The following is a 144,179-nucleotide window of genomic DNA, read 5'->3' on the forward strand; positions in this document are numbered from 1 at the left end:
TACACGTGCCGACTGTAATTACAGAGTTGTTGAGCTTATTACCTACAGCAATGGGTGGCTTTCCCCTTATATTCCTTGCAGAAATGATATAGCAACTTGTCGCCAGTCTTCTGTCGACATTTTTGAAAGACGTTCTGTACGTTTTGCACAAAAAAGGAAAGCCAAATGGACCGATCCAGTAAGCACCGCCCCATGGTATTCTGACCAATCACAGTCGTGATTTATGTCCGACATGTGCGCACAAAAGTCCGACATGCGTGCACGCGCGTATGATGCGCGCAGCAGGAAAATGCAGTGTGGCATTGGAGAGGAGCACGTGTTAATTTGCCCACGTGCACAGTGGGAGGGGCTTACTGGATCGGTCCATTAGCAGATGTTCGATATAGCAAAATGTTCGGTATAGTGGTGTTCGGTATAGCAAAATGGTCGGTAAAGCGACGTTCCACTGTGATTCCAGCAATAGTTGGGGCGATGCATGCTACGCGGTTGGATCGATACATTTGAATTTGACGGCAAACCAAAGTATACATTCGATTTCACCCAAGCACCTTGCACATGGGCAAGTAAAAAAAAAACCTTTCTTTTTGGTAAAGATACAGGACAAAAATGCTGCCAATGATTGAGTCGAGTCTGGTTTTAATTCAATTATTTAATGCACTTTTCGGTGTCCGGTTATTTTATTCTTCATACACAGTACAAGCTCAGCCACTACCAAATAATCATCAATGATTGCTATACATGTATATATCAGATTTATAGCTACCCCATCACCAAATACTCAATGATATCCAAAATAACATCCATATGGATATATAATATGTACAGCTACATACAAAGTTGAGAAAGATATATACATACCAATGTAATACTTGACAAAATATCACAAGCTATAGTTATTCTTGTATTTGCTAATTGTATAATGTTACTTTGCGTTATGAACAATATTTCCAATTCCATACTTTTTTTTTTGCTTTTTTTTGGATAGAAAAATATCTTAAATATTATGTCAAAGTTATAAACAGTGCTCATTTTTTTAATTTAAAAATCTTCGCTTGCACCTGAATTCTGCGCAAATGATGAAGTTATAAACTTTGCAGGTTTAGCCTATTTTTAAATTATTCTATTTTTTTTTGCAACAAATGCTTTTGTAAAAAAAGCCTATTTATATTTAGGCCATTAATTTGTTTTGCCTTGGATTAAAGGAGCACTCACGTGACAATTCACATACTAAAATCTTGATGAAAATTACCAAAAAAATGCAACATGCGTAAGCGAATCAAAACGTGCCACATTTAGTCACTACCAAGATCTTCCACACCATAACTGCAACGGTCAAAATTTGCTTTATAGGCCAATGTGAATAAAGATTTGCTAAATTTGAGTAATTCATTGGTTGAAAGCACATGTAACATTTACTCAAAAATGGTGGAGCCCCTAAAAAAGTCCCTTGAGTTTAATGATTTAAACTAACTTCGCTTTCCAGAATAAACCTTCTATGCAATGGCTTCATGAATTTAAGTTTGCAAGAACTAACATTTCGATTTTCATCTTTGTTTCTTCTTCAAATTTGCTTCGAGACCAATCTTCCTCCATTTAGATGCAAACTGTTTTTGTTCAACAACATTGCGATACAGCATTTGATATAGATGCATGTAGATCAGATTTTTCAATCAGTCATAACGTACACACATAGGATGAGTAAAGAAAACGAAACCCAACTGTCGGGAAAGTTCTAGCACTATCAAAATCTAGGATATGAAAGGCCAATTTATAGCTTTCTTTTAATATGTGAATTGTTTTCGTTTTGCTGAAAGAACACTTACCTTTTTTGTGATAAGTGGACAGAAGATTAAAACGGTGTTTATGTTTAAAATTCCTTAGCTTGAAAAGTACATGAATGATTTGAAAGATTCTTGTACAAAAAGAAAGTTTATGAATTGGGCTTTCATATCCTAGATTTTGAAAGTGCTACTTGCAGAACTTCACTAAAAAAATATGGTCCCAATATTTGGGTTTCGGTTTTTTTTTACTCACCCTGTATATATAAAAAAGAAGCATTTATCTAGCAATCACTTGTCCACCTCTTAACCAAACTTGTATAACATTAATGTGGCCTTGTTCTCCAAAACAATAACGCAAACTTCAGTTTACCTCCATTGACAATGTTAACAAAATATAATTTAAAAATCCAGTTTACATAATGTACAACACAAATAAATGAATACAGAATAAATGCAATCTGCTCAGATAAATTCCTTTTCAATGGCATTCAGAGAAATGGTTAACAAATACACAGCAATTTTAAACAGTTTTGCAGAGGGCCCAACATACTCAAGCATTTTTTTTCCAACAATTTTGCTTGGCCTCAAACGTATCCACTAAATTAAGGCCGAATAAAAAAAATACATGTTTCTCATCCGGGTTTTTGAACAAAAGGAGGAAGAGGGGCTTTTTATTTATTTATTTTTTTTCAAGATGGCCGCCATTTTAAAATTTCCTGCAACCGTTGGTGTTTCTACTGTTCAAAGACACTTTTAAAATGATAGACAATTAAGTTGGACAAGAGAACTGAACATATTTACAGTGTAATTTAGAGTTGTATTGGTCTATACTGAAAACTTCGACTCACATAGTTCGAAAGTATTTGTGGACTTTTTCGATGTTTTTTTTTACTGCATTTTTCTAAAATAAAAAATAATACAAAAAATCCAGGCGGCCTCCAAAATGGAAGCCGGCGGGGACGAGAAACGTGTTTTTTTTTTACTTTGCCTCACACATTTTCCTTACAAAATCTACTGCACTTTGTAAAAAAATAAAGTGACATTATCTTAAGACATGTAAGTAGGAACAGCATTCGAGAAAGTTAAACTTTAACTGGCTTAAAAATATAAATGGGTGCAGCTTAATGTTACCGGCAAGAGACAATGTAAAATTATGTACACATAATACAAAGGAAGGTCGTTACCAAAAAACTTCACAGGACAAGTTTCTTTACCAAAAAAAAAAATATGTACAAGCAAACATAATTACATACTCATGTACATGCAGGCAATGTTAAGGATGCAAACATTTCTTGATAAATTCAAATTTGTTAAATTTATACTGTGGATATACAGCATCAATTCATTTGTACAAATTGCAAAAAAAAAAAGAGTTTGTAAAAATTACCCCCCAAAATCAGGTACATGCATTGGCAAAAATGGTTAATGTGTAATTTTTTCCCCTTAATTTTCAAAAGTGTACTACGTGATCCTGCTTGCAAAATCGCGCTGTAATTTCCTTATTGTTCGAACTGAACGACTATGAAATATATGCAAAGGGACAGGATATGTCAATTTTCATTAGCGTGAACATATCAAACGTGTAAACATACACGTACATGTATACATGTATAATTGCACTTACATACATTGAAGCAATTTCATCAAGGTAAGTGTTCATGTAAACATGAAAAAGAAAGATTGCAGAGCTGATGAAGAGCGACATTTATTTTGATAAGCAACCTGATAACAAAGTGGTTTATTTTTGGTTTCAACCGTCATTGGGTTCATACATGTACAGAAGCACCAATGAAAGGGCAATGAAAGGGCCTTAGGCAAGGTAAAAAAGTAACCAGCTTCTCATCCCCGCCCACTCCCTTTTTCCTGCCTGCCATCTTGGAAAATCCGCCATCTTGAAAAAAAACAACAACAAGGAGGCGACTCGAAGGAGAAGTTATTATTTTTGTTTTACTTGGCCTCAGGTAGACACAGAAGCACCATTGAAAAGGGCAGGCCTTATTGTATTTTTTCTCAGTAGCAGAATGAAAAGAAAAACCGTATTAGAATGTCGCTTCATCTGCTGTGTGAATGCCAAAAGAAAAAATTATGTTTAATGACCCGGTTTATTTGTAATTACCTAGAAAAGTATCGCACAAAACATGGAGGACTTCCAGACTCATCATTTTTATATTGTTAGATTGTGAAGTCTCTTTCAAACCAAATTTATTTAAAGAGACAGTGGCCATTCAAAAAGTATTTTCAACCTTGTTTTTAGTATTTCCACATTTTCTTTGCAATTGATTACACACCTGTGAAGGGGTACAAGCCTGCCAGACTGATTCTCTGACCTTACAATGCCCCAACGTTGACAAACTTCTGCGTTTCATCTTAAGTGGGGTCAGGAACCAGACTACAAGAACATGATGTTTTTCATGTTTTTTTTCCAGCATCTTCAAGCTCAAAACGTGAAACAAGTCAGTTTAACAAAATTTGCTATAACATTGTAATCCCCCAAATCCAAATTGCAGCAAGAGCAAATGTTGTACATTTCCTTTAAATGAAGGCATTTCGTTCATGCCCTGAAATGAACATTGTGAACACCATTATCATCATCATAGGAATGTTGAATGCTCGTCAATCTATTTATAACATGCACATCCTGTTTTCGCATTTCCTAAAGGAAATTTACATCGTTCACTGGGGAAAAAGTTTTTTTTTATCCATTTCACTGTGGAGGCACTCCAGTTTCCATATATAATTCTCACCTAAAAGATTCAGCAATTGCATTTCTGTGTATCAATTTATTCACACTTTTCATTGTACACAGTGATTCATAGATTTTTTTTCAATTTTCACAAAAAGTGGGGCACACTTCCTTGTTATTTTTCAGGTTGCACATACAATTTTGCATGGTTGCAATAACCACTGCTGTACTTCAGCCACAAAAGGAAAGAAGAATATTGTACTGATTTCAGATACTATACAGGGTGAGTAAAAAAGAACGAAACCCAAGTGTCGGGACCATTGTTTTAATGAAGTTCTGCATGCAGCACTTTCAAAATCTAGGATATGAATGCCCAATTCATAAGCTTTCTTTTAGTACAAGAATCATTCAGATCACTCATGTACTTTTCAAGTTACGGAGTTTTAAACACAACCACCATTTTAAAGTTCTGTCCACGGATCACAAAAAAAAGGTGTGCGTTCTTTCAGCAAAACAAAAACAATTCACACACATCCTTATGTGATTTGTTTTCAGTTGTTTTGCTGAAAGAACACTAAATTTTTGTGATCCGTGGACAGAAACTTAAAACGGCGGTTGTGTTTAAAACTCCGTAACTTGAAAAGTACATGAGTGATTTGAATGATTCTTGTACTAAAAGAAAGCTTACGAATTGAGCTTTCATATCCTAGATTTTGACAGTGCTACATGCAGAACTTCACTAAAACAATGGTCCCGACCTTTGGGTTTTATTTTTTTTTTGACTCACCCTGTTGTTAGGGTAGACCACAGCAATTTCCAAATTGCGCTTACTGCAAATACTGAACAAAATCACACCATTTCTGGTTCGCTTCATAATTTACAAACGTATACATGTAGCAAAGTACAATGTACTTGAACCATTGTACATATCATGTAACAAAAAGTTGAGGAAATAAAAAAAAGTTAAATGCTATTTGGCAAGTACAAACACTCACTAGTTCAACATTAAGTATTTTCAATACATATGTTCTCAGACCAATTAAGGGATGTGCTGTACTTGAACAAATAATGGCAATGTTGCACATCGTTTGCAACCCCGAGCACTGTGCAACATTTGTAATGGTTGTGTGAGCAGACGTCAGGCCTGGTGCATTTTGCTCTGAAGGATTTTTGCACACTATCCAAAATATGTGTGTTGAACCCGGAGCCCAAGACAGAGATTTTGGGAACCTCTGGGCTTCTGCATGAGGCCAGTGCTCTACACGGGTAGAACTCATACCCTGCTTGGAACCAGGGCTGATAGGCTCTACCCCGGGTAGAAAACCTAAAATCTACCACTGACCCCGTGTGCAACATGGTGTAAGTGTGAACGGTACGCCCTGCCTACCAGTGTTAAATGGAACCAAGTTACACATGCAGTGGGCCCCTGTTGACTTTAAAGCCTGGTTTCTATATCGACGTTAAGCTTATGCAGACAGTACGCGCGCGGAACAGTCAGCAAAATTGAACCGGGTTCAACTTTGCCGATCGTCTGCAAGGTAGTTCGCGACTGTCTGAGTTGTCGGCGACGCTTCAGGATGAAATGTTTCCTTATGTCTGCGTTGCAGTTTGGGTCCTGTTTGCGCTTTGAGGTTTCTTACGTCGATATGGAAAGTAGGCTTTACACTGGCAGAAGATCATGGTGTGAACAATTCCTCAGTTTAGTCTGTCACAGGTGGCTATACTGACTATATTAAGTCAGGAAAATGAACCATAATAATCCATGACTAAATATTTTGCGATCAAAATCTGAACAATACCATGGGACAGGAAATGAAGCTGTGAATCTATAAGGAAATAAAACTGTGTAATGTCTTAATACTGTTTATCCAAGCCACATGGTTTTTTTTTAAACTAAACATTTCCCCAAACCATTAAAGGTACGTGTACATTGGATCATTTCCTTTTTGTGCATTTTTATCCTCATTTGAACAACAAAGTTGCTCAAAAATAAGGGTGCATAGCAACTAACCTGTTGAACTTTCAGCTCAACTATAAATCTTGAGAAAACAGAGAAAAACGTATGCAAAACTTTTTCTACATGTACTCGCAACTGCATTCTGTTGCAAATGCACATTGAAAAAATAAGTAATATTCTGAAACCACCTTCAACGTTTCAGAATAACACCATTTCAGGCAAAGTAATTTCACTGGGTATTTGATACCAGTCCTGCCATCACATTTAGCAAGGTTTTTGTGGGCAATTCCACGGTTACTCACGTTACATTTTTGATGTACTTTTGAGTTTCCTTGGGCTGTAATTACCTTACTGAAAAGGTTTAATAACTGTTATCCCCATGGTAGATAGAGTAGACCTAGACCTACCTAAGCACCAAAGATGACATCCAGAAAAATGTGTCATAAACAAGACGCACAAAATCGTTTACTCACGTTACAAAAATGTAACGTGAGTAACCGTGGAATTGCCCTTGTCAATAAATCAGCAGGTACTGTTACTGCTAACTGCAAATGATCCGAAGTCCTTATCTGAACAATAGCTATCACAATGCTTTCATGCACCATTGAGAGGGGCCTTCGTAATATCATTGCCTACAAATGAACAGGGAAAAAGTGCAACAAGGTTATTCAGGATTGACAGACTAGTCATGAGGAAGTCATGTCACTTTGTGAAGAGAAGACAATTAAAGAGAGTTATTTGCTTCCAAAGCTGTGAGTACACGAGAAATAACTTTGACACTTTTCAAGAAATGTAGATAACCTGTATGTCTGACTCGATGGAATTCACGTGTCTTGCTTTTTAGAAACAAACTATTGTGTTACAAAAGCTATTCTGGTAAGTAGCGCATGAGCAGATGTTAAACTACACAAGCAGCAGGCACTGACAACACGTGTATGTGGTCACCAATGCATGGAACGGTGCAATGTACGGGCAACTCATATTGGCTTCAATCTTGACCTCGACACTTTCGACATTATTCCTAACACCAGTCCTGCCATGTAGGATATCATTACAGAGTTGCGGTCAAGTGCTCGTAGGTTTTCACAAGTTTATCACAAGTCATTCTCAAGATGCTCAGTCTCAAGTCATATGGTGTGACTATGCTACAATAGGGATGTAGTCCAGTCAAATTTAGTCCAATCACAAGTCCAGTCACAAGTTAATCACAAGTCCATCCAGAGTGGATGAACAATAACAAAAGGAATGCTTTGCCAAAACTCATGTGAGTAGCTTATGAGTTGAATTGGGACTGGAGGACTTGTGATGGACTTGCAGGGACTTGTGATGCACATCCCTGTGCTCTTAAGACACTGTAATGGTTCATCCTCAGTTACTTGCAACCTTTCTTTTGACTTGAGCTGTGATTTCACTTGAGATGACTTCTGATGGATTTTGAAGTCCGACTCAGTTTTTGCTTTGGTCAAGGTCAATCAGGCCAATCAGGCAAAGTTTCTAAGTAATCAATCCATGTGCTAAATATCAAACGAATGAATACTGGTTTTTGACGGCCCGGGTTGACGAGCCCCTTCCCTGGCCGTCGAGAGGGGAGGGCGACTGACCGCCCGAATTCATGGACAGGGAAAACTGGCTGCCGGAGCCGAGGAACTCGTTGGATGAGACCATGAGGGAATTGGAGTTGCCCAGCCCCCGGCCGTTGCCGCCCGCCTCGGGGGTCTGGGGCGTGAGAGGGGTGCTAGGGGTGCTGACCGACTGGGCGTTGGGCACGTACTCGGTCAGAGTCACGTCCGGCTGGCTGGCCCCGTCCCGGCTGTCCAAGGGGATGGGGTTGGAGCGGAAGTAGTCCAGCATGTCGATGATGCTCTCGAACCACATGTGGGTGACCTGGCACCGGCCGCTGCCGTCAAGAGTCAGTCGAAGATGCTGTGGAAGGAGAAAAAAAGGAATAAGGAGAGAAATGGATGAGTAAGACTTTCAAGAAAGAAAAAGCAACAGGAGTGAATTATAACAGTTTTTTTAACTCAGTACTGGGTGATGAAGTAAGTTCCATTGCAAATTTGTACACATAAACTATCATGACAGTATTTCTTGATCAAACTTGCTAAATGATTAAATGATATTGGATGTTACTTTGAATTCCTGTATAATGATGAACCCTATTTTAAATTTGAAATGCTTATATAGCGCTTTCCATTATTTCCCCATTCATCAACCCACGATAACGGTTAATTCTCAAATAGGGTTTACTGGAACGTGTTTGTTTACCGAAAATGTTCAAGATTCTAAGATTTGTGCAATGCATGATTGGTTTCAGTAAACTACTGTAAGTTTTCCTAGTACTTCATAGAAGCAACTGCACTGATCTGCAAGCCAGCTGCCACTTTCGCGTAATTAAACGATTCTTTCCAACGTGCCGCTTTCACTGCCACGCATTATTAAATGCATTTTTTTCCCCTAATTAAGTCAACCACGAACTGTGAAAGACCGTGTGTCTATGCCATATGTGGCAGCCGATGCATGGAAGCGCACACATTCAGTTGCTGTTTTTCTCAGAAGACAGAGAATTAAAGTTGGGGAAAACGTACATGACATTAACCCTCTGGTGACCAGATTTTTTCTCAGTACAGGATACAGGAATTCCCAGGAATTCTGTGGATTTTTTTGTACCTGGAAAATGTTTCTAGAACACAGATAAAACTTAGTATCTTTTGGTTTTTTTTTGTTTTTTTTAATTCTCTACACGTAAACTATCGGTATTAAAACTGTTCTCTTGATGTGTTGTTTGAATAAAAAGAAAGTTAAAAATCGCCTGCCATTCTCTGATGTATTGGTAGTTTTTTTTTACTTTTATTATCCGAGATTGCTACGGACAAAGTTCAAATTAGTATGGGGGTCAGCGAAGTTATGCAGTCGATTCCATCACAAGTTCAGCAAAAGTCTAGCCTGCATGAACAAAGGAATGCCTAGGTCACAATTCATGTGAACAGCTCGTGACTTAACTTGAGACTGATGTACACTGCAGTACACTGCAGCCTTAAGGTGCCCTCAGGTAGATTCACGATTTGCTTACGCCGCGACGGAACCGTCAGCATCAAGCAGAAAATATATGCTCAGGTCAGAAACCTGAGCGAAATTGTGTGATTCTCGTGGAACAAGTGGCATCTCGGCGCAAAATAATCGCAAAACACACATGTCACCCACAACACGATGACGATTCTACGGTATAGACAGTCATGTGAAAGCTTATTGATTACAATCAAATGACATTCCACGGCCACGCCAGCAGTTCAGTCAGCCGTTTTTGCCACACGCTGATTGGCTACATGACTGCGATTGACTTCCGCCTGTTGGGAACACGTCGCAGAAATGTTTCTAGTTTTGCGACTGTTGATTTTATCGAGTGCAAACTGTTGCCAATCGTCTTAATATCGTCGCAGTTACACTCAGGTTACACTCAGGTTCTCGACGATCATAGCTCAGGCAAAGCTAGATCCTGAAAAGTCAGTCGCAGCCTGATCTGTCTCATCACAAGGTCTACCTGAGGGCACCTTTATGAACCCCACGGCCCGAAGAAGGAAGATGAAGGCGAAGGTGTAAAAAAAAAAGCTCGCTTTCAGCCTCAGCTTCAATTCTAATTTGAAATTCATCTATTGGAGCAGCGTTCAGTCCACATAATGCTCAAGCTGTTCAAGATCTCTGTATGTGATATCTCACCTTTGGCCTGCCGTGGAAGTTGAACGTCAGCACGCACTCCCCACGCCGTGTCTCACTCTGTCTGACCAGGAACATGCCGTGGCTTGCGTTACCCCCCTGCAGGACCAGCTTGGCCGCATCCACCCTGGACAGGGTACCGTGGAACCATAGATGCTCATTGAGAGGGTGGTCGGTTACCGGGGCCGGCTCTTCTGAGTCAAGGTTGATGTTTTGATTTGATCCATCTAGATTAAAAGAAAATTTGAGAAAAAAATGCATTTACTCTTTTTAAAATTATTATTTGGCCATTCAGTTTACTTTTCATGATTGGATGGTTTGATGCAGTTGACATACTCCAGGCAACACTGGTTTGAACCGGTTAAAACCACTTCCTTCTGAATAATATCTCACTGTGCATGTACATACTGTATATATAGGGTCTTTCCGTATTTAATGGAGTACAATTGACAGCAAATTTGAGGTTTGAGAGTGGGACATGGAAGGTAAAACAAAGCGAGATATTTTGTTCAGTTTTTCCCTGTTCATTCGTGAGGCCTTACTGATCATACCCACAAAAAAGAAAAAAGGACTGTCTGTGTTCTTCAGAAATTACAGGGCTCATTGTAAATAACGACATAACATGGACCAAATTTTCACTATTAATTGAGAGGACATTAATTATCATGTGCATGAATTTACCCAAATTTCATCTCATTTATATTCATAATCCCATTTTGGATTGTTAACAGCCAAAATAAACACAATTTTCTTGGTCTTTAAGACGTTTATATGTAACGGACGTAACTTTGACAGAAATAGTGTGACAAAGTTATGGTATGTCCATGTTACGTACGTAATATTCTTCACACAATACCCTGTGACATCTTAAATATGCATTGGGTTTTTACAGGTAACAATGCTGTATGTAGGGATAAGAATGAAAAGGCACAATGTTTGGGTAAACATATTTATTGTAATTATAACGTTCTATCAATATTAACAAACTTTCCGTCCATGTTACTACATGTATGTAACATTCCGAGCATGTGTAAAATCTAACTGTAAAGTTTTAAATTCTTGGTGAGCACAATCCTCAACAATGGGGTGAAAATGTATAATACAAGGAAAAAAGAGGACAAACAACTTGATATTATTATCCTGCTTCATTTCCCAATTCCATGTCACACTTCTGTACCCCTTTAGTGTGGAAAATGAACCACGTTCAGCAGTCACTTCTGAATGGTACGCGGTCACAGTGAGGTGCCTCCCTTTTATGCCTTTCAGCTACACGTAAAAAAAACACAGGAGGGTGTCATGGGTTGGTCTTACATGATCCAATTTTCTCACAAATATAGTGTACATGTACATTGTGGACTAGAGTTATATGAACAAATTTGCGTGACTGTTCGGTATAGGCTCTGTATAATTTACAAGTACTGCTGCGTAACTGGAAGGGCTTGTGAACTAGAAACAATACAATCTTGACTTAAGTTCTAAGGATGCATGGTTATGATCGAGACTTTTTGGAAAATGCTAAAAAAAAAAATTTTAGAAACTGTTTTTCAGAGAAAAAAAAGAGAGTCATTATTTTAAACATCCTTGACGAAATACTATTTTTCCCAACAATTTCAGGAAATACAGGAAAGTTTTGAAATTTTCAGGAAAACTTTCAATTAAGTTGGGAAAACAGGGAACTCTAAACGTTCTTCTTTATAGCAGAATCGCACTAGAGCTCAAAAATATGCATTATTTCAATGTCATTTTTATTTACTCTTTAGGAGGGTCGGGGCCGGAGGTGGGTTGGGGAATGAGGGGGTGGGTCACTGTGGGTGGGTTAGACAGAGAATTGGGGAGCCTGAAAATGCCCATTACGGACTTGCGATTCAGAAAAACAAAACGATTATCCCCACCAAAGGCCCTGTTACTAGCAAAGCACCTGTGATTCCTGCATAAAAACCTCACACATCTGTCACCTCAACTTTGACACCCTAAACCCCGAGATCATGAACACGACAGTCCTGTCTGGTTGACTTTGACTCTGTATACAGCTGACAAAAACAGCAGTGCGAGTACTGCACCAGGCAGGATGTGAATAATACATGGTATGAATGACCCAGCAGTCTCTCTAGAAAACTGAATCTGCAAACTTTTCTTTTGTACTTGTTTGCACAGGGACTACCCCCAAAATGCAGCCATGCACATCAAACTGAGGCAACAACACCTTTAATGAGCGAGGGTGGAATCAGAAATGAAGGGGAATGAAAGGAAAGGGCTTAAGGGCACATGTGATGAATGTATGAAAACCTTGTGTTATGACTAAGCTTGTACATGTACATTTTGTACAGTACTGTGAAGTTCGTACACATGTACACGCAATGTAACACATTGTATATACAATTTACAAAGTGTAATATACAATGTATAAAAATATTTCATTTTCTTGTTACATGTATGTCTCATACATACATGTACTTTTAACAAGTTATTTCTGTTCAGTTAGATTCCTCCTAATCAGTGGTGGATCTAGCACTTACGGAAGGGGGGGGGGTGCCTAAAATGGAGGCGAAACCCGAACATCCAACCAGGCATTTTCTCATGTGGGTGAACATTTCTGTGTTTGAAACGATTAAATAACCAGTTGATAGCAGAAGCAACAGGGAAAAAGGACAAGACATACATGTATACCTCCTAAAAAAAAACACTGTGAAATATGGATCCGCTGCTAATTGATATGTACCCTTATTGAAGTGTATGCAAGATACTTTCAATTTGATTCCCAACTGAAGTGTATTTCCACTTTCATTTTTCCCCAAAACAAAATTTCAAAGATAATTTCAAATACATTTGTACTTTTAAACTTCGATATTATTGTATAAAACATGCTGCTGTTCATAAAAATGCATATTTATGACGCCAAAGGAATATTGACTTTGAAACTGCATGCGCATCAAACATGGGCAGCGGCAAGTATACCAGCCAAATTTCACAACAGCTACAAGGACTGTGTGGACTCAGACATGGACTGTCCAGAGTCCCCTCGACTTTTCTTCCAAAATGGAAGAACACTTTTATGGTTGCCACAACCCAATTGAAAAACAAGACCATGTGCTCCTGTACATGTGTGGCACTACTCAAGTTCCAGACAAGTAGCAACTCCATGACAATATTTTTTTTTTTTTCTCCACAGAACACTTGTGGGATTTCTTGCCTTGACCTTCTAATCCCTGCACCACAGTCTTTTATGTGTCCAGCAGAGTTTGTCATTCACAAACTTGGCAACCTTGAACAGCAGTGCGCCTACAAGTCCAAGGTCGTCTGACTTTCTGGGTTACCACATGTGTGCATGCAGCCGGTGAACATTGGGCATATGTGTGTATACTGAGTAGACATGTTTTTCCTGCGTCTTTCTGTAGTGCTTGTATATTCACATGATTTTTTGTTTGATTGCCATACATGTACACAATGTACATGAGAAATTTGCACTGGTGTTTGCTTTCAAGTACGAACCGGCATATAGACCGTGTTACATTTTTATTTACAATTTGAAAATTGTGGTTACGTGTTGCCAATTTTTAGCTAACTGTTCTCCTCTTGTTTTATTAATTATTTTATTTCTGGTACTGAAACCAAGCATTCCTCAAAAGCACTCTAGGCACTGTAGCTTGCAAGCCTGAAGAAAAAAAACATGCAGAGAGAAGACAATGAGACATCACAGTTTTAGAGGTGGGAGGAAAACCTCAGAAGAATATTCTGGGGGAAACACCCACGGAATCAGGAAGGGACTGAAAACTCAATCCACATGTGAACCGGGGGCAGGCATCAAACCCGGGCCATGAAGGTGGAAGGCGAGGAAAGAAGCCATTGTGCCAACTTAACTACCTTCCTCCTCTGCACTGCCTGTGTATCTCTTAAAATGTGATGGATTAATAGTGATGACATAAACCGTTTAGTGGGCAAAACAACATGCCTGTCAGTTGCCGGTTGCCGGTTGCCAGTTGGTATAGAAGTCATGGGGCACATGGTATTTACATGTAGGACTATTACTTTTCCTTGCAAAATTCTTCCCTGCATGGTCTCTTTTGGATACATTTTGTTTAGCCATTGACACAGGGTTGGCACTTTCATACATGCGCATGACCCCTGTGCGCAAAATGTGCAAGTGACTGAAATACCCACAATCCTTTGTGACATTTTTATTTCCTTCACAACTTGTGGTGACGGGAGTCATTGCCTTGGGTAGCGTGGGGGTAACGAGACAAGCAAAGTTTGCATCACTTCTTTGAGTCCAAAAATACTCACCCAGGATTCTGGACTGAGCATCATGCAGCGGGGGCAAGTCGGGGCTCAGGGGTGTGTCGGAGCCGCCGCTGGGCAACCGATCCGGACTGTTAGTGTTGCCATGGCGGCGACGTGGCGGGATCCGGGGCGGTGGGGATGCAGGTGGGCTTGGATCCCGACTGGAGAAGCCCTCCCCAGAGTTCTCGGGTGTAAGTGGGCTGCGGGAGTTGCTGGGGCTGTTGGCTGTCCAATCTGTTGGGAAGAAAATTTCATACAGTGCAAAAATATTGGCTTTTTTATTAGGTACATGTACGCAGAAAAAGTGGTCTGTCATGAGCCAATATGGCCCATCAGGCCGGGATTTACCGGTATCTCCGGCTTCAGTGGCATGAAACGACTGAGAAGATTTCTACTCCTCCTGGATGGGATGCCAGTCCATCGCAGGTTACTCCCCACCTAATGCCGGTACCCATTTATACTCTTGGTTGGAGAGAGGCAAGTGGCTTGCCCAATATACCGGCACGGCCAGCAGCTTCTGAACCTTTGACCCTCTGATCGTGAGTCAGGAATCCTATAACACTAGGCTACACTTCCCCACATTATAAACATGTACCAGTACATGTAGTTCCCGTATCTTCACAGGCCAGGGAATACGGAAGTATTAATGTGGCCCTGCAGTCACTGTGTGGACCTGTGAACAATAAACGATGTCCACACAATGCAGGAGTTTAGACCTTACATGTATGTGGACTTGCAGTTAGCCACATAATGTTTTACAATTCCTGAAAAACAATTTTGGGAATTATTTTGGGGTAAGTGTCAACGTCAAAAAAAAATAAAGTAGAACATTCACGGAAATATCGGTTTCAAGGAAAACCAGTATGGGTGATCTGATACACCGTACCCTCTGGAGACGTATGTACAATAGGGAACAAAAGATTGTATACGTCTCCACAGGGCAATTTCTATGGATGAATACATGTATGTCTCCACAAGGTTTTCACGAAATAGATATACGGATTTTATGCAAAAACTAGGAATTTCCAAGCTATGTTGATCTGTCGCAAATGGAAGTTTTAGAAAAGGGATATTAAGTTCAAATTTCAGCCAAGGAAATTAATTCTGGTTAAAATAAGAGCATTTTTAAACTACACTTTCAAACTCGAAAACTATACAACACGAGAACAAAAGAATGTCTCAACAAGGATACAAATTCCAGTAAGGAAGTTCACATGTGTTTAGGTATAGGCCATACATGTACCGGTATTTATACTTGTTTAAATGTATCAATGCAAACACTTGGAATTGTGGTCATACTTGCATTTTCTGTCCACCGAAGTATTAAATGTAAATTATTTACTGTAAATTTCCTGGATTTTTGTTCCAGTTACACTCCCAACTCTCATACAATGCAATAACACACTGAGAGAAAAGTAATAAGCAAAACAAAACACTGTACCAGTTGGATATCATCAGCATTGCTTTTTTATACCACCGGCCTCCATGTACTGACAGTGAATGTTGGAGGATTTTGAGGGATTGAGGCAGTGGTCACCTATCTAATGAAAATAAGAGAAATAGGAGGATTCTGGAAGATTGAGGCACACTTCCAAATAAAAATGGTGCCGGTCGATGGCGACATGTTGGCTTGCACTCTGATATTTTTCCTTCTTTGTATTGTTGTTCTTAACAGTAACGTGTTGGCAATGTTTCAGTATAATAGGGAAGAACTCCTAAATACATGTATGTTATTATTACAAGTACTAATTTTTGTGGCCATTGTTTTCATTGTATGGTACTTTAATTGAGTCGTTTCTATGCGAGTCCAACATAACAAATTTCTGTGATTTTTTTAAAGCCAGAGTCCATCATTTGCAGCTATCCAAAAAGTAACTGGCGCAACTATTGTTAAAAAAACATACTTGGCTGAAAGATAGTAACCTGGGGACTAAACTCCCTAAGAAATTATTCTTTCTGGCAAGCTGTCGTTTTGAAGAAATCAACAAAAGAAGGCCTTTCCAACGGTGCTTCTTAAGAAGAAATTCAAATTAGTAGTTCGTTTTGTTATTCGGCAAAGTGCGCGTAAGCATTGGCACAACGCACACACGCGATTAAAGCTGAGCTGAAACTTCACCAGCTTAGTTGTTCAGCAACATTCTTTAGATCTTGAGCACTTTATGCTTGATATTATCAGCACTGCTATAATTAGTCGGATCAGTGCACGACATCGCGTAGCTGCAATCGGCTCAGTGAGAAAGTGTCTCTGACGCTAAATTCAGGCCAAATTCAAAACATGATTCAGCAACTATTGATTTGAAATCGAGATCCTAGAATGTTTTTTTTTTTTTTTAAATATACAGCTAAAGCTGAGCTGAAACTTCACCAGCTTAGTTGTTCAGCACCCTTCTTTAGATCTTGAGCACTTTAATTGCTTCAAACGAACAAAATGCACAAATTACAAATGATGGACTATACCTTTAATCATTGGCTGAAGAAGTCAATCTTAATCTTCACCTTAATCTTCAATTTTTATGGGGAGGTACATGTAGCTTGTGGAAGGATTAAGGATCTACTAAAAAAGGGCAGGTTATTAAAAAATAACCCTCCTCAATCCTATAAAATCCTTCTGGTGGTTTTCAAGGATTTGGGAGGATTGAGGCTGAATGCATGGCAAAAGAAGGGTCGGTTGATTTTGGCGGATGCACTGTGTCGAGTTTGTAGGCAGCTGTACCCTGCATTGTTTATGTTCAGCCATGCATAAAAAGAGCTAGCCCTGGCATTATGCTCGATATTATCCGCACTACTTCTGAATGTCATCGGCACTGCCTCAACCCATTATACAGTGATTGTTGGAGGATTGTGAAGGATTGAGGCAATGGTCACCCCTCCGCTGAACAAATTCAAGAAATAACGGATGATTTTGGAGGATTGAGGCTGAATCCAATTTTTACACGGTGGCAACAGGAGGATTTTGCAGGATTGAGGATGGTCCCTGGCCAAAGGGGCGGGGGGGGGGGGGGGGGGGGGGATTAATGAACTAAGCAAAATAAGGCCTTGACATACAGTTACATGTATGTAAGATGCATGCCCCATGCTAACCATGAGATTTATGTGCATTGCTTTTTCTCATGCAGCAAAAATATTGAGATAACTTTGAAAAATAGAAGTCCCTGGAGAGGTTGTTTAGTTGACTTACCAGGGATTTGAACGGTGAGGTTCGGTCTCGCCCTCAAGAAACTGAAGGAGGACGAGGAGTTGTCGGGCTCTGGGGAATGATCAGGCACGCTGGGTAATGGTCTCCTGTCATAAAAGAAATAATGTACACAAAAACAGAAAAAGAAAAACGCATTAGGTCAATTTACATTCACTGACAATAGAACTTTGCGTGAAGAGGGATATTGTCAACATGAACAAGTGCAAGTTAAAGGGGCAATGCTGCCTGGCTGAAAGGAAATTAACATAATGTCTTAACGTTCCCGAGAAAAAAACCCTGTTTTTTATGGACACAGCGGAGTGATTCCCTGTGTGCAGGGGACGTATTAGTGAACCCTAAATCCTAAATTGCTACTCGTGAGTTCCTGCTCCTACTCACGCCAGGACGAGTACTCCAGTAGATGAAAAACTATGAGTATAACGAGTAGCATAAACTACGTGCAAGTAATCGAGTTACTCGCCCAGTGGTAATATAGTTTAGTCACAAAAGTAATTCTGAAGTAGGAACAAAGAAAATTACAGGTTCCAACCCCGATCCAGTTAATTTTGTTTCCACCTTTAAAATTATTATTTAAAATGCACCCAGTGCAGTTTCCCTTTATGGTTTGTTTGAAAAGTAATCACAAACAGTTTTGTGGGTTAACAGTTTTGCCTACGGTACTTGTACGCAAGTCATAATCTGTAGTCTCTCCTTGATGTTGGAAGTTGATATTATAGACTTGATATTATCAATGCCTGGAAACTAATTCTAGAAAAAATATTGTGTTGGGACAGTTACGGTACTTGCACATGTACACGTGGCATAATCTGCCTTTCAGAAGAGGTTTAAAACAATACCCTACTGACCCCAATGGGTCCTGGAACATAGGATACAATGAGGAAGTAAAAAAATGCAAAATGTTATACACACATTTGCAGCACAGATAAATATCGTTGTTGAATTTAAGCTGTTTCACTACCTGAGTGTAAAAACGAAACCATGTATGTATGTGCTTGGAGCAGGAAAGCTGCCCTACCAATTGCTGGAGCTTAACCCTCCTACTGTTTGAACAGTCACAGACAATCAAAAATTCCATCCACTTCCCCTGCTATGCCTTTTACACAGGCTAGTCACCAACAGTCAAATCACATTTAGAATTAGAGCAAGCACTGTGACTAGTCAAATTCAGTCAACGGACAATAGCAGGCAACTGGTAGATACAATCAAAGCATAGCTGTATCAAGTTACATAAACTGTCACAGACAGTCAAAAATTCCATCCACTTCCCCTGCTATGCCTTTTACACATGCTAGTCACCAACAGTCAGATCATATGTCAAGCAAGCACTCTGACTAGTCAAATTCAGAGCCAACAGACAAAGGCAGGCAAGTGGTAGACACAACTGGCTTATCAATCACCTACAGTCACCGTGAGCATAGCTGTATCAAGTTACTTAAACAGTCATAGCCAGTCAATCATACTATGGATGTAGGTCTCCCACTTGACTGATTATGACTGAAAAGACAACTTTGCACAGAGTGTAAGTTTGCATAGGAGGGTTAATCTGTGCCCAATATACTGATATTTGATTAGTATTCATATCAGACGTCCAAGTAGTAAAAAATAAATCAGTGTATTGCATGCATTGTACTTTCGAAAAAGTACATGTACCTGGATGACTATCCAATTAGCAAGAATAACCAACTACTAAATCATATGAAAAATGCACAGCACTAACAACTGCATGTATGTATGTATACATGTATAGCCTGAAGGCACTGGAGTCTGCATCATATGTCTTTGGGTCTCAGTCCAAATCTTACCTCTGCCACGGAGGTTATGTTTTCATTGGATTTGATTAGTTTGTTGGCTGGATACTTTGTCTGTTAACAAGATAACCTACCGGTAAAAAGACGGATTTGCATGAAAACAATTTTAGGGGTGGTCCTTGGTACAAGTACATATCACTTAGATTTTGGAAGTGATCCGGATCTGGGTCTGGATCCAGGATTTTTTGAGATGATTCTTCACCATTTATGCGAGTATTTCTTTTGGGTGTACTGACAGTATGGCGGGAAATTGTTTAGCCTTGGCAGAGGTTTGCGCTCTCTGAGTGCTTTCTAGCTTCTTCCATTTTTCACCAGTAGGCCAGCAAGTCTAGCATGTTTGGGGAAAAGATTTGGAGGGACTCAAGCCCTTGACGGACCAACCTCTTCCCCAGAGTTTCAAGCAGTACGCGCCCACCACTACCTGCTCTCTCACCCTGGTATTGGATCATTTGCATGTGCAAGATTTTTGAACACGTATGCAAATGAGGAATAGTCTGGTGCCTGCCTATGCGTTACATTAGCGTTTGTTTTTGTATGCGGTGTCTGGGGTAAAAACAGAACCAATTCGCGCAGTGAGTTACGAAAACACGATTGTTTTCAAAGTTAAAATGTTACAATCTTATCCCGCCAATTATGCAGTATCACATTTCATATTAATATGAGCAAATTGCAAAGGAAAGGAGTATTTTGAGAAGGCGTGGACGTTTTTAATTACAATGATTGCGAAAACACGTGCTGCACGTTGAAAATAACAAAACCAAGTACACGGTATAAATCCATTACTAGCCGATTGCAGCATCAAATCAGGATACAGGAAGAAAGTTTGCTATCCAGGGCTTACTATTGGAAACGTGGTTGGAAATGAAGTAAGCACTGGAGACGAGGTTGTTGACGGACCAGTTCTTAAAGTACACGCCACTGAAAACAAGAGGCAAAAGAACTCTTCAGTGCCACCAGTTGCTTGAAAAAGGAGAGTTTCAAGCCAAAGCCTCCCCCTTCCAAATATCTTTTAGTTTGCTGAATTTGAAAGGGGAAATGTTTGGAGACGAGGCTGATTTTTGGAAAGGAAAAATCCAACAATTTTCAACAAGCCAAGCAGCATACATGTACATGTATGTATACGTGGCATCATTCAATTACATTGCCATGAACTTTTTGACTCACTATTTAATAATATTCAAGTTTGAGTCACTAGACGGCTATAAAATTGGTGGGGCTTACTTTGCGCTTGAAGTGCGCGAACCAGTACACACTGTTGTGTCCCGTCCACACGGTTCTCACAAGTTAAGAAACGGAAATATTTACGTACACTTTTATTGTAAGTCCTAGTGAAATTCTTTGAAAGGAACTTCATGTACCGTACATGTACATGTACATGTACATCAAAAGTCTTGCCCACCCGGGGTTCTTGGCAAGCATTCAGACTGAGTTAAGCCATTTCCGCTTCTTGAAGTACATGTACGTTACTAGAATACATGTGCAATGTGCATGCATGGAATGATGGGAGGTATTCGCCGTCATGGCCGTGATGTCACGGAGAGGTCACAAGCTTGTTAAAGTAGCAATTCGTTGGCACTTTTTTGGTTACATAGTGTGCCGGCTGCCACATAAGTGGCATGGTACTGGTTTGCACGCGAAGTACGCATGACTTACATGTACTGAATGTGCCAAAGCTTACCGGTATTAGCCATGCAGCGTCTTCGTGTAAGCATCAGGCGCCGTTGGCGCCCGCATATATTTTCAAATTCAACTTGCCATGGTCTCCCAGACTAATCCCTGTCCCAATAAGTTTGGATCATTTGAAATGCATACTGTACGTAGTAGATGGACATAGAACCAGTCTATGTCTCCCCCAACTCTCCTTTTCTAGCCGTTGAAAGAGTACATGTACATGAACTTGTGCACGGAGCCCATAGTGCCAAACAGTACCCCCTAATGAGCTGCACTTTCTAACCCTGGCAAAACATCGCCAGGCACAACATGACGATGCTTTTCCTTCATGGCGAAAAATACTAAAGTGTAAGACCTATGATTTACATATTAATGTATGGAACATACGTGCATGTACGGTACATGTACAGGTATAGCCTATTCTTCAGAATTCATTGTCCATATAGTGCACACACCTCATTGAATTCAAAGCCCTGGGACTAAAGCGGGAAAGTCTCGATTCGGCGACCTGTTTTTCAGAAGCAAGAACTCCCCTGGAAATTTGACTGTGTGCTTTCTACAGACACGGTAGTGACTCATGATACACACGCATACATGCGTTGTCTCTACGAATAAACGAAGGCTGCAACTGCACAACAGGCCTTTTGGCAATTCAATGAATTCTTTTTGACAACCGTGATCCCAACTCTCTCCCTGGACTTTTTTGTTTTTTAGAGTGATGTTAATTTTAGAATGATGTGAATTTGTACAGGCATGCACTGCGTGTTTTGCGACAGATGACTCTAACCTCAAAATGCCTCTAAATCTATTTTCCAGAGAGGGCGAAACCTTATGTGGACCTGGCTTAGTCCACATAACACTCACACAACCTGCGTTATGTGGACCTGTTATGTTGTCAGGTCCACATAAAGATGGTAAGGTCGGTACACATGTCATCAGCTGTACATTTTGGATTCTTTTGCCCAGGTAGAGCCTCTCAACCCTGTCCTGACCTGGGCCCAATTTCACGGCGCTGCTTAACAGTTAGCAGAAAAGGTGTGTTTAACATAGCAGAAAAATGTGCTAAAAGCACTATTTCACGGCGTGGACGTGCTAACGGTCGCGCGTGCATGGAGATTTCTATTGTTACGTCACTAAGTTAAGCAAATTTTTCCTCGGAAGTAAGCGTGCCTTTTGCTGTGCTTATGCTTACAGTCTCCATGAAATAGACGGAGGCTCTGTTAGCATAAAATCGTGTGATTAGCAGCGCCGTGAAATTGGGCCCTGGGTTGGATTTTGAGTGCTGAACCCATAAAGAAGCCTTGATGATTCCCTGCTTCATTCAATTTAATAGGGATTCCCAAAATCTCCATGTTGGGCAGGGATCCAACATGGAGAATTTGGATAGCCTTTAGATGAGCGTACAGGCTCATCTCCACAAGGTCAAGTCTATAATTTACATTTAGAGTGTCTTCTTTCTCTCTACACATATCCCCATGGAGGTACCCTATAACCACAATGTTTTTACCCTGACACATGTACACTACAAGTGTGTATACAGCCTGTCTAAAAAAAAATGGTACAATCAAAAACGATTTTTTTTTTTTCAATATTAAATCTCAACATAAGTAAGTCGTTATGAGCATCACATTAAAGAAAAAAGACCAGGCTTTCCAATACTTTTCGTTTCATCTCATTTGTTTTTGTCAATCCAGAGATAACTCCAGTTTACTGCGGAACACAAAAATCGAGTTTGTTTCTTTTGCCAAGTTGCAATCTTTTGTGAGCTTCAAGACAGCATGGCGCAGTACTCGAAACAACTCTGCCCACGCATAAAAGTGGCACAAAATCGATTTTGCGCGATCTGACAAACTTTCGAATAGCTACAAACAATTCGCTGGTAACCAGCTAATGTAAGGTGTGCATTCAAAGTACCAACAAAGGTTATTCGTCAGTTGTCGGATTGCGCGCGCATGCACGCGCGATCCGACAAACTGATGAATAGCTTACAAACAGTGTGAAGAACAACCGGCTATTGAAGATTAATGTAATTTGACAAACTGACGAATACGTTTACGATCGAATAAAATCATATCGCACAACTTCTCTGATTAAATAAGTGACCTGATGGATACTTAGGTTCCTATTTTATTCCGAATATATACTAAAAGGGTTTTTATCGAAATATTAAGGGTAAAATACGGCGCCCAGAAAAAACGCGAATTACTTGAAATCGGCATGTCAGCTCTGCGACGATATTTATACATGTAGCAAAAATGCATGTACATGTATGTACGACCAAGATTTGTTGGCATTTCACAATACTACAGGGAAAACCTGCAGTGTAAAGTTACCTGCATGCAGTTTGATGGACGGGAGCGTCTGGTTATTTGTTGGAATAACTAAGCGCTATCATTTTTTTCATGGATCAAGTGACCTCTCCCTCCCCCTCACCCTCATTCTACCCCGCCCCCTTCCCCTTCCTGTCCACTACCATCTCCCAGGGGTGTCGATTTACAAAACAGCTGAATTGATTTTGCAAGTGCAAATTGGAACTGCACTTCAGAGCACTCCAATGGTGAAGGGGGGAGGGAAGGGGAACGCAGGGCAGGAATTGTCATGAATATTCTCTGAGATGGGTCAATAACTTTGCTGGGCACTGCATGGCCGCCCAACGCTGCCTGTAAGTGGGGGCCAAGGGACTTGTGTGGCACTCGGCCGCTTTTGAAAAGCGAAGGTGAGGGAGGCGGGCTGGTGATTTGGCGCACCACTGTCGGAGATTCTTCAGCCCCAGTTATATTCGGAGTGCTGTTCATGTTTATTCTATTACTGTACAGTTTGACAAGTGGACGGAGAACTGAAGGATATTATCATTTACATGTACAGTTAGAATCCAGATTGAACACAAATTATTGACAAACATCTGTACTCTGAGTCAAGATACATATTGTACTAAAGTTTTCTATGTGACATACTGGTACATGTATGTTATTGTTATGAAGGTACATGTAAATCTAATTAGCACTGCATCACAATAAAAAAAGCCAATCTCCAATTAAAGAAACAAACATCGATTGTACCAACAAGAAAATTTGTTAAAGCTATAATCCATCATTTGCAACTATCCAAAAAGTAACTGACGTAATTATTGTTGACAAACATACTTGGTTGAAAGATAGTAAGGGGACTAAACTCCCTGTGAAATTATTCTCTCTGGCAAGCTGTCATTTTGAAGAAATCAATGAAAGAAGGCCTTTCCAATGGTGCGTCTTAAGATGCACCGTTGGAACTTTCCGTTAGTAGTTCGTTTTATTTTGGGCTAAATTGTCCTTCCCTTAAAGGTCATCATGTTTCATGATACTACAATTGTTTGCAGCTACCCAAAAAGTAACTGACGAAAGGATTGTTGAAAAGCTTACTTGGTTAACAGTAATGGCAAAAATATCCCCGTGAAATTAGTCCTTCTGCCATGCTGTCATTTTGAATAAACACTAAAAGAGGGCCTTTACCAAAAGATGTGTTAAGTGACGCATTTTTGGAAATTTCCACAAGTGTAGTTTGTTTGTAATTCAGCAAACGGTGAATGGGTGTGTGCAAGCATTAACACGACGCACACAAGCATGCGGTTGAAATGATTTCTCAGTTCAGTGTGTGACATCGCATAGCTACAATCGGCTGAATGAGAATGTGTCCTGAACGCTGATTTCGGGCGCAATTCAAAATATGACTCGGGAACTTTTGAATTGAAACCGAGATCCTAGAATATTGTTTTCTCGGAATGTACAGCATTCACAGAGCCAAAACTTCACATCAGGTACCGGTAAGTTGTTAAGCACCTGTCTTTAGCTTTTGAGCACTTTTGTTACTTCAAACAAACAAAAATTCACAAATGTCAAATAATCTACCCTATCTTTCATGTCTTTAGGCATCTCCTGAATTGAAATTGTGTCAAGTATGTTTGAGTAGAACTATTATTGGAATCAAACAAACAATATTAAATTTAAAATAGCTCCACCTCCTTTGCATATAAACATTATGGGAAGGGATCAATGACCTCCCACTTCTTCTTCACCTGACCCCACCCCCATAAAGAGACTGTAGCCAGGGCCCAACTTCACGGCGCTGCTAAGCACAAAAATTGCTTAGCACAAAAAAGTCTGGTTTATAAAAGCAGGCTACCAGCCAAAACTCCATGTGATTTTCATGCTAAGCAAACAACAGCTGAATACTGATCACGAGCAATATACATTACGTAGAGTTTTGGCTGGTAACCTGCTTTTATAAGCCAGACTATTTTTGCGCTAAGCAAATTTTTGTGCTAAGCAGCGCCGTGAAATTGGGCCCAGATCTGTTGTTCTTCAAGCTATGCAGACGACTCACCTTGGCAAATTAGGCATATTCATACAGGCCGTGATGTTAGTCAGCCAGGAGCGCATATCCTGCATACTCTGCGCTTCTAAGACATACTCAAGGTTGTTCTCTGCCTGAAAAAAAATTCAACGAAAAATTTAAAACAAACCCATCAATAATTAATGCCCACTTAGCAACACAAACACTACTGAGCACAGCTGCTCTTTTTACATTTTGTATAAACTGCATCTCGTTGCAACACATTTGCAGACAGGCCTAAATTTGGCGGTGTACTTGTACGTGTACATGTACATACATGTACATGTACATACCAAGTTTCGAGTGCAAACTGTTTTAGGGTTTGATTTGGTTGAATTGTTTTTTGTTCAGAGGTATCAAGAGTTTTCATTAGTTTTAACCCTCCGTGTGTTTGATCAGTCACAGACAGTCAAAATGTCAATCCTGTTCCCCTTCCATGCCGTTTACACAGGCTAGTCACCAACAGTCAGATCATATTTCTTGATAGGCACTGTGACAGTCAAATTCCATCAACAGACAAAAGCAGGCAACAGCTGCTTATCAATCTCCTACAGTCAAAGCATAGCTATAATTATCAGGTTTCAAACTATCACAGCCAGTCAATCCTGCTTTACGAAGGCAGGGACTTTCATAAAATTAAAAAAACCAGTCACTTGATTTATTTTGACTGCTGGGCTGGCCTTGTTGAAATTGCCAGCCAGAGAGGGAGGGTTTTAAAATGATAAAATATTAATGCATTTGAACTCTGTTGTTGGTACACATACACTTAGCATATGGGGTTTATGGGGAACCACTATTGTTCGACCCTTGTTCCTATCTTTTGTTCTCCTTTGTCTCCTTAGAAATCTCAAAACCCATAGCATTACGGTTATGGGGTACTTCAATTTCTACAGATAGACTTGCGGGGTACCATTGTCCCTATTGTTGCCCTTTGTTCCCGGTACCCCATAAGTGCCAATATGTAAGCGCACACACGTACATGTACAGTATGTCTGCCAGCTATCACTTGAGGACCTTCAAAGACAGAGCTGACAAACCGTCCCCCTCCCCCTCTCCTCCCAAGATGACCCCATATTTGACCTGGGAGATCTCCTTCAGAAAGTCCCCATCAGGAATTTCCCAGGCCAAACACCCTGAGAAAGTCTCCACTCCCTAGGAATTAATCAAATTACTTGACAAACAATCCAGACCACTCATGTACTTGCACTATCTGTTTAATATTAATCCAAGATCACTTTGTTTAAAGATGCATGCCCCGTGCTACTTCGAGTTTGACCCCGAAAATTAGACTTGTTTTTCAAATGCTCTTTTCCTTATAATATAAAAGTGATTCACTTTTGAATGAGACACTGAACGAAAAGCCACTTATGTTTATTAACTGAATTATTGCTTTACAATCTTCGAACTATTTGTGGCGCGACAAAAATTCAGCACTCGCAGGGCGGGTTCCTTTGTGCGCAAAATGAAAGCCCTTTTTCAGAGGGTTGCAGATGTCCAAAAGAAGGGGAAAAAAGTAGGGTTTTTTGTTAAAACAAACCATGCAAATTTGTTTGCCTCTCCTAAATTTCTGCGGAGAAAAACATTTTTCTGAAGAGCACGGAGCAGCACATCTTTAAGACATGTTCTCCATACCTTCATTTTGAGGTAGCCAAATCCATAGTGATTTTTCCAAGTGGAAACAAATAATGACAAGATGATAAAACCAATATCCCTTTAACAAAAATGGAGGTTTTGACAGGCCCACAGACACATGCACTGTGTTTACCCTCGATCGTGGACATCCTATTGTCCCTCTTTTGTTTGTACTCTTAACTTTTTAGGAAGACTCCCATAGGTTTTGTACACGACCCCAATCGCGAACGTATGCTGGGAATCGTGGATGATATTGTTCTTTTTTGTTCTCTGGTATTTTTCATCTACGGTTTGAAAAGATGAGCACGTACAAGTGAACACAGCTTGAGGAGACAGCGCTTACATTACTGGCAAATGCATCCCTCATCTAAGTAAACTGCTTTCCAGAGATGTACAGTATGATACAACGAAAATGGTGTACACTTGTACACCAAGACCAATGTACACGTGTCCCATACTGTGTTTATTCAAGTAATTCTCACCTTCAGCACAAAAGTGTTTTCTTTTTCAGGGAGTTCCAGTGCAGTCGTCTCTCTGGCCTCTTCTATTAGGAAGCAGAAGATGCCGTTCCTTGGTTTGTTGGACTGCAGATGAGATAAAATAAGAAATGTACAAAATCAGTTCAAAATGCTGGCATATATCATCAAGTTTTGGCACATTCAAAATCCATAAAATTACTGGTAGTTTGATCAGTCAAAACTTTCTTCCACTTCCACTGCCATGCATTTGCATCAGACCAGTACAAAAAAACAGTCAGATCACATTCGTGTAAACACTATGACTAGTCAAATTCCATCAACAGACAAAAGTTGTAGGTAAAGCTGACGCATATGTACAGGTACAAAATATCAATCACCTCCAGTCAAAGCATGGCTATATCATATCAACAAGGGAATTCTTAACTGTTCAAAACAGTCACTTGGTTGATTTTGACTGATGTGATAGCGTACATAATTATGCACATGTAGCTGAATTTGCCAGCCAGAGAGGGAGAATTAATTACAAATGTAAACAATTTTTTTAAAAATCATGTTCACTCATTCAGAAAATGCAGTTTACAGCGTTCATGGATATAGAAGCTAACAAAGGCACAGCTACAGACACACAAAGTCAATGATGGGGACACAGACGACAAGAAATGAGAATCATCCAGAAATTGGTAAAATATCAACTATTATGGGATCTAGAGGGTTCTGCCTCCTGACGGAAGATTATTCAGCAGTACACGTACCAATCTCTTATCTCATCAAGTTCAGAACGATGTTCCCTTCGAATTCCCCTGCCTTCCCTCAGGCACGTTACAAGATACGGGCACTTTTGGACAAACAAGTTGTTATTGCATGGGGAGATCTAAAAGTGGCGAGCAGACAGCGTGCTTGTACCCTAGCGACCATCTGAACTAGTCAGTGCCTCTTCGCTCCCCCGCCCCCTCCCCCCCCCCCCCCAATCCCCAAAATGCTTTCTCACAGGAGCTGTTCATCAGTCTGCGGGGAAGGGGAAATCAGGTGAATGTACTGGACATGACGATGTAATCATCCAGTGAACGGGGAACAAGGAGAATAAAACCCCTCAAATCTTCGCTGTAATCAACGTCTGAGTGACAAACATGGAAAACGAAATCCCCCAATTTCAACCAGCAGATGTGAACTGCACATGCCAGCATACGGTACATTTCTGCATCTTAAATGAGTGCATAAACATTCCTAGGATTGCCACTTGAAATCGTTGAAGGGCAAATAAATCTCATGAATGGTTTTCTTCTGTGAAAACCCAACCATGAAATAAGAAAGTCCCTTTTTTTTTAAGACTTGGATTTAAAGAAAAAAAAATGACTACATGTATGTTATTTGTAATTTAGTCATTCTATAAATTTGGGGTCCACTTTTTTCTGTCCCTGTTACATCTGATATACAGTATATGATTTTATAATTCAGGATGCACTCCATGTATTCTTCCTCCAAGAGTGACTACAAGTGAAGAAGTGACCTACATGTACATGTACCAAACAAATAAAAATTAGTCATTTTAAGTGTCGTTTTTTTAATGATACTCCTTTACTTGCGTGGTAAATTACAAAGAACCACGGTAACAGGGACAGGAAAAAGTCACCCTTTGGACCCTAAATTTATAAATAATAATAATAATTGACAGCACTGAGTTATAAGGCACACTTTATCTTCAAGACATTCAAAGGCACCAGTCTAGATGGAGAAGAGAAAAGTCAATTTTGTGTTTGGGTTGGAAAGGTCAGTAAGAAATGGTACGTGTAAGCCGTGCGTATAATTCTGTTTCCGATATTTACATGTACTGGTATATCAGTCAGTTTAATTTCATGTATTAATGTTTCGAGTTTCAGGCAACCTTTCAATTTTCTTATCACGATACATATTCACATTCAGTATTGAAAACTCCTCTAAAAAAAATAAGTCATTGTTTATATCTTTACGGGTACTTCCCTGTAGATGTTTTCAAATATTGGAACAAAATTATACTTCCCTGTAGATGTTTTCAAATATTGGAACAAAATTATACACACATCAGCGAGATCACGAACCTCTTACGAAAATATCTTTTTCTTAAATTTCACACTGACACACGTTTAAATTTAGCCATTTGATTTGTCTTGCAAAGTTCACTGAAATGCCACCGCATCTCCCACAAGTACAACACACAGAGGTGCCGCCTCTCAAGTGGGGTACATTTTCAGACACTCAATTGTATAGACTCCTCTGAACTTAAATTGAATGCACCTGTGCTCTTCAGCACGTCCAATGTTGTTGCCTGAAGAATTTTCGATTGGTACGTTTTATATGAACAGAAAGATTCCCCTTCCCCCCCCCCCTTTTTTTGGACATTTTCAACCCTCTGAAAATGGTTCTATTTTTGGTAGTATTTGCACCAACACCGGTAATTAGTCACCGAAAATAGGTGTGAATTATTGTCAGGTTGCAATTAATCCGAATATAACATAACCTTGTTTTGCTAGAAAAAAAAAATTAAAAGCAAAACATATTTTTCGATTGAAAGTCACAAAAAGCACAGGGAAGAACAACTTTAATGATGAGATCTATTAAAAACTGAACAGCATAGCGAGGATTTTGATGCAAAGAGCATGTAATGTGTACCGGTACATCTCCATAACCTGAAGAAAGTTTGGCAGAAAAAAACAAGTCACAATCATGAGCCGATTTTTATTTCAACGACCACAAAAATAATAATAAAACAACTTGCCCTGAAAATTTTATGAAATTTTCTCAAAGTGAGCTTTAAAATTGCCCTGAGCAACATCCCCTATTAAAACGCAATTTCTGAAAAAAAACCTACACACTGACCGCTGGGAATATCACAGACCGGAAGACGAACCAGTGTAAGTTACAACGGGGCCCGGGGAAATCATAAAATAATTCCAGCAGCTCTCACGTCATTGTCGGCGGCAGCGCACTCTTCACAGCAATGTATTGAATGTGATTCCGAGAAAGCTAGCAGGATGATTTGTGAATACTTAGTCCAGATTTCGTTTAGTGCGTGACACAAAGACACCATCGGTGCAATGATGAGATCTTGACGCGGGGATGAAAACAGATGACACCGCACTGATAAGCGTGAAATGGAGTGTCCGCTTTACAGTGTTTTATCTCTGAGGCTATTTGCGGATTCGAGTTTTTTATTCTGCACTTTTCAGAGGTCTTGGCCATTCCCAGAAATCACTGTGTTACGTGTAAAATGTTATTAATTAAATCCAAGTAGATGCATGTACAGTTGTACACACGTATACTGTGCGTACATGTACAATGTATACAAGTACATGTACATAATAGATAGCAAACCTGCATTTAAATTGTAATGCAGGGATAGTATTCATGTCTTGTATAAAAAAAGGTTTTTTGCTTGTCTGTACCGTACCGTAGATAGCAAACCTGCAAGGGTTTTTGCTTGAAATTTTAGGAAGACTAGTTTTTTTTTAAGGGGAATTTGACTAAGATGAGTTGTACTGATCTTCTTATCACCATGTTAGGCTATCAGCTTCGGTCCAAAAATTGGGCCACCGGTATCACATGATCGAAAGGAACAATGCTCATAGCGATTTTTGGCAAGGTATGCACATCTAGAGTTAGAAAATGTGAGATAGCTTTGCAGTGTGAGCGGTGGCAGTTTTTTTTTGGTGTTATAGAGGGGGAGGGGGGTTGATAATGGACATAATTCAAAGCTGGCAGGTAATTTTATATACATTTACATGGGCTAATATGCAGGCCTCAACTTAGCACTGGCCCGGCATGCAATGTCTAGTAAAAACTGCTGCATGTTGCAAAACGCACTCTTTAACTTGTATTGCCTGATGAGCTACATGTAGTAAAGAGGCATGCAACTTTTCCTCGAATCCACAGATTTCCATGTTTGTAAAAATATATTTGCATACATGTACGTTCACACGTGATTGGCTGTACATGTATAGATGCTGAGGCCGTGAGTACTTGTACATGATATGACTGCCCTGGTCACATCGTGTCATCATGGTTCGTCACGAACACACGCTAGCTGCCCTGGTGAGGTCAAGCCTTTTTATAGAAAATAATTACTTGTAACTACATGTACAATGCCATTAAAACACTAGAGGTGTATAACCTGTAGCAAAGCATAGACTTTTCCAATTTTTCTCTTTTTTGACTTCGACAAAATAACCACATACATGTAAAGTTGTACATGTAAGAATTTTCAACACAGCATGTATTGTTTTCTTAATATCTTGCCAAGAATTTTGGAAATTATGTAAGTAAACAACTACAAATTGATCCAAATGCATACTAACATGTAAACGCCCTCATATTGCAAAACAGGATAAAAAAAACCAAAATCATCTTTTAAGATTGAGAGCATTGTTAAGTCTAGATGCAGAACTAAACAATAAGAAGACCTTGCCGAATTGTTTGACCTCAAAATTCCCAGCAGATACATGGACATGAACGTTTTATTTAGTCTAAGATAATCTCCAAATATTTAGACTTTGGCACAAACAGTTGGCAATCTGTCAGTGAAGTTGAGTGAACGCTTGGCCCACATAACAGTCTTACTACTACATGGATGTGGATGAGTGTGCCATGAATTTCTGCACGTACATGTTGTACCACAACAAATTCTGACCTAAATACGGGATATTTGACTGTGAATCTTCATTAAATTAATGCACAGACACATTTAAATCATAAATAATATACACATCTCATTATGTCATAGTTTTCAAAAAGTATGATAGACTACCTTGCAGCTGTAAAAAACATCCCTGCTGTTGTTTTTAGGACCAAAAAATGAAGAAAATAATCTTACGAAATCTTGAAACGGTACACAAGCGGCGACTGAGCAATTTAATTCTGTAATTCTCGTTAAATTGATTGAGTTTTAAAGGGAATACCGATATGAACTCTTGCAAACATAGAACAACAAAACAAGCCAGCTATACTGGTTCCCTGACCTTACAATTCCCCGACGTCTATAAATTGCTCTGTTTCATCTTATAATTCCCTGACGTCTATAAATTGCTCTGTTTCATCTTAAGTGGGGTCAGGGAACCAGACTACAAGAACATGATTGCTTTTCTTGGTTTTTCCAACATCTACAAACACAAAACTTCAAAAAAGTCAGTGTAACGATATTTGCTATAAAAATTCCCTTTAACACTAAAAGGGCCGGGTTATTTTGACCATCTCTCAGCCTGGGGAGGGGGGGGATTCCGCCCCCCCCCCCCTAAGATCTCGGCCATCGAGTGACGAAAAATGTTGAAACTCGGTTCATGCATAGAGCAACTCATCATAAACATACCCAAGAAATTTCATGACTATAGGTCAAAGGGTTTTGGAATTATGGCTAATTAGTTATTCATATGTACATGTACATGTACGAATGGTATTGTGCTCTGTGTACACGACATACATGTATATATGGGAAAGTTCAGTTTTCATGGCGCATAGCGCCAGAAAGTTTTTCGCTGCGCGGCAACAGGCCTGTGGTCTGATTTTTATGTTTTTGTATCAAAAGATGCGCAAGGCTCGAGGCTAAAAAGTCATAACAGCTCGGGCCGCGGAAAAAAAAAATCAAGGCTATCGTGGAAAAAGTTGAAGGGGGGGGGGGCAGATTCCGTCCCCCAATTCTGGTTTGGGTGCACAAAAACTAAAGAGAAACATGCAAGGTAAGTTTTTGTTTCTGTGAAGATCTGGAAGGGTTCAACCCCCGGGCTAGATCCTGCGTCCTGCACTGGACGGGTGTGGTATAGTGACCCGAGAAGAAGAAGTTTTTTGTTGTTTTCCATTGCTCAACTTCAGTTCAACAGCAAGCACAATGACATGAACGAGAACAAAAAAACAATTTTGGTCTTGAGACTATGTTGCTCTGTATACTGGAATATTGTTGCATTTTCTGACAGATTTTGGCAGAGGGTAGCACACATATTGTGCAGGTAAAAATCTTTCAAATAATCTGTTGTCTCAAAAGCAATGAAATGGGCAAACTTTTTAAAAAGTGTAAACAAAGCTGAGTGTTGGTGTACACTACATATGTACATGTACCGGTATACATGTCACAATTCTGCATGAACGATGCGCCGACATTTGTGTACATGTACGGCAAGAAAAGGAAAAGTGTCAGGCTTCATTTCCTGACAAGCATCACTCTTTCATATGAAAAACCACCGGTTTACGTCATGTATGTATGTCACTCCTATGCCGACTGTCGCAATGAGTCAATGCGCCACATTCATTGTGTACTTTATTTTTCTTACTTCCTCAAACTGTTACAACAAATATAAATTGATAAAAATCCATGTTAAATCGTTGTGCACTGTATTGAAAATGTAATGAATATTATTTTCTATGCTTGGACTATATTTCTACCATGTACAATGTAGTGACAATAATTTTTTTGATACCGCACAATATCGAATGATCTCATAATACGGAAACACTGAAAATTAACCTCGGCGTGGAATTACAGTTCAGTGATTTTTCCCTCTTGAGTGGACAGTTGTGTGGAAAAGCCCTTTTAAAAAAGGTGACAGAAACTTGGTCAGATCTGTACAATCACACTATATGGTCATGTGGTCATGGTATCCAGATATGGTCCTTGTGGTCATGGTATCCAGATAAGATGAAAATTGTGCTTACTACCGTAGTCATCCAGTATGGCCTTTAGTTCTGGGGTGCGTTTTGGCGGTCATAACCAAGAATTGGTTCGGTGGTTTCTTGTCGGTGAATTTCTTCAGCAATTGTAATTGGGTTAGATTTACACGTGATCATGTAGTACTCAAATCCCCAACACAATTAACCAAAGAGAAACCACCGAACCAATTCTTGGTTATGACCGCCAAAACGCAGCCCTGCCCATCCTGCCTGTTTGCAGTTTCCCTAGAAAAATATGTGATGGCATGTACCAAAATATATGTTTGTGACGGCCTGGTACATACACTGTACATGTACATCATAGATACCGGTACATGGACTCTCATAATCCATTACCGCACAAGCCTATTCTATGTTCTATTCTATTCTATTCCTATTGTATAGTTTCTGTACAAGTAATAGGGTTCAGAAATTAACAGTTGAAATTAATATTTTTAGCCATGTACATGTATTTGAAAAACAAAATACAAATTAAGGTAGTTTAACACACTTGTGTGTTTGATATTTAAATTCTAAAAAGAAAGCTAAGAGGAAAGGAAAGGGTTTACATCTTAGAATGAAATGTAAAATTAGAGTCAATAATAAACTGTTATTTGTACAAAATATAGACAGGAGTTTAATTTTAGGACTATTTCAAAGAGGAGACTTTGTCAAATCTAATTTAGCATAAACCTCATTAACCAACTGTGCCTTGGGGGAAAAATATTGACACAGTAATCTATGTCATTAGAAAGAACTGTTACGCTGATGTAATATTTTTTAGGTAAAATTGACAGGGCACTCCACGGTCCGTCTACCAGTTCTCCAATCACGGCTATACAGTCTGTCAACAGACGTATCCAGGCTTGATGTACAGTCTAATTGGCAGCGACATGTTCAATTAGAATAACCAGATACAAATCTAATAAAGGGAGATGTTGTGGGGCAGACAGCACCTTAATTTATGCACACGTACATTTGTACTGTATGTACCCAGGTTTTTAGTTTACTATTTTTGTCCAAGCAGCCCAAACTGAATTAACAGATAATTAAACATGGCCTTGACGAAAATTTAATTTTGGTATATAAATTAAAGGGAATATACATCATTTGCTTTTGCTGTAATTTTCAGAAATGGATGGAATTGGGGGGTTGGAAATATATAGCAAATATAGTTACACTGACTTTTTTGAGGTTTTGGGTTCGAAAATGCTATAAAAACCAAGAAAAACAATCATTTTCCTGTAGTCTGGTTCCCTGACTCCATATAAGAAGAAACAGAGCAGTTTACATACAATGCGGAATTGTAAGGTCAGGGAACCAGTCTAGCTGGCTTGTACCCGTTCATAGGTGTGTTAAATCTATTGCAAACAAGTGCGATGGTCAATTAGGGCCAGTATTTGAAAAAAAGCCAGTGTTTTCCAACGCTGGTCGGCCGACCAGCGTTGGAAATTGATACAAAAATACCATTTTTCTTGAAAATGACAGTATACCAGGTGCCATGATTTTACAGGATGCTTTACACTATCATTCACTAACTGTCCAGCAAGGTATTTCAAAATGTTTTGGTAGTTTTATTTTTTGATGTTTGCAAATGTTGTATTTTCCCTTTAAATCCTTTGCAAAAATAGACTTAAGTTTGGCCCCCCAAAAAACAGAATTTTTTCCCAATACGAACAGCAAGTGCTTAAATACATATTTAGAATAAGCAAGTTTAATCTGGGTAAACTATGCATACAATACAAATGTATCGTGTTAGTAAAATTCACTAGTCGGTTAGTCGTGTGATCAATACAAGTTTGCAATGTTTAGATTTTGTTAAATTATTCTGATTAAGGGAGCACTACATTTTGCTCTATACATCTACAAATGGATTACCGAGCACTTTTGTTTGCTGAAACGTCCATTCAAATGAACATTATGGAAATTCCAAAATGTATGAATAGATACATGTACATGAATGCATGGAGATGTACCGGTACATGTGTACATCACTCTTCCATGAATGTCCCAAAGAGCTAGTCCCAGTAGCTACTAGCTACATGTACATGTACATGTAGTCACAGCACCTCGACCAGCCAACTACGGTATTAAAAAAATGGAGGTACAACTACAAATAGTAGTCGCCAAAGACGAGTGGCGACTAGTCCTAAACAAGTACAGCCTACATATTGTACTTTGTATACATTCATGTAGTGATCAGGCACTGATGTATTCATGTCTCATTCAAGGCTCAGGCCCTTTATACGTATACATGTACGTGTAGTACAAATACATGTGACTAAGGCCAAAAAAAATAATAGTTCTGCTTCCGGTTTCCCTACCTACCCTATTCTGACAGCACCTACCCTAATTTTTTTATTGCAAAAATGAGAATAACACACCCAAAACCATCAATTTCTACCTTTTAACCTTGACTACACGCAGACGCCTCCATATGATCGTACACAAAAAAAAATTGGCAAAAAAAAATTATTTCCCTACCTACCTACCCTATTTTCAAATGCCATGTAATCGGAAGCAGAACTATTTTTTGGGGGGGCCTAATGTGACCTGGTTCAAATTTCACTGCACTTCCTGAAGATTACGCCACGTTAATGAAACTGAACATGCAATCATATCTAATGGGGAACATTTTGTTTGCTTTTGTGCAATGCCAAAAAGTATTCCCCTTTTCCAACTAAATCAATACAGCACATTGTGAACATGGTTCCATTTTCAGATAACACATCCTTTCAAGGAAGTACCCCATTTGTGGTGGCGGCTTTTTCAAGCAGACATTTTTGGAACTTTACACTGTATTTGGTCAATTGTGTTTGAGCGCATTGAATCATCACCTAAATTAACAAGATATATTCTGCTTTTTCTCTCCTTTTTTTAAATACAAAATTAGCCAGAAGGTGTGTCAGCAAGCAGGACATTTTCGAAAAGATTATCTGGCCTTCATGTTTCCATACAGCTACGGTACAGTGTACTGCCCAACCCCCTTCAGAATGTAAAGTAAAAACAAAAATTGCTGTAATCCACCAAGATTTTATTGATGAAGAGCAATGTGACAAGTTTCTACGAAAAAAATGGAAAAAAACCTGAAACCCATCAATTACTACCTTTTACCCTTTACTACACGCAGTGAAATTTGAACCTTAGGTGTGTAGTAAACCTATACCTTAGGCCAAAAAATATATATTTCTGCTTCCGATTACATGGCATTTGAAAATCTATAGGGTACAACATGTATGTAGACCACATGTAGGTAGGGAATTTTTTTGGCAATTTTGTTGTGTACAATCATATGGAGGTGTCTGCGTGTAGTAAAGGGTGAAAGGTAGTAATTGATGGGTTTCAGGTTTTGTCCCTGATATTTCCCCCCAAAATTAGGGTAGGGGCTGTCAAAATAGGGTAGGTACATTGTAGGGTGACTGGAAGCAGAACTATTAATTTTTTTTGGCCTTACATGTAAATTTATGTGCACACAGGGGAATGTTACTTTTTATGTGGGCCTACACAGATGTCTTGCAGGACATTGTGGGATCATTGTACATGTAGCATCTACTGTACTGTATGTGAAGCTATAGCGTTCTGTACACGGTGTCAATGTTTTAATACATTTTTGCTCATATTTTTTTCAAAGTACTTTCAAATGATTTCAAACTTTCTCAAGTATTGAAACACCCTAAGACACATACATGTATTACGTTGAGCAATTGTTCAGAGTGCATTGATACTTTTAATAATATAACCAAATATATGGATGTAACATGCACTGCTTCCCAACCCGGTGGAATGACCCATAGCGTTCTGTAAGTAGAGCTACCGTACGGTACCGGTGTACTTTCCCCAAGAATTTGATGCAACCCTGTCAGTGAGTACTTGGATCGCATTATCAGAGTTTTTCACAGGCAGAGTGTGAAAATCATTATGCATACAAACTGGACACTCTTGGGATGCGTTCAATTAGGTGAAATCCTGGGTCAACCCAGGTTAGCCCTGTGACAATTTGATTAGGTCTTATGGCATGACCTGGGCAGCCACAACAGACCCAACCCAGGGAGCGGGACAGAAGAGGAATTACAGTACATCACACACATACAAGTAACACACAGGTTTGTTTATGGTGTAAATTGAGGAAATAATGTCAGTCAGACAGAGGGAAAGATCCAGAAATTTACATGCCAAATTATGTTTAAAGTACTGTCCATTAAGTGGCCAAAAAAATATGAAACTTTAGACCTATTTGAGGTCTTAACAGAATTATTCATTTATCTTATTCAAACTCCAGTCCAACATCGTTAATTTCGGCGAATGATGGAAAAGCAGACAATCTCAAAGTAGATTCTGTCCAAAATGGGCATTTGTCGATGGCTAGATAAGCTTTTCATCACCCTGTCAAATGTTTAAAAACCCAAGCTGTAAATCCACGATTGGTTGACATTTGACATTTACTCTTTGTAGACCTTGAGGATGTAAAGTAACTTGTGGTTTTAAACCTTTCCCTTTTAATGCCTGAGTTAACTTGGGGAAGCTACTGGAACACATCTGTCACTTGTTTCCACACTTGCAAGTTCGACTCCAAGCATGCATTACCTCTGTTTAATAACACGTGGTAGTCTTGTGAAGTCCCAACAAGACCATGGTCCGAACTTAGGTTCGGACCATCCCAACTTAAGTGTTGGAGACGTAACACTTAAGTTGAAATAATCCGTACAAACGTTGGGACCGCCTCAACTGCAGATGGGACTGATAATCTAGTTGGGGAGTAACAGTCTTAGGGTAATGTGCATTGATTTGATTTTTTGATTGTCTTCGTTTGTATCACTTTCAACTGCAATTCACATCTCAATGGCACATCTAAATCATAACCAATTTTGCAGTTAAACTTGGCATGTCACCAAGTCTTAGAACGACCACAGAACACATTAGTTTCATTGGGCAATAAATGCTGAAGAGGATGGAAGGGGTTGACGAAACAAGAGGACACAAGCCACATCCACAGAGTGTGGATTCAAACAGAGGATGTAGGCAAGGTCACTAGAAAATCAAACTTTCATCAAACTTTCAAACAAACTGCAGCTAAAAAACAAAAACAAAGAAGGAACCTCAGTAACACGATACAACAGGGGCATGCAGAATCCCGGCAAGGAATTCTAAAGTGAGGCAGTAAGCGGGAAGAAACTTGAGGAATTTCTTCACCACTGCACCAATATTCCAATAACATTCCACAATTCAATGTTCCATATTTCATCAAACTTTCAGCAAAAAATACAGTTAAAAAAGAAAGACGGAGGAATGAAGCATTACATGCACGTGGGTGGCGGGAAAATACAAAATGGGGAAATGAAGAATTGTGGAAAATTCTAGAGTGAGGCAGTACGACGAAAGAAACTTCTTCACGCTGTACCAATCGTACTAATTCAATCTTACAATCTTGATAAAGTTGTGGCATAGTAAATCACAAGTTTGCATTATTTACAAAGGAACCACAATTCTGTCCTTTTGGTTCTGAAGTGGGCATTTATTGACAGCCATCATAATAAAGATTTAGCATGTCTAGACTGACCCAGTGTTCCTCAGCATTGTACTCATCCAGGGGCCTCTAAAAAGTGTCTTGTTATCTTTTCTCCAGCCTGGTTATGTCATGATAACAGGCCTTGAGAACAGTCAAAATATGAAGCTTTCAACTTTTAATCACTGTCTGGGCCCAGCCTTGCCTAGTGGACCATAAAAAGGACACAAGCAGAGGCATCTCATACCTGGATATGGGTAAGGTATGTCACATTGCAATCAATGTAGGCCTACTGTTAGGTGGAAGTATTTCACCAATGTCATTACACTAAAGAAGAGAAAACCCTGATAAATTTATTCATTTGAAAATATTTTCCTGAAAAAAATGTCCTTCTCAATGCTTAACTGCTAATGATTTGATTTTAGCTCTAAATCTCTGGTCAACTCTGCCACAAACCCGACTCTGAAATCCACTGTCACATGAAAATCCGACTCCTATGAAAATCGGGCCCCTTTTTCCCTTTTATTGGTTCATCCCTCGCACGTGACAGGTCACTCTTCCCAAACGATCCTAAAAATAGCGTAGTATCGTACTCACGCGTGCGCACTACTACCAATGAGTCCACATTTCATGGAGTCGGATATTCACGCTACACCACCTCTGAACAGAAACTCAGTGGTGCTGTACACTGGCAAAGCGAGACATTTTTCATGGGGGAGGGGGCTACTGTACAATGTACAATGAGATTGAGATAGTGCTGGATCCGGCAGAATCTTCAACAAGGTTTGTAGCCTGCTGGAGCCAACAGCAAAGTGTGAAGCCTGCTGAATCCAAAAGAACTCGACAACAGCAAAGTTTGATGCTGGCTGATTCCAACATATCCTAACAACAGCTACCGGTACGATGAAATCTATAAGGCACGCTGAATCCAACATAATCTAATGGTAGCATCACTTCATGCACTTGATGCCTGCTGAATCTGACAGAATTGAAAAGTGCTGTAAGATGGTGCTGTCACAATGTTTTGTCAAAAATCACTCCAATAAAATGGGTTATGATCAATTGGGAAAGGTCAAGTCATTACCAGAGTGCGCGCTGCCCTCTTTAGGGCCTTCACACTGTCTGGCCCCGGGTCCAACATGAAGATTTCAGGAACCCCTTTCTCTCTATCAAGAATCTTAACACAGTTTCTACCTGGGTCCAGCACTCTACACGGGTAGCCTCCAACCCTGCTCCTGACCTGGGTTGAGAGGCTCCACCTGGGTAGAAAATCTAAAACCTACAGCTGACCCATGAACGCATGCTGTCATGGTTGAAAGTGTGAACACGACTCCTTGCCTACCAGTTTTCGATGGACCTGTGCTTTTTTTTCAACACAGGTAGGGGACAGTGTGAAAAGACCTTAAGTTTCTTAGGTGGGTTCAACGTACTTATGAAATGATGAAAACCTTTAACGCTATCTTGTTTTGAAAACAGAATGTCTTTTGTTTGAGAGACTTATGGAGATAGGTACGGTATGAGGGATTCATTAATGCATGACAAAGTTTTTGGTAAAGAGAGTAATACAACGAATGCCAAGATAGTGAAATATAATTTGTGAATAATACCAGCTTGAGGATCACAAAGTTATTACAGGAAGTGCGAGTCACGCAACCAGATTAGTTTTTGGTCATAAATCTCTTTTCTGAATCCGATCAAGTGTGCGTACAAGTAACGCAGGATTAATGCAAATATGATATGACATGATGTCTTATCACTGAGTAAATACAGAACTATCTGGAGCTGGACTGTACATAAAGGATGTTGGTGGATTTTGTAACCCAAGGTCAAGGTTGAATCCAAGTCCCACAGGTCACAGAACTGTCACTTACACCTGCCGGAATTTATCTTGCGATTAAAAGCTTGCACATAAACAGATATGTTTACTTGGGGTTTACTCAATTCAATACATGAACTTGTCACATGAAGCAACACCACAAACGAAGGACATTTAAAAAAAAAAAAGTAAATTATGGTCAGTCATCACAAATATATGTTCAAAACAACTTGGATCTGAGAATGTTCAGTACTTGGTCCCCACCACATAGTTGTATAGTCCGAGTATAAACTTGGACCCTACAAATCGCTTTCTTAAACATTGGGACATGCGCCAGACCCGATTTGTAGGGTCCAAGTTACTCGGACAGTGAGAGTGAGACTGAACAGTTGTACACATATCCAACTAATGCGGTGTCTTATTATTTACATGTTTCAGCAATGACAGAATTAAAATGTTCAAATTTCATTGAAAACCAGATGAACATGACAAATGAAGTTGCTCAATATTTGGACAGTACATGTACCTACCTTGGGCGGCGCATAAAAATCCAGCATGTGGCCCTCAAGTCGTTTGACCAGAACCAGTCGACTTCGCTCCCACTTTTGTTTACATTGATGATCTTCCCCCGTTAGCAAATTCACAATTCCCTCTCTGACAATGTCTTCTGGGGCATACCGGATCCCGCGTTCCCGGTGGTGCTGACCGGTGGTTTGGTGAGCTTTTCGGAAACGATTGATAACATGGGTAACATTCTCCGTCATGTTCCTGAAGGAAAATTTCCTGGGGAGTTTGACTTCGCTTCTCGGAGGAGGAGTCTGATTGACAGAGTTGATGTGGTTGCCGTCAAGGCTGGAGTTGCTGGAATAGCGACCGTTTGGGTCGCCGTTGAACATGGCTGTGGTCCCATTTCTGTTCCCAGGCCGCGGCCCGGAGTCGGACGATAAGAGCCTGGTGTTGACGTTCGCGTTGTTCTCGGACTCAGTGGGGCTGGCCGCCGGGCTACCGGCCGGGTCGTCGTGAGTGTTGGCGTTCTGTTGGTCTTCCCTCAGATCGGAGGGACTGACGGTGTTGTAGGCCCGTCGGACCTCGGTCTCGAAGTGGTCCATGAAGTGATCGGCAAATCGCCGTGCGAATCTGTTCTCGTCCACGGGTATGTCATCCGCGGGTGGGTTCTCCGTGATGAACTGGTGGTAGGCCAGGGCGAAAGTCGCCGCGGCTTTCTGCGCCTCCACTTCGCAGAACTCGTTGATGTCGGTGACTCGGTCGTTGTCGTGTGATTCCATCCCGTTCATTCCTATCCTGCCGTATTTTGACACACTTATCTGCCAATCGAAGCGTATAACATAATTCCTCAAACAACCACTATTCACATTATGTTGTTAAACTGAAAATCTTTCGAAAGGAAAAGGACTTTAAGAGACGTCTCTTCCGTTTCCTCGTGTTGAATTCCCCGTAGTACTGTACACACACTACGCGATTCGCCAATTTCCTGGTAATGGCAGTAGGGCATCTATATCTCTGCATGCTGCACTCAGTGCACTGACAACATGCACTACTGATAATCAACGTGAAAATAAAATGCGCAGTAGCAACTCGTGAGTCATTGCGCAAATAGCGCGGTTTAAAGGTCACATGAGTTCAATTAACAGGTGAATGACTGATTGATTGATCGCAATCAGTGAACTTGTGCACCTGCAAAATAGTCGCTAGTAATAGCTCGGATACTTACTAATTGACATTGTTTTCTTTTCTATTCTTTTTCAAACTAAATTACACAAGTATGTCGATTTCTTTTTTTATTGACAAGATTTTCTGTGCAACAGTGCAAGTTAGTTTACACATAGAGAAAGGACACACATGAACCATGAAGTTACTTCTGTCAAGTATGAACAGCGAACAGCGCCCTCTACAAAGTCTTGAAGGGTTTCCAAACCTCGACTGCGTTTAAGATTCGGCATCACCTGTGTCATCAGGCGCCGGAACCAATCATTCCTAGTCCTTTGTTGTCTAAACATATGTAGTAATGTTCCAAAAGTTTAGCCTGTCGAATAAGCCTTGCACTTATGCTGTCACACTATGTTTACGCGTGTGCTTCCCTATGGTGGTGCTCAGTGGGCCGTGGACCCCAACTGGCTAACTAGGATAGTGTGACGTCATTAGTACAGAGGCTTAAAGAGTTCATTGTTTCCGAAGAGATCATGAGCTGTCAAGTTCCCAGAACAGTCACCCAAAAAGTTAATCTCCAAAGGCGCAGCCGGAAAGAATTCAAGGTTTTAAGCGATCCCGTGGGGGAGGGGGGGGGGGGGGGCATGAACAGGTGACGCCGAAGTACATCCAGTAACTTTTTGAAAATACAAATCCAGTGCCGGGGAATCTGAACAGACCAGCTATGAAATCAGAAGATTGAATATGCAATCCGACAAATAAAGAAAGGGAATGAATCAGGACTGGATGTCAAGAAGCGAGATGATAGATATGGAAGAGTTCATCAAAATCAATTTCCCTGCCACTAAATGGTCGGTTTTCTGCAGTATGCCCTTTACGATTACTTGTGATACAAAATTACGATGGTTTCAATACAGATTGGTCCATAGAATCCTGGGCGTCAATTCTTATTTGGTAAAGATTGGTAAAGGGGAGAACGACTTGTGTTCCTTCTGTCATGTAGAATAGGAAACTCTGATTCACTTATTTTGCACTTGTGAGATTTCTTTATCGTTCTGGACTCAAATTAGTGATTGGATTAAGGAGACTTTGAATATTAACGTGTTTGTAGATTACGAGATGATTTTATTTGGCATACTTAACAAAAACTGGGGGGCCCTTAATTTAAGTCTTCTCCTATGCCGTTACCACATTTACAAAATGAAGATGAATGGTAGTAAACCGTCTCTTTTAGTATTTAAGAATGAGCTAAAACGATACTTGGAAAAATTTATATTTACTACAAATGGTGATCTTGCTATATTTAATGCGAAATGGGATCCATTCTCTCTTTTATGTAATGATTAATGTATTATTTGTTTATACTTATTGTAAAACGCAAGAGAAATGTTTCTTCTGAATAAATAAGTTTCCCCTGAGGGAAAAAAAGGAAAGAAAAAAAAAAAGATATGGAAGAGTTCATTGTAGAGAAACTGACTGACAGCTAGTGAAATATGAAACAGGTCATTTAACAGAAGACCCCATATTATCATTAGTATTCCTCTATGCTTTACCAAGGGAAACAAGAGCATATGAATGTTCAGATTTCAAAACAATCAGTCTGATTTCTCACAAGGGCGGATCCAGAACTATTTTGGGGGGGGGGGGGGGTGCTGACACCGGCAAAAGCGAGTCAAGTCGAGTCGAGTAAAATATGCATGTCATGAATATTTGAACACTTTACATTTTAAATGGAGGGCATAAATTTAGTCCGCGTTCAATAAGAATCGCCCAAAGCCAATGATTGATGAAACCGAGAATTGGAAAAATGTGTTTAAATTTAAATTCCGTTTTCAGAATACTTTGTGCATTTCAGAACCACAAGATTGGAGTCTGTGACATGTACCATGCAGTACCGTACTGTACTCACAGAGTGGCATGAACATAAATTTTGCACCACGTCATAGATATTTTTCTCAAAGTTTTGCTTTTTAAGAGGGGGACACACTCAGTCTTATTAGCCTTCGGTCGAGACAAGTCGAGTCTTCTGATGAGGGACTCGAGCCGAGTCACCCAAAATTGTGCCTCAAGTTGGACTCGAGTTATCACAACTCTGGCGACATTTTTGGGGCAGTAAAATTATTAAACAGATATTACTATGTTGAAAGGGGACATTTAGAGAAGAAATTCAGGCTATATTAAATAAAGATTATTTCTTGTGTCAAAATACTGACAGGCAAAAGATGCAAGATAAGAACAATGACACGAAACACATCTTACTTTTGCTATTAAAGCGACTTTGCATTTATTGAGATTTACACAGAGAATAAATCTGGCTTGACCTTTTACACATTGAAACACTTATCTTTATCTACTATCATTATAGATTCTGCGTCCTTGCTTGTGCATGAATTTGAAATTCAATATCAAGAAATTTGTGTTATTTTTAACTCCATTTTTTTTTGTCATTCCGTGTGAACATTGAATATTTTGCTACAAAACTTTAATCCTTGCCAAAAAGTTGTTTTTTTTAATCTTTTACAAACATGATCACTCCGTGGAAACTAAGACAGTGATCCTTTCCTTTGAACAAAAAATAAAAATACGATGTACTCAAACATATATGGTAATCAATTCCCGTTTGATTCCATTTCAAATTGTCTTGAATATTGCAATTATCGGTATTATATGCATTACTTTTTGTCAATGACATCATATTCTTTAAATCAAAAACACTTTTTGAAAATGCTTTTACGGGTACAGCATGCAGTTGAAGCTGGCATGTGTAAACTCGACCGCCGAGTTTCAAATATTCGGTCAAACGTAGTTTTGAATAATCAAATACTGATTTACTCGAAGATCGACAACCCCATTTGAAAGCAGAAATTAAACAGACATCTAGTAAATTTAACAACTTCGGTTACAATATACCTTTCTATATGCATTTTACCATTTCGAAATTTACCATTCCAAGATGTTTTCTAACAAAGTTATTTTAATCAAACTTAGTTTGGTGTTTTATATTTATTTTGGAGATTGTTCGAGTTTAGTAACCAACAAAATGGAAAGTGATTAATTAATGGGTAAAACTTAAAGCAGCATTTAGTTTGGCAGAATCCCAGATGGGTTTTTTTTCCCCCAAGGAGCCTTTTCATCATTTCTTACAATGAATACTTAGTTTAAACTTGAAACAAAAACTTTGGTACAAATAAGGTTCTTCTAGTTCTTAACTACGTGGAATGAAAAGAAAAAAAGGTGATAGGTCAAAAGCAAGGATACAATTTTTTATTCTTTCTAACAAATTCGCAATTCTTGCAAAGCAGTGAAAAAGAATTTCATAACTGAATAAAGGGCTTCACGATTAAGTATTCGTGACCGGACATTTACCAGTTTGAGTAATCACAATGGAATAAAAAAAAAATCTGAAGTTTATAACTTCTCAAATTGCATGATTTTCTGTGAAATTAGTTTTTACCATGTGGCACATGATAAGACTTTTAAGGAATAAATATGTGCTTGGCCTGTTTAAACAAAGGCGAGGGCCATAATCCGCAACCAGGCCCCTAGCTGGACTTGTTTAAAACCAGTTGGTGTTTTATCAACCATTTAAAACCACCCATGTGATGGGCTCTCGACCAATAGAAAGGGGTATACACTATCTTAGGTATTTTCGAATTTCATTTAATTATTGCATCTCTGAGGTAAATCTTTATCACACTACATGTCAGACCGGGACCTGGAGTGCTCTGAAACGTGCAAAACTAAACCGGGCCAAAATTTTCATTGGGCAAAGAAAAGGTCCTCAGTATTTCACAAATCAAGTTTGAAGGAGAAATTTTTTTCAGTCTTCAATATTTTTCACATGAGAGGGCGATTTCAAAATGAGGCTAAAGACTAGGCTGGTACATGTCCAACCATGGTCCAACTATTTGAAAAGACTGACCTCTTCATTCAGTGTCATTAGTCTGGTGACTGATTATGGAGAAATGTGTAGTAAATAGAGACTAGTTCCTAACTTGCCACGTGTTTCTTTTGGCACAGTTGATTGATGCAGTACTAAAGCTGTGTTGGACTGGTTGTTTCAGGTGCCAGTCCATTTTCTTGTATTGCATTAAGTTTTGGGACTCTCATACACAGTATTGAGAGTCCAAATTTTTTTGACTAACTACATGTATGGTTTCTGCACCATATCTTACTGTTAGGCCGGACAATGGGAATCACAACAATCTAAATTGAAATAAAAAAATATCTCTTAGCCCGCCTCAAAATATCTTAGCCAACCACCAAATTTAAAAAAGACAACAAAAAAAGCTTAACAAAAAAAAGCTTAACAAAATGTATTTACAAAAAAAAACGGTAGACCTGAATTTGTAATATTTTATTTACATATCGCTAAATCTGAACTAAATCTAATTACTTCTGAACAAAGCTGCACCTTGAAAATTTCACTTCACTTCATAAAATTATTGAGAAAGTATTTTTTTTTTTTTTAGAGAGAGAAACAGCATAGTTGGAATGAGACAAAACATTTTCAGGGCAAAGAAAACTGAACTCGCTCATTGTTCAGAAAAAAATGCGGTCTTGCGACGTGTAACACAATCGTAGAGATGAGAATTTAGTTGCAACGTATGGTTTAGATTTTATAAACACTTCTAAAGTTACATTTTCCATGCACATCTACAAAGATATTTTTGTTTCTCTAGATAAATTTTCGAACTTGTACTCTTTATTCCAACCAAAAACCCTCCATTGAAAAATGGTTTTTATTTTGGGCACAAACAGATCAGCCTTGCGAACAGACTGGCTCCCAGTTCGTACATTATTGATACTGATCGTGGAACGGGAACCAGCATATCCCGCAAGAACAGAAATTTGTAAAGTAATGATTCAACAACTATTAACATGGGCCTTTTTTTTTTTTTTCCCAGTCTATGTGTCGCTAAAAAATGAACAACTTTTGTATTGCTAGAAAAATAGCAATTTAGAAAAGGAATATGTTTTTGCACAGGATGAAACTCAAAAAATAGCACAGGAAATGCTACTTAAAAATGAGCTATACATTGGAAAGAAATTCATTAGGAACTGTCAGTGATTCTAACCAAAGTGGTTAACTCTCATTAGGCAACAGATCTGGGTAATATTCCAAAAATGAAATCGACCATCAATTAATTAATTTGTCAAAAAGTAGCTCTTCCGAGCTGCTTCCGAGACTGTCCCCAGGTGAGCTAGTCCAATAAATATGAGGCTTTGCTTAAAGTCCACCTACTTCTCAATACTGGTTCTAATCTGACTTTACTGGGATGTTTGGTCTACCTCTGACACGAAGCTGGCGTCTATGGGTGATTCCTCCATGCCTTCCTCGTACCACGTGACCAGGCCCTGGTTGACCAACTCCTTGTTCAGAGATTGCACCTGCGGGGGGACAAATGGTTTCATTGGGTGACTTGGGATGCCAAAACAAACCAATGGCCTGGACTTGGATGACATGAAATAACAACAGATTTTGAGATGACAAATCAAAGGGCCTTCACACTGTCTACAATCTCCCTGTTGAAACAGGATCCACCACATAGATTTCCCGAACCCCTTTCACACTAGCAAGAATCCACCACGGCTTATACATGGGTCTGGCACTCTACACGGGTAAAATCCAACCCTAGTCAGGACCAGAGTTGAGAGGCTCTACCTGGGCAGAAAATCTAAAATCTACAGTTGACCCGTGTACGTACACACTTTTCTAAGAGTGAACGGCGTGCCTTGCCTGCCCATGTTGGATGGGACCCGGTTGTGGACCCAATTCAACACGGGTAGGGTAGACGATAGTGTGAAAATGACTTGAGAGTGTCTTTTCTTTCAGCAACTTAGAATGCGTGTGACAGCGCTTAATTACACTTTATAAAATTTGTTTTAGGTCAGGAAAGCATGGTAGTTGGCACACAGTCCATTCAAAATTTCATCCTTTGAGGGCCAATATATTTCACAGAACTTCATCACAAAATTGCCACTTGTGTTAGCACTAACTATTGAAGCTAGTAATGCAAAGGCAAGCAAGTGATGGTTCACCCAAACCATCAGCCATTTTGAGATATGGCAGTCACAGTAGGAGGATACGATTTGGTTTCATTCAACTCTGTTGAATTTACCCTCACTAAAAAGTGAACTTCTTATTGTGTCTGCCATATCTCAAAAAGCTAATGCTGAATCCAACAACATCCCAAAATAGGCTTGTTGGATTTATATCAGCCGTGCAAAGCACGCTGGTATACTGTGATCCTCCGATTTCTTTCTTTCTTTCTTTCTTTCTTCGGGCAAACGGTCACGTGACCAATGAAAAAATGGCCATAACTCCTAAACTAGTTGGCCGATTTCAAACAAACCAAATTAAACCTTGTCACATGCCCTACCTAGCCATGTTTGTAAAATCCGGCCACTGGTCATCCAAGGGTCAGTAGAGGTCATTTAATGAATATTTACAAAATGCTTTTTCTCCCACAGTCTTGACCCAATTGATGTAAAACTTGGTCAGTTATATCTTTGGACCAAGCCTCACAACGTTGTTCACAGAATTTGGCCAGTGGTCACCTTTTGGTCAGTAGGGGTCATTTTAGGAAAAAAATTAAAAAGCTGTTTTACATTTTAAATCTTTGCAGCCCTGTTCAGTGTATTTGTTTATCTCTAATTCTCAAATTTCATATTCCTGACTTATTTGGTTGTCGAGTTATTTCAAGTTTTTAATTTTTCAAACGCACGTAAAAACAATATAAAAACATAGGAATTCTGGGAAGGTTTCAAACCACCACGCACGATACTGTGGATGTTGTGTGGCATCCGTGCGCCTGCGGTCAACTGCGTTGGCAAGCAATTGCACGCACAGTGCCCCACTCTCCATAGACTTTGCACACAACCGCTGAAGTGGCGTCTCGATACTGCATTCTTTCGGTTTGTTTAAAAGGCAGTGCCACCTGCGACAAGATATACGTATTCAGCTAGATACTCCACCGCGGATTAAAATCACCAGCCTGTATCGTATGCATTAAGGAACCAAAGACAGTTCAGCCTGCCTTTCTGTAAAACGAACAGACTGAAGAATAGTTTCATTCCCTGGTGTCTCTATAATTTACAGTCCTAATTGTTAGTCACTTTTTAGCAATGTTAAGTTGTTGCTGATGTTGATATTAATGACTATTTAGGTTGAAGTGTTTGTATATCGTGTGAAGTTACCTGTGAATGCATGTGTGTCTAAATGATTTAAATATGTATTATAACTGAAATGTTTTGTTTTTAAATTTAAATACTTGTCATGTCCGTTGGAGCTCTGTTAGTCATGTTCTAGGTCTGTGAAAGTATGTTTCCAGTAATTTGGTTTGGATTGATTTTTGTTGTTGTTTTATTGGAGCTTTTAATGTTTAATGTGCATTGCTATTTAAAAGCATATTATTTCAAACTCAAATGTAATTTAAATATCTTTCAAAATATTTTAATCCAACCATTTTAGATGCTTTGGTTGCTAATAATAATAATAATAATAATAATAATTAAAAGGTACGGAGGCCAATAAATAATACTATTTCTGTGATTAATTTTTGATTGTTTTTGTGGATTAATCTACGGGCATAAACTACTGTTTCATGTATTGTCTTGGCGGCTATTTTATGTAATGTTTCGGGGGTCTTAATGTCAAATGTTCATAGTTGTTTCTTTTACCTTCTTTTGCCGATCTCAGCCACATTTAGCAATGATCACCTTGTGGTCAGTGCGAGTCAGTATTCAGACAAACCGATAAAACGGCAATTTAGGCTGAAATCCGTGCTTCGGGAAGCACATTAGCTCTAGTCCTTGTTAGAATTGTATCCCTATTATGATGCGCTTGCACAATTATCAGTTTGACCCACATTGCGGGCTGCATGGTTAAGTACCTAAATAATTGTTATTGACAAGATGCACTTCAGACTTAAACTATCAAGGAGTCGTCTAAAGCCTACTAACAAATGGTTGCAAATGTGACCAAAAGTAGAGGGGCAAAGTACTGAAGTAACAAAACATCCCATGCATACCCTCCTCTCGCTGTCTGTATAGAAAAGCTCAATGAATGGCATGCCATCCTCACTGTAGCCAGTGACCTGAGCCTGTAAGATGTTGAAGTTCTGTGCGACCTGCTCCACAAATACCCTGGCCATCTCAGAGAAGTCCTCTTCTCCTATAAGGGGAGAAAAATTGCCTTATTACTCAATTAACGATTTCATCAGTCTACACAGATATCACTAGTCTCAGTTCAATACATTATTGTTGTATATCGGATACGCCATCACGTGCCAAAAGAGGGTGTTATCAAAAGGAACCTCTATCACATAGGAATATTGATATCCATTATAAAATGGAGATCAATGCCCACAAAGGCCAAACCACGATCACAACATCATCTTGGGAATCTTTTACCGGTTATGTCATGCGCCTGCACCTGTTCTGCTGATCCCCAACTGCCCTGAATCCTATAAAATCCTCTTTGCCAAAGTGGAGGAATTTGGAGGATTGAGGTTACATGGCAAACGTGCGTTACTGATTTTGTAGGATGTACTTTGTCAAGGTCTTGGGCCGGACCTTGTGTTATTTTTGCTCAGTCATGCAAAAATATAGGCCTGGATTATGCTTGAAATCCTCCGTACTGCTCCAGGATGTCACTGGCCAAGCCTCAACATATTGACAGTCACTGCCGCAGGATTTTGCAGGATTCAGGCAGAGGTCACCCCTCCACGAATCATATTTCAGAAAAAAATGGAGGAATTTGCAGGATTGAGGCTATATGTTATTTTTCCATGAGACCAATTGGAGGATTTTGCAGGATTGAGGCTACATCCTAGCAAAAAGGCCTTGGGACTCTTAATAGGGTTATGCAGCACGCATTCAACACCTTGCATATTACGGTAGCTCAAAACCAAACTCTGAATTTTGCAACTTCATGGTAGTTCTTTTGTTGATGTAGCATGCATGCGAACGAAAATAGACTGTATTTGCCTGCAGAAGTAACACATGCGCGCGCACAAGTTTCCCCCATTTCACAGGGAAAGATACCCAAGACGACGTTGTGATAGCGGTTCGTGGGTGATACTGATTCGTTGTGATTACACCCTCTAGTGGCAGGTGGTCATGTATCTAGTATACAACGACATCTTGACCCAACATACGATGGATTTATATATCTTCTTGGTAATGGGCTCAGGACTATTACGAGTATCATCACTCTACCAATAGTAGCCAATCATCCTTTTGACAAGGGCACTGAAGCCAATCCAAGAATCTGATGAATAAACTGAAAACCATATGTAATTGTGTCCAACAGGGAATCCAAGTGGAACCAAGGTTTTCTATTATCCTTGCCCCCATTTTTCATGGTGACCAAAAATTCAAAATCATCCACTAGCAATTGAAGCGTTAAGCCAGCTTAATCTAACCAAAGCCAACAGCTAGAACAAAATCGAACAAAATCAAACAAAATCCAGCATTTAAGTTTTTTTGCCGTTGGAAGTTGATGGATTCAGCAGGATGCAAACTGGGAATTTAGACAGAAAAAACGAGGAAACTCCAAACCACACAAGACTTTGTACAGTGTTTTTCAATTTGTAATGGCATTAATGAGAAGTAAAAAAAAACAAAAAAAACACGAGGAAATCAGCGGTTCCGAAGAAAAGTTGCACGCCCGAGGATAAGGTCGAACACAGCCAAGGCCCTAAATTTATAAAACAGTGGCTGGAAGCTACATCCCCGATTTTGTGCACGTCTTAAAGACTTGTCTTCAATTGCCTCTTCACTCACCCGTCAAAGGAGCAATGTTGGACAGGTAGCACTCGTTAGCTTGGAAGGGTAGCGTCATGAAGTCAGTTCGGATCTGCTTCAGGAAGTAGCTCTCACTCCGGGCGTAGCCGCCATAGTCTAGGAACTTGAGGTCCACCTCGTCCGTGTCCGGGTAGACGTCCACGATCTGGGCACGGTACCAGCCTTGCATCATGGGAGCGGCACAGATAACGCCGACTGAGGGAACGGGGATGGACAAAACTTGTGGATTAACACGATACCAATGTTTAAATCAAATTAGGTTTTGCCCTTCACCGACGTTTTTAAACACTGTATACTCAGTGTGTTACCTCCCGAGTGAAAGTTGGAAAAATCACTCGGGTGGGACTCGAACCCACGACCTCCTGCTTTCTAGTGCAGATGTCTTACCACTCGACCACCGAGCTAACGGGATCAGGTGGCCGGTTCGAATCTGATGTACATGTGGACAATATCTGATATTGTCCACACCAAGTAGTTTGTGGCATTTTTTGAATATTTTAGTGTTAATTTGTTCAAATTTGGATGTTATCGAATTTTTGTAACGTGCCGATTCAAACCAGAAATTTCTTTGTGCAGTCGGAATACCAATCTGGCCAATGTTTAACAATTTCACTGGGACTAAAATTCAGGAATAGTGTGACAACTTCCCTTAGTACGGGAAACACAAACAATAAAAACAAACTGTGCAACATAATAAAAACTATATTCAAAACTCAGCCTCAACTTATAGACGAATCCGGGCACATGATCACTGTACACCTTCAATGGAGAAACCACTGTGCACGCTACTAATGCAATTGCCTCGTTACAGATTATCTGTACAATAGCTAGCACAATGCTTTCGCCATTGAAGGGGGCCTTCATGATGGAATTGACAGCATGCTCGGATTGGTCTTCACATTTGTACTGGGGCATTTCCGAGAGGCCCATCATGCAATTCACCATCAGCCCATTTAACTCTGGATTGGCACGTGTAATTTTCCATCGATGCACACAAACCTCAACTGGCACATGCATATTCAGTACCAGAAAAGCAGTTCCTAACCAGTGCACACAAAGAAATTTTTGGTTTGAATCGGCACGTTACAAAAATTTGATAACATCGAAATTAGAAAAAAAATGAATGCTAAAATATGCAAAAAATACCACAGAACTACTTGGAGCGGACAATATCATATTCATGCAGGATATGTATAATAAGCCAGATTGGTATTCCGACTGCGCAAAGAAATTTCTGGTTTGAATCGGCACGTGGGTTCGAGCCCGGGCCCGGACACTTGCGCCCTTGAGCAATGCACTTAACCATTATTGCTTCGTCCTTCGGATGGGACGTAAAGCCGTAGGTCCCGTGTGTTGTGTAATGCACGTTAAAGAACCCAGTAACACTTATCGCTAAGAGAAGGGGTTTGCCCCGGTGTTTCTGGCATTGGCTACAATATGCGCCGCAGCACCTTGTAACCCTTAAAAAAGGTGCTACATAATGGGTCTCATATTTCTCATATTGAGGGCCTCCATGGAAAGCAGTGAGCTACCCTCACTAAAGATGACGTAAATAAAAAATTAAATAAAAAACGTTACGAAAATTTGATAACATCCAAATAAGAAAAAAATGAACGCTAAAATATTCAAAAAATACCACAGAACTACCTGGAGCAGACAATATCATATTCATGCAGGATATGAATAATAAGCCAGATTGGTATTCCGACTGCGCAAAGAAATTTCTGGTTTGAATCGGCACGTTACGAAAATTCAATAACATCCAAATTAGAACAAATTAACACTAAAATATTCAAAAAATGCCACAAACTACTTGGTGTGGACAATATCATCCTCATGCAGGATATGAATAATAAGCCAGATTGGTATTCCGACTGCACATGTGCACATCAAGATTTCACGATCTTCCTTTCTTGACAAACAATTCGCCGTATTCATCCAAGGGTGTACTACCAAAATAGAAAGAAATTATCTTGTTCTGAGCCAAGCACAAAACTACAAACAGTTTGGACAGTGTTTTCAGATGTTTTGTAAGCCCCAACTTTTGTGAGAACGAAACTTTCCATCGTCTTTTTGATTGCATGAAAACTTCAGAATGCAGATTCGGTTATCACGTCCCCCATTATGTGCATTAATGCGTCCCCCATAATGTGCATTTATCTTATCCCGAAGTAAAATTCGTCAAAATCTTGTTAAGCACATGCACAGTTGGAATACAGATTTGGCTCATTGTGGTAGCACACCTTCAATGGGCCTTGGGAGGGGTGGGGTCAGATCCACCTGACTGTAGCAGTTACCCATGAAGCTATTGAGTCTAGTCAGGGCCATGTAGGTGGGATGCGTGGGCTGCTGGATGAAGACGTGACCCGCCGACACCACGCTGGAGACTATGACATCATTGACTATCTCGTCGTGCAGGTGTATCTGCGGGAAGAAGAGGAGGCATTGAAACTTCTAAATTTGAAAATCACATAAAGGAATCAATAGAATGGAGCCTTGTGACCTCACATTTGGGCCAAGGCAATTTTATTCCCCCCAGACAGTATTGTCTTGAACAATGTATGCATCTCCATGTTAAAGGGAATATACATCATTTGCTTTTGCTGTAATTTTCAGAAATGGATGGAATTGGGGGGTTGGAAATATATAGCAAATATAGTTACACTGACTTTTTTGAGGTTTTGGGTTCGAAAATGCTATAAAAACCAAGAAAAACAATCATTTTCCTGTAGTCTGGTTCCCTGACTCCATATAAGAAGAAAAAGAGCAGTTTACATACATTGGGGAATTGTAAGGTCAGGGAACCAGTCTAGCTGGCTTGTACCCGTTCATAGGTGTGTAATCGATTGCAAACAAGTGCGATGGTCAATTGGGGCCAGTATTTGAAAAAAAGCCAGTTTTTTCCAACGCTGGTCGGCCGACCAGCGTTGGAAATTGATACAAAAATACCACATTTCTTGAAAATGACAGTATACCAGGTGCCATGATTTTACAGGATGCTTTACACTTTCATTCACTAACAGTCCAGCAAGGTATTTCAAAATGATTTGGTAGTTTTATTTTTTCATGTTTGCAAATGTTGTATTTTCCCTTTAATGTTCAAGCAAAATGGAAATTACCTCAACTTTTGTATCATATTCATAAATACTTGGAACAGTTTACTGGTCTTAAACGCAATTGAAACAACAGTGAGCGCTGTTTTAAAAGTAGGGTAGATTATTTGTTATTTGTGCATTTTTTTCTCGTTTGAACAAAAGTACTCAAAATCTAAAGACGGGTGCTTAATAACTAACCTAGGATGAAGTTTTAGCTCTGTGAATTCTGTGCATTCCGAGAAAACAATATTCTAGGATCTCGATTTCAATTCAAAAGTTGCCGAGTCGTATTTTGAATCTGCATCTGGAACACGTTCTCATTCAGCCGATTGCATCTACGCGATGTCACGCAATGAATAGCACCCGCGCGTGCATGTGCGTTGTGTCAACACCTGCGTGCACCCATTCATGGATTCGCCCAATTACAAACCAACTACACTTGTACTAACGGAAATTTCCAAAAATATGCCACTTGACTCATCTTTGGAAATGACCTTCTTTTGTTTTCTTCAAAATGACAGCATGCTGGAAAGAATAATTCTACAGAGAGTTTAGTGCCATTACTATCTTTAAACCAATTAAAATTTGAACAATAATTTAGTCAGTTACGTTTTGGATAGCTGCAATTGATCTACTCTTCCTTTAAGACCGGTGGCGAGACCCTGTGCTCTGAGCCACACGCACACAGTGTGTGTACCGCGCGCGCCAGCTACAGCCAGGTGCTTGAGAATCAGTCCTTTTATCTGTACCTGTGACATTTCTGGTACTGTGGCTCCAGGTGCCGTTATCTGCTCGCTCTCAATGTACTGTTTACTGGTGTCAACGGCAGGAAACTTCTTTTGGATGTCTGCCAGTGCCACATCAATCTCGCTCTGAAAACCTACAAATTAGAAGAATTAAACATGAGCTTAATCTCCTCTGATAACAACTTTTCTTGGTCTATTTGATGTAAAATGCTTTTACAAATGTTCTACAATAACTTGAGGGTGTTTACGTTACTTAACCCTAATCCCCCTAGGCCCTTTTGGCTAGGAGCCATCCTCAATCCTGCAAAATCCTCCAATTGCCATCATGTAAAAATTGGATTCAGCCTCAATCCTTCAAAATCATCCGTTATTTTTTAAAAATTTGTTCAGAGAAGGGGTGACCATTGCCTCAAACTTTAAAATCCTCACTGGGTTGGGGAGGTGCCGATTACATTCAGAAGCATTGAGGATATTGACGAGTATAATGCAGGGCTCATTTATGCATGCCTGAACATAAACAATGCTGGGTTCAGCCTGTGAACTTGTCGCAATGCATCATCCAAGATCAATCAATCCTTTTTTGCCATTCAGCCTCAATCCTCTAAAATCATCCAAAATCACCTGGAGGATTTTGGATGATTGAGGACGAATAATGTTTGAGAAACATGAGGATTTTGGAGGATTGAGAATGAATGGTGTTTGAAAAAGGAAGAGAATTTTGAAGGGTTGAGGATGAGTGCATTTTTTTAAGGCAGGCCTGTCTGACAATTTTGACGGATTGAGGCGCTGGGCATCCTTCATTTGAACATAAGTGCAAAATTTTTGAGGATATTTGAGGACTGAGGATGGTTCCTAGCAAATTCAAATCAAATCAAATCAAATCACATTTATTTCCTCTTCATGACAGAAATGAAAAAACAATACACTGTATAAGTACTGAAACAAAGTTTAAAGGTCACTAAAGGTGGCAAAACCTTAAAAGCATAGCTTGTATCAGGCATGCCATTACACAAGACAGACGAACAATAACAGAAAAAAAACCAATTACACACATGTATAATTCTAAGCAGAAAACAAAGTTATGAAAAATAATTTAACAAAAAGGGACTAGGGAGTAATAGGAATAATCCATGTACTGTGCTGTGACAGGAAACAAGTTTTACTGACATCGAGCAACATCTGAACATTTCAAGTAAACTAGACAGATGTGAAATCGGAATGAGTCAAGAGTTACCTTCAACTACACAGATTTGTCTTGTCTCATCATCAGGCCAGTCCCGGAGAGCCACCCGGGCGCCTGAACGGCTCCGGATCCCCTTGATGTTCTTGCCCTGGTTGGAATACGTCACACAAGGGAACTCATTAGTACAAGAACAAATTGCTTCCACTGTACAGTGTGGAGCGAAAGAATCTAGACTCCTGCGATAACACGCATACCACGCTATTTACATTTTATCACTAGCTAGGTTTACCGCGTGTTTATCGCGCTAATCACGCGTGGTTATCGCGTGTACGCCGCAGTGTTTTGCACATGGGCACTGACAGAAAGACGGAGAGCGGCTCCACGCGATAATCACGCGCGGGAAAAATATGCGGGAACAGATTTGGCGCTTTGTCCCACGCGTGGCTCCACGCACGGCTCCACGCGCGGGGAAAACTATCCCACGCGTGGGGCCGGGGAAGACAGACCGCACACCGCCCCGGAATACCGGCTGGGCTTTGCGCCTGGGACGGCCGTCTTTGCGCCGTTAATTTCCCGCAAGTTGGCGGCTGAATGATGTCAACTCAAGGAGGCACAAGTTTTTACACCTTAAAAATTCCCGCCCAGTAAAAAAAAGTCGGCTCCTTCTCAAGTTCTATGAAAGAATACTTCCCAAGGCAGTACTGCCGTCCAATCAAACACAAGTGGAACGAAGCTGAATTTCAGAACGACAAACGACGACCAATCACATCTTGCCATCTCACAAATTCCTACTTTAATTGGCTGCAGACCATGACCCTTAGTCAACAAAGAAACTCTACACGGATGTAATTCGAGAAGTCAATTGGACAACAGAGGCATGCTGCCGACGACACCGCTATTAGTTGGCTGTCAATCATTCTTTGGGAAGTGTTTTTTTTTATTCCCTTTTTTAACTGGCTCTGTTCATATTCCTCTTTGAATAAAAACATGAATGAAAACTTGCAACTTTACCACAGCATCATTTTTTTCGTATATGGGTCCGAAGAGATCTTTCCCCCTCATGTTATAATAGTGTTTTCCTGGTTTGCGAGAATATTTTTCCCGCCTAGTTTTTCTCGGTATAGAATATTCTGTTCCCTATCTCTTCAGAGAATTTATGTCCCAAATATTCTATTCCCATGCAGGAAACTTGAAATGTCCAGTCCCGAACAAAGACTCATTTCGTTCTTCGGAATAATATTTCTTTCACTGACAGAAAGACGGAGACCGGCTCAACGCGATAATCACGCGCGGGAATAAAATGCGGGATTAGATTTGGCGCTTTGTCCCACGCGTGGCTCCACGCGCGGGGAAAACTATCCCACGCGTGGGGAAGACAGACCGCACACCGCCCCGGAATACCGGCTTGGCTTTGCGCCTGGGACGGCCGTCTTTGCGCCGTTAATTTCCCGCAAATTGGCGGCTGAATGATGTCCTTTCAAAGAGGAACAAGTTTTTACACCTTAAAAATTCCCTCCCAGTAAAAAAAGTCGGCTCCTCTTTGGCGAATTGTACCACGTGTGGCTTCACGAGTGGGGAACGCCTGTGTGTGGAAGACAGACCGCACATCGCCGGAAATACCGGCTTGGCTTTTCGCCCTGGGACGGCCGTCTTTGCGCCGTTCATTTCCCACAAGTTGGCTAATCCAGGTGAAACGAATCACTACACCCTGAACAATTCCCCCTCCCCCAGTCAAAAAAAAAAAAAAAAATTGCCGGCACCTTGTTAGAAAGCATACTCCCAAATGCAGTAACTGCCGTCCAATCAAAACACAAGCGGAACAGAAACTAGGGCTACGGTCTTTAGCCAATTAAAATAAGAATTTGTGAAAGGGCAGTGACTGATTGGCCATCCTTTTTCAGTTCTTACATTCACTTAATCATCAAAGAATCTCCAACGGATGTAATACAAGAAGTGAATGTAACAAGAGAAGCATGCTGCCAATTCTTTGTGAACGAAGAGATACATTGTTATCAGATAGCTGTCAATCATTATTGGGAAGTTTTTTGTTGTTGTTGTTGTTGTTGAAAATAGACTCGGAATAAAATCGTCAGCCCCTGTTATTTTCTCAGAGAGAGATTATTTTCTCAGAGAGAGATTTACGTCTGGTTCTCTATTTTTTTTTAAAACACCCTAGTCCGTTACATTTTGAACATTCAGTTAATTGTTTTGTAGATTCCAGGGGAAAATTTAATACGAGGTAGGCTCGGGTTTTCGTATTTTTATGGGATTTGTTTTCTTTTCTTTTTCTTTGTTAAAGCAAAACAGTTTCAAAAACCCCAGCCCGTTAAATTGTGAACTCTAAGTTTTTCTTTTGTAAATTCCAGAAGAAATTTAATACGAATAATACTTTTAATTTTTTTTTAAATGAATATGATCAAGACTAACAATAGCCCTTAAATTTAATACTGAACGTCAAAAGCAATGTGTACATGTTCCAAAATACATTCAAGAGTAGAATATTTAAACAGAATAATGTAGGCCATGCAGCTTTCTGTAATAAACGAAGAATAAAATCGTCACCCCTTTAATCGTCTCGGCCGCAGAGAGCTAGAGACAGACAACAAATAAATAGGAGTTATTTCAATGTGATATAATATGTCTCATTCTCTTTATATTGTTTTTTTTAATTTTAAGTAAAACGATTTCAAACACCCTTGCCCATGCATTACTTTCTGAATTAAGTCTCAGTTAATTCTTCTGTAGATAAAGGGGGATCATATTATCATAATACAAATGATGCAATAGTTTTGGAAAATAATTTTGAAAGGAATAAGAATAAGATTAACAAAAACCCTTTCACCTAATACCTAATGTCAAAATATATTCCGAAATAATTATATTCTAGAGCAACATTTACACAAAATATTGCAGGCCAAACGTTTTTTTTAATGAGCAAAGAATGAAATCTACTACGACAAAAAAAAACCCGCCAAACATAACGTGGCGCAACATTTAATAAATTATTTTGACTTGGAATATTAATCCCCCAAAATCTTCCCCGGTTTCTGAAAAAAGAATCTCAAATCAAAGCTCAGCTCCGAAATAGCCTTCCAGAAAATGATTGGTAGCGACATTATTCAATGAAATTGATACAATACATCTCTTGTTTGAATTCAGCTGTAAGAAACCCGAATTTGTGACGTGCCGCCAGTAAATGGAGGGTTCTTTGCTGGTGAACAGGGATGATAATATCTCAGCCAATTAAATGAGCCGGTTCCCGGCGAATAATTACGCCATTGGTTGCTTTCATAAATTGTTGACGTTCCTTACGCCGACGCCCAACTGGAGTGCCGCCAGTTAATGGAGGGTTCTTTGCTGGTGAACAGGGATGATAATATCTCAGCCAATTAAATGAGCCGGTTCCCGGCGAATAATTACGCCATTGGTTGCTTTCATAAATTGTTGACGTTCCTTACGCCGACGCCCAACTGGAGTGCCGCCAGTTAATGGAGGGTTCTTTGCTGGTGGGATGATAATATCTCAGCCAATTAAATGAGCCGGTTCCCGGCGAATAATTACGCCATTGGTTGCTTTCATAAATTGTTGACGTTCCTTACGCCGACGCCCAACTGGAGTGCCGCCAGTAAATGGAGGGTTCTTTGCTGGTGAACAGGGATGATAATATCTCAGCCAATTAAATGAGCCGGTTCCCGGCGAATAATTACGCCATTGGTTGCTTTCATAAATTGTTGACGTTCCTTACGCCGACGCTCAACTGGAGTGCCGCCAGTAAATGGAGGGCTCTTTGCTGGTGAACAGTGATGATAATATCAGCCAATTAAATGAGCCGGTTCCCGGCAAATAAATCCGCCATTGGTTGCTTTCATATAGGACGTTCCTTACACCGACGCTCAACCGGAGTGATTGCCAACACGTTGTAATTCGAGCAACGGGAGCGTGACCATTGTCTCATTCCAACCCGGTTGCCTAGAAATACTGTTGCTAGGGAGGCTCCCTGCGATGTCCGGGACTGCCAGTTGCGTAGCCAGAAATCTTGTTTAAGAGACAGAGGATGTGACTATTATACTCGCAGCCTGCAGCTGCTCGAGAATGCTGCCGCTTTCCATTTCCGTTGTTCTATGAAAGGTGTGTTTTTTTAAAAGAAACTCGGAGCTAAACAAAAAAATGCAAATATCTTCCTCAGGCGTTGAGATTTATTTTAATTAAGTTACACCTGATTTGACAACACTTGCAGACGATTCAGTTTCTTCTTTATTTATTTAGATTACGGACTTACTTAAAAACAGCAGGGTGTCGAAGAAGAAAAAAAAGTAATCCTACTTTAAAGGTTTATTATGGCCAGACAATACGTTTACTAGCAAAAAGTTTAGTATCATGTTAAAGATGAAGCTTTGTACTTTTTAATGATACCTTGGCTTACATTCCAGGATCACGCATCACAGAGCACCATTGTCTTGAATTTGTGGTTCAAAAATGCAGTTGGTTTTACGTCAGACCATAAAGCGAAATTGACATCGTGTATGCGCTGCCAGGCCAGGCTGGTCATCAGTCTGCTCCCTTACATATTGTGATAATTCATTACTAATTTATTAAAAGCGTTTAGAGGTTCCAGATACAATGACCATCGCTCCCTCCGTCTGGCTTCCAGCTGACGCACAATTACAAAATTACAACACCGTCTGTAAATTGTGCCCGACTTAATTTAGTGGAAAATATATGAATGCCCAGAGAGGCAACATAACCCTATGTAAAAACACGTTAAAATTGTGCATGCAGAAGCAGGATTCCAGCAAACCAGTAGGTTTGGCGGTTATGAGACATCATCTTACATTGAAAAAAAAAATCATTTTGCCGAAGAGCATTTGTTTTGCCTCATCTATACTTCGAGAGGTTTTGCCTTGCGGGGCCTAGTACTTCTCCTCTTAATCGTCAAAGACTTTCCTCATGGATGCAACAGGAGAAGCATGCTGCCGACTCTTTGTGAAAGAAGAGATACACTGTTATCATCTGGCTGTCAGCGATTACTCGAGAGGTTTTATTTTTTTCAGAACAGTAATATTTTGAAAGATATACTGGCCATTTTCTCACCGGCCAAGATTTCATTCCTCGTTTGAATAAAAAATCGTAACTTGTCATTAAAGCACAACGTGTTTCAATTGATGAGTTCGAATTTTCGGAAAAATGGAAGGAGATTACGCCCCGCCCCCCCCCCAACCACCGACAGTTTCGCCAGTTAGTATATTTTGTCCCTATCTCTGCGGTGAATTTATCCCTAGAGCATTCTGTTCCCCTGCAGGAAGCGTGAAATTTCCAGTCTTGATTGCAGACTCTTTCTTTCGTCGCTATCCATGTAGATGCTTGCTTCCTTCAAAATAATTGGATATTTTTTTTCTGCGGATTATTTTATCTTTTGTCAGGTATTTTTCCTTCCTCGTGAAATAGCTTTTCATTGCTCATCTTTTTATCATAATTTGGACATTCGTAGGTCTTTATTCAGTCAGATATTTTACTTACGACTCTCGAGGACCTTACATATCCACTTTATTGTGTCTAGAAACTGAAAGGAGGGGTGAACAGCAAAGGGGGCTTTCTGAGGTTTATGCCCCATAGCCTACTACATGTACATTATATATGTACGTGTCATGTACAAAACTCCTTCTTTCATTACCACACGGAATTATGACACAGATGAAAGTCTGGATGGCCATTTACACATTGAAATCTACGCACTACGTTCTGTGTGACCTGCGCGCGCGCGGCACGCGCAAACATTCTTTTTTATCGATCGGTTTACATTTCTGTGCCGCACACATGGCCACACACATTGATATAATCTAATGGAGATCAACTAATACGCATACGATCAACGGCCACACAGTATGAACACGCAGAGCGCATACGTTTGGGTTTTGTACATGTTTAACGCATATAAGGTACACGTACGTTGTACTGAGAAACAACACTCAGACATTTTGTAATTTACGCTGCCCCATGTGTCTACTGGGAGGCCGTCAGGATAATGTCTTAGCCTATAGAGTTATGAAACTCCGATTTATAGCTTCATGGTCTTGCTATGATTTTATTACGGAAACAAAGGATGGCGGGTGATTTGATTATTAATTGCATTGTTCTGTAGTAGTCCGTACATTTCAGTGTTTTAATTTGCTACTTGAATGACCCAATTTATGCTAAATTATTATTCGCGTGTTGTGTGTAGTAAGACCGCATTATTTACTTGGTTACTGCCAGGAGTAGGTGTTGAACTCCATGACTTTAACTGCCCTAGCAGGATCCCAATGTGCACAGTGAGAAATTAAAGCGGTGCCAGTGCAGCAGTCACAACCAAAAAATTCGATTGTGTTATCATTTTGGAACATGCTTTTTTGAATAAGAGACTGTCCACATCGCTGTCGGCCCCGCCAGAATCAAGCAATGATCTATTGTGTGCAGTACACTTATTATTTTTAAAATACCGGAGATGAAATACTTAAAAATAATAAACCTAGAAACTCTGGATGTAATTCGTAAAATTGTTGAGTTCCTGGTTTTAATGGGCTCATGTCAATTAAAATATTTTCTCCTTCAAACACTAGCACTAGACATAAATTATGTTACATTAACCCCTCCAAAACCCCTCAGAAAATTAAGATTTAAAGTATACATTCCCCGTTTTCATTAAAAACAATTGTAGAACCAGGAATAAATTCCATTAAATTAACCTCTGGAATTTATTCCATGTCCGTGAACTACAGTTCAGGATTTTATACTACATGTTCCTCGATTTAGTCTTACCTATTTAATATTCTTACCTCGTAATGATCATTATGTGGGTATGATGCACTTTTCAGCTTCGGGCGGGAACAATCTGCTATAATATTGCCAAGAGTTGCAGTTGTGCATTATTATAAACTCTTTGTTAGATACAAGAACAACCAGACATGGATAGTATTAAATTTCCCCGTGGAATATGCTTGGAACGTGTTTATGAGTTCTGTAAAATTTAAAGTTTTTAAATTAAAGCGATGGAACATTAATGGTATAGGCATTAATTGTATCTCCATAATTTATCCGTTGTCTTGTTGAGGTCTTTAAACAAAAGGGCTGGTTAAACAATGTTTTTTTTTCTTAAAGTGTCTAGAAAGCCATATAATATGTGGTAAATAACCCCTAAAATTTATTTGGAATATTTTACTGCAGTGGATTATTTTTTTTTTTTCAAGACACAATTTCCTACGAGCCGAGAAAAAAAATGCGTTTTGTAAATTTTACTTACTTTGAAATGTAAGGCGGTCTTTGAGATTAAATACAGGTTGAAATATGGTTTGGGCCAAGAGAGCCCGAATAAGTCCATCTGGGGAATAAATGTACGAGTGTCTTTCAAATAAATTCTTTCTCGAAAACCTTCACCCATCACGACCAAATTAGACCGTAAGACGATCTCTGGAATTTTCGGTCAGAAGGAGTCCGCCCTTTACCTTTGTCCGCTACAGAATTCCAAGTCAGCTTGCGCAAACCGCCTACTGGTTAAATTGTTCCGCTTCAAGACAGACCATACGTCTGAGCGCGTCCCGCTGTTTGATATAAATCGCTATAAGTCTTTCCCGGCCCAGACACTCCACCAATCAGAATCCTTTGGAAGACAACCGTCGTTATCGAACAACCAATAAGAGCCTCGATGTGTAGTTCTCGAACAACAGGAATTAATCAAAGGAAACCGACCAAGGTTTGATAGGGGTGGTGTATAGCTTTGACTTTTTAAGAACTATTTTATAAAACCGTTTATATTTGTATTGAGCCTTAGAATATAATTCTTGTCAACTAAATGGTTGTGGGCAATATTCACATTTCATCACGAACAAGAAAAACAGAGAACTCCCTTTGAAATCCATTGGGAAAATATGTAGGAGATCAGAAAAGCAACATTGAAACTCCCCCTTGCCATTTTTTGTTTAAAAACAAGGGAATCAGAAAAAGGTCCATTAAATTAACCACTGGAATTTATTCTGTTCTGGGGTAAATTTATAAAAGGTTCAGGATTTATCTTTGTTTTTCATAGTACATTCATCATAGTACACAGTATCTTGATTTATTCTTACGTATTTATTCTCACCTCGTAATATGTGGGTAAAGTAAAGATTTTCTTTAAGGCCTGTAATTTAATTTCCATGGATATATAGATCACTTGTTTATATTTGATACATGAAAACCCAGACATAAATCGTATAAAATTTCCCCCTGGAATCTGTCGTGAATGAGTTTGGGAGTTCCGTAAATTTAATTGACTAAGTTTTTTTTTTAGATTGTCTAAATTGATAAACCGTAAACTACTCAATAAATTAATCACCAACATCTATTCGTTGAGTTTTTGAGGTCTTTAAATGAATGGGCTGGTAAAATAATTTAACTTTTTCTCTATGTGAAAGCGAGAAAAAATGTGTTTGGAAATTATTAAGGTCATTTTGGAATTGATGGGGTAGTGGATTTTTTAAATTAATTTTCAAATACAATTTCCTACAAGTGGACAAAGAACAAACGTATGAAGTTATTTTGAATATGTTAGGCCCTGTTTCTTGGGATTAACAGGTTGAATAAGGGTTTTGGGCCAAAAGGCGAATTCATCCGGGGAATAAAATTACGAGTATCTTTTAAATAAATTCCTTTGGGGCAAAGCTTGGGCTTCCAGTCAATGATTGACAGCCGACTTGCATTTGTAATACAGTGTATCTTTTTCGGAGATAAGAAGTAGGCCAGGGGAAATTCTTTTGAGGCGGCGCTAAAAGAGACCAAATGGCGCGCGAGAATTGATCTTTTAAACCCATTGGATGACGATCTTGTCACTGGGGCATTGGTTTTGCCGGGACTTGGGGTTTGCTGAAAACATGCGAAGCTGTGCTCGGTTGATTGTACTGGCGATCAAATGCTACTACACACGAAACCATCACCCTGCGGTTACCGTCTGAGGTGTGCCCTGTAACAAAACACTGACAACGAACAATAAAATCAGGACCTATGAAAGTCAGAATTCTAAAATAAACAGCTTTTGTTTTTAATTTTAACGCTGTCTTTGTGACATGATTTTGGCAATAAGTATTACTATCATCCAAAACTCCCAAGTACTTAAAGACACTTTCTTTTTTCCCAAGGTAATATGATCAATGCCGACTTCAACATTCTCAGTGCGAGCAAGTTTACGAGCTGTTCCAAGTTAGGCCTATGTACATGTATTGCGCTTGGAGATACATGTATTCCGTACGTTACACTTGAGCCACGAGTTAACTCGGCCACGTTCGGTGTTCAAAAGAAAAAGAAAACGTTTCCTGGTTTAGGCAAAAGTTTGTAAAAACTGTCACGGCGATGATGTGTCAGACGAAAAGAAAAATTATAGTCCTACAGTGTAACTAACTACATTGTATAAGATCATAAAAAATCATATTAAACACGTTGGCGAATTAAAGAAAAACAGCGAAAAAAAATTGGAGAAAACAAAAACAAATTTGAAACATCCAAATTAGAACACCAATCAACCCGGATAAAAATTCTAAGAGCAAAACAGTCTAAAGGCAATTAAATTCAAAACAATGGCATAAAATGGACAAGAAAAATACCACCACTTTTCATATAACTTTCCACAGGAAAAACGTGTGAAACACTGTACTTGATAACTGGGTTTCTGAAATGAAGTGTACATGTAGTGCCCTACACACCCCATATTTAAAGAAATCATATTAACGCCACAACAGTTATATTCAAGAGTGAATTTTCCCCCAGAAATACCTACCCATTTATTGATCATGAATCCCGTTCTTCAGGTAATTACAGTGGCGAAAAAAAAATAGAACCGGGGTAAATTAAATAAATCAAAAGTAATAAATGTACATGTATCAGGTTATATAAATCAGGCATGCAACTGGGAAATCACAAAAGAAAGAGGAAATTCAAATTTTTCACAGACTTTGTACAGTGTTTTTCTGTGTTCAATGGCACACATGGGAAGTAAAAAAAAAAGGAGGAAATCAGCTGATCTGAGGAAAAGTTGCATGCCTGATAAATGGCGTATAGGTTTTTGCAGGCGAATCACAATAAACTGATTTAAGTAAGCCCTTCGCAATTTTTGTTACGCCAGCCACTGTTGCAAATTGTGCACAGAGTACTCAGAGCTGAGGGAACTGGCGTTTCGTCGATCCTGCAATGTGAGTTAAAGCTACGGAGTTTAACACCTCCGGTAAGTACTAGTATTGCAAGTGTTAAATTCGAATGCGATCTCCAACTCCGGACAGCACTGACGCCAATGTTTTAACGTAAATTGGGTCATTCACATGGCAAGGTAAAACACTTTGAAAATGTGCAGAACAATAAATTAACAAACAAATCACCCGCCGTCTTTTGGTTTCCAGACTAAAATCTGAGTAAGACATGCTGACGGCTTCCCCCAGTGAATTAAAACTAAAAACACATAGCGCAGTGCAATAAATTGTCCAAGCGCTGTCGTTACAGTTCACAGTACACAAATGTACATATAAGCCGGTACCACACAAGCGCGCACCGTCCTAGTGCGTACTGATTTTGGCACAGTTTTTACCGCGTGGCCCAGAAATGTAATACATTTGAGAAACCATCAATACAACACACAAAATGTCTGCGTGGTTAGCGCGCGGATCACGCCGCACGTTGTGCATAGATTTCAATATGAACACGGCAGTACATGTTGAGTCACTGTGGTTCATTGCAATATGCACAAAGAATTTTGAAAATGCATATTGTTGTGATGGTTATTCGACGGACATGACAGAAATGGCAAAATGAAGGAAAGAAGTATTATTCCGAAGAACGAAATGAGTCTTTGTTCGGGACTGGACATTTCAAGTTTCCTGCATGGGAATAGAATATTTGGGACATAAATTCTCTGAAGATATAGGGAACAGAATATTCTATACCGAGAAAAACTAGGCGGGAAAAATATTCTCGCAAACCAGGAAAACACTATTATAACATGAGGGGGAAAGATCTCTTCGGACCCATATACGAAAAATATGATGCTGTGGTAAAGTTGCAAGTTTTCATTCATGTTTTTATTCAAAGAGGAATATGAACAGAGCCAGTTAAAAAAGGGCCAGTATCTTTCATAATAATCTGCTCTGGAGAATAAAAAAAACACTTCCCAAAGAATGATTGACAGCCAACTAATAGCAGCGTCGTCGGCAGCATGCCTCTGTTGTCCAATTGACTTCTCGAATTACATCCGTGTAGAGTTTCTTTGTTGACTAAGGGTCATGGTCTGCAGCCAATTAAAGTAGGAATTTGTGAGATGGCAAGATGTGATTGGTCGTCGTTTGTCGTTCTGAAATTCAGCTTCGTTCCACTTGTGTTTGATTGGACGGCAGTACTGCCTTGGGAAGTATTCTTTCATAGAACTTGAGAAGGAGCCGACTTTTTTTTACTGGGCGGGAATTTTTAAGGTGTAAAAACTTGTGCCTCCTTGAGTTGACATCATTCAGCCGCCAACTTGCGGGAAATTAACGGCGCAAAGACGGCCGTCCCAGGCGCAAAGCCCAGCCGGTATTCCGGGGCGGTGTGCGGTCTGTCTTCCCCGGCCCCACGCGTGGGATAGTTTTCCCCGCGCGTGGAGCCGTGCGTGGAGCCACGCGTGGGACAAAGCGCCAAATCTGTTCCCGCATATTTTTCCCGCGCGTGATTATCGCGTGGAGCCGCTCTCCGTCTTTCTGTCAGTGCCCATGTGCAAAACACTGCGGCGTACACGCGATAACCACGCGTGATTAGCGCGATAAACACGCGGTAAACCTAGCTAGTGATAAAATGTAAATAGCGTGGTATGCGTGTTATCGCAGGAGTCTAGATTCTTTCGCTCCACACTGTAGCTGCATGTACGTGAAACGCACAAACTGCAACAGTTAGAAGTTCTGACGTTTGGATACAAGCAGAAGTTCTCTCAGAAGCAAGAAAGATTCTGCAAGGGTTTAAAAAGCAAGGCCTTCTAATTTACACAATTACATTTACAGAAGGACCCAACATTGTGATTTGTCATTAGAAAACAAGGCAACCTCCATGTCTACTGGAGTACGGGAAAGGAAAGAGATGATGTATTCACAGGATGAGAGGAAACCTCCATGTCTTCTGGAGTACGGGAAAGGAAAGAGATGATGTATTCACAGGATGAAAGGAAACCTCCATGTCTTCTGGAGTTCGGTAAAGGAAAGAAAGGATGTATTTACAGGATAAAAGGAAACCTCCATGTCTTCTGGACTAAGGGAAAGGGAAAAAAACGATGTATTTACAGGATGAAAGGAATCCTCCATGTCTTCTGGAGTAAGGGAAAGGAAAGAAGCGATGTATTTACAGGATGAAAGGAAACCTCAGTGTCTTCTGGAGTAATGGAAAGGAAAAAAACATGTATTTATAGGATGAAAGGAAACCTCCATGTCTTCTGGAGTACGGGAAAGGAAAGGGACGATGTATTTACAGGATGAGAGGAAACCTTCCTGTCTTCTGAGTTAGGGAAAGGAAAGAGACAATGGATTAATAGGATGAGAGGAAACCTCCATGTCTTCTTGAGTTAGGGAAAGGAAAGAGATGATGTATTTATAGGATGAAAGGAATCCTCCATGTCTTCGTGAGAAAGGGAAAGGAAATAGACGATGTATTTACAGAATGAGAGAAAACCTTTGTGTCTGCTGGAGTAAGAGAAAGGAAAGGGACGATGTATTTTAAGATGAGAGGAAACCTCACTGTCTTCTGGAGTAAGGGAAAGGAAAGAGATGATGTATTTATAGGATAAGACGAAACCTCCATGTCTTCTCGAGTAAGGGAAAGGAAAGAGATGATGCATTTACAGGATGAAAGGAAATCTCCGTATCTTCTGGAGTACGCAAAAGGAAAGAGATGATGTGTTTATAAAAGGAGAGGAAACCTCTATGTCTTCTGGAGTAAGGGAAAGGAACGAAGCGATGTATTTACTGGATGAAAGGAAACCTCCGTGTCTTCTGGAGTAAGGGAAAGGAAAGAAGGGATGTATCTACTGGATGAAAGAAAACCTCCATATAGAATGAGAGGAAAACTCCATGTCTTTTGGCATGTTTGGAGAAAGGGAAAGGAAATAAATGATGTATTGATAGGATAAGAGGAAACCTCTGTGTCTTCTGGAGAATGGGAAAGGAAAGAAATAATTTATAGGATGAGGGGAAACCTCCATGTATTCTGGAGTAAGGAAAGGAAAGAGATGATGTATTTATAGGATGAGAGGAAACCTCCATGTCTTCGTGAGTTAGGGAAAGGAAAGAGATGATGCATTTATAGGATGAAAGGAATCATCCATGTCTTCGTGAGAAAGGGAAAGGAAATAGACGATGTATTTACAGAATGAGAGGAAACCTTTGTGTCTGCTGGAGTAAGGGAAAGGAAAGGGATGATGTATTTTAAGATGAGAGGAAACCTCAGTGTCTTCTGGAGAAAGGGAAAGGAAAGAGATGATGTATTTATAGGATAAGACGAAACCTCCTTGTCTTCTTGAGTAAGGGGAGGAAAGAGATGATGCATTTACAGGATGAAAGGAAATCTCCGTATCTGTTGGAGTACGCAAAAGGAATGAGATGATGTGTTTATAAAAGGAGAGGAAACCTCCATGTCTACTGGAGAAAGGGAAAGGAAAGAAATAATGTATTTATAGGATGAGAGGAAACCTCCATGTCTTCTGGAGTAAGCGAAAGAAAAGGGACGATGAATTTTAAGATGAGAGGAAAGGAAAGAGATGATGTGTTTATAGGATGAGAGGAAACCTCCATGTCTTCTGGAGTTAGGGAAAGGAAAGAGATGATGTGTTTATAGGATGAGAGGAAAATTTTCGTGTCTCCTGGATTTTGGGAAAGGAAAGAGATGATGTATTTATAGGAGTGGAAACCCTGTGTCTTTTTGAGTATGGGAAAGGAAAGAAATGATGCATTTATAGGATGAGAGGAAATCTCTGTGTCTTTCGGAGTATAGGAAAGAAAAGAGATGATGTATTTGCAGGATGACAGAAAACCTCCATGTTTTTTGGAGTAAGTGAAAGGAAAGAAATGATGTACATTTGTTTTAATAGAATTAGAGGAAACCTCCATGTCTTCTGAAGTAAGGGAAAGGAAAGTGATGATGTATTTACAGAATGAGAGGAAACCTTTGTGTCTGCTGGAGTAAGAGAAAGGAAAGAGATGATGTATTCATAGGATGAGAGGAAACATCTTTGTCTTCTGGAGTAAGCAAAAGGAAAGGGATGATGTATTTATAGGATGAGAGGAAACATCTTTGTCTTTTGGAGAAAGGCAAAGGAAAAGGATGATGTATTTTAAGATGAGAGTTAGGGAAAGTAAAGAGATGATGTATTAATAGGATGAGACGAAACCTCAGTGTCTTCAGGAGTAGGCCTACGCGAAATGATGAAGATGATGTGTTTATAGAATGAGAGGAAACCTCCATGTCTTCTGGAGTACGCGAAAGGAAAAAGATGATGTGTTTATTGAATGAGAGGAAACCTCCATGTCTTCTGGAGAAAGGCAAAGAAAAGAAATGATGTATTTATAGGATGAGAGGAAACCTCTGTGTCTACTTGAGTAAGGGAAAGGAAAGAGATGTGTTTTTAGGATGAGAGGAAACCTCCATGTCTTCTGGAGTAAGGGAAAGGAAAGAGATGATGTATTATTATAGGATGAAAGGAAACCTCCTGGTCTTCTGGAGTAAGCGAAAGGAAAGGGATGATGTATTTACAGGATGAGAGGAAACTTTCGTGTCTTCTGGAGTAAGGGAAAGGAAAGGGATGATGTAGGCACTATTTACAGGATGAGAGGAAACTTTCATGTCTGCTGGAGTAAGGGAAAGGAAAGAACAGATGTACATTTGTTTTAATAGAATGAGAGGAAACCGCCATGTCTTCTGAAGTAAGGGAAAGGAAAGTGATGATGTATTTACAGAATGAAAGGAAACCTTCGTGTCTTCTGAAGTAAGGGAAAGGAAAGTGATGATGTATTTATAGGATGAGAGGAAACTTTCGTGTCTGCTGGAGTAAGGGAAAGGAAAGAAAAGATGTACATTTGTTTTAATAGAATGAGAGGAAACCTCCATGTCTTCTGAAGTAAGGGAAAGGAAAGTGATGATGTATTTACAGAATGAAAGGAAACCTTCGTGTCTTCTGAAGTAAGGGAAAGGAAAGTGATGATGTATTTACAGGATGAGAGGAAACCTCCATGTCTTCTCAAGTAAGGGAAAGGAAAGTGATGATGTAGGCCCTATTCACAGGACGAGAGGAAACTTTCATGTCTGCTGGAGTAAGGGAAAGGAAAGGGATGATGTACTGATAGGATGACAGGAAACATCTTTGTCTTCTGGAGTAAGCGAAATGAAAGGGACGATGTTTTTTAAGATGAGAGGAAGGGAAAGTAGGCCGGAGTAGGCCTACGCGAAAGGAAAGAGATGATGTGTTTATAGAATGAGAGGAAACCTCCATGTCGTCTGGAGAAAGGGAAAGGAAAGAAATGATGTATTCATAGGATGAGAGGAAACCTCTGTGTCGTCTGGAGTAATGGAAAGGAAAGAGATGTGTTTAAAGGATGAGAGGAAACATCCACATCTTCTGGAGTAAGGGAAAGGAAAGAGATGATGTATATATAGGATGAAAGGAACCTCCTTGTCTTCTGGAGTAAGGGAAAGGAAAGTGATGATGTATTGACAGGATGAGAGGAAACCTCTATGTCTTCTGGAGAAAGGGAAAGGAAAGAAATAATGTATTTACGAGATGGAAGGAAACCTCCATGTCTTCTGGAGTAAGCGAAAGGAAAGAGATGATGTTTTTATAGAATGAGAGGAAGCTCCATGTCTTTTGGAGAAAGGAAGGAAAGAAATACATGTAATGTATTTACAGGATGAGAGGAAACCTTCGTGTCTCCTTGATTTGGGAAAAAGAAAGAGATGAAGGAAAAGGAGTGGAAACCTCCTATCAATACATCATCTCTTTGAAGTGAAAGGAAAGAAATGATGTACATTTGTATTTATAGAATTAGAAGAAACCTCCATGTCTTCTGGAGAAAGGGAAAGGAGGGAAAAGCTGAGACGATGTATTTACAGGATGAAAGGAAACCTCCATGTCTTCTGGAGTAAGGGAAAGGAATGAGACGATGTATTTATAGGATGAGAGGAAACCTCCATGTCTTCTGGAGTAAGCGAAAGAAAAGGGATGATGTATTTTAAGATGAGAGGAAACCTCTGTGTCTTCTGGAGTAACGGAAAGGAAAGAGATGATGTGTTTATAGGATGAGAGGAAACCTCCATGTCTTCTGGAGTAAGGGAAAGGAAAGAGACGATGTATTTGCAGGATGACCGCAAACCTCCATGTCGTCTGGAGTAAGCGAAAGGAAAGAAATGATGTACATTTGTTTTAATAGAATGAGAGGAAACCTCTATGTCTTCTGAAGTAAGGGAAAGGAAAGGGACGATGTATTTTAAGATGAGAGGAAGGGAAAGGAAAGAGATGATGTATTTATAGGATGAGACGAAACCTCCGTGTCTTCTGGAGTACGCGAAAGGAAAGAGTTGATGTGTTTATAGAATAAGAGGAAACCTCGATGTCTTCTGGAGAAAGGGAAAGGAAAGAAATAATGTATTTACGAGATGGAAGGAAACCTCCATGTCTTCTGGAGTAAACGAAAGGAAAGAGATGATGTATTTATAGAATGAGAGGAAGCTCCATGTCTATTGGAGAAAGGAAGGAAAGAAATACATGTAATGTATTTACAGGATGAGAGGAAACTTTTGTGTCTCCTTGATTTAGGAAAAGGAAAGAGATGTATTTATAGGATGAGACGAAAACTCTTTGTCTTCTGGAGTAAGGGCAAAGAAAGAGATGATACATTTACAGGATGAAGGGAAACCTGTGTCTTCTGGAGTACGCGAAAAGAAAGAGATGATGTGTTTGTAGAATGAGAGGAAACCTCCATGTCTTCTGGAATAAGGGAAAGGAAAGTGATGTATTTACAGGATAAGAAGAAACCTCCATGTCTGCTGGAGAAAGGGAAAGGAAAGAGATAATGTATTTACGAGATGAAAGGAAACCTCCATGTCTTCTGGAGTAAGCGAAAGGAAAGAGATGATGCATTTATAGAATGAGAGGAAGCTCCACGTCTTCTGAAGAAAGGAAGGAAAGAAATAATATATTTACAGGATGAGAGGAAACCTTCATTTCTCCTGGATTTAGGGAAAGGAAAGAGAATAAGTATCTATAGGAGTGGAAACATCCGTGTCTTCTGGAGTACGGGAAAGGAAAGGAATGATGTATTTATAGGATGAGAAGAAATCTCTGTGTCTTCTGGAACACGGGAAAGAAAAGAGATGATATATGTGCAGGATGGCAGGAAACCTCCATGTTTTCTGGAGTAAGCGAAAGGAAAGAAATGATACATTTGTATTTAAAGAATGAGAGGAAACCTCCATGTCTTCTGGAGAAAGGGAAAGGAAAGAAATGCTGTATTTATAGGATGAGAGGAAACCTTCCTGTCTTCTGGAGTAAGGGAAAGGAAAGAGACGATGGATTAATAGGATGAGAGGAAACCTCCATGTCTTCTTGAGTTAGGGAAAGGAAAGAGATGATGTATTTATAGGATGAAAGGAAACCTCCATGTCTTCTTGAGTTAGGGAAAGGAAAGAGATGATGTATTTATAGGATGAAAGGAAACCTCCATGTCTTCGTGGGAAAGGGAAAGGAAATAGATGATGTATTTACAGGATGAGAGGAAACCTTTGTGTCTGCTGAAGTAAGAGAAAGGAAAGGGATGATGTATTGATAGGATGAGAGGAAACATCTGTGTCTTCTTGAGTATGGGAAAGAAAAGAGATTATGTATTGATAGGATGAGAGGAAACCTCCATGTCTTCTGGAGTAAGGGAAAGGAAAAAGACGATGTATTTATAGGATGACAGAGAACCTCCATGTCTTCTGGAGTAAGAGAAAGGAAAGAGATGATTTATTTACAGTGTGAAAGCAAACCTCTAGTCTTCTGGAGTAAGGGAATGGAAAGAAATAATGTATTTACGGGATGAAAGGAAACCTCCATGTTTCCTGGAGACAGGGAAAGGAAAGAGATGATGTATTTGAAGGATGAGAGGAAACCTTTGTGTCTTCTCGAGTAAGGGAAATGAAAGAGACAATGTTTTTATTGGATGAAAGGAAACCTCCGTGTCATCTGGAGAAAGGGAAGGGGAAGAAACAATGAATTTACGGGATGAAAGGAAACCTCCATGTCTTCTGGAGTAAGGGAAGGGGAAGAAACAATGAATGGAATGAAAGGAAACCTCCATGTCTTCTGGAGTCAGGGAAAGGAAAGCGATAATGTATTTACAGGATGAGAGGAAACCTTCATGTCTCCTGGATTAAGGGAAAGGAAAGAGATGATGTATTTATAGCAATGGAAACCTCCGTCACTTCTGGAGTACGGGAAAGGAAAGGAATGATGTATTCATAGGATGAGAGGAAACCTCTGTGTCTTCTTGTGTACAGGAAAGAAAAGAGATGATGTATTTATAGGATGAAAGGAAACCTCTGTGTCTTCTTGTGTACAGGAAAGAAAAGAGATGATGTATTTATAGAATGAGAGGAAACCTTTGTGTCTTCTGGAATAAGGGAAAGGAAAGAGATGATGTATTTATAGGATGAAAGGAAACCTCTGTGTCTTCTGGAGTAAGGGAAAGGAAAGAGATGTATTTATAGAATGAGACGAAAACTCCTTGTCTTCTGGAGTAAGGGAAAGGGAAGTGATGATGTATTTACAGGATAAGAAGAAACCTCCATGTCTGCTGGAGGAAGGGAAAGGAAAGAAATAATGTATTTACGAGATGAAAGGAAACCTCCATGTCTTCTGGAGTAAGCGAAAGGAAAGAGATGATGCATTTATAGAATGAGAGGAAGCTCCACGTCTTCTGAAGAAAGGAAGGAAAGAAATAATATATTTACAGGATGAGAGGAAACCTTCGTTTCTCCTGGATTTAGGGAAAGGAAAGAGAATAAGTATTTATAGGAGTGGAATTATCCGTGTCTTCTGGAGTATGGGAAAGGAAAGGAATGATGTATTTATAGGATGAGAAGAAATTTCTGTGTCTTCTGGAACACGGGAAAGAAAAGAGATGATGTATGTGCAGGATGACAGGAAACCTCCATGTTTTCTGGAGTAAGCGAAAGGAAAGAAATTATGTACATTTGTATTTAAAGAATGAGAGGAAACCTCCATGTCTTCTGGAGAAAGGGAAAGGAAAGAAATGCTGTATTTATAGAATGAGAGGAAACCTTCCTGTCTTCTGGAGTAAGGGAAAGGAAAGAGATGATGGATTAATAGGATGAGAGGAAACCTCCATGTCTTCTTGAGTTAGGGAAAGGAAAGAGATGATGTATTTATAGGATGAAAGGAAACCTCCATGTCTTCGTGAGAAAGGGAAAGGAAATAGATGATGTTTTTACAGGATGAGAGGAAACCTTTGTGTCTGCTGGAGTAAGAGAAAGGAAAGGGATGATGTATTGATAGGATGAGAGGAAACATCCGTGTCTTTTGGAGTAAGCGAAAGGAAAGGGACGATGTATTTTAAGATGAGAGGAAACCTCCCTGTCTTCTGGAGTAAGAGGAAGGAAACAGATGATGTATTTACAGCATGAAAGCAAATCTCCATGTCTTCTGGAGTAAGGGAAAGGAAAGAAACGATGTATTTATAGGATGAAAGGAAACCTCCATGCCTTCTGGAGTAAAGGAAAGAAAATACCATGTATTTTTCTATATGAAAGCAAACCTCCATTTCTCTTAAGTAAGGGAAAGGAAATTAATAATGTATTTACAGGTTAAGAAGAAACCTACATATCTTTTCGAGTAAGCAAAAGCAAAACTCCACCACACTCCAGTAGTTTCTCAACATACACAACATAGGCAAACTCTTATGGTTTACTGGACCAAATCCATCAGATTCCACTGGCAGTGCTTCAGGCCTCCCGGCCCAAGTCTGTCATACCTCAACAAAAATTTAGTCAAACCAGCATGTCCATATCCACCAAAATCTACCAAATTTTTTTTTTTGTGGGGTGGGGGGAAGGGGACGGTGGATTTTGATGGAGTTGGTAGGAGTTGGTAAGGTTAGGGTTAACCCTAACCCCCTAGGCCCTTGTTGCTTACAACCATCCTCAATCCTCCAAAATCCTCCAAAATTTTCCAAAATTTTGCAACTCCGCCTAAATTTTTCAAAATTGTCAGACAGTCCTGCCTCAAAATGCATTCATCCTCAATCCTCCAAAATCCTCCTCATCCCAAAACTTTGCACTCGTGTTTAAATGAAAGATAACCAACGCCAAATCCTTCAAAATCATCAGACAGTCCTGCCTCAAAATGCATTCATCCTCAATCCTCCAAAATCCTCTTGTGCTTCAATCACCATTCATCCTCAATCCTCCAAAATCCTCATGTGCTTCAATCACCATTCATCCTCAATCCTCCAGAATCCTCATTTGATTCAATCACCATTCATCCTCAATCCTCTAGAATCCTCCAAAACCGCCAGGAGGATTTTGGAGGAGTGAGGTGGGTTAGGGTTAAAGTAAACAAGTAAAAAAATTTTTTTACAATTGTAAGATACATTTCAGAATACAGCAGTGATGTACCGGTATCCTGTTGGACAACTTACTGCTTTCCCAATGAGCCTTCCACATTCCTTGGCCGGGAACTCAAACTGGTAGAGCGTGGGCAACTCCCGCATGGGCTGTGGATGCTGCTGGGCACCAGTGCTGGTGGTTGAGCCCGTGCACCTGCCACTGTCCAAGGAAGAACTGTCGCTGTTGGTCTCGGTGCTCAGATCCGATCCAGCTACAGAACTACAATTTTAAAAATTGAAAAACAAAAAATGAGAAATAGATGCCTTCGAGAAAAATGCTGCAAGAATTGAAACGTCAGGCCCTCTGACTTTTTATGAAAATTATTTTTAAAAAGAGTACACTGTGAGTCAAACTCTTGCTCAAAGGTGCTGTCATATTTCTACATGAACTATGGATAGTCATGGTCAGTGACTGACTGACCATGACTATCCATAAGTCATGTAAAAATATCAAATGACTTCTCGGAAGATTTCTAAAAGTCACTGTCGTTGTAATACATGTATGTGGATGTTATTCACAGAAGTGAGAGATACATGTTTATGTAGACAAATTTACAAAATCCAACTTAACACTGTGTATTGAGAACTGACAGATTTTCTTGAGTATGTTTTGAGAGCTGATAATAGTTTTTGTTGACAAAAAAACCCAGACAGGCTCAGGTGGATTGCAATGAAAGGAGGCTCTAAAATCTCTTTGAAGAAAGGGAGCTACTTGTCATTGAAAACCTTATCTAAGTTACATGCGTGGCTTGACATTGAGACCCTGGATTGGAAAAATAACAAAATACCTGTAGACAGTCCCCAAAAAACTTTTCAAGTTGATTTTGTGAAAAATCCGACTGACCCAAGGAACTGTTCTTTGTGTGGATAGATGTCGTTCTCGTACCTTCTCTGTTGCAGTATTGCACCAACACAGAGGCACATGGTTCATTGGTTTACAGCTTTGTAAATATAATCCGGTTTATTTTCTACAGTGGGAATGTAAATGTACCATTCTACTGAGGTGAACTGGAAGGGTCTTTTGGGAAAATAAGCTACCCATACCCCTACCCTGCAAAATGCAGAACTGTGCATCAGGTGTATAAGTATGCATTGAGCCATCAACACCAGTGCATAAATGGGACATCTCTGAAACAATGGGAGTTAGTCCCATCCAACAATGCCACAGTTGTACTCTGCTGCAGTTGGTGACCACAGACTCTTGGGCAGTTTGGCCTTGAATAGTTTGACTGGATCTTGCTGCATTGGGCAGGCTTGTCATTTTGATAAGTGTTGCACGTTGCATGTTGCATATTTAGCAGAGTTTCTGGCTAGAATGCCTTAAGGGTTTTAGCAAAATGTGACAAACTTTTAGCTTGAATAATTTTTTTTAAATACCATGACATTCAAGGTAATATCTTACTTCTTCCTGAGAGTCAAACTAAGTGTTCAAAAATGTTTAATTTGCACGTGTACAATATTTTACAGAATTTCTCCCATTTTCCTGCCTCAAGCCCGTTCTGGATAAACTCTCAGTGCTGAGATTTGTTTTAAAAAGTTTGAGCAATAAACTCTAGAGATAGTTTTTTGGGTCAAAGTTTCATCTCTATGGTCTTTAACTTTTACATTGGATAATCGATATACCGAATATTCACATTGGATTTCCGATATATTGATTATTGAGAATTCTGATATCGACAGTGCTTAGTACACATTGCAATTGACAACGAGTTCAAGGGCCCAACTGCACATCAACTACACTATGTTTCTCACCCTTCAGGATGACTCTGCAAGCTCGTAGTTGGCGACACCAGGGATTCCTCCTTCGGTACCTCGTCCACCTGGTCCATGGCAGCGGCCCAATCAAGGGTCAGGGTGCCAGACTCGCAACGCTCCTGAGCATCACCTGGTAGAGTACTGCTGGGTGGAAGCGACGACTCCTCGGACATCTGCACCGACTGCATCACCGATTCCTCAACCGGAGTAATCAACTCTTCTTTATAACTGCTCTCTGGTGCAGCAGCTTCGTGCGTGTCCATCATTGCAAACATGTCTTGTGCTTCATCGCCTATCGAGCGCTGCTTGTCCCCAGTGCGAGAAAGGTCCTGATCGGATGACTTTTCAGTTGGTGAGACCAGCTCTTCTGCACCGATCCCGCTATCACTGTGCGAGGTCACTTGCAGGTCACTGTTTTGGGTAGTGGCAATCTTACTTGGTTCTTCTCGTTCTGAAGCCTTATCTTCCACAACTTTCTCCGCTTTGCTTTCTTGCTCTCTCCTAGCCCGTCGTTCTTCCTCCTTCCTTGCTGCTCTTCGCTTGTACAAATACACGCCTACTAAACCAGCAGTCAACGCCGTGCCGCACACGGCTACATACTTTGTGTAACGCAACTGCGCCATGTCTTTCACTTTTCAAGAAAACTCTTTTTTTAACAGAAAACAAAAATGCCAACTGGCACACAAACGACACTTCGTGAATTCCTATATAAAACCAATCGCTGTACAATCGGAAACTAAATCACCCACTCCTGATGGAAATAATTTACGTAGTATCAAAAAAACAGCAGAGGAAAAAAATGGAATATTTAAGTTCTCGAGTCTAGTACAGGCTGGCTTTGTAATAGGTAGACTGGCAATATATTTCGGTCCGATAATAGCCTCAGTACAATGTTTGAAGGTGGTCTTCGTCGGAATTGTGCGAAAACATTGGTGCTGTGATGCCGCTCTGTCATCTGCATTGCCATTAAGGGCCAGCTGTAGGGAAAAAGCAATACCAGCATAAGTCAGCAAGGTATTTTTTCTTTCTAAAAACCAAACGATACAATCAGAGTAATGCAGCAACGTACATGTATTCCTTTTCTGCACTATCTTTTCATTGTTTTAGACATTGAGAACATGAAGCTCATCTTTACAATTATTTCAGAAATAGTATTGAGGTTGAGTATTATCTTTTTAATTATACTGCAACTGCTGTGCAGGCTCAACCTCTAGGCTTCAGTTACTATTATCAACCCTAACCCCCTAGGCTCTTGCACTAGAAAGTATACCAAACCTAACAAATTTCAACAGCTGCATACAGGTCTGTAAGTACTGGTACCAAAACTGCCAAACTCCAACAGGCCTTGTACGGGGAACAGTACTAAACCTGCCAAACTCCAACTGTTGGAGTTTGATTGACTTGGTATTGATGGGCCTATGCATTGTCGAGTGATTGGATAGGGATGGTACCAAACCTAACAAAATAAAGCAATATATTTGAACAGAAGTATAGTGGGGACCCTGGGTGAGCGTACCCACGAAGAAATGCCTGTGAACTCCCCCAAACTCCAATGTACATGCACATTTGACCACAAACTGTGCCGAGGACCGTGGGTGAGCATACCCACGAAGAAATGCCAGTGAACTCCCTCAAACTCCAACGTGTTCACAAATCTCATGCCCTTCTGCCCCGAACCTCACAAAATTCAACAGGGTCTCCCTGGGCCTTTGGTACCCAGTCAATCAAAGTCCAACACCAGCTGGCCAGTGTTCGGTACCAACCCTGCCAAAATCAAGCAAAACCCGCTGTTGGAGCTTGATGGGCTCAGGGTTGTTAGGGTTAATGTCACATTTCTCAGTGAACTTTTGCAGTTACAAGTTACATCCCTGTTAAAAAATAGAATACAAATACCTCAACTTTTTCACGCATGACTATTTTCATACAACTTTGTCATCATGTGCAAGTAAAGTCTGGTAGGAATATCAGCGCATAAATTAAAGTCCATCAAGTTTTTTATCTTCAAAATATATGTCTAAATATGATTTGTGTTTTCTGCAAAAGAATTTCTTGTGATCCAAAAATGTTAGAAAGGTTTGGCAAGTGAATCCACTACCATGACTACAGGTTGCATCACACAGCATTAAGTCCAGGAAAGAATTCCATACATGGCCATCACTAATTTTTCCCTGCAATGACCTATCAACCGTCAGAAAGCGATAACATGTCCTAAAAAGTCAAACTGGAAAAAATGTTGCAACCGGACGCCACTTTTGTCTTCATATATCATCTCAATGAAGGTCACTCATTGCAAAAATGATGATAAGACCGTGAACCTGGGAGTGGGACTGAGAAACATATTTCCAATTTTGTTAGGAAATATTTTTTTAAAATTCTTGACTCTCCATAGAGTCAAAACATACTTTGTACACAATATTATTAATAGCGGAAGTGGCGTCAGGTTGCAACATTTTTCCGTCAAATTTAGCCGGGAAAATATTATTGAAGCTTTGACTGAAGAAAAAAACCCCAATTAGGCCCAAAAAAAAAGTCTCCGGTTTCTGGTATGCGCGCGCGTCGCCGTAGCCATGCGCGTCGGCAAAATGAAAAAGTTTTTTTTTCAATACAATATGATGTTTCAAAACCGCCAAACTCACTGGTTTGACTGGACTTCTGCTGCTGCACAATTTCTACGTGTTTTTAGATGGGGTTATGATCGAGAATAAGATTTATGTGGCCTCTCTGGGCTCCCATATATTTGCACTAAGTTTAGTCGGGCACCATTTCCAGTCATCAGCCGACATTTGAAGCCAAAAAAAAAAAAAAACAGGTAAAAAAAAAAAAAAAAGCCGCGTCGCCGCACCACTTTTGGGGCAAGCTCCATACCAGAAACCGGAGACTTTTTTTTTTTGGCCCTAACTTAGAAGTTTTCAGACCACTCTCGTACTGGTTTGTGCACTAGCAGTAGCAGACTAGGGTGTCAAGTGATTTCCAGGTATGGAATTCTTCTCACAGTCAGTTTTGCAAATTGCGCAACTAAAAGAAATAGCATGGAAATGCATTAACCATGGCATTAACCACGTACACGTCAGGTCAGGCATTTCAGGAGTTCAAAAATGCTGACATGAAAAAAAAACCTGATAAAAATAAGAAGGAAAGAAAAAGAAAGAAAAGGGACAGTTATAAAAAAAACGATGAATTATTATACATAAGGGGATGTGAATCCCTGCTACCATGGCACTCAATTGTTCATTATTTATAGTCTTAAAAATTATTTTAAAATAATGCAATCAGGTTTCAGGCCCGTCATTATTTTCATCACGCGAATTCCATCTCCATGCATCACGTCCATGTTGTTTGGGCATATGGTAAGACTCCACCAACATGCTGAAAACGCCACGTGTGACCGACATTACAACACTCATTTATCACGATATAAAATAAATGGCAAGACTATTACAACCAACACCGGAAGGAGAGTACACTTTGCATACGTAAATTGTTATAATTGCAATATTTACCTCAGTGCAAAGGAGAATTTTAGACAAAATTCTCCGCAACTTCAACTCAAGACCACTACCACGTGGGAAACTCAGCAACGGAGTAAGGAAAAGGGGGCACGGTTGTAATTAACACGGATACTATACTTTGGTTTAAAAAAAAGATTTTTGTGTGGATATTAATCAAATGGAGAAAATACCTTAAATGTACATTTTATATATAGTTTTAAAGTATAAAAATATTTTATTTCTTGAAAATTGTTGAAAGATTATGACCACTATTATACAAATTAACATAGGACTGTGTCCCCCTGGCTATTTAGGCATTTAACGGGTTCCGTGAAAATCCATGAGCAATATCGCATCGATATACACAGACAGAAAGATGTGATCCGCCCAAAACAGAGAGCTATCTGTCACAATTTCACTAGACTTCGAAATGGCAATATCACTTTCAAGATACGATATCAAAGTTTAGTTACTAGTCGCTTCGTATTTCAAATCTATTTTGAAAAAATCACTGACAATTTATGTTTTGGAGGATTATTTTATTATGGTCTTACAATCATCTTTCGAATCGGTTGTTATTTGGTCAAACCAAAACAAAAATACATCAGGCAAAAATATACCATTTTTTTGTAGGGGAAATGTAAACTATCCTACATGAAATAATCTTCAATACGTGTACAAATTATCCAATAGAAACGTAAACAGACCTTATTTTGTTTTAAATGAATACTCATATAATTGAGAAATATTCAAAATTTGGACTCCTCTGCATTACTGTAACTAAAAAGAATATAAATAATTGTACTGCCCTTACCCATTTTTGTAAATGGATTATTCTGGTCCGATCAGCTGGACGGCTTTATTAAATGCATGCATACACATGCGCATGACCCGATGTCGTGATGTCAGATCTGTAGTCCTGTATATTATTTTCAGTCGAATGAAAACAAACTGCAGTCATTCGCGGACTTTGGAATGTGAATTTACCGCGATATTGCTTTTATTCCAAAAAAGCTTTTGTCATTGAAGTTTGAGCTGAAATTCAAACGACGATTAACCAGAACAGGATGCTGTACGTTACATTTCTTCAGCGGGAGTATTGACTGAGTGTGGTGGGAAAAAAGATGATGTAATTTTCCAAAACGTCAAGGGCTCAAACTGCACAAAGTGTGTGCTTTGTCTATGGCGGGTTTTTGTGTTCGCCGGCTGCTTTGTTCGCGTTGTTATGATCGGTTCTTTTAGTCGATTTTACCGCCCAGTTTTCCACTTCGGGAAGACAGGATGGAGAGTGTTGGAGATTTTGAGTACAGCAAGAAAGATCTGATCGGCCACGGGGCTTTTGCAGTTGTTTTTAGAGGGAGGAGAAAACAGGTAGGCCTATTTTATAAAACCAAAATAGTTTATTTACTTTTGCCTGATCAAGTTGTGATGTAAATGTAAACAAAAACAATTGTTTGTTTGTACATTTTAATTTTGCTGCCAGATATTGCTGGAGAGATCATTGCTGAATGAACTTACAAAGAGTAATTCCTTAATTTTACTTAATTGCAAGATATGTCATCATGTACGTGAAATTATGAAAACTAACGTAAATGATTTCAGTGAAATATTTTGAAAGATCGCCAGACCATGTCCAAATGTTAAAAAAGGCGATAAGTTGGGTCCAAGTTACTCGGACTAGTTCAGTTGTACTTGTAAAAAGTTGTATTTGTAATATTTCTACTACTCACCCAAACTTAAGCGCCATGTTAAAAACTTGATTGTGTTTGTGAAATTTGATGTTAGCTTTTATAGACGACTAGTAAATTTTTATAAATTGTTTGAACTGTAAACAAAGATACACACGTATGATATTGGGCTTTATTTACATTATTTAATGTGATAACATATTTTGTGGTAAATTTTTGTTTCAAAGATATCCCTATTTTGTTTTGCCTCTAAGGTTGAGAGGACTTACGTCAAATGGTTCAGCAGATGCACATTTTTCACAATTGTTTCCTTTATACAATAAAAAGAATCCAAACATTTTATGCATATAAATTATACAATAACGATTCTCAGTCCCGAATTCATGGGGTGTTTTTCATGTAAATTTAACAATTAATGACCATCACTGACTCTCAGATTTGCATTCATCTATGTGTGTGATGAAGAAATGGAGCAGCAAGTGCAAATTACCACATTTTCCAGCATTCCACTCAAATTATTCCCAATGTAAATAATTGGATGTTAAAACTTTGAACTTGCAGAGATCAGAGGAGACTGTGGCAATCAAGTGCATCAATAAGAAGAATCTGTCCAAGTCTCAGACCCTGCCAGAAAAAGAGATTGAAATCTTGAAGGTGAGATAAAAAAAAGTTAATCCAGAATGTGACACAATGTAAATATAATGAATAGTCATTAAACTAGTTGTTTCTGTTGGTGGTTTTCTGACAAAGCATAGACAGATATGAATAGGCTGGTATTTTGTCCTGGATTTGTTTGCTCATATTCATATTCAGGGAAAGTTGAGTTAACTTCCAGTAGCCTTCCGAAAATTGAAGTCAAAACAAAAGTGTGATCCCCAATTAGTCCCCATTATGAAAGTCATTTCCTTTCTGAGGCTAGGTTTTCCCCAGGTCAGTCATAGATACAGGTGGTTACATAAGTACATGATTGTGTTTGTGACTGGCTTAATAAGGGTCAGGGACAGAGTCAGAACCTTCATTGAAAGTAAAATGTGTATTGCAGCTATGAAACATGTACCTGGGAAGTTGTCAAAGTTGAGAAAAGTCTTGTTTTCATTTTCCGTTTTATGCTTGTTTCATTGTTATTGAGTTGCTCCTTACAGGTAGCGTAGATCATATGAGTTTTGACGCTTGTGCATTTTTTTCATTTGAAGCAACACAAGTTCTTAAAATCTGAAGACGGGTGCTTAACAACTAGTAGCCTGATGAAGTCTTAGCTCTGTGAATGCTGTATTCCGGGAAAACAATATTCTAGGAATAACTAGGATCTTGGTTTCTGTTAGAAAGTTGCTGAGTCATGTTTTGAATTGTGCGTGAAATCAGCGTCCGGGACACGTTGTCATTCAGCCGATTGTAGCTACGCGATGTCATGCGCTGAACTTACAAATAATACGCACACCATTTTCAACAGTAATTTTGTCAGTTAGTTTTTGGATAGCTGCAAATGTTATATCTACGGTACCTTGAACTTGGCCTTAATTTGGCCTATCAGTGTTAGTTTGCAAAACATACCTGAAAAGATGGTCAAAGTACATGTAGACTTTATGTACATGTACACGTATGCCTTACTTACTGTGTACTGGTGGATTTTCTAAGGGGTCAAGTTTGTTTACTTGTGAACTTTGTTGAGACATCGTTTAGAGCTGCAATCAGCTCAATGAGAACTTGTCCCGGATGCCGATTTCGGGCACAATTCAACACATGACTCGGCAACTTTTGAATTGAAATTGAGATGTAATACAGTTTTCTAAGAATATACAGCATTCATTGAGCTAAAACATCTTCAGGTTAGTTGTTAAGCACTCGTCTTTAGATTTTGAGCACTTTTGTTGCTTCAAATTAAAAAAATGCACAAATGATCTACCCTTCCTTTTAAGTCCTTGTTCAAGTATTATTGTAAACTTATATTTTTTATTTCCCCCCCCCCCTCACACTTCAGGATCTTCATCATGAAAATGTTGTGTCACTTCTTCATTTCAAGGTAAGACACTTTTGGATCCTGTAAAAACCTTGGCAATTAACTCAAGCAATCTGTCTAAGATGTGACCCTGGTTCTCCTGATAGTTGCCATGGTTACTCCTTGTAAGTCTGACTGTCTCCATGGTTTGCAAGGCCAAAAAACATGAGGCGACTCAGCTGCTAAATTGTTGCCTGAAGATTTTGTTAAATGTCACCCTGGCATAACCCCAGACTGTTTGGACATTATGAACATTTGCTGTGGAAGTTTATGGAAATTTTCTTCGAAATGAAAATTGTGTACTATTAACCTTTGCTGTTTATACTGATCCATTTTATATTTGGGAACGTTTAAAATCAAGGTGTTATTTTCCTTCTCGGATTACCTATATTCTTTGGCTTTTTTGTGCCAGTCGTACAGTGCCAATCATACAGTGGCCACTGAACCACATATATATGCAGACATTTTTCAAAAACCATTTTTATGTAATTTCAGCAATTTGAGATTTCAAGGTTGAGTTAAATAGACATTCACTTGTCTGGATTGGCTAAAGTTTGACACAGCATTGTTTGCTTTGCAGAAACTTTTTATTATTATTATTATTATTTATTTGGCATTAAAAACACAAACAACAAACATTCACAAAATAAGAGAAAACCAAAAACCAAGAAAACAAAAACGAACATGACGAAAGCCAGGGGCATATGCCCGGAATTAAACAAGTTTACCTAAAAACTGTGGCCCGAAGGCCTTCAATTCCAATACCTCTGGCTACACAAAGAATATATAAATCTATAAAAATGTGTTAACAATAAAAACATAGATGTGCATGCAAAGAACTAGAACATGTTATCATCAAAATCAGCCAAAAGTAGACTTTGGACAAATGTTGGCATTTTTTTAAGACCTGGTTTGGTCAGACAAGTCAGACGTGCACATTTGTTTTACGATCTCTTTCCACATAATGTATGTACCAATTTCTAATGCAATTTAGTGATTTTTTGTCCTTGAAAAAGTAGAGGTACCCGCATATAACCAACCTTGAAAGAGTACATTTATGCAAATTAGCATGTAGTCTACAAGTGCATACGGTCTTACAATTGTGGTAGATGTCAACAAAAAGTGGTTTGAAAACATATCCCCCAAAATTGTGTCAGGAAATGTTTGGGTTGACTGGGCTCTAATTTAGGAAAGCTTCAATGTACGGGATGTGAATTGGTAAAATAACCGTAATTACATCTACAATTGCATGAGTACACAGTGTACAATTTTGTGTTAACCATTGAGCTACAATGTATTAAAAGTACATGCGCTTAATATACTGTGTACATTTTGTGACAAAACCAATACAGGTGTGCAGGCCCAAACTTACTCCCATTCATTCGCAGTACATACATGATGTAAGCTAAGAAACCTTGCATTGTTATTTAAATTCTGGCATCATAAAGGTTTCTAATTGGTCAGTGAGCAAAGTTCAGCTACTGGTCATGCGCTGCAAACATGATGGGGGGGGGGGTCAGTGTTTGGAACTGTTTTGGCTTATCCCTTTCGGTGAGAGGCCTAGGTCAGTTTAAAAGGCAAACAAGTTGAGTTTGCTTTCATCCAAGTTGAACTGGGCTCAGGTCGACCTGCAATTTGCTTGCGCTGTGCAAAACTATAGGCTTGGTCAGGTGTTCATCAATAATGTCCATGATGGTAACTGACTGCTAACAAATTTATAAACGCTAGCCACGTGCTGTAATGTACGAAGCACGGACAGTGACCTCACAGGGCTACAATATGCAAATCAGTTGATGAAGAATGAACCGTTAATGCCAGCTAGTGTTTTTGTTTTTATCAACCAGATACCATTAACGGATACTGTTGACCAGCGCCTTGACCAAAGCTATAGTTCCGTCGTGGTGCAAGCAAATTAATCGCAGGTCAGCCTGAGGCCGGTTTTAGAGCACTCTCATATTGTTATTACATTGGAGCATCTCGACCATTTTGTTATGCGAAAGCAAAAATATTGTATTCAATTTGAAACTTTGCTGTTAAAATAATTGCATCTCCCACAATAATTCATTCATAACTCTCCAAAATTTGCTGTACATTTAGAAGTGTTGGAAGGATGTTTTGGCATAAATTTTCATGGGCACATACTGGTATTTCAGCTTCTTGTGCAATGACTCAGGCATGCAACATATCCTTGGATCAGGTGATTTTCTCGTTTTTCACGTCAAACTCGTTTTTCCACATCAAACTCGTTTTTCACATCATGCCATTAGAAAGTAAAAAAAAAAAACACTGTAGAAAGTCTTGTAGAGGTTATTCTTTCTTCCCAGTTGCATGCCTGAATGACCAGCTGTATGAAAGAGAGTTTCAGTTGTTGTACAACTTCCTCTTCAGTCACAAAAGAACATTTCTACCCAAATCCTTACATTCACAAGCTAATGTTGATTCAGTACGTACTAAATGTTGCAAAGCCAGCTGTTTAAATTCAGTGTATGCACATGATGCATACAATGGTACAATCATGTACAACAAGGTTGCATTTAATGTCATTGTTCTTGAGGTTATATCGGGCACTCAATATCTACGCGATCACATTATGCCTATCTAATATCACAGATATGGGTCAGGTACGGTACATACATGTATATGTTTCCGTGCTCTATGGGCCGTATATATACATGTACGTCATCCCATTATAGAGGTGTCATGTAAAACATATTTTTATAAAGTAGTGGTTATATTGAGTGTTTTACACTGATGTTCCTAGATGCCTATCAGCATTTACAATAAAAACAGCTAGTTGATGTTACATTAATTGCTCATACTGTGAAAGTCTTACAAGTTACAAACAGTATGTACATGTACATGACATGTACATGTTTGCACATTCTGTGCATTCCGTACAGCGTGATCAATAATATATCAACAGCTAGTTCTTCAAAGATTGTTTTCAATGCAAATTCAGTTTAAGAATCTCTGTGTGTTGTGTCACCAACAAAGGCTGAACCACACGTATACATTTGTGAATAGAATCAACTTATGATGTCAGTCCCCCAAAATAGCCATTGCATCACACTGCACCCTGGGCTGCATGGTTCCGAGTCTGTTTACCTCCCATCTGTGTAGGAGTGGTGTGATATTTTAGGCCAGATTTTAAAAGTGTCTGATTCAAACAGCGCTATTATATTATGAAGAAAAAAAGTGTGAAAAGAGTCCAGGCTTTGCAACACTGAAATCATATGTAGCCAGTTTGCAACTAGTCATGCCAGTAGGCCTACAATAGCGAAACGATCTAACTGCCCATGAGGATAAAAAAAAAACGAAGAAAAGAAAGAGGTTTTGTACGTAAAAAAAAAATGCATAACTGTGCCAGTAATTGTTCCGAATAAGTGTATTTTTCAGCATCCTCAGGTTGAAATACAATTCTGCTTAAATTTTGCATATTATACTAAAAATGTACTGTAGATCGACTGTCAAGATACATCAGTACAAACTACAGCATGCATGCATGTGACAATGAATGGACAACCGAGATGTGTACATCATGTATGTTAAAACCCAGAACATATATTTCCTTAATTTCCCTGGACATTTACCGGGGGGGGGGGGGGCAAATGCAGTTAAATAACGTTGCAATAAATTTTACTCACATATGTTCTGCATACACACGTATACATTGTAAATGTGATTAAATACATAATTTGAGGTCTATCATAGATTTTTATGCATAAACTGTTTCCTTTTGAATGGGTATGTGTGGTCATATCATGTACATCATGTACATTTTGTACATTGTACAGGTACATATAAACATACTTTTCTTCAGTACTGAATCCAGGTTCCTTGAAAGTCTTTCAATTTGCACAATCTGTTGGCTTTTTGTAAAATACCGGTACACGAAAGTTAATTTTGTATTAAATTGTAAATTGTGTTTACAACAAAACAATATATCAGACCCAAACATTACATGTGCAAACATTACAATAATCATGCACACCTTTACCAAAACAACACTTTGACCTTTCAATGTTGGCCTCCATTCGCTGAAGGTCACAATAATTGTTTTGATCACATGACTCATAGTATCAGGTGATACGCAAAAACAAGGTCACACACTGAACTGAAGGGCAGGCAGTGGCACTAGGTGTTTGACACACAGCTGGTTTGATACACGTACACACTGATGATCCATCTGTGTTGCACAACAGAGTTTCATACATCACAATAATTGGCACGCTTCCAAGATCCGATGATTTTCTGATATCTATTGTACACGTAAACATTGCCGGGTTGTACACATAAGCATCAATACTGGATTGTTCTGTGTACATATTGTAAATCATGCTGTAGGCATATAGGCCTACTGGTTTTACAGAGAACGTGATGATGTGAAGGCCAAAATCGACAATAATTGGTTTTGACAAGTGCTTATGAAATTATATTGTGCACTGTCTGTATTTCAGCCATATGGTGTTGTCAAAAGACGTCCTCTGAACGAAAGAGCACACAATAGAAGCAGACAGATATTGGGTGTATTGAAGGATAAATGTTGTTCAAAGTAAGGCAAAAACAATAATACTTCTGCCCTATCCTATTTTTTTAGGGGGGGGGGGAGAAATGAGGAAAAAAACGTGAAAACCATCAATTACTACCTTTTACCCTTTACTACTTGCAGACACCTCCATATGATCGTACACACACAAAATTGCCAAAAACAAAACATAAATTCCCTATACAGTGGCGTCTCGTTAATACAAACTCGTTCGGACCTAGCCAAATTGTTTGTTATATCAGAATTTTGTATTAAGAGGAACATCAGTCCCATTCCTTGTGCACATAAATGCACAGTCAGGACCAAGGCTTTTTGTTTGTTATAACCAGATTTTGTATTAACAGAGTTTGTACTAACGAGAGTCGACTGTATACCTACCCGGTACCTACCCTATTTTCAAATACCATGTAATCGGAAGCAGATTTCTTTTTTTGGCCTTATTTGCTGTTCTCCAGCAAATTGGAACAGTTGTACGTAAAACAAGCCATTGAGATCTATTAATTTATGATCAGCCGTGCCTTTGTATGATTACAAAAAAACCTCTTTCTGGCAAAACTACATGTAGGGACAGTTAAAATTGGTTAAAATCATTTAGAAAATACATTCGTTACCGGTATGTCTATAATGCACACATATAGGCCTATATTTATAAAGTTTTAGTTTATATATTTTATTTACCATATCATAGTGCACTTTTGCCATGTATAGCTCAGAGAATAATAAAACATGTAGGGCCCTATACACTATTATCAGGTTCAAAATATTCTCAGAAGCTTTTTTAAGCTATTGTGCTATATGTGTACACTGCCATTTTTGTGCATACACGCTGATCTTGGCATTGTTACAACTTCACTCCGCACTACAGAGTGTCATGTAAGGAATTTTGGCAAGATTCCCATTTTGTACACGTAGCGCCTAGAGGCATGTACATGTATCATTCAGAATCAAGTTTTAAAGTAGAGTCCATCATGTAATTTGGGAAATCAAAAGTTGCTGAGTCGTGTTTTGAATTGCGCCCAAATTCAGCATCCGGGACACTTTCCGATCACAGCTACGCACTGAACCAATGAATTATAGCAACTGCGTGCAGGTGTGCGTCGTGTCAACGCTTGCGCGCTTCGCGGAATTAAAAAATACAAACTTCTAACGGAAATTTCCAACAGTGCGTCTTTTGCTAAAAATAAAAACAAAAGCTGTTTCTAACTTTCTTTTGTTGTTGTTGCTTTACTGTCTTCTTAAATTATGTTATTATCAAACCCGTCAAAACTGACCAACCGGTAGTGCAGCCGGGAAATAGCCAGATTCCAAAAGTTGCAAACTAAAGTTTTAGTTTAATTAAAATAATTGTTTAAGTTCCCCTGTCTATATCTATCTCTATATTGTTTGTGTTGTTTATGATCTCTTATGATATTTCTATGATGGTATAATCTGTTGGTTGTTTTTCTAGATTTTTATTTTATTTTTTTTAATTTTAAAACTGTAAGATGATTGTCAGTCACCATTTTTTTCCTTATATGTACATAATTTTTGTATGGCCCTTCCTTTGTTTGTTTGAATTTGTCATATTTTCCTATGGAATTTTTGTTTTCTCTCTGAATAGTAAACAATAACAGTTTTGTATCCTCCAGTTAATTGTGACTAACTCTATCAACATACGTGTACATGAATCTATCCACAAGTCTCATATATATTGTTTTGTATGTGACCGATATAAATGTCATGAGATGGAAGAGCATTGTTGACATTGCAATTCATATCCGTGCAAGACAAGTGATTATGGGCTAGTTAAAATGTAATCTCAAGGAGTGTCCTTGTTATGTTACTTGTTTGCACAGGAAACGTCCACATCAATGTTCCTGGTCATGGAGTATTGCAACGGCGGTGACTTGGCAGACTACCTCCATGGTGAGAATGCACTATTCAATGTTGAGACAATAATATGAATCATCACTGATGTTATATCTGTCATAGTTCACATGTGGCTAGCAACTCTGGCATATGCCTTATTTAGAAGAGTCCATCAAATTGCATTTATACAATTGACCCTCGAGTGCACAATAAGCTCTGGCCGTGTTGCAAGAAGTCTTGCATGAAAGCTCTTACGTGAAATCAATCAGAATGATCTCTGCCAGAGCTTAAAAATGTGCAGCCGAAAAAGGTTATGTCGATGGCACATATGGAACACCATACATTTCGTCAAATTTCAGGGACAGACAGACAGACAGACAGACCACCAAGTGACATGTAGTTAGCTCCTGCCAGAACTTGAAATATGCAGATGAAATAATGGCACACTATTCAATCAATTCAATTCAAGAAGACTTTTATTCCATACTCCTTTGGGAAAATACGTCGATAATTAAAGAAAAGAAATCAGTTCATAGGAAAATCACAAAATCAAATAATCGACTATAGATACAATATTATATACACTTGGAACTAACAATAAAGTCAATAAGTATGGTCTATACTAAAAGAGAAAAGAGAGAGCCGAGGCTTGTAGAAAACAGCCCGTACAGACCCCCTTCTCTCCCCCCCCCCCCCCCCCCTCTCCCCCGAAGAAAAAAAAATTACAAACAAAACGAGGACGGAACAGACAAGACAGAACAGACATGACAAAAGCTGATTGCAAAATAATACAAAGAAGGAATGTAATATCTGAGGACGACTAAAAGCACTACATCCAGTGCCGGCTGGAAATGTTTCCGCAGAATCTGCACGGTGAATCAATTCATACAGATGCAGTTTCCTCTGGTGGAGAGTCATTGCAGCCCGGTAGTGTGTGAAAAACTCATTGCCCCTCCACTCCTAAGCAGTGTAATAATAACGCTGTCTTACGGGTAAGGCTGAATTCATCGTCGCCTCCAATTGCCATCAAGTAGGTTTTACAGAGAGCAAAATCTATTACTTCCACGGCACAGGGGGTACACTAGGTTCTTCAAGTATGCTAGAATACCCTCTTGTGGCCATTTTATATTGCAAGTTTGTGAATCCTCGTCACCAAATGTTGCAATATAGTAAGGAACGCAGACAGAAATGATGTCACATGAACCTCAAATTGACTTCAACATATTTGCAATGTTATTCATGCTTTCATGCCTTCAACTGTGAAAGTATTTTTCCAAGTAGCCAATGAGAAAACAGGAGTAAGGCCATACATACGGTATTTTGTGTTTCGTTTACTGAATACAACACCTTGTTATCTCTGTAATGAACATAAAAGTGAAATCAATATCACATGAAAAAAAAGCCCGGATTTTACAAGATAATTTTGAAGAACAAATGCAGCTTGGATTGACTTAAATTGATTTTTGTTACAAGGCATTTGATATTAATAAATGAGGTACATGTATTAATTCCTGTTATGCATTCCTCAGTACATCAACAAATTTGAATATCTTACAAAGCTTATTGTTTTATATTTGTCAATTCAGTGAAAGGGACCCTGAGTGAAGATACAATACGATTCTTCCTGAGGCAAATAGGTATGTGAATTAATTCAGTAGTTCCAAATAAATTTGATATTTCATTTCTTATGTTCAGAGACTGTCAGGAAGGGCTTAACATGAAAATCACTTCTTCTTCTTTTAAAAGGAGCACTTTTGAAAAAAATTCACCCCAATTGAAAATGTTTTTTTACCACAAAACGACGCAATGGTTTCACAATATTTGTGCTCAAATTACGCTGGCTTTATCCACTGCTGGAAACATAAGTAAGGCAAAAAATCGCTGCATGTAAACAAACTGGGTTTTTTTTTCAGCAAACACTAATATTTTGCGATCTTCGGACAAAAGTGTACCTATAATGCTTTGCGTTTGAAGTGAGCCAAAAAAATAAGTTATAAATGGTTCCTGCTACAGATATATGTGGTTGAGCTAACAGTGGAAGTTAATTTCAGTTCGTATACATTTTTTCAATACATGTCTATAAAAATGCATGAAATATTCAGTAATTGTAAAAATTGTAAAAAAAAAAAAATGGTTTAGTACATGTGCATGTTAACTGTTGAGGGTATCTGTGATAACATCAGATCACTCAGTGAATTGTGTCTCTGCTTGCAGCTGCAGCAATGATGGTTCTACATAGCAAAGGCATTATCCACAGAGACCTGAAACCACAGAACCTGCTGCTCAGTCACCAGTCCAAGAAGACCCCGCCTCCATCAGACATCAGAATCAAGATCGGTGAGTGTTATAGATGGTTGCGTGAACTACTCATAAGGGCTCCCGTCCATGAGATATACCCAAACGCACTGGTTTATACACTCAATTGCCGAGATTATATGCATGTTCAATTGTCATCTGAGTCTACATGAGGCTATAGATATAATAATAATAATAATAAAAAAATAGCAGGCATTTATATAGCGCTTTTACGCTGCAACGGGGTATCAAAGCGCTTTACAATTACTTTCCTTGTTTCAACGGGCAAACACTCCTGAAACCTTCTCAGCTCCCTTGGGGAGTATACAGCTCAATGCTGCCTGTTAGGTGCAAGCAAGCTAAATCAACCACAACAACCATCTGTGCCCTCACAGGTACCCATTTACTCCTGGGTGGGGGGGAAGCAATGAGTGACAAAGTACACGCACTATGACCCCAGGCAGGACTCGAACCCTGCACAACGTGCAGAATTGCCACAAATCTGATGCCCTTAACCACGAGGCCACAGCACTCCACATATAGATATAGCATTTTTGCAGTGGCCACTGGCATCCCAAAATGGCGCTGGACTGTGGCTTTCAAGTGTTTGTCATATTCACTCTTTCTTTGTCGGTGATGAAGGGATACGTATGCACAGAGACAATAAAAGAGCATTACCAATAGGCAAAGTTCCAAACATTTGGATCTTGTGGTCAAGTTCTGAAGGGTCCATTCTTTGGGAATCCCATTCTAATTCACGTCACCAATTTAGACTTTTTGTTTCCTTTGGTTTCAAGCTCACATTAGTGTAGGATTTCAGTTGGAAAACCTCCTAATGGTTTTCCTTTGCATTTTTTTTCCCCCAGCTGATTTTGGGTTTGCCCGGATTCTGGAGGAGGATATGATGGCAGCAACGCTGTGTGGATCTCCTCTATACATGGTAACAGAGTCAGTTTCCTGAAGTTGTGGTTTTTATTGTTTTATAAAGGGGGAAACCCCTGTACCGCCTGCCTGCATTATTCATGACTCTTGCAATTGTTTAGGAATCGGACGTCATGCAGTGTTATTCTTGGAAAATACATTTTGTTTTTCATTTTCATGGAAAATGGATAATAATAGTAATAGTTTATTCATTTAAATTATGCAAATTCCATGTGAAAATTGTCAAATTCGCAATGCATAAAATATACTCCAAACATGCCTAGAGATGGTGCATTATGCAGCCGATCCACAAACACCAAGGCAAGCTCCCCATGTATAGGAAAGCGCCAGTCTATAAGTCAAAGAGGCCTGAAGCAAGGATATGATCCTGTATAATTACAGAAATCCAAGTGTTTCTTTCAAATTGCATATAATGACCATTCTTGTAATACCTCAAATTCTCAATTTAAATGTCAGAATCCACTTACATCCCTGATGACTAGCTTAGGTTGAAAGTCTTTTTGGCTTTTCTGTTGTTTTAGGCACCAGAAGTCATCATGTCCCTGCAGTATGATGGCAAGGCTGACTTGTGGAGTCTGGGTACCATCATCTTCCAGTGTCTGACAGGGTCTGCGCCGTTCAAGGCCTCCAACCCTCAGGAGCTTAAGAAATACTACCAGCGAGCCAAGCATGTACTGCCTGAGTACGTCAAGTCTCAATGTTGTCAGAAAAACATTCGTAATCAAGTGTTTGCCATAGAGAGGCTACTTTTTTACATAGAGTGGCCACTTTTTGCTAAAGAGAGGCTACTTTTTGCCATAAAGACGCTACGTTTTCACAGAGTGGCTACTTTTTTACCATAGAGAAGCTACTTTTTGCCATAGAGAGGATACGTTTTCACAGAGAGGCTACTTTTTTGCCATAGAGGCTACTTTTTGCCATAGAGAGGCTACTTTTTGCCATAGAGAGGATACGTTTTCACAGAAAGGCTACTTTTTTGCCATAGAGGCTACTTTTTGCCATAGAGAGGCTACTTTTTGCCATAGAGAGGCTACTTTCTGCCATAGAGTGGCTACTTTTTGCCGTAAATAGGCTACTTTTTGCCCCAGAGTGGCTACTTTTGCCATAGAGAGACTACTTTTTTGCCATAGGCTACTTTTTGCCCTAGAATGGCCACTTTTTGCCATAGAGAGGCTACTTTTTGCCATAGAGAGGCAACGTTTTCAAAGAGTGGCTACTTTTTGCCATAGAGAGGTTACTTCTTGCCATAGAGAGGATATTTTCAACTAATAACAGTCAGCTTCTTACATTGTTTATCCTGCAGTGAATCACAGAGTTGTAGTCAATAAAACCCATAAGAAGTCTTGGGCCTAGCTGCATGTAGATTATGCTAACCACTGTTCTGTGAAATTATTGAGAAGAACATATGGCAGTAAAGTTTTGGTACGAAACAACCCGTGCGTTTTTGATCTTGGATTCAAGGTTTGTTTTGTTGCCTTTCAGTATTCCTCAGGGAACCTCAAAAGAATTGAAAGATCTTCTCATCCGGCTTCTGAAACGAAACCAGAAAGACAGGATAGAATTTGGTGAGTTGTGAACCTTCATATTTTCAAGCCAAACCATACAATAGTCTGCTAACAGAAACATTATAATGAACAATTTTATGTAACATTCATAGAAATACATGCGTTTTTTCTTAACACTAAAAGATTCTTGTTTATTTGTTCCTCATTTTATTTTATTTGTTCTTGATTGCCACAGATGCATTCTTCAGTCATCCATTTCTTGGAAAGAAATCACAACCTACCTCATGTGAGTACACACACATACTTGTTCCATAGTTGTGGGGACCACACGCCTGATGAGCGATAGTTATTGTGGGGACCCAAAACACTGTTGGGGCAGTAAAAAGTTCCCACAACTCTGTCCTATAATATCCCTGCCAACAAAAACTTCTCTACAACGTAGTCGGAGCTAACGTACCTTAACCTTGTAGCTCTTTGGAGCCATAAGCATGGGTGGATGTAACCGTACACTTTGCGGGTTTGTGACGTCTACACTCAAAAACATTCCAGGCCCGTAGCCAGCCTGGTGGCAAGGGGGGGGGGGAGCGTTTTTACCGTAAAGTAGACCTTTACTGTACTATCACTGCATCGCCTTCCTGATCTTTGGGACAGATCTTGTGGACACTAGACTAGGCCGCTAGCCACGCGCCTCGCGCTGCTACAACTACTGCAGACCAGAATAACGATACGGCAACGTGCAATGTGACGACTTATACATAGGCTATATAGTAGTGCGTGATGGAATATTTCCTGTTGAGCTATCCCCGCTTGTCAAAGAAGACTTTTTCCAAAGACACATTTTGAGTGAAACTAAAATGTGAATTGCAAGGAAAAAGTAGACCTGCGGCAGAAGGGGGGGGGGGTGTTTCGTTCAACCCCCCGACCAAAAAATAGATTCCTTTTTAAATTGCTATTTTTTATAGCAATACAAAAGTTATACACTTTTGAATGACACATCGACCAAAAAAAAACCGGCCCATGTTTTGAAATATAACTATACAATTCCAAATTATGAGCTGCCGGCAATATTTCCATTCTTGTGAGGTAGGCTGGTTCCTGCCCCACAACCAGTATTGATAATGTACGTATTCGGAAGCCAGTCTATTCGCAAGTTAGAGGATTGTAGAAGTCCAAAAAAAAAGAGGTTAACTGGTTGAAATGAAGCTTACAAGTTGAAAGCGTATAAATAGAAAAACATGTTAGCAGCACTAACATGATTTCCTTTGGTTTTATGACCCCAGCTGCCCCTATGCCAGTACCCAGTCGGACCCGCAGCTTCTTAGCCGATTCCCCCGAGCAACGCACCCTGTCGGTCTCCCCGCTGTCCGGCAACATGCCCATATCCTCCCCCGAGGACCAGCCCCCAAGAAAGCATCGGTCATCGTCTTCCCAGAGCGACAACAGCCGTGGTGGCGCCGTTTCCAGCTCGCCGGACAAGTATGGGACGGGGACGCCACAGAGTATCAACTCCCTGGATAACGAGATCGTAGAAGGGGTAAGGGATGATTTACATGCAACACAGGTCAAGGGAAGCCTCTCTTCATCTATGAGTGATCAAAATGTCAATTTTTTTTCATTTTCTGACCAAAACTATGTTTTCAGGAAAGTCATTTCTTTTTAGCTTAGAGTGGTTTAAAATGGTAACGTTTTAATCGTTTAAACATTTTCAACAAAGCGTAGGAAAATGCTCATTCATGAGACATTGTGTTGAAATAAAAATGACCATAATAATAAAATGTTTAACTTAGCAGTTTTCACAGGTTAACAAACATATCAAGTTTCACTTTGATGTTGCATATTTGTGGAATGGAAGGGGAATGGAATAAAAGAGAGAATTTGGCAACCCTCCCAGCAGCTTTCCAAAAAGGCACAAAAAGTGGCTTATAGGCCTATATTGGCCAAGAGTCATTGTCGTTTTCCAGGACATGAAAACTGGCAGCACTGTCTGTTCTATAAATAAATGTGCTCTGTGTACATATTTCCAAAATCAGAGTTCTGAATGATTTAATATTGTATCTTTGTTTCTGCAGGATTTTGTGCTAGTTTCTCCACACTTTCAATGTGAGTGCTTATTTTGTTTATTACCTTTTAACATCTTCATTATAATTAGTAAGTGCAGCAACATAGCAGACTCAAAGGTAGGGTACCTGTGCTTAATTTGGGGTGCGGCACCCTACTAATTTGTGGGGAGTGTGGCTAGTGGTTAGGATTCATGACTCATGATCAGAGGAGCAGGGGTTCAAATCCAGCTGCTGGTCATATGTTTAGTTCTAATAGGCAAGCCACTTCACCCCCACTTGCCTCTCTCCACCCAGGAGTAAATAGGTACTGGCATTAGCTGGGGAGTAACCTGCAATGGACTGGCATCCCATCCAGGGGGAGGAGAAATATTCTCAGTCGTTTCATGCCAAGTAAACCGGAGATAAATGCCGGCCTGATGGGCCACATTGGCTCATGACAGACTCTGCTTACTTTTTACCCTAAAACCTCAAAGCTGCCTATTTTTCACCTTTTGAAAAATTATATTCTGTCTTTTCAGGTACAGGGTTTGAGCAGTCACCAAAAAGCAGGCGGCTGGATCGCCAGAGATCAGTCAGGTGAGATAGAACGAGTAATCTACACCTACTGCACGATGAAAGTCTCTCACACAAAACTCCTGCATGCCAAGTAGCTTGTTACGTCTCTCGTCAAATCTGTCTCCATCTTGGCAAATGACTCGACACTCGTGCTAAAATGGACAGTAACAATGCTCTGAACTGGAACAAATAATACCGTTGATATTACTGAAGGACATGTATGCCTTTTCTGCTGTATGCGTTTCCACACTTGGGGCTATTTTTTTTCACGATGTACAGTTTGCTACAAATTGTAATGTAAAGTTGAACAAAGACATTGACTGGAGCAGGGTTTGGACGTGTCGGTGTGCACAGAGCCATTGCAGCCATGACAAAAGTTGGATCGAGGATCATCGGTCCACTAGTGGTTGATAGTTTCACGCAAACGCCCCTGGTTAAACAATTATTCATAAATACCTGAGACAGTTTACCCATTCCTGTTGGTCAAGAGCCCGTCACGTGGGTGGTTTTAAATGGTCGATAAAACACCGGCTGGCTGGTTTTAAATACTTCCCTGTGTCACATGAAATTTGGACTCCTATGAAATTTGATCCCTTTTACCCATGTATTGGTTGAATGTTTCATAGAGTCCCAAATTCACACTGCACTGGCACTGCTGCATTCTGCGCCACATTGTGCAGTACACTCCACGCGCACGTCAATCTCCATATAAGGAGATATTTTAGGACTATTGGCGAGAAGCGCATGCCATAAACATAGCAAGAGGGATGTCTAAAAAAGCAGGAAGTAAAATTGTTGAACAAAATCGTTTGAAAATTTATCATTTTCGACTTGTTTTGACTGTCTGACTGAAAGGTATTTATGAATGGAAATACATATGTGCTTGGCTGGTATTAAACAAGTACATTTAAAGCTGGCTTGGGGCCTGGTCGCTAATAATGGTCCAAGCCGAAGGTGCAACCATAGAGGGAACAACATTAATAGGATCAACCTGGCTGGGACCCAACAATTAACGGGCACAATCTCGAATAAACCACCAATTAAAGTTAAAAGTTAAAGGTTGGTGGGTCCAGAATTAACGCTCACACAAACTGAGCAAGGGACATTTGGCTCGGGCCATTATCAGCGTCCAGGCCCCAAGCCGGTTTTAAAAGTACTTCTTTAAAATCGGCCACGCACATATTTATTCCCCTATTAAAATGTCATCACGAAACTCCTTGGTACTGGCTCTCTGCTGTGGACTATAATGTGCACGGCTTTTGTAACCAGCGATGTGACCAACTTCGGTATAGACTGGTGCCCAAACTAGGGCTAACTGTTGTCCACCAGGGTGGGTTAGAGCGAAGATAGTTGAAGTGTGATATAACCGTAGCTCTTTGCTCCATGCCTGTGCATCTTGACCTCATAGTAACCCCATATGTTCTTGCTTTGGTCTGCTTTGGTCTCCACAGTGACCCTCCCCAAGACCCCAGGCGTAGCTCCCTCCCCTCCCCTCCTACCCCCGTGGCCATGTTTACCACTCAAGCACCGGGGGCTTGCTCGCCGACAAACGGAAGCCAGTCTCCAAACGAGAGGTGGGTGTGATTGCCGGGAAAATGGCTTTTTACTTGGAACCTTTGTGAATCCGTTCAGTTCCTTAAAGCTACAGTCCATCATTTGTAATTTGTGCATTTTGTTCTTTTGAAGCAACAAAAGAGTTCAAAATCTAATGAAGGATACTGAGCAACTAACCTGATGAAGTTTCAGCTAAGCTTCAGCTGTACATTCCGAGAAAAGCAGCATTCTAAGATCTCAATTTCAAATCAAAAGTTACTGAATCATGTTTTGAATTGTTTTGAATTGCAGCTATACGCGGCGTCGCGCACTGATCCGACGAATTATAACAACCGCGCGCACGTGTGCGTCGTTCCAATACTTGTGCGCGCTGCGCTGAATAACAAAACGAACTACTAATTAAATTTTATGGTGCTTCTTAAGAATCACCGTTGGAAATACCTTCTTTCGTTGATTACTTCAAAATGACAGCTTCCCAGAAAGAATAATTTCACAGGGAGTTTAGTTCCCTTACTGTCTTTCAACCAAGTTTGTTTTTCAACAATAATTACGCCAGTTACATTTCGGATGGCTGCAAATGATGGACTATAGCTTTAACTTTGCAGGAAATGAATGGCACATCTTTTGCATTTGTAAGGGCATTGAGCCCTGTAACAAAGCATCGTTCTGGCAAAATAAGACAGAACTGGGCCGAGGTCGAAATGAGGGTTTGCGGGTATTAGAAAAGAGCATAAACTTCTCCTTACAGTATTGTTTGTTGCAATTCAATCGGACATTCCATTGACAAGTTACGGTTGTTTAAAGTTTGCTTTATTGACATGTCAAAAAAAGTAAAAGACAGAGAAAAAGGCCTTAAAAAGTTTTGAGTTTTGTGTTCGTGGAAATAAAAGATGCCAATTGTCTAGCCTTAAAAACATTTTTATTCCATGATTTTTATACTATTTATTGTAAAACAAGTGTAGTAGGCGTACTAAAGATTGCATATATCAATCAATCTGAAAATCAGGAAAAAAGACACCCCGTTTGCATTTTTCTCCACTACGGCCTGTGCCCAGTTTCGTTTCATTTTGCCAGAGCACCTCACATATTTTAATGGCAACAAGCGTTCACCATCTCATGCCAAAAAGATCACACACCGTCTGTATCAATAATTATACAGTACACTTTTTCTTTGGATGGACTTTCATGGCATGCAATATTATACAAATATTGAATGCTTCGAGTGGTGTAGTAAAACTAGCCGCCCGAGGTGATCCATGGACATTCTATTTTCCCGAGGCGAAGCCGAGTGAAAATAGAATGGTCCATGGATCACCGAGGGAGGCTAGCTTTACTTCACCACGAGATAAAGCATTCAATATTTGTTTTATAACACTTCACCCACAGACTCTGCTTGATTTTAATATTTTAAATTATCTAAATCTGAACACAGTTGAAATAAACTTCAATTTCAATACAAAATTGGTGGCAAATGTATTTCTCTCTTCCAAACTACCCCTTCACGAAATGTTTGAACCCAAGTCTGCGGCGCGCTCTCTTTGGAACAATACGCGCAACGTGCACACCAGCATCCATTTGCACACAAATACTGCGCCGTGGAAATAGTACTTTGGTTGCTAATGGTATAGTACTTTGGTTGCTACGGGTATAGTACTTTTGGCCGTGCACAGAAAGATAGCAAAATTAGAAAGTAACATGTGACTGGCTCTCGGCCAATCAAGACACAGAATCTGTGGGTGAGGTGTTATAATAAGTGACATTCAGCCCTTGCAAGTACACTTAAAAGTACATGTGCTTATGTTTATTTAACTTATCACTCACTGTGCTGCCACGAAATGACAAACAATTTAAGATGCAGTGATCATGAACATTTTCTTGAAAGTTTGAAAGTTGACACCATCTCGTACAAGTTGTTAATTAATGCTCTCCACCTACACCTGACAGGCCCACCAGTCTTCCCATAGCCACGGGATCCTCTGGCCGGTCCAGCTTGAGTCCCAGTCGCCATCATCCCCCGGGCATCAAGACCACACCCCCTGCCTCCACTCCCAGCCCTCACAGTGCAATAAGTCCATCCAGAACCTCCCCACAGGTGACTTTACACTTGACTACTGTTCCTTAGATAGCTGGCTGGCTGCCTCAATCTGACGATCAGGGTCCCTTGAGGGGAAAAGTGCTTAAAGGGACACTGCGTCCTGGAATACGCCCAATTAGGCTACAAAACGCATTTTGAACGAAATGATGCTATTCGGAAAGAACATTTAAAAATAGGATATAAACATCCACACAACTATAGTATTCTTGTAATATTTGTGCAAGAACGACTTTTGGGGTCCACTTTATATTAGCGACCCCAAAAAGTCGGGCTGTGATTCCGGTCGCAAGGGTTCGCCTTTTGCGGACGTGTACGAAATCGCATTTTGTTCATTGGTGATTGGTCACCACTGTTCGTGAGCACGGCAACTTGCTGTGCACGTGTGTAATACTAGAGACACACGATGTGTATCGTACATTGTATGAAAACGACAGGAAACACGTATCATACTCCGTCGTGTCTGATGTATCAATCAGGGGTTTTTTTTCTTCTTTTCTCAGGAACGGTAAGATATTAGGTTGGTTTCATTTCAACCAGATGTTTGAAATAGGATAAGTAAATATAATCCAAAACATGAAATTTTTGGGGATTTCAGGATGCATTGCCCCTTTTCATTTAGTTAGTAAGCAGACGTTAGCAGAGAACCAGTAACAGTATACAAAGAACGCATGATGTTTTCACTGGTAATCTGTGTTCTGTTAAGCAAATTATGTCTGCGCCTAGCACAGTTCTGTGTTTATCAACACCATGAAAATGACCTCTGATTCCAAGACTATCTGTGAGCAGTGCAAGTTTCTTATTCCTGAAAGAAGTTCATTCCAACTTTGGAATAATTTTGAACTTATGTCGTAAGATTTGAATGAACTTTTATAACATGAGATTTAAGTGACAGGTTTGTTTTGATGCTAGTCTTTGTCAATTTTTTGTTGACTTTGTTTCTTTTACGTTCGTTTTTTGTCAGGGTGTTCATCAACTCCAGTTTGGCAAGTTGCCAAGTCCGGTGGCAGCGGTGGGATTGACCTCACCAAGCAGTCTCCCCTCATCAGGATCACCAGGTTGGGATTTTTTTATTTCATCTTTGCTTCTGTTTCGTTGTGCTTTTCACACAAAAAACCTTTGATTGTTGTTAACATCAAATGGAAATACTCCAAACTTTTGACTTATACAGTGTGCCCCCCAAAAAAGTGTCCGTCTAAATATTTTTGAAATAACTACAAAACCACGAAGTAAAGTTTGAAAATTGTTAATTGTGTGGATACTCCATGGCCTAAACCCCCATGAGTTTCATGTAATTTCCATCACGCCTCACTGCACAATGATCAATTGATCACAACAAAATCCTTCATGTTGTAAAAAAGGGCTGATGTGGTTGGGAATTGGTGGTTGGGGAAACTAACTAGGTGCATTATAATACATTTTTCAGAGTTGAACAAAGAAATTGTATGGAGCAGGGCTTGAACCTGCGACCTCCGGATTGCCGTTCCGGTGCTCTACCAACTGAGCTATCCAGCCCAAAGTTGGCGGTGCCCCAATTTGTCAGTGCCTTTGTTCAAGCGACGCTTGATAGAAGTCAATAAACCTGTATCTGCCACGTGGCAAGAGATCACACCAAAAGTCACAATGCTAGAAACATAAGCAATGCTGCAAACCCGGATGTTGTACATCTGCATCAGTATAATTACAACACCATCAAAACTTGTTAAAGCTATAGTCCATCATTTGCAGCCATCCGAAAAGTAACTGGCGTAATTATTGTTGAAAAACTGGCGTAATTATTGTTGAAAAACATACTTAGCTGAAAGACAGTAAGGGGACTAAACTCCCTGTGAAATTATTCTTTCTGGCAAGCTGTCATTTTGAAGTAATCAACGAAAGAAGGCCTTTCCATTGGTGCGTCTTAAGACACACCATAGGAAAATTTAAATTAGTAGTTCTTTTTGTTATTCGGCGAAGCGCGCACAAGCATTGGCACGACGCACACGCGGTTGCTATAATTCGTCGGATCAGTGCGCGACATCGCGTATAGCTGCAATCGGCTCAGTGAGAACGCGTCTCGGACGCTGAATTCAGGCCCAGATCAAAACATGATTCAGCAACTTTTGATTTGAAATTGGGATCCTAAAATGCTGTTTTTCTCGGAATATACAGCTGAAGCTGAGTTGAAACTTCATCAGGTTAGTTGTTCAGTACCCTTCATTAGATTTTGAACACTTTTGTTGCTTCAAACGAACAAAATGCACAAATTACAAATGATGGACTATATCTTTAAGCTTTATAACAACTTTGCTGAACTTTCTTCATTCAGGTGGAGGTGTCATCCACAGAATCTCCAGTCGCCCCCAGGCCTCCCCGTCACCGCCCCTCTTCAGGTTCCCCACGGGGAGCTCCAACTCCCCACCACAGATAGAAGCGGGGGCCACGGCTCATCATAAGTGGTCCCCGCCCACCATGAAGCACCCCGGGTCCGGCTCACCCGCCAGGAGGAAATGTAAGCTGTGATTGAAAGTTACAAATCTGAATTGCTCCTAGTTGGACTTTTCTGTTCAATAATTTTCCATGTTTCCATTTTGGGAAATCTTGAATTCTGTTCCAGCTGTACTAACAGTTGACAAAAGACTTTTCAAGCTTGTCAATACTGAAAGTGGCTGAAGTTTTGACAGTTTAAATGTACAAACCAATAGCTGTGAGTTATGCTTCATGTCAAAACAGTGTGTGCTCAACAAGTGTTGGTAATGTTTTGTATCAGTTTTCGATTAAACCTTATAGGGTTTTCTCAAAAATGCAGAATTTAAGGAAGAATGAAGTCTGTTTATTCTGTTCTGTTTTCCACTGAAGTGAAAATCGAATTGAAATTGAGATCCTAGAATATTGTTTTCTCGGAATATACAGCATTCACTGAGCTGAAACTTCATCAGATTAGTTGTTCAGCAACCATCTTTCGATTTTGAGCACCTTTGTTGCTTCAAATGAAAAAAATGCACAAATGACAAATGATCTCGACCCTACCTTTTTTAAGTACAGAAAATATTCCATTGGATTGCTGCACAATAGTGGATGTTAGATTTATTCTTGGGAAAGTTCCTTGCCAGGGGGACGCTGAGTCAATACACAGTCCATGCTCGGCCTCGGGAACAATAACAAATCAGTCTCTCCATTTCCAGTGTCCTCACCGGCAAGAATATCCCCTCTGGCTTTCAACAACCCAACTGCCCTCCCAACGATAATGGGATCGCCCACCAAGAGAGGGGACAAGGTATCGTCGCCCATGAGGACAGAAGACATCATTTTAGAAGGGGTAAGATTCTTTGAGTTACTGCCGCTTGTAGCTTGACTGGTCAGGTGTTCTCCAAAGAACTCCAAGCTTGATCTTGACCTTAATCAATGTTTCTGTAAAACTGTGATCACAAATACCTAGGGCTGTTGTTGCATGTAAATGTAGAAAATAGGGCTAATGTAGAAATCCATACATGGGGAGGGTAGCTGGAGAGTTGAGCTATTGTCAGTTTTGACTTCAAAATTGACTTCAGATTAACAAATTGCTCTTTTTCCCCCCATCCAGCCTCTCAGCGCCCCCTTCGCCAGACCCCAGCGCACCAAGACCTTTTCTGGTGCCATCGCTGGCTACGATGGGGAGGACTGTTCCCCTAGGGAGACGGCCCTCTTCCCCCGCAGTGCTAGCTCCAGCAGGCTGGACCAGTACTCACTCAAGGCTGCCTTTGAGAGCCTGGGCAAATCCCCCGCGGGGAGCATCGAGGGACTTGCAGGTACAATACCAGCTTCATTTCAATGCAGAGTTAACCAGTTTGCGTCGGAGGCCGTGTTAACACGCACTGGCTGTTTTTTACACAGGCACGGCTGACGTGTTAAAACTTCAAGCATGCCTCGCCTCGCCTCTGGGTGACGTCTAAACACGCTAGTCCCTCGTGCCTTTTGTACAAACTCAAAGTTTGTGAAGTCTGTGGAAATGGACCGTGTGTTCATCTTGATTTGGCCGCTGTGCACAGCCTATTGATCCACAATTTATTCTCCGTTGCACACCCCGGCTTGTTGAAAAATATGAGGTTTCGGCAAAAAAATATCGTACAAATACTGTTGTGATGACTCTTGCAAATCAGTATTTGTGGCGTTTGGCTGTATGTCAGAAGTTGGCTGCTGTGTTTGCCTTTTTCGAAAATCAAACCTTTTGGCAAAATAATGCCGGTGAGAACTGGTAAATATGTGAGGCATTCTGGCAAAATGAGACAAACACTGGACAGGGGTTGAAATGAGGATTTGAAAGTAGCAGGAAAGAGAATAAGATTCTACTTATAATACTGTTTGCTGCTTGAAGTTCGCATTTATCGACATGTCCACCCCAAAAAAATAGTAAGAAAAAGGCCTTTAAAGTTTTCAAGTTTTGTTGTCTTGAAAGTAAAAGATGCCAATTTGTTTTCCCTAAAAACACTTTAACTCCACGATTACAATACTAAATACTATTTCTTTAAAATATGTATAGTAGATGTATCAAAGATTTATAACAATTCATCTGAAAATCAAGTTAGGTTTTGCCCTTCACCGATGTTTAAACACTGTATACTCAGTGTGTTACCTCCCGAGTGAAAGTTGGAAAGGGCAAAACCTAATTTGATTTATATCACCCCGACGCAAAATTCCATCTCATAATAATCTGAAAATCGAAAAAAATTGTTTTGCTTTTGGTTTCAGCTGCGCTTGCCACCAGCCCGCCCACCAGTGCCAAGTTCTACATCGGCAGCACGTCGCGTCGCAACTCAGCCCTGATGTCGGAGGGCTCCCCCAACAGTCAGAGTTCCATCACCTACGCGGCGTCACCGCCCAACATGATGGGACCCATCATGTTTGTTGCCCCTGAACTGCCAGAAGAAACACTCCTAGAGGTGGGTTCTGTTAACAGAATCGTACAAAAGCAAATTTCAAATCTTCAGTTTCAATGTGACATTCACCGCCACCCAAACGAATTTGTATGCTAGCTTAATGACCTAGCATATTTTCCTGGGGCAGTATAATGTCTTGTGTCTGCACTTGTTAACAAAAAAATGAACTCTTACGGCATTTTGAGGAGTTTAAAAAGAAGTAATTTACTAGCTGCTTAGTTTAGTGTAGCCACTGATTTGACAATGTGTTTGCTTGTATTAGTTTTGGTCTACAGCAGCCATTTTCCTCTTTTTGTTTCATTCTCAAAAATGAAAACAGTTCCAATGACTTGTAAAGCTTCAAATTCCTTGTAAAGTTTCAAATTCCTTCAAAAGCTTCAAATTCCTTCTTTTTTTTTTTTTTTTTTTTTTTTTTTTTGCTACCCAGATTATGTTTGTTTAATAGTTTTTGCACATTTCAAATTCCAACTGTCTCATTTTGTTAAAGCTATAGTCCATCATTTGTAACTAGTGCATTTTGTTCGTTTGAAGCAACAAAAGTGTTCAATATCTAATGAAGGATACTGAACAACTTACTTGATGAAGTTTCAGCTCAGCTTCATATTCCAAGAAAAACGGCATTCTAGGATCTCAATTTCAAATCAAAAGTTGCTAAATCATGTTTCGAATTGTTTTGAATTGCAGCTTTACGCGATGTCGCGCACTGATCCGACGAATTATAGCAACCGCGCGCGCCTGTGCGTCGTTCCAATGCTTGTACGCGCTGCGCCGAATAACAAAACGAATTACTAAATTAAATTTTCCTACGGTGCTTCTTAAGATGCACCGTTGGAAATGCCTTCTTTCGTTGATTTCTTCAAAATGAGAGCTTGCCAGAAAGAATAATTTCACAGGGAGTTTAGTCCCCTTACCATCTTTCAACCAGTATGTTTTTCAACAATAATTACGCCAGTTACTTTTTTGGATAGCTGCAAATGATGGACTAGGGCTTTAAGTCATAATATTAAATATAAACAAGAAATACATCTCACCATAAAACAATATGCATTATCTCCCAAAAAAATGGGCACTCAGAAACAAATTCTGCTGTTGTTCCTCCAGTTTTGTGTGTACCTTTTTTCAAAACTTTTGTTTTTTATGTTATACTCTTTTTTATTTTGTGCGTTGACCAGCCTGAGCATAACGAAACAGTGGAACGCCTTACCACCATCCTGCACATAGTAGACGCCATCATTGAGGTGGCCCAGCAGCGCAGCGACCCGTTGGCTGAGTCTATCTATGGTGGGGACATTGACATTGGTACGGGGGAGCAGGTGTGCTTCGTCAGCGAAGGCTACAGGTATGAACAAAATAAATATATATATAACTTAAAGGGAAAATACAACATTTGCAAACATCAACAATAAAACTACCAAATCATTTTGAAATACCTTGCTGGACTGTTAGTGAATGACAGTGTAAAGCATCCTGTAAAATCATGGCACCTGGTATACTGTCATTTTCAACAAAAGTGGTATTTTTGTATCAATTTCCAACGCTGATCGGCCGATCAGCGTTGGAGACAACTGGCTTTTTTTTTCAAATACTGGCCCCAATTGACCATCGCACTTGTTTGCAATCGATTACAAACCTATGAACGGGAACAAGCCAGCTAGACTGGTTCCCTGACCTTACAATTCCCCAATGTATGTAAACTGCTCTGTTCTTCTTATATGGAGTCAGGGTTTTTATAGCAAAAAAAGTCAGTGTAACTATATTTGCTATATATTTCCAACCCCCCAATTCCATCCATTTCTGAAAATTACAGCAAAAGCAAATGATGTATATTCCCTTTAAAGCTGTGCATGACGGATAACATTAAATAGACAAAATTGAAGGTAAGTGGAAAGAAATCTCTTCTTGGAGGAAGTGTGGTTCTGGAAAGAACCGGTCGGTGAGTGTAGAACTCGACGTTTCGGACAGTGTGCTCTGTCCGTCGTCACCCTCACCCTCCAGAGGACAGACAGAGCACACTGTCCGAGTGGTCCAGTTCCACACTCAACCAATCGGTTCTTTTCAGAACCGCACTTCTTCCGAGAAGAGATTACTTTCCACATGGTGTTACCCGCAGTCTTTGTCTATTTAACAAACTGAATCGTAATTTCTTTTTCCTGTTAGGGCATCCTTTCTAATTCTTTGGTTCTCATTTCTGACCCGCACTATTTTGGGCTCCCGACCCAAGAAAAAAAAAGGGTTATTACTTCCGACTGTCTGGAACCCCAACTCCCAAAGTGTTTAGTTCGTGGCTTACCATCTATCATTGGACTGTATCGTTGAGGCTTATATTACCCTGGTCAAATGATTGTTTTGTTTTCATTTTCATCATTAAGAAACACCATGGAACTAGCCTTGCCAGTTGTTATATTTTTGTTGGCATGGTTTCCTCTGTAATTGTTAATGCAAATTCTGAATTACTATTGGTGTAGTGTACTGTGATGGCATCAGTACTGTGACATCATCGAGAGGAAATAGGATTTGTTTTCAGTTAAATATTTTTGCTGAAATGAGTTTTTACATGTATGTAGTAAATATTTACATTTACTTTGCCTGTTGGTATCGCTCATGATTTAACAGAGGGCGCCCTGATTGGAACACATTGTTTTTACCCTTGTTACACTGACAGGAGGGCAGAGCAGGTGGTGTTGTATGCCCGAGGGTTGGAGCTTCTGTCTGCCGCCCTGGAAATGGCTAAAACGGAAATCCTGGCCCAGAGACTGAAACCCTCAAATGCAGTACGCAATGGTGAGTGGATTGATAGATTATTAGACATTAAACCATTGCTATGACGTCGCACTATTGTTAAAAGTGTGGATTCGGAACTACGAATCTGTTACGCTGGTCACAAAGTGTGGATTTAGAACAAAGAATCTTTAGTAAAGTGTGGATTCGGAATTACGAATCCACACTTTGAACACGTCAGACAATTGTTCTCTATAATGAGCATTAATAGGACCGTATGCTTGAAAATTTCCTTCTGAAATTACCAATGCATCTTCCCTGTCAGATTTTCTGCCGTCACTGCAAAACCTACTTCGAGTCAGAAAGAAATCATCGTCTGAACTATCAATTTGTCAACGGAAGGAGCCGGGACAAATGTTGCAACCTGACGCCACTTTTTTTTCTCCATATATCATCTCAATGAAGGGCATTCATTGCAAAAATGATGATAGACATGAATCTGGGACTGAGAAATATTTCCAATTTTGTTGAAATTTATTTGAAATACTTTAAAAAAAATCTTGACTCTAGACTTTGTACACAATCGCGGAAGTGGCGTCAGGTTGCAACATTTATCCAAAGTCTTTTCATCTCCACTCACTGTTAATGCCAATACTTCTTTTGACGCAATGGTTTAAGTCGAAGAATACACTCGCAAGTGTGGATTCTTAATTTAGGAATTCACTCGGCACTTCGCGCCTCGTGAATTCTTAAATTACGAATCCACACTTTCTTGTGTATTCTCCTTAACTGACATGTCATAATGTCAATATTACTGCTGTCGTGTGTGATACGCCGTTTTTGGCAAGAAAGGGTGCACCTGAACAAGAAAGGGTGCATTTTGACTACTTTTGACACCCTTGGATGGGACACAGTTTAAAAAACAAACAAAAAGTTAGTACTATTAAAACATTGTCCTTTGCCCCAGTTGTCACGGCGCTGAATGACCGGTACCACCAATGCCTCGGCCGGTGCCGCAGCCTGTACGACAGGAACATGAGCCGGGCTCGGGACGTGGAGAGAGACCGGTCCCTGATCACCGCCGACAAACTCATGTACAACTACGCAGTGGAGCTGTGTCAGAGTACCGGGCTGGACGAGTTGTTTGGCAACCCGCAGGAGGTAATTGATGTAATGATAATCGTCTAAAGCCCGGTTTGTACTTCATGCGAAAGTTAAGCGTAATTCGTGACATCAAACAATACGTTTGAAGCGTGTCCACCATTATTGGCGCACTTGCTTTCGCATGAAGTATGAACCGTGCTTAACTGTGATTGTGATGCCACTGTCTCTAGATCATAGAGTGATATTAAATTGCTATAGAACTTAAAGATGGTATATACGTGTGGTTTTTTTTCGAAATTTCGATTTTCTTTTCCGAATTAAATATAAAGGAATATAATGACCTGCAACAAATAAATTTGCTTGTTTATTTTTGCAAGCCTTTAGGCCAAAAAAAAATGTTTCTGGTATGCGCGCGCATCGCCGTAGCCATGCGCATTGACAAAATGAAAAAGTTTTTTGTTCAATGAAAGATGATGTCTCAAAACCGCCAAACTCACTGGTTTGACTGGAATCCTGCTGCTGCACAATTTTAATGTGTTTTTGGATGGGGTTATGATCGAGAATAAACTTTATGTGGCCTCTCTGGACTCCCATATATTTGCACTAAGTTTAGTCGGGCACCATTTGCAGTCATCAGCCGACATTTGAGGCAAAACAAATCAGGTAAAAAAAACCAGAAAAGCCGCGTCGCCGCACCACTTTTTGGGCAAGCTCCATACCAGGCACCGGAGACTTTTTTTTTGGGCCTTATACAGATCTCAAAAGTGGTTTTAAATGGCTCGCTCCAGTTCAGAATTAGGAGCGTCCCGCTCTTAATTCAAAAGTATACATTATTTAATTGATTACTTGTCGTGGGCTGATTTGTTTGTGGTGTGTCTCATTGGAAAGATTATCAATTCAATTTGAGAAACTATTTTTCCACACCCAAAAAGCATGTATACATCAACTTTAACTCGCCACATACAAAGTAACCTGCTGGATGCATCCATGTTTGTGCACAAACCTTTGGAAAGCTCCAAATTTGGTACGGCTGTCGAACAGCTTTTGCCATTCTTATTTGAAACTGTCATGTGTAAGCGAAGCCGATTACCCCTGCTTCAATTTTCAAACCTTGTCTTAAATTACTGTTCACATCTCTTACAGACTTTCATGTCAATTTGGGCGATTCACAATGCAGTGCGCCACCAAGAGTTTGCCACGCAGAGTCCATTTTTCAAGTTTACAATCGACAAAACACAGCCCATTTGAATGAATGTCAGTAGACAACTTCAGCTAATTCGTTAAAGATCGGGGCATAGCGTTCTGCCGCCTTACAAACAACACCATCTTGATAAAATGAAAGGAAAAGAGCAAACGTACACTGGAATCATACACTTACGAAACTACTGACCAGACAATTTCAAATGTGTGCGCTGCGAATTTGTCGACCATCTCCCACAATGCACTAGTAAAAATGAACTCTCCGTGGCAAACTCTTGGCGGCGCACTACATTGTGAAACGTCCAAATTCTTTCGTCATAGAGGTTAACATTGTGGCTTTTCAAATGCCAAGTAAATAAACTGGAACATTCTGCTTCATCTTATGAGTAAGATTTGGTTGCGGTACCCGCTGCTATATCAGATTCCAACCAGCCAGCTGCTCCTGTCTGCACTAGTAAGCAGGAGGTCGTGGGTTCGATTCCCGCCTCAAGTAGTTTGTGAATTTTTCTCACAATCACTCAGGTCAACACTGAGTATGCAGTGTTTATATAAAAAATACATGTACATCAGTGAAGGTCAAAACCCTGACGCAAAAAAATCTTGTGAATAACTTTCTGTTTGTTGTTTCTGTTTTCGTTTTCCCCTGCAGTGTGCAAGTCGTTACCACACTGCCCAGTGGCTACTGCATGGGCTGTGCCTCCAGGCGACATCAGACAATGATAGGGAACTACTTTTGAAATGTAAGTTGGTAGACTCTTACAATTATATTCTTCAAAAGTTATCCTTAAAATCTTGATATTAGGCCAAAAAAAATAAAAAATTCGGTCTCTGGTCAGACCAAAGTAAGTGACGCAGCTACGCGGCTTTTTTTTTTTTTTCTTCAAGCTTGGATTGTACAGACAAGGTGGGTACTATTTTGCTTTTTTGGTGTCCTCATGTACATTGGTGTCCTCCATAATTTGCCTTGGTGCTTTCGATCATTTGCCTTGGTGCAATTTCCCATTCCTTGGTGCTCTTTGGTAAAAAAAAAAATGAGGAGGTGCGGAAATAGAGGGCGCTGTTGGAGCTACCGCGGAACATTTTGGGGAAAAAAAAGATCGACGCGCATGATTAAAATCGACGCGCGCGCTGACCAGAGACCGACTTATTTTTTTTTTTTGGCCTTACCTTAGATTTGGAATGTTGTTCTTTAGTTAACAGTTGATACTTTATAAATAATATTCATGCTTTTTTTTATTTATATCTTGCCACAGACAAACTGTTACTCGATCAAAGAATCCTACATCTGGAGAAGCAGCCCAGCCCTGCACTGGCCTCACTAGCCACATCATGAGGCAACCAAGAAGGGGGACAAGGGAACTTGGACGAAGAAAACTAGCAGTCCAGAAAACACCAATCCTAAACAAGATCCGGGATCAGACGGAGTGACTGTTCATCTGTTGCTTAATTGCTCCAGATGCTTTTATAAATTATCTTCGAGCTGCCGAGGAGAAGAACAACAAACGCCTAGCAAAGGTTACTTGCTTTAGCAAAAGTCAGCTTACTTTGTTACTTGCTTCAGCAAAAGTCAGCTTACTTGGTTACTTGCTTCAGGTTACTTGCTTAAGCAAAATTTGGTTTTAAGCGCCGAATTGTATTTTGCAGTTTTTGCTGGTTACCCAAGTTATGCTGAGCAAAAATCTGTTTTCATGTTGAGCAGATTTCTGTGCTTGTGGAAAACCAATGTGGAAGTAATGATCAAAACTGAAATTGGTGCTGTTTTTTTTTCCATCTGGCTAACGTGTTTATGTTATACATGTAGAGAGCTCAGCTGTGAGGGACGCGCCCTTTGCGCAGTGTGGTTCATGCGTATGCGCTTTGTCTAATGCGGGCAAGTTAAGCCACGATGGCCTTGGTGAAAGGCTAGCGTTGTCGGCAATGCTTATGAATGCCCCTCTCAGTGGTTTCCCGCCAACACTGCTTTTGGAACCGTTGAAGGGGTGTTTGTGCATGTAGTCCACACCAATAATACTTGTGCATTGGTTCGGGTTGACCAGGCCAAACTGACCCGAAACGTTATAGGTATAAACCGAGTTCCATCAACCAGATTTTGGTTTATTTCGGGGTTTTCCAAAATGGCTTAACCAACTCGAACATTGCATAACCGAAACAGACCCGATCCAACTGAAATGATGAGCAAACCGACCCAACCCGACCCGAAGTCGGTTTCGGGTCGGGTAGGTTTCGGTTTGAGGTCCGTTTTGCACAATATTAATATATGCCAATGCTGCTATGGACTTTAGTCTTGAGTCGGCCATATTGAATAGAAAGCAAGGTGAAGTCTTCATTTTTCTGAATTTGCGAGTAGAAATGAAAGCAATAAAATACCAGTTCGTTATGAATTAATACCAGTCTGCCCTGATGAATAATTAAAAATTTGTGATTAAACATACCCTAATGTTTTAAAAGCCACATTTAAAACAAAATTTAAAAAGGAAGGTATGTTTTCCTCCAAGTAGACAGGTTTACGTTGTACTTGTTTTCATCGTGGAATATTCATTTTGGCAGTTTCTTGAATTCAGTAGAGGTGCTTGATGACATTAACACAAATAATTATCTGATTAGAATAGTCAGTTACTTGAAACGAGCTTCCCAAAACAAATTGTGTGTACAAATATAGTTTGGTGTTGCCAAAAAAAAGTTTGTTACGGGTCGTAACAAACTCTAGACCATTAGATTCCAAACTACTAGTAATGTATCTTTTTGAGCTACTTTGCTAACACATAATACAGAAGAGGATTTGAACCTCCGATCTTTGAAGTAAGATTTGGATGTGTATCTCTGTGTAGATTAATTCTTGAATGATTGCACATTCCTAAGGAGGAGTGATGCCAACTCATTGGAGTTTGAACCTGTGTGACTGTTAAAGGTGCAGTCCATCATTTGTAATTTGTGCATTTTGTTCGTTTGAAGCAAGAAAGGTGCTCAAAATCTAAAGAAGGGTGCTGAGCAACTAACCTGATGAAGTTTTCAGCTCGGCTTCAGCTGTATATCTCGAGAAAAAAAACATTCTAGGATCTCGATTTCAAACTAAAAGCTGCTGAATCATGTTTTGAATTGGGCCTGAATTCAGCGTCCGAGACACGTTCTCACTGAGCCAATTGCAGCTACGTGATGTCACGCACTTGTCCGACAAATTAAAGCAACAGTGCGTGCGTGTGCATCGTGTCAACGCTTGCGCGCGCTTTGCCGAATAAGAAAACAAACTTCTAACAGAAATTTCCAACGGAAAGGCCTTCTTTCGTTGATTTCTTCAAAATGACAGCATGCCAGAAAGAATAATTTCACAGGAAGTTTAGTCCCCTTACTATCTTTCAACCAAGCATGTTTTTCAACACTAATTACGTCAGTAACTTTTTGGGTAGCTGCAAATGATGGACTGTAGCTTAAAGTCAGATGTCAAGCTAGAAGTTTTATTTTAAACAAGTCTGCTTGCCTAAAAGTGCTGATGGAGTTCGAGTGGATGAAGTGAATTGGTTTAAGGCATTATAGTTTGGTTGCATTGTGAATTTGATTTTCAGTGTGTGGGAGTGAAGCTATGAAGAGTGACTGAGAAGTAAAAATGTTTTGAACATAGAATGTGAGGAATATTTATTCGTTTTCCCCAATTAATTTGTATTATTCTCTTTGTTTCCCATTTTATTTGTGTAGGGGATGCATTAAAGTGTTTACATTTTTTTAAAATAAAGGATACTGCATGCTTGAACATTTTTGCCGATTTGTATTCCCTGTGTGTGAATTCTGAGATGTAGAGATGTTTTATTTCTACTTGCTGGAGCGGAATTGTAAAACAAAAAACGAAAACGACTGGTACTTTTGTTGGACATTCGTGAAGAACAGTATTTATAACTGGCATTTCTGTTTTTTATTTATTTGTTATTTTTTAGTTCTAAAGTTTTACTAATGTACCTCACACAGTTAGGTATCGAGATTGCGTCAGTCATACGACAATTACAGGGCGTATTTTTGCTACTAAAATTCAGTATTTTAGTATTTGACAGTTTTACCCTGCTGCAATGTGTTAGCGCCGTTGTTGATGTTTGCAGTTTCTGTGTTGAATGCCAAGTTTATGTCCTTTGGTTGACCGTGTAATTATAATGTGGATATAATTTATTTCTTGTACAATAGCCATTATTGTTTCACTGATAAACATATTTGCCATGGCTTTGTTTTCATGTATATTATGTCCGTATTTGTTTGTTTGAAGATTAAATTATTGTCAAAGTTTTGTGATTTTTTTTATTTCCCCAATTTTTTTATGAAGGGGATTTTTTTTTCCAATGTGGAAAAAATGAAGGGATTTTTAGGGCATTGTAATGTTATACATTTGTGTAATTGTTTAAAAACTGTGAATTTAAAAGTAAATTTTTGGATTGTTTCAATGTCCGCGTTTATTGTATAAAACTTAAAACATTTATGATCATGTTTGAATTATCAAATGTATTTACCATTGTTGGTAAACTGGAAGAAAATCTGCTCCAATGTTGCAACACAATTTTATCAATATGTAAAAGTAGCAATGTCTCCAAAATGTGATTTTTAAAAAGTTGTTTTTTTGTGTGTAAATAACTGAGAACGACCAAAAACTTGAAGATTGTAAATAGACGATGCAAGTGGGTAGGGTGTGGAACAAAAATAAAACATATAAACAAATAGAATTGGCCTTGTTATGTGTGTACATTGATTTCATTTGGCATTTTTCTGGATCATTATAAGGCATTTGATACAACAGATCACGATATTCTCATGAGTAAACTAAAAACAAATGGTGTCAGAGTCACTCGTGTTGATTGAAGATCATTACTTTAAAAATAGGGGGAAAAATTGTCAGTAAAGACCATTTACGAATCAATCCAGTAAGCACCGCCCAAGGTATTCTGACCAATCACAGCCGTGATTTATGTCCGACATTGCGTGCACAAAAGTCCGACATGCGTGCACGCGCGTATGATGCGTGCGGCAGGAAAATGCAGTGGGAGGGGCTTACTGGATCGGTCCATTCTAGGGCCCATCTTGCTTCTTACTGATATTTACGATATGTGTACTTCTACCCGACTTCTGACGTTCATCTTATTTGCAGATGATGTAGTGCCAACAATTGAAGCGAGGCTGTTAACTTCATCAAGAGATGACTAACTAAGAGATAACTAAGGTTTGCAGAAACAAGTTATCTTGAATTTAAAGAAAATACATACAGCTTCTACGAATCAAAGTGTGGATAAAAACATTCGGATTCGTTTCAACAGTACTCTCACTGAACAGGTTGATTCAATAGTTTTGGGTGTCATTATTAATAAGTTAATTACCTGGAGAAATCATTGTTAAGTTAACGTGGAGAAATAATTGTTGGAAAGTCCTCACAAGTTAATTTCTCGCAACCTTGGTTCCGTTATCGTTGTCTCGTCTCCAATATGTATACCTATGGGGAAACACGAAACCTACCTTGATAAATTGTTCATTATTTAGAACAAAATGCTTAAGATTAATTATCAGTTTTAGTTTTAAAGATCACTCCGATATACGTCAAATTCAACACATATCTTTATATGATCTCCATAAATATTATGTGTGCTGTAAAAAAAGTACATTTCCTTTTCAATATAAAATCTGGGGTTTTTTTGTAAGGAGCACTGCAACGGTGGATCCAGGAAGGGGGGGGGAGGACAAAGACGGTTGACTTCCATTAGGATTGTATTTGTTGCAAATAAAATCCTGTATTGTTACGGTCATAATAGCTTGATAATTGACGCTTTTTTTCTGAAATTAAATCTTTTGATGCCAAACATCATGACAAATGAGTGTACGAAAATTCATTTTAATGTAAGGTGTATTTCTTGAGTTGTTGGCCCAAAATCGGGTTAGGTGGTGGAGATCGAGATCACTATAATAGAGGGCGCGCCACATAAATAGTGGTCTTAACAACGCATCAACACGGATGCTGCACAAGTGAAGAAAAAGAACAACCTCGTTTCCGATGAACTACTCAAGAAATACAAAATAGATTAAATTGAAATTTCGTGCAATTAGTTTACACGATGTGTAGCATGAGTAGTTTGAATGGCGTGAGGAACCGTGGAGCTATAAATATAATATGATCGTAATAATCTAGTGTTTTAAACCTTAAAAAACCATTTTGACTTCCATTAGGATTGTATTTGTTGCAAATAAAATCCTGTATTGTTACGGTCATAATAGCTTGATTAATTGACTTTTTTTTTTCTGAAAAGAAATCTTTTGATGCCAAACATCATGACAAATGAGTGTACGAAAATTCATTTTAATGTAAGGTGTATTTCTTGAGTTGTTGGCCCGAAATCGGGTTAGGTGGTGGAGATCGAGACCACTATAATAGAGGGCGCGCCACATAAATAGTGGTCTCAACAACGCATCAACACGGATGCTGCACAAGTGAAGAAAAAGAACAACCTCGTTTCCGATGAACTACTCAAGAAATACAAAATGGATTAAATTGAAATTTCGTGCAATTAGTTTTCACGATGTGTAGCATGAGTAGTTTGAATGGCGTGAGGAACCGTGGAGCTATAAATATAATATGATCGTAACAATCTAGTGTTTTAAACCTTAAAAATCCATTTTGACTTCCATTAGGATTGTATTTGTTGCAAATAAAATCTTGTATTGTTACGGTCATAATAGCTTGATTAATTGACGTTTTTTTCTGAAATGAAATCTTTTGATGCCAAACATCATGACAAATGAATGTACGAAAATTCATTTTAATGTAAGGTGTATTTCTGGAGTTGTTGGCGCGAAATCGGGTTTGGTGGTGGAGATCGAGACCACTATAATAGAGGGCGCGCCACATAAATAGTGGTCTCAGGAAGGGGGGGGGGAGGACAAAGACGGTTGACTTCCATTAGGATTGTATTTGTTGCAAATAAAATCCTGTATTGTTACGGTCATAATAGCTTGATAATTGACGCTTTTTTCTGAAATTAAATCTTTTGATGCCAAACATCATGACAAATGAGTGTACGAAAATTCATTTTAATGTAAGGTGTATTTCTTGAGTTGTTGGCCCAAAATCGGGTTAGGTGGTGGAGATCGAGATCACTATAATAGAGGGCGCGCCACATAAATAGTGGTCTTAACAACGCATCAACACGGATGCTGCACAAGTGAAGAAAAAGAACAAACTCGTTTCCGATGAACTACTCAAGAAATACAAAATAGATTAAATTGAAATTTCGTGCAATTAGTTTTCACGATGTGTAGCATGAGTAGTTTGAATGGCGTTAGGAACCGTGGAGCTATAAATATAATATGATCGTAACAATCTAGTGTTTTAAACCTTAAAAAACCATTTTGACTTCCATTAGGATTGTATTTGTTGCAAATAAAATCCTGTATTGTTACGGTCATAATAGCTTGATTAATTGACTTTTTTTTTTCTGAAAAGAAATCTTTTGATGCCAAACATCATGACAAATGAGTGTACGAAAATTCATTTTAATGTAAGGTGTATTTCTTGAGTTGTTGGCCCGAAATCGGGTTAGGTGGTGGAGATCGAGACCACTATAATAGAGGGCGCGCCACATAAATAGTGGTCTTAACAACGCATCAACACGGATGCTGCACAAGTAAAGAAAAAGAACAACCTCGTTTCCGATGAACTACTCAAGAAATACAAAATGGATTAAATTGAAATTTCGTGCAATTAGTTTTCACGATGTGTAGCATGAGTAGTTTGAATGGCGTGAGGAACCGTGGAGCTATAAATATAATATGATCGTAACAATCTAGTGTTTTAAACCTTAAAAATCCATTTTGACTTCCATTAGGATTGTATTTGTTGCAAATAAAATCCTGTATTGTTACGGTCATAATAGCTTGATTAATTGACGTTTTTTTTCTGAAAAGAAATATTTTGATGTCAAACATCGTGACAAATGAGTGTACGAAAATTCATTTTAATATAACGTGTATTCAGTGGTGTAGCCAGGAATTTTTAAGTGTAGGTGGGGGGGGGGGGGTGGAAGGTAATTCTGTCCCCCGGTAAAACTGTCCGGGGGGACAGAATTACCTAGGTAAAAGTGTCTTAGTGTTTTAAACCTTAAAAATCCATGTTGACTTCCATTTGCAAATAAAATCCTGTATTGTTACGATCATAATAGCTTGATTAATTTATTGACGTCTTTTTTATGAAATGAAATCTTTTGATAACAAACATCATGACAAATGAGTCTACGAAAATTCCTTTTAATGTAAGGTGTATTTCTTGAGTTGTTGGCCCGAAATCGGGTTAGGTGGTGGAGATCGAGACCACTATAATAGAGGGCGCGCCACATAAATAGCTGTCTTAACTACGCATCAACACGGATGATGCACAAGTGAAGAAAAAGAACAACCTCGTTTCCGATGAACTACTCAAAATATAGAAAAATAGATTTAATTGAAATTTCGTGCAATTAGTTTTCACGATGTGTAGCATGAGTAGTTTGAATGGCGTTAGGAACCGTGGAGCTATAAATATAATATGATCGTAACAATCTAGTGTTTTAAACCTTAAAAATCCATGTTGACTTCCATTAGGATTGTATTTGTTGCAAATAAAATCCTGTATTTTTACGGTCATAATAGCTTGATTAATTGACATTTTTTATGAAATGAAATCTTTTGATGTCAAACATCGTGACAAATGAGTGTACGAAAATTCATTTTAATGTAAGGTGTATTTCTGGAGTTGTTGGCCCAAAATCGGGTTAGGTGGTGGAGATCGAGACCACTATAATAGAGGGCGCGCCACATAAATAGTGGTCTCAACAACGCATCAACACGGACGCTGCACAAGTGATGAAAAAGAACAACCTCGTTTCCGATGAACTACTCAAGAAATACAAAATGGATTAAATTGGAAATTTCGTGCAATTAGTTTTCACGATGTGTAGCATGAGTAGTTTGAATGGCGTTAGGAACCGTGGAGCTATAAATATAATATATGATCGTAACAATCAAGTGTTTTAAACCTTAAAAATCCATGTTGACTTCCATTAGGATTGTATTTGTTGCAAATAAAATCCTGTATTGTTACGGTCATAATAGCTTGATAATTTGACGTTTTTATTATGGAATGAAATCTTTTGATGTCAAACATCGTGACAAATGAGTGTACGAAAATTCATTTTAATATAACGTGTATTCAGTGGTGTAGCCAGGAATTTTTAAGTGTAGGTGGGGGGGGGGTGGAAGGTAATTCTGTCCCCCGGTAAAACTGTCCGGGGGGACAGAATTACCTAGGTAAAAGTGTCCTCCCCGGCCCGTTAATTCTTAGTCTGGTTCCCCGACCTGACAATTTCCCCCGACGTCTACACGTCTAAATTGTAGGTCAGGCAGCCTCCGTGACTAAAAATAAACATGACGACATTGACGGCCCTTTATCAAAGCTCGACTTCGTTTCCGACTTCGCTTCATCACATAAAGCTTTTAATGTTCCGATAATTTTTTTAAAAATAAATCACTTGCTTCATATATCATACAGTTATGATATACAGTTTAATACTTCTGTAAAAAAAATTGACTAATTTTAACCTGGAATCTTCAAAGTTGGACACCCAAATAGCACTGTAAGCAGGCGGAGCCGAATTGAGACCACGCCGCGTTTTGGAAAATGCCGGTAACGGTCGTCAAATTCAAACTCACGGTGCATGACGCAACAAAAAGTTCGCCCCTCGTATACGATCCGAGTGCAAAATCGTCGTTGAATTTCAAAATTTCTAAATAAAAGCAATGGATATTAATTATCAACTAGTTTTTCAAAGTTTTTAATAAGCAATTAGCAGTTAATAAAACCTATATTATACTCGGAAATACTCGGACACTATCCGATTGTCGACGAAATGAATTCGGCAAACTTCGGACAATTTCGGAAAAAGGAGGAATTCCTCCCGTTTTAGTCACGTGATGTAAATTGTAATACATTGTATAACCGGAGGCTACCTGACCTAAGATTCATCAGGAATAGTCGGAATCTTTTGGTCTGGGAACCAGACTAGTTAATTCTGTCCCCCTCTAGGTAACTTCCCCCAGGGTTTTTTGTCCCCCTCTTTTGAAACCCGGAAGGCCAGTTCTCTTTATTGTTTTTATGAATTCACTCTACAAGGTATACATTTTAGACTTTTAGTCTGCCCTTCATGAATATAAAAATATTTGATTTGGTCTAATAGATGATATGTGAACACAATGTTTCGATTTGGAGTGCGGTGAAATCTATCGCGATTCTACCGCGATAGGTCAATACAGCAGCGATGCATGGCGATGGCCCTCGTCTCATTGATACAACGCCTACTTGGATTGGTCTGTGTTGCCATCATAGCGCGTAACGACATTTCCCATTGGATGACAAATGAGTGTTCGAAAATTCATTTTAATGTAACGTGTATTTCTTGAGTTGTTGGCCCGAAATCGGGTTTGGTGGTGGAGATCGAGACCACTATAATAGAGGGCGCGCCACATAAATAGTGGTCTCAACAACGCATCAACACGGATGCTGCACAAGTGAAGAAAAAGAACATCCTCGTTTCCGATGAACTACTCAAGAAATACAAAATGGATTAAATTGAAATTTTGTGCAATTAGTTTTCACGATGTGAAGCATGAGTAATTTGAATGGCGTGAGGAACCGTGGAGCTATAAATATAATATGATCGTAACAATCTAGTGTTTTAAACCTTAAAAATCCATGTTGACTTCCATTAGGATTGTATTTGTTGCAAATAAAATCCTGTATTGTTACGGTCATAATAGCTTGATTATTTGACTTTTTTCTGAAAAGAAATCTTTTGATGCCAAACATCATGACAAATGAGTGAACGAAATTCATTTTAATGTAAGGTGTATTTCTTGAGTTGTTGGCCCAAAATCGGGTTAGGTGGTGGAGATCGAGATCACTATAATAGAGCGCGCGCCAGATAAATAGTGGTCTTAACGCATCAACACGGATGCTGCACAAGTGAAGAAAAAGAACAACCTCGTTTCCGATGAACTACTCAAGAAATACAAAATGGATTAAATTGAAATTTCGTGCAATTAGTTTTTACGATGTGTAGCATGAGTAGTTTGAATGGCGTGAGGAACCGTCGAGCTATAAATATAATATGATCGTAACAATCTAGTGTTTTAAACCTTAAAAATCCATGTTGACTTCCATTAGGATTGTATTTGTTGCAAATAAAATCCTGTATTGTTACGGTCATAATAGCTTGATTAATTGACGTTTTTTTTCTGAAATTAAATCTTTTGATGCCAAACATCATGACAAATGAGTATACGAAAATTCATTTTAACGTAAGGTGTATTTCTGGAGTTGTTGGCCCGAAATCGGGTTTGGTGGTGGAGATCGAGACCACTATAATAGAGGGCGCGCCACATAAATAGTGGTCTCAACAACGCATCAACACGGATGCTGCACAAGTGAAGAAAAAGAACAACCTCGTTTCCGATGAACTACTCAAAATATAGAAAAATAGATTTAATTGAAATTTCCTATTGGATGAATTTCCATTGTAGAGGGAGACGTTTATGTACACATGTGATAATCACTGCCACATACCTTGCAGCATGTACTGGCACGCGCGACACGCTGCTGCTCTCAGTATATATTGCATAGGGACACATTTACCGGGGGGGGGGGGGGGGGGGGGGACACACTTTCACCGTTGGGCGGGGGGGGGGGGCAATTTTATCAGGAGGGGGACAAATTTACCTAGGTAAAAGTGTCCCCCCGGACAAATTTACAGGGGGACAGAATTACCTGTCACACCGGCGTAGGCAATTTCGGACCGATTTACTGGTCTGCACCCTATAAAGTATAATGTCGTGATCGCCACATTATGTCCGTGGTGATCGCACAATTCACTAGATATAGATAGCATGGACTTTGCGTATGCGGCTTGGATAATGTTAAATACTATTTTTATGCACTTTTGGGAGATGCATACGGCACGTTTAAAAAGGATGCCGGTTAAATTATCATTTTCATGATAATGAAGCCGAAGCTGGAGGCCGAGGTTTCGAAAGAGCTTGCATGCCAATCGAACGCCGCATGAGGGCAGCATTCAACAACATAAACACGTGGTTCTTGTATCGCATAGTACATGATAATATGATGCATATGCAATGCTGGACTTCAAAAACCGTGTTTCTGTCCTTGCTCTATGGCTCAACAGACGACAGTGTCATTTTCTTACGTCAGTATCAGTCGATTTTTTTTAAATGGTAACATCAATTTGGTTGTTTTAATTAGCTTTTGGTGAAATCTGCATCATTTTATTTAGTGAAACCATGGAGGTAGAATGGTGAAACGTATGTGCATGCTGCAATAACAATGCCACGGCACTGCACTTATAGGCCTAGGGCCTATTTAAATATTTTTGGCTGTGGATATTTTGCCGGAGACGGCAAACCTTCAGTAAACGTTAGTTTGCCGGATATGCACTGAACATGCGCATGCAGTTACTGTTTTTTTTTTACTTAAACATTTTCCGGCGACAAATTTTAGTCTGGCTCCATGCCAATATTATCGTTGTAACCTCGTATTCACAAGATGGGATTCAGACCATTTTATAATTTCGGACTTTATTTTCCTTTAAAAAAAAATCATCCAGAGCCACAAATCTGAAAAAGAAAATGTAATACTCTGCAATAAAATGTTTGAGACATGTTAAAATAAAAGAAGAATATTCTTATTTATTTGGGGATGGAAAAAAAAACCTTATAAATATGGCGAGAACCAGGATTCGAACTCAGGACATCTCAGTCACTAGAGCAATTGCTTATCCACTGCACCGATTGTGCTACACAACTTTGGTGGGAATTTAATACATATTATAATTCAGCCCTATCTTAAAGAGTACAGTGCCCTCTGTTGATATGTATTGCCGCCGGCAAACCTTTAGTAAACGTTAGTTTGCTGGCGTTACCTCCGGCAAAATATCCACTACCAATATTTTTTAAGCATGGCCGGGCAGCATCTAATTAAGTAATTCGTGAAAAGTTGTGGAGATGCAAAGCTACTTAACTGGAATCCTTCTGATTCCAGAAATAATGCAAAGCCACGCCCTTTTTTTCAGAAAACAACAAAATCAGTTGGGAGGGGAACTTATACTTTATAATTTATAGTACATTATTATTAGGCTAGTGAGTCATATTTCACATCCAAATAAAGAAATTGGGACATTTGTATCAGGCTGGCTCCCACCTAGCCCCATAAATGTGGCCTATTTACTGGACTGCCTCCGTAAACATAGGCCACACGTCCACATGTACAAAAATCGTGTCGACTTTGCCAAATTTTGATTTTCACATTTAGGCTTAGTTTGTAGGATTTTTTTGCTTTAGAAGCATACTTACCCACTTAATAGGCTAGTCAGAAAGTGCTGCCTTTTTCAGATGTCTAATTTTTGTGAAATTTCATGTTGAAATTTTGATACGCAAATGTGTAAAAATGAATCTGGAAATTTCACGAAAAATATACATCTGAAAAAGGCAGCACTTTCTGATTAGCCTATAAAGAGGGTGAGTATGCTTCTAAAGCCAAAAAAACCTACAAACTAAGCCTTAATGTGAAAATCAAAATTTGGCAAAGTCGACACGATTTTTGTACATGTGGATGTGTGGCCTATGTTTACGGAGGCAGTCCAGTAAATAGGCCACATTTATGGGGCTAGCTCCCACCCCTTTCATTATCGTTTGAATGTCAAGCAGTGGAAACCTGTGCCCGCGTATCGTATTGGCATTGTTAATCCTTACGCATGCCGCATGCATTTATAATATGTGCAAAAACAGAGTCGCCTTAGGATTTGTGAGAAATTTGTCTGAAAAAATACAGTTTATTGGAGGAAATACACACTTTAAAAAAATATAGGCATATCTGAGATATAAAAAAAATCAGGGCGGCGTGAAAATCGGGCCAGGCGGTGATGAAAACTGAAAAATTAATTTTTACTGGCCTAATACTAATTTCAACTTGAAATTACCAATATATGCAACAATGTGTGAAAAGAAAAATGTTAGAAATGGAAAAGAAGAAGTGAAAGTATTTAGGCCTACTGTTTCCACTTATATTTGTGCACAAATTGCCCGGTTTGTTTACCCTAGAATAGCAAAAAGGTAGTCCCACTAACTGGGTTGCTAGAACTCTTTTTTTGACATTTGGAATGTTGGTCTGTAGTACTAGTTAGTGGGACTATCAGTTAGTGGGACTATCAAAAAGGGTACATTTTTTACCCTTTCTGATATTCTTGGGTACACAAACCGGGCAAGGGCCTGCTAACGTTAGATGTCTTGCGTTCAGAACTGTCAGTCATTTGATGGTCATGACCAGTGTCTATCCAGGCTTTCTTTTGGGGGGGAGGGTTAGGGCATAAACGGATTTTTTTTCAAAAGACTGCATCTGAATTGTTAGGCGGTTTGTTAATGTGGAGGGCACTCTGATATCACTCTGGGGATTCTTGGATTTAAAAAAAATGAACAAATTTGATTTGTTCGAGGGGGTAAGTTGCTTCCTGCCACCCCCTCCCCCTAGATATCTCACTGGTCATGGCTTCAAGTATGCAACTGCTTTAGGCCAAAAACAAAAAGTCTCCGGTTTCTGGTATGCGCGCGCATCGTCGTAGCCATGCGCGTCGGCAAAATGAATTTTTCAATGAAAGATGATGTCTCAAAACCGCCAAACTCACTGGTTTGACTGGAATCCTGCTGCTGCACAATTTAACGTGTTTTTAGATGGGGTTATGATCGAGAATAAGCTTTATGTGGCCTCTCTGGACTCCCATATTTTTGCACTAAGTTTAGTCGGGCACCATTTGCAGTCATCAGCCTACATTTTGAGGCAAATAAATCAGGTAAAAAAAAAAAAAAGCCGCGTCGCCGCACCACTTTTTGGACAAGCTCCATACCAGAAACCGGAGACTAATTTTTTTTGGCCTTATGTGCAATTTCTTTTGATTTCCAGCAAGTGTGTTTGTGGTCCAACGTGATAACACCAAAATGGATGAGAAGCAGGGAGCAACTTCTGATGATGTCCCAACTGGGGAGGTAACGTCAACCACAGTTAGGGAGGGTGATGTTGTCAAGATGCCAACAGATGTGGCCATCACTATGGATGCTATTCCCAATGAAGATAAGGAGGACAAATCCAAAGGTGATTTTGCATTCTTTTACTTGTTGAAGACGTTTGTTATTTTTCCCGGTCAGCTAAGTGTATAATCCCATTTATGTGATTTAGTCAAGTTTTGCTCATTGCAACATTTGATACTTTTGGCCAAATAAATTTGCTGCAAAACAGTTTCATTGTTTTCCTTTTTGTTTTAATTGGTGGATTGATGGTTCAGTTCGATATAAAAGGCATTTATACTCGAGCAGCTTTGTTGAACTGTCAAACTTGTTAATTTGTGATGAATGAACGCAAACTTAAGCCATTTATATCATTCATTCTTTGATTGATTACAAAGTCCATCAAAAAAACCCACTTCAAAACATTACAAGGCATTGATTAGTATCAGAATGACAGATGAACTCAAATACCAGCCTGATGAGAGTACATGCATCTCTATTATTTGTGTTTGTTTTAAACATAGGCCTACAAATGCAGCTTAAATAAACTGTAGAAACTGGTAATTTCTGGGAAACCATCCAGATTAAGATATGAAGCCTGGATAGGGACAGGGTGGAATTTTTTTTTTTTGAATTTGCTAATTCGTTCGCACGAATTGCTATTTCGTTTGCACAAATTCCTAATTCGTTCCCACGAATTGCTATTTTGTTCACACAAATTAATTCTTTGTTCCCACGAATTGCTATTTCGTTCACACGAATTAATAATTCGTTCACACGAATTGCTATTTCGTTCGCACGAATTGCTATTTCGTTCGCACGAATTGATAATTCGTTCGCACGAAATGCTGTTTCGTTCGCACGAATTGATAATTCGTTCGCACAAATTGCTAACTCGTTGCACGAATTGCTTTTTCGTTCCCACGAATTACTAATTCGTTCGCACGAATTGCTATTTCGTACACACGCATTGCTAATTTGTTCCCCTGAATTGCTATTTCGTTCTCACGAATTGCTAATTCGTTCGCTCGAATTGCTATATCATTCCCATGAATTACTTACTCGTTCGCACGAATTGCTATTTTGTTCGCACGAATTGCTATTTCGTTCTCACGAATTGCTATTTCGTTCGCACGAATTGCTATATCGTTCGCACGAATTACAAACTCGTTCGCACAAATTACAAACTCGTTCCCAAGAAATACTAACGCGTTCCCGGATCCACGAGTTATAGATGTATGGGGGACCCCTGTGCCTGTGCACCCCCTAGAACTAACTTTCGCCAATTTTTTGGGTGCCTTTTAGGGTCCTAAAACTCATTTTGGATGTTAACAGTAAAACAAATCCGATGAGAAGGAGATATCCAAGATGGCGGCCAATATGGCCGCCAAAGTTAGTTAAAATTGGGGGGAAAAAAGACATATATCAGCCAAGTAATGTGATAAAAGCATAAATAAAATGGTGTTTTAGACCCTATAATGCTTCAAATTCTAGATGGCGGCCAGGATGGGCGCAAATATGGTCTAAAAGGCACGTACCCCCAAAAAATAAGACCCTAAAAGCACCCAAAAAAGTTTGGGAAAATTAGTCCTGGGGGGTGCACGGGGGGGGGGGGGGGGGGGGGGGGGGGGGGGTCCCCATACATCAAACTCGTGGATCCGGGAACGCGTTAGTAATTCGTGGGAACGAGTTGGTACCGTAATTCGTGTGAGCGAATTAGGAATTCGTGCAAACGAATTAGGAATTCGTGGGAACGAAATAAGAATTCTTGGGAACGAAATAGCAATTCGTGCGAATGAGTTAGCAATTCGTGCGAACGAAATAGCAATTCGTGCGAACAAATTAGGAATTCAGGCAACGAAATTAGCAATTTGTGCAAACGAATTAGTAATTCGTGGGAACGAATTAAGAATTCGTGCGAACGAATTAGGAATTCGAGGAACGAAATACCAACTCGTGCGAACGAGTTGGCAATTTGTGCGAACGAAATAGGAATTCGTGGGAACGAATTAGGAATTCGTGGGAACGAATTAGGAATTCGTGGGAACGAAAAAGAAATTTGTGCGAACGAATTAGGAATTCGTGGAAACAAATTAGGAATTTGTGTGAACGAATTAGCAAATTCCAAAAAAATTTCCACCCTGTCCCTTCCCGGGCTTCATAAGATACATATGTACAACCTTGTCTGCTAACTTTACATAAACATTCATATTTTATAGCATTGATTTTACAATTACCCAAATTTGTAGTACCCTTGAGTCCATCTCAAGTTCATGGCTACATTACAGTGTATATTAGGCCCATCAACATTGATTTTTAGGGCCTCCCGCCTTGATTTTCGCTCCCTTCCCGATTTTTTTTATATTTTTTTCTTTTTTTCTGAAAGTGTGTTTTTCCTAAAAAAAAATGTATTTTCCAGACAAGTTTCTCACCAAATCTACAGGCTTAGTCGCACTGATTTGCATGCAAACATTGTGCACGACATACTGAGGTGTTATGGATGATATAACGCGCTAACGTGTTGAAGCTGTAGCTGTTCCTGACTAATATTAATAATGATATGACGTCTCCAGCATAACAAATCGAGCGACGTGTTGATGTATTTAATAACAACAAACAGCCATTCAATTATCCGCAAATGAATATATCTGACCATATCTGACCATATATCTGTCCCCTCAATTCACTTTGAATGTGAAGAAGTGGAATTTATACGATATGTAATATAAATTCCCCTCCCGACCAGTTTCTTTTTTCAATCTTGAGTGATGAAAACCTAAAAATCAATGTTGATTGGCCTTAAGACTATTGAACTTTTTAAGGCTAATTCTTATTCAAAATTTAAAATTTATCGATCTGTTTGTTATTGTGGACTGATTTTGTTGTGCAATGTCTCACTTGAAAACTCATCTTGTGCTTAATAAAACTCGAAAAATGAATTTAATTTATTTTCTTCTGTCATTGGAGTTGGTCTTTTATTCTGTTCATTTGATACTTATCACTATCTGACGCAACAGCACTTCACCTCAGAGATCTTCAAGATTGAAATCCAAAACCTCCCAAGACATTTTGAATTTGCGGTGAGTTTGCTCCCTAAACATCGGACCCTCGATAACCCATAATTGGTTGCAATCTGCTCTGGGCCTGCTCATTTTCTGATGTCATGGTGCGTACATGTATTGGCAATCTGCTAAAGTAAAGCACTTCAACTCCAGCATATAATGCTGTTTAATGTTTCTCGATGTCAAATCTACTGGGCATTCCAGTGAAGAAAATATACAAAAAAAGCCTTAAAAATGCTATACAGTTTGAGCACTACACAGCCAGTTCAAAAGCACACTGACTGTGCCCATGCATTATCCCCTTACTTGGATGGCTTGCACTCAGTTACCAGATAATTTTCCTCTTGACATCTTTCCAGCGATTGACTCCCTTCTGCATCTGGATGTGCATACTGCTGCCCTTGTACTGATGGCTTAGTACCAGTCAGCCCAGGACATTGTTCCTGAGTACTTGCAAGTGACTGCTGGCTCTCTGCTGGTTCTGGATGTACACACTGTTCCCCTTGCATGGATGGCTTGCAGTCAGTCAGACTAGAGCATTGTTCCTGATGAGAACTTGCAAGCGCTGGGGTCCCTGCTGGTTCCGCATGTACCTCAACGTGCACTTGAACATGCTGCTGACTGTGCATGGATGCCTTGCTGCTGCTTTGCCTGGAACATTGTTTTTGACAGCTTTCCAGTGACTGCTGACTCTCTGTGTGTTGCGCATGCCCTTGGCTTGGTGGCTTGCTGCTGCTTGGCACACACATGATCACATGAAGCTCAATGTGCTTCCCTGGCTGCGATGGTCGGCTGGGATTCCGTCTTGGGCAGCAACGACAGAACAGTTTGAGGAATGAGAAAGCCTCGACTACAGCTGCACGATAGTCAGCGTTTGTGGCACTGTAGACTAACGAATTGATTGAGCTATTTATAATTTGCAAAATTTCTGTGCATATAACCAGAATATTGACTATTTCTCCAAGTTCTAGAAGGGCAACATTCTGGGCAGGCAATGAATAAGTTCTTGCCACTATTGTAATAATTGCATTTGCAGTATGCAGTGAGTTCAAAGCAAAGAAAATAGCAGTATTGATGATAACCATACAGAGGACCTTGCCTGCTCGCTTGGGACGGTTTGGAAACAGGGCTGATTGCTTGCGTACTTTCACTACTACATAGACGTACAAAGCAAGAGTTGCTATTAAACAGGTAGTGTTGATAATGAAATAAATCCCAAAAAAGATGCCGTTGAAGACAGTCTCTGGTAAAAATATCAGAATCACAGCAACAATAATTGTTGGCACCCAGAGTCCTGCTGATATCTTTGCTGCTCGAGATTTGGAGGCTTTTTCTTTGAAGATCAGAGGATTGCGCACCGCAGAGAATCTCTCAGCTGCTATGGTAACCACAAGGAGATTAGAAACAGTAACAAGCATGTATTTGACACTTACGAATGCTTTATGCCCTAAGAAGGTGTACTCTATGGGTGAAAGCAATGCAAATATAAAGTCAGTCATAAGGAAGAGCAAGTCAGCCACAGCCAGATTGGATAAGTAGATGTTGATGATTGTACGCATGGACTTCACTCGAATGACTGTGAAGAGAAAGACAAAGTTGAAGAGGAGGCCGATTGGCGCAATGATTTCAGCACTTAACCATACCATTTGATCCCTTCTGTCTCGATTCTTGTAATAGTTCTCAATATGCTTTTGTACTTCAGTTGATGGAGTGGAGCTGTTTTGGTAGCCATCACCCATAGTTCATGTACAGTGTAGCATTGATCTCCATATCCAACATTTTGTTCAGATGCAGCAAAGAGTGTTCTGCCTAATTATTTCAAGATCACTCCAGTTGTATTCTTGCACGGAATGTAAGACCTTGAGAAATATGCAGTTGAAACAGAAACTTTCTTCATATTTTCTCTTTATTTTTCCGTATTATTAGACTTATTTTAATGCACGTGACATATCTCATGACAGCAGTAGCTGTAACCAAAGTAGACAACTCAGTTTTGTTACTGTCATTGACATGAAATCTGAGAATTAAATTTGTTTCAGTTTGTAATATTTGCTCCAGATTATACATATGTACATGCACATTGTGTAATCCTTTGTTCATATAACTGATTATGTAAAGTGACATTCACTTAAAACCCCTTCAATTGATTTGAATCACTAACTTCACATAGTACATTTATGCAGGCGTTTGTAGGTAACAACAAAAAGACAAACTTTTTTCCAACAGCTTTTTGCTATTGTGGTCGTCTGCAACCCTCTTAAAAAAAGGTCCTCAAGTTGTTGCATTTGCAGTTGCACACAATATGATTTGCCCGATGGGTAGACTGGTTCCTAGTCCCTATATTGTCAATTCTGATAGTGGCGGGAAACAGTCGACCACGTGAGAACTGTATAAAAGTCAGGCCACGTTTAAACTTGAAATTTTATTAAATTTATTACAAAATGAAACTTGGACTAGTTTTTTTTTGTTTCGTTTAAAGTAAATTACTCTTGTATTTCTTGAAAACTAGCTATTAAAAATTGAATCCTTTCTTTTTATTGAAACTTGGAAAAAAAAACAGTATTGACTTGATATCTTTAAAAGATACATAAAACCATGAAGGTATTGTACATGTAGGTTTCGCAGTAAATTGTAATATCTGTCAGTGGTAAAGACATGGCTTTGTGCTCATTTCAATTGAAATATTACTTATGATAATTCATGCAGTACTTTGGAGAAACCGTTGCATGCACGAAGTGTATCCAGCATACGAAACTTATACTTAGAGGCTAATAGCAGTTGAACTATTCACGATAATAACAATTTTCAAGACTCTGACTGAGTGCAGTTTTCGCATCCTTTCCCAATCTGCAGGTTAAACAACACAGTGACTCCACTGTGGAACCAGCCGTATGAGGACCAGCTATCCACCAAACAGACCAACACCAGGGAGTTTCTGAGGAATTTATCCAAGATGCTGCAACGGAACATTGGGGAGATGTCTCCCTGGCTGAAGCAACAAAGGTGAGCTACTCACCAAAGACACAGGATGGTTGTGGGCCAGAATGGAAATGTGATCTCCATTGTGTGACGAAGTCACTTCAAATCCAAGCAGACAACATATCAAACAAAACCAAAATTATTGGAAAGGAACACTCAAATGAATGAGGATCGGAATCAAGGAGTTTTTGAAAACGAAATTGAAATATATTAATTATTTACAATTCACAAATTAACACACATAAACCAGATAAAATAAGCAGATGGGAATAGCAATTAATTATACATTACAGATCAAGTAACTCATACGGTGGGCTGGCCATTGGTGAGACTGAGAGGGGAGGTACCTCCAGAGGGTGGAATCCAGGACTCGAGTTTGCCGGCAAAGTTCGGAAGTCACGAGAGAGTTCTTGTCATGACTTGAGTCTTGATCGGCGACCTCCGAAACCGGGAGCTTCATGTGATGGATGGTACGGGTGTAGACCGGGTCAGGGGAACGATTGGGCTAGCTGACCAGTCGACAAAGTGCCATAGCGGAAGGGCATGGAGCAGACGGGAATGGCACCGTAGTTCTGGCCCAAGCCAAGGACAGCCAAGTCAGTGGTCAATCTGACCGTCATAGTGGTAAGCGACCGTGCCCTGTACAGACAGCAACGGGCAAGGCACGGCCAAGTCAGGGGCCTCAGCAAGCCAGACGGTTGGGCGGCTTGGCATCGCCGGAGAATGACTCCCTTGATCACACCTCAGCAAACTGCAGTTCAGAATCCGAAGAACGGCGAAATTCCAGCACTTTTAAGTCTGGCAGGAAATTCCAATGTCCATTCCATTTGGTCAGGAATGTGGGTTGCACTTCAGCGCGAATTCCCAGTGCGGGACCAAAAGTTCATTGCCACAAAAGGGGGACTATACGTAGGACGAGCACGGGCTATTGGCCTAATTTACTTAAAGTTAATTTGCTTAAACTTTAAATTATTTACGAATTCTTAACACTTGACAAACTGTTTTCAGACAGAGTTTTCTGGCAAGTGGACTTACATGTACAACTGCCCTGAAAATTTGTTAAAGCCCCAGAACATGTTTCCTCTTTTTCTGGAGAAGCAGTTAAAACTCACCAAAGTTTTTACCCAATTTCCTGTTATAAGCTCTCTTCCCCACACACAAAAGTCACAAAATTAAACCGAAAACAAAAACAAAAGAGGAAAAACCCAAACCTAATCAATTCACAGCTCTGCTTGAGTGGGACTCGCACCAGCAACCAATGAGAGTTGAGGTGAACCCCAACCCCCTGCGTAGAGAAACTCTGTCATTCAGGGGCAGATTGAGACCAACTGTCCCTGGACTTCCTGGCAAACTAGGTCTCATGGCATACACACCAGGGGGTGGGGGATTTATCCCCACCCCTCCCATGTTTTGACCGGGGATGGGGGAATTGGCAATGAGATCATCATGTGTAAGGGGAAAATGCTGATTGCTTAATCCTGTCAACATGACTTTACAAAGAAGTTGAAGTAATGCTGAGACAGAGAAGCAAAGAGCAACCCTGGGCACTCTTAAATGAAAGTAAAATTTGAAATCAAAGCATTTCTTTTCTTGTTTTTGTTTGTTTGAAGATAGAGGACACCTATCCACCAGTATTGGTGTTCAAGGCACTGCATCATTAAGTTAAAAGTGCACATTGCCTGGAAAGGACATAAAGTGTGCACACATGTTCATAATAAGCCTTTTCTTAACAGAAAGTTTCAGGATTTTTTTCAGTTATTCCCCTAATTTCTTGGCAGGTCTTCATGAAACTTGGCCCTGGATAAATTGTGCAAAAGTTTCAGTTTCATGTCTTATTATTTTCATTGACAGATAACACTGTTGGTTTCTGGCTTGGTGCTTACAAAGGTAAGTATTTCCTCTGAAGTTTCCTTTTTGCAAAAGACGTAGATCAGCTTTCATGTTTGATTGGATCGGCTATCGAGGGGCATGGCCTATAAGTAGATGATGCACGAAGGACTTGATTAGTTACCATCCAAACAGAATGCAGCACACAGAAAGATTGACAGATGTACATATTATGCATTGTCTAATCTATCTGTCAGAATTTAATTATTGAAAAGAAAGAAACAAGCCACAAAAGGCTTTAACCCTTGTCATCCCCTTTCCTAACCAATGTTGGCTTACTTTTGTGGCATGAATATTGAGGGTATATATTTGTACTTTCAACATTGACCAGCAAGATCTTTTACTCAATAGGGATTTTTCAACAATTACAACCAAGATTGAGGTTACAAAATTCAGGAAAATCACTGCTTATTTAAATGTTGCTAGTGTACATGCATATTTAATTTATCACTGATCTTGCTTTTACAAGCAAATTTGTTTGTCCTATAAAAGGATGTGACTTTTGGAAACATGGTTTGCATCCTGTGGTCGGCCATCAAAACAAACAATCGAATATTACTGGGTATCAGAAAGACATAAGAGCTCTAACACCGATTTGGTGATAGTACATTGCTGTATTAGGTGTGTTTAGAGTGTTTAAGTACACAAGCAAATAGCAGCTTTAATGAACATGTAGAAAGCAGCAATTCCTTGGATACTGTCCAAATTAAGATACATCTATATACAACCTTGTCTCAGCTAACTGTACAAAGACCTTCATATTTTATAGCATTGATTTTTCAATTGTCCAAATTTTAAGTAAACTTGAGTCCATCTGAAAGAATTGTAAAATATTGCTTTGCATTTAAACATCATACAGACATGGAGCTCATAAATGTAATACAACAGACTAGTGGTGCTACACAGTCAATGTACAATTTTATAACACCTCACCCACAGATTCTGTGTCTTGATTGGCCGAGAGCAAGTCACATGATACTTTCTATTTTTGCTATCTTTCTATACACGGCCAAAAGTACTATGCCCATAGCAACCAAAGTACTATACCATTAGCAACCAAAGTACTATTTCCACGGCGCGGTATTTGTGTGCAAATGCATAATGGTGTGCGCGTTGCGCGTTGTGCGTAGCGCGTTTTGTTCCAAAGAGAGCGCGCCACAGAGTTGGGTTCAAACATTTCGTGAAGGGGTAGTTTGGAAGAGAGAAATACATTTTCCACCCATTTTGTATTGAAATTGAAGTCTATTTCAACTGTGTTCAGATTTAAATAATTTAAAATCTTAAAACCAAGCAGAATCTGTGGGTGAAGTGTAATAAAACAAATATTGAATGCTTTTCTCGTGGTGAAGTAAAACTAGCCTCCCTCGGTGATCCATGGAGCATTCTATTTTCCCTCGGCTTCGCCTCGGGAAAATAGAATGTCCATGGATCACCTCGGGAGGCTAGTTCTACTACACCACTCGAAGCATTCAATATTTGTATAATAGAGCATGCAAGTCTCGCCAGTTCACATTCACTTTTCATGTGAACATCTTGGCACCAAACACTGACTAGTCCAGTCACAGATTTCTGTGTTTGAATTTACCCAATAGTTGTCTGCGTAATCGATTGAATGGAAGTCAACATTTTTTCAATTTATTATAGCAGACCTAATCAATTGGCAATGTTTTGAATGTGTTGTAAATTGGAATGATTCTTCTCTTTTTCAGAACCCATTCATTGCCCTTGACTGGATAAACCTAGTCAGGACACAAAATAAATGCACACAAATAGGATGTTACACACGTTGTTGCTCCTTTCATACATGGTGCCATGCTTAATATAGTGTATTTACATAAAATCTTGCAGGTTTTTCCGATCAACTTGCATGCTCTATTGACAGAAGTGGAGTACACATTGCTGACTTTAACTAACGACTACATTTTCTCCAGCTACATGTAGTAGCTATGAAGAAAGCAGATTAAATCCCATACTGTACATTTAAAGCCTACAATATGTCTGTGCTCTGCTGAAAAAAACCCACATCTTTAATAGATTTTTCCTCGCTAAAACCAATTTCAAGAAACTTTGAACGAAAGGTCTGCACTTAAGTTGGTCTTGAGAATATACGGACCTTATTCACGAGAAAGCCATTTTGGTCGTGTTCCCTGCATATGTTCTTTCTAATTGTGAACTGTTGAGTGGGATTATGCCAGACTATTTGTACATTCTATCCTCACTTTCGTCTTTTTCTTTAAATGTGGCTTAAAACATTAGGGTATGTTTATTTTTTTAATCTCAAATTTTAAATTATTCATCACAGCAGACTGGTTTTAATTTGTAATTTAGTTTATGTCATTGCTATGATTTCTCTTCGCAAGTTCCAATTTACCTCGCTTTCAATTTAGTATGGCCGACTCGTGAATAAAGCCCATTTTCCACGTTCTAAATTTATTCCCAAAGATTGGTATAACATATTTGGTATTAGATGCTCCTAATGCATAACTTGTCACATTTTTTGTCTGTTACTTAGGCTGAGTCTGAAACGGGCTTCTAGAGCTATGGCTACGGCTATTGTCAGATTGTTCCCATGTAATTGTAACGAGTGAAGACCTAGACAATATCCATAGACATCTCACTTGAAAGCTCATATTAGACTTAAACATATACTTTATGCTTAGAAATAGCAATTTCAATCTATTTTCTTCTCTGATTGGAGTTGGTCTTTTAATCTGTTCATTTGTCTATCACGTCTTGATCCACAAGATAACCATTCCACCAGCACCTCTGATGTACCGGTGACTGGCGCTGCCATAACGGATCCTTATCACTATCTGACGCAACAGCACTTCACCTCAGAGATCTTCAAGATTGAGATCCAAAACCTCCCAAGACATTTTGGATTCGCGGTGAGTTTTCTCCCTGAACATTGAACCCTCGATAACGTTAATCATACAGTTTCTGCTTTTTCAAGAGTTTGTATTGCCAACCATGGTTGGGATTTTTTAGCTCTTTTAAAATAGATTAACTGAATAAATAATCATATAATGGTAAACAGCTGCATACTTTTGCAATGCCTGTGCACTTTCACAATTGTTTCTTATGTTGCTGTGATGTCAATATAGGTATTTTACACTGTACAGCTTTGGGATTTTCTGTGTAATTTATGAACCAAAAATTCATTGCATTGTGCATGTACACATAGCACTTTGTGCATTATGACTTTGTGCCATGATCATGCTAAATACAGTCAACCTCGACCAAAACACTGACACTGAAGTGACACTGAAGTTCCAGCTCATGACATCACTGTATTGCTCATGAATATGGAACTTGGCACTTTCATAAAAATATTTAAAATCCTGAAACATCCTCAAACTTATAATGAAGTGCATGTCCCAAGATAAAAACCTCAAAATCTGTTTCAAAGGCACTTAAAAAAGTATTTTTAAAGTGAAAAATGTCATGGTTTTCCAGTGCCAATACATGTTTATGTATTTTGTTCTCACAGAAAACAAACAAACTTGCTCATTTAGACACACACAAAATCCTCATTCAATAAGCAATGAACGTAATGCGATTTGTAATTTCTGTACCACTTGCATACATACATTGGATGAATTCCAGCTGTTCCTTTCACTGATAGATGGTTGCAATCTGCTCTGGGCCTGCACATTAATGATGTCATGGTGGGTACATTTATTGCCAATCCACTAAAGTAAAACACATTTCAACTCCACCATATTATGCTGTTAAAGTTTCTCGACGTCAAATCTACTTGGCTTTCCAATGAAGAAAATGTACAGTACAGGTATGAAAAGGCCATAAAACTGCTCTACAGTTGGAACATCCTAGAGCTGTTCAAAAGCACACATGTGCTCCCCTCACTTGGACGTCTCACACTCAATTACCAGAGAACTTTGCTCTTGACATCTTTCCAACGATTGACTCCCTTCTGAATCTGGATGTGCATACTGCTCACCATGTGCTGATGGCTCGGTACCAGTCAGCCCAGGACATTGTTCCTGAGTACTTGCAAGGGACTGCTGGCTCTCTGCTGGTTCTGGATGTACACACTGTTCCCCTTGCATGGATGGCTTGCAGTCAGTCAGACTAGAGCATTGTTCCTGATGAGAACTTGCAAGTGCTGGGGTCCCCACTGGCTCTGCATGTACCTCAACGTGCACTTGAACATGGTGCTGACTGTGTATAGATGCCTTGCTGCTGCTTTGCCTGGAACATTGTTCTTGACAGCTTTCCAGTGACTGCTGACTCTCTGTGTGTTGTGCATGCCCTTGGCTTGGTGGCTTGCTGCTGCTTGGCCTAGCAGCACGGTGCTCTTGGTCATTTTCTGCCTGTGGAATCACACGAAGCTCAATCTGCTTCCCTGGCTGCAATGGTCGGCTTGGATTCCGTCTTGGGCAGCAACGACAGCACAGTTTCAGGAATGAGAAAGCCTCGACTACAGCTTCACGATAGTCAGCATTTGTGGCATTGTAGACCAGGGAATTGATGGTGCTATTGATAAGTTGGAAGATTACTATGCACATATTCAGAATATGTATTTCTTTTGCAAGTTTTAGAATTTCAACAACCTGGGAAGGCACACTTGTAGAATAAGTCCTCGCCACAATGACAATAATTACAGCTGCAGTGTCCAATGAATTCAGAATGAAGAAAACAGCAGTATTGATGATAACCATACAGAGTACCTTTCCTGCTTGCTTGGGACGGTTTGGCAACAGGGCTGATTGCTTGCCCACTTTCACTACTACATAGATGTACAAAAGTATAGTTGCTATTAAACAGACAAGGTTGATAATGGAACGGGTCCAAAAGATGATTTCATTGAAGACGGACTGTGTTATTGGTAAGAATATCAGTATCACACCAACAATAATTGTTGGCACCCAGAGTCCTGCTGATATCTTTGCTGCTCGAGATTTGGAGGCTTTTTCTTTGAATGTCAGAGGATTGCGCACTGCAGAGAATCTCTCAGCTGCTATGGTAACCACAAAGAAATTAGAAGCAGCCATGGACGTGGATCGTAAAACTACGATCGCATTTTGGACAAATTCACTGTACGCTATTGGTGAAATAAACAATGCAAATATAAAGTCAGTCGTAAGGAAAAGCGAGTCAGCCACAGCCAGATTGGATAAGTAGATGTTGATGATTGTACGCATGGACTTCACTCGAATGACTGTGAAGAGAAAGACAAAGTTGATGAGGAGGCCGATTGGTGCAATGATTTCAGCACTTAACAATGATATTTGTAGTCTTCTATCTCGACTCTTGTAATAGTTCTCAAAATGCTTTTGTACTTCAGGTGACCGAGTGGAGCTGTTTTGGTAGCCATCACCCATAGTTCATGTACAGTGTAACAACTATTTGCAACATTCCATACGGATGCATTATTGGTACATGTAGTCTGTCCTATTTCAAGATGACTCCAGTTTTATACTAACAGAGAATATAAGACCTTGTAGCTGAAGGTAAAAGCTTCTTCATATTTTCTCCCAGCTTTGCCTTTCATCTTTAAGATATTCAAGGATAATTTTGTCTAGTATTTTGACAGCAGTGTAACCAAAACACTCAACACTGTTTCGCTATTGACATTGTCATGAAATTTGCCAATTTTTGTTTCTGCTCGTAATTATTATTATTATTATTATTTTTTTTTTTTGGGGGGGGGGGGGTGTTTTCCTCAAGATAGTGCAATGCTGTACTTTAACCCCAACCACCCTCTAATCCACCGAAAAAAATCCCAGCCCCTGGTATTGTACATACGTACATTTTTGTATTTTGATCATAATGATGGATTCCAAAGTTAATTGATGTACATGTATGTACATGTACAACAGATATGCTATCAGTTCAGTGTGTTTTGGAGAATTCATGAGGCTTCATTGGAGTTGAGAGCTTGAACATTTTGATTGTCACTGTAAACTCTCACAGTGTTCTTTTGAAACCAATTAATTGAAATACCCGGTACATGTACATGTTTATAGAGTTTATAATTGAGTAGGTCATGGTATCTTGGCCCTAAATATCATGGAAAACCAGGTGTTGAATTTGGTCAAATGTGAGAGGGTTAGACCTCAAGGAATAAACACAGTACAAGGTGCACATCTCAATGTCTCCAACATTTAGTAGTATTTGTTTTTGTTTACTTATTAAATTTCAAAGGTCTGGATCAGAGGCTAGAC

The 144,179-nt window shown here is 39.5% G+C and overlaps 4 protein-coding genes across 5 annotated transcripts in view; 2 read left to right on the plus strand and 2 right to left on the minus strand.

The window, feature by feature from the left end:
- Positions 1-7,267: 7,267 nt before the first annotated feature.
- LOC119730511 (SH2B adapter protein 1-like) lies at positions 7,268-43,409 on the minus strand. The gene is made up of 7 exons (XM_038203477.1): positions 42,080-43,409; positions 27,568-27,669; positions 25,445-25,548; positions 17,589-17,692; positions 14,414-14,644; positions 10,136-10,359; positions 7,268-8,344 (listed from the first exon to the last, which is right to left on the minus strand). The coding sequence occupies exons 1-7, from the start codon at positions 42,842-42,844 to the stop codon at positions 7,943-7,945; spliced, it is 1,932 nt and encodes a 643-aa protein (XP_038059405.1). The 5' UTR covers positions 42,845-43,409; the 3' UTR covers positions 7,268-7,942.
- Positions 43,410-45,472: 2,063 nt separating this feature from the next.
- Positions 45,473-84,073, minus strand: LOC119730160 (A-kinase anchor protein 1, mitochondrial-like). Of its 2 annotated transcripts, none has more exons than XM_038202941.1 (9): positions 83,967-84,073; positions 80,464-81,443; positions 78,745-78,931; positions 58,103-58,199; positions 56,872-57,002; positions 55,271-55,451; positions 53,007-53,222; positions 51,251-51,393; positions 45,473-48,608 (listed from the first exon to the last, which is right to left on the minus strand). In XM_038202941.1, the coding sequence occupies exons 2-9, from the start codon at positions 81,087-81,089 to the stop codon at positions 48,489-48,491; spliced, it is 1,701 nt and encodes a 566-aa protein (XP_038058869.1). In that variant the 5' UTR covers positions 81,090-81,443; positions 83,967-84,073; the 3' UTR covers positions 45,473-48,488. The 2 variants fall into 2 exon arrangements, with proteins under 2 accessions (XP_038058869.1, XP_038058870.1); XM_038202942.1 differs by lacking the exon at positions 83,967-84,073 and adding an exon at positions 83,679-83,697.
- A 774-nt stretch (positions 84,074-84,847) lies between these two features.
- On the plus strand, positions 84,848-117,939 carry LOC119730394 (serine/threonine-protein kinase unc-51-like). Its single transcript, XM_038203266.1, has 25 exons — positions 84,848-85,325; positions 86,204-86,296; positions 87,621-87,662; positions 94,020-94,089; positions 95,619-95,669; positions 96,247-96,369; positions 97,194-97,267; positions 97,791-97,951; positions 98,752-98,834; positions 99,010-99,060; positions 100,055-100,308; positions 100,844-100,874; positions 101,353-101,410; positions 102,841-102,963; positions 104,888-105,035; positions 106,000-106,093; positions 107,344-107,526; positions 108,200-108,333; positions 108,598-108,802; positions 109,743-109,933; positions 111,103-111,269; positions 112,593-112,711; positions 113,616-113,809; positions 115,602-115,692; positions 116,206-117,939. Exons 1-25 carry the CDS (start codon positions 85,236-85,238, stop codon positions 116,283-116,285), a joined length of 2,910 nt encoding a protein of 969 aa, XP_038059194.1. The 5' UTR covers positions 84,848-85,235; the 3' UTR covers positions 116,286-117,939.
- Positions 117,940-129,997: 12,058 nt separating this feature from the next.
- LOC119730113 (tRNA (uracil-5-)-methyltransferase homolog A-like) overlaps positions 129,998-144,179 on the plus strand; it is a 46,420-nt gene continuing 32,238 nt past the window's right edge. The window contains exons 1-4 of the mRNA XM_038202895.1: positions 129,998-130,151; positions 137,956-137,991; positions 139,584-139,591; positions 140,847-140,879. Coding sequence (XP_038058823.1) covers positions 129,998-130,151; positions 137,956-137,991; positions 139,584-139,591; positions 140,847-140,879 — 231 coding nt within the window. The remainder of the gene's footprint in view (positions 130,152-137,955; positions 137,992-139,583; positions 139,592-140,846; positions 140,880-144,179) is intronic.

The sequence above is a fragment of the Patiria miniata genome, unplaced genomic scaffold, assembly GCF_015706575.1.
Source record: "Patiria miniata isolate m_02_andy unplaced genomic scaffold, ASM1570657v1 HiC_scaffold_22, whole genome shotgun sequence".
In the NCBI taxonomy this organism is placed as follows: domain Eukaryota; kingdom Metazoa; phylum Echinodermata; class Asteroidea; order Valvatida; family Asterinidae; genus Patiria; species Patiria miniata.

Excerpts from the sequence above, each read along its gene's own strand:
- LOC119730511 (XM_038203477.1), bottom strand. The coding sequence starts at position 42,844 with ATGAACGGGATGGAATCACACGACAACGACCGAGTCACCGACATCAAC. Across the intron at positions 25,549-27,567 it reads AAAACACTTTTGTGCTGAAG|GCAGAGAACAACCTTGAGTA; the intron begins GTGAGAATTACT and ends ATTTTTTTTCAG. Across the intron at positions 8,345-10,135 it reads ACTTCCACGGCAGGCCAAAG|CATCTTCGACTGACTCTTGA; the intron begins GTGAGATATCAC and ends CTCCTTCCACAG.
- LOC119730160 (XM_038202941.1), bottom strand. The coding sequence starts at position 81,089 with ATGGCGCAGTTGCGTTACACAAAGTATGTAGCCGTGTGCGGCACGGCG. Across the intron at positions 78,932-80,463 it reads TTGCAGAGTCATCCTGAAGG|TTCTGTAGCTGGATCGGATC; the intron begins GTGAGAAACATA and ends TTAAAATTGTAG. Across the intron at positions 48,609-51,250 it reads ATACAGACAGCGAGAGGAGG|GTGCAATCTCTGAACAAGGA; the intron begins GTATGCATGGGA and ends GTCCCCCCGCAG.
- LOC119730394 (XM_038203266.1), top strand. The coding sequence starts at position 85,236 with ATGGAGAGTGTTGGAGATTTTGAGTACAGCAAGAAAGATCTGATCGGC. Across the intron at positions 85,326-86,203 it reads TTAGAGGGAGGAGAAAACAG|AGATCAGAGGAGACTGTGGC; the intron begins GTAGGCCTATTT and ends TTGAACTTGCAG. Across the intron at positions 99,061-100,054 it reads GAAATCACAACCTACCTCAT|CTGCCCCTATGCCAGTACCC; the intron begins GTGAGTACACAC and ends TTATGACCCCAG.